The sequence below is a fragment of the Octopus bimaculoides genome, chromosome 26, assembly GCF_046866305.1.
Source record: "Octopus bimaculoides isolate indiv1 chromosome 26, ASM4686630v1, whole genome shotgun sequence".
Lineage (NCBI taxonomy): Eukaryota > Metazoa > Mollusca > Cephalopoda > Octopoda > Octopodidae > Octopus > Octopus bimaculoides.
In genome coordinates this window covers 16,893,137-17,021,016 of record NC_142953.1, presented here as the reverse complement: position 1 = coordinate 17,021,016, position 127,880 = coordinate 16,893,137, and the positions used below count along the sequence as shown (strand labels likewise).

Sequence of the window (127,880 nt, the reverse complement as noted above, 5' to 3'; positions counted from 1 at the left end):
ATAATATATATATATATATATATATATATATATATATATATATATATATATATATATATATATATATATATATATATTATATATATATATATATATATATATATATATATATATATATATATATATATATATATATATATAAATATATATATATATATATATATATATATATATATATATATAAATATATATATATAATATTATATATATATATATATATATAAATATATATATATATAATATATATATATATATATATATATAATATATATATATATATATATATATATAAATATATATATATATATATATATATATATATATATATATATATATATATATATAAATATATATATATATAAATATATATATGTGTGTGTGTGTGTGTGTGTGGTTGCCCTTGCATATATGCTTGTCCCTTGCAAACCTCTCCAGCTGAACATCCCTAATCTTGTGGGCTCCTAGGTGCTGATGCCATGTAAAAAGTACCCATGCCAGTGCTCTGTAAAAGCACCCAGTACACACTGTAAATTAGTTGGTGTTAGGAAGGGCATTCAGCTATAGAGACCATACCCAAACAGAAATGCAGCCTGAACAACCCTTCAGCTCCTGTCAAACCATCCAACCCATGCCAGCACAGAAAAACGAATGTTAACTGATGATGATGATACAATGGGCTTTTTTCAGTTTCCATCTACCAAATCCACTCACAAGGCTTTGGTCAGCCCAGAGCTATAGGAGATGATGATTACGCAAGGTGCCACGCAGTGGGACTAAACCTGGAACCATGTAGTTAGGAAGCAAACTTCTTACCACACAGCCATCCCTGCAACTATCCACAACCATGGAGAGAGAGAGAGAGAGAGAGAGAGAGAGACAGAGAGAGAGACAGACAGACAGACAGACAGACAGACAGACAGACAGACAGACAGACAACAATATCCAACAGATGTGAATACACATACACACACACAAACACATACACACACAGGATATTGACCCAACACTGGTAAAGAATCTAAATTTCTAACATTCGGTTTCTGATAAACATCACACTTTGACTGTTAAAGAGGAAAAAAATTCACATACATACATTACACACATACATTGCACACATACATTGCACACATACATTGCACACATACATTGCACACATACATTGCACACATACATTGCACACATACATTGCACACATACATTGCACACATACATTGCACACATACATTGCACACATACATTGCACACATACATTGCACACATACATTGCACACATACATTGCACACATACATTGCACACATACATTGCACACATACATTACACACATACATTACACACATACATTACACACATACATTACACACATACATTACACACATACATTACACACATACATTACACACATACATTACACACATACATTACATACATACATTACACACATACATTACATACATACATTACATACATACATTACATACATACATTACATACATACATTACATACATACATTACATACATACATTACATACATACATACATACATACATACATACATACATACATACATACATACATACATTACATACATACATTTTACTGACCCTCATAGGTGCATTGGGTTATGTACCAACAAATTTACACAAAAACCTAGAAAATACTAGAATTTTCAAAGAAAGAGCAAAATAAAATGATGTAGATTCTCCAAACCCAATCTATTATTGGAACAGTGAAGATTTCTAAGACATTCCAAAGATTCTCCATCTGAGATTCTTCAGATGAATGATGCATACATCTATTCACCTATTCAACCAACACACCAACTCAACCAAATATTTACAAACACTAGGAACTCTCCAAACTCAAAAGGTTATGTTGTTTTGTTAGCAACCATCTTGAACTTTCTTAGGAGTTTAAATAAGACTGAAAGAAAAAAACATACATCAGGATGAATGTTTCTTTTTGGTTGTGAAATGAGGGAAAACCGAAAGCAGACAAACAGTATCTCCATCAATGACTTAACTGTTTCTCCTATATCTGATGAGGAATGTTACAGGCACGTTGGGCTAGATGAAAACATATCTTATGATAGTACCTGTAACAAGGAATTTATCACCAAAGCCAGATAAGAAAAACATGGACCTCAGCATTCTCTGTGTTCAATGCAATAGTGGCCCACAATGTGTTTGTAGTACCAGCACTTTTACCAGTATTTGTGGTATTTTAATTGGATGCTTGATGAGATCCATGTCACTGATGTGAAAACCCAGAAGATACTAACCAGCACAAATAATTTTCACATCAACAATGAGGTAGACTTTGTTTGTCTAAAACGCAAACAAGGAGGCAGAGGTTTAACATCAATCCAGACTGCCTTTGAATTTCACATCATATCCCTTCATCAACATCTTTTAACCACCAAGTGTCAAAGTACATCCCTTGACCAGGTGTACATACAATACAAGGCAAATCTCAAGATACTTGGAAAGCAGGTCCTTAACAAACATTCCCAGTCTGATAACCTTGAATACATAATCAAAGCAATCCATGACAAACCAATGACTGCATCACTAACTCTCACTTTGAAGGATATGCATTTGCAATTCAGGGGCAGGAAATAGCAAGCAAATTCCTGATGCAGAAAAGGGGGCATAGAAGCAGAAAAACACCAAAATGTGATAACTGATGCACACCTTGTGGAGTTAACACCAAAGATATCACCCACATCAGAAGCAGTTGTCTGAAAATGTCATCAGACTATTATCTAACAATAAGATATGATGTAGCTAAGACATTGTACAAAAGAAAAAAAGGTAAAGGTTACCTTCTTGAGTCATATCATCTCATAAGGCCAGTTTCCTGGTTTTCATCATCATCATTGTTTAACGTCCATTTTCCATGCTGGCATGGGTTGGACGGTTTGACTGAAGGCTGGAGAGCCAGAAGGCTGCATCAGTATCAAGTCTGATCTGACAAAGTTTCTACAGCGGATGCCCTTCCTAATGCTAACCACTCCAAGAGTGTAGTGGATGCTTTCACGTGCCACCAACACAAGGGCCAGTTAGGCAGTACTGGCATCGGCCATGCTCAAACAGTGCTTTTTATGTGCCACCTGCACAAGAGCCAGTCCAGCGGCACTGGCAACTACCATGCTTGAATGGTGTGTTTTTACGCGCCACTGGAATGGGAGCCAGTCAGCGGCCCTGGCAATGATCATGCTCAAATAGTGCTTTTAACGTTCTACTGGCACAGGTGCCAATCAGGTGGTACTGTCATCAGCCACGACAGTAATTTCACTTGCCTCAACAGGTCTTCACAAGCATAGTTTATTGTCCAATCATTGAAGGGTACTCTTAAATGGGCTGGTTATACAGCACTGGCATGGGCCACAGTTACGGTCACACTTGGCTTGCCAGATCTTCTCAAGCACAACATATCTCCAAAGGTCTCAGGGTATAAATTCTCCACCAGGATGGGATGCCAGTCCATTGTAGGGTTACTCATTTTTGCCAGCTGAGTGGACTGGAGTGATGTGAAACAAAGTGATTTACTCAAGAACACAACGTTGCCAGGTCCAGGAATCGAAACCACAATTTTACCATCATAAGTCCAACACCTTAACCACTAAGCATACAATGAGATCCGTCACAGTATCATCTTGATGCCAAAGAGCTAATTTGGTAGAAGTCGTAGCTGTTCATATGAAAGAGTATTGGTGGAATACCCCAGTGAAAAACTCAAAATTCGAACATGATAAACAAGACAAGATTTGGGACAGAGAAGAGAAGCTTATGTGCAGTAGTAGAAATCAGTTGCCCAACAAATGTCAACATAAAGAGAGAAAGAAAACACCTACGCAAAAGTATTGACAAATTTACAACTGCTCTAACTGGATTTCAAGTTCAGATTTATACTTGTAATTTTGGGGGCACTAGGATATGTAAAAAAGGGCCTTGGTACTAATCATGAGAAATTAAGCTTCTTGAAACCAGGAAGGAGAAAGCTAATTAGATGATTATACATACAAGTTATCAATGGAACCATAAAAATATGTAAAACTTTCTAAAAGTTTAGCCTTTAAGTACATGCCCAGACATGCAACTATATACATGAGAATACATACATAAAACAAAACATACAAATCTGCACATGCAATGACTCCATATATTGCACACAAATACATGCAAACTACCTGGCTGATGTTGTTTAAAGTTCCAATGAAGGAACCTTGGATCTAATTTAGAAACTGGTGCTTTCTCCATTGGCAAGAAATCCAGAAATAAAACTAAATAATAGCATATACATGCATACACACGTGTGTGTATGTTTCATATATATATATATATATATATATATATATATACATACATACATACATACATACATACATACATATATATATAGATAGATAGATGTAGCTGAGAGGTACGAAGCTTGCTTCCCAACCATATAGTTCTGGGTTCAATCCTACTGTGTGCCACTTTGGGCAAGTATCTTCTACTATAACCTCAGGCTAACAAAAAGCCTTGAGTGGATTTGATAGATGAAAACTGAAAGAAGCCCATCGTATGTATATATATATATATATATATATATATATATATATATATATATATATAAAGACTTACTTTTCGTAATGAGATAAAAAACCAAGGCTGTGTATCTTTATAAATGTTCTAAAATATACACAGCCTTGGTTTTTTATCTCATTACGAAAAGTAAACCCTTATATTCACATGCTGACATATGACCTACGTTGGACCCCTTATTCGCATAACCACCGAACCTGGAGCTTAACTGTGGTCTATCCATAGCACTTACTCAGTATTACCCAACACCTTTGGGTCTCATTGACACCACTACCACTCATAACCTCCATATATATATATATATATATATTCTCAACCAAAACTGTCCAATGAACAGGAAGGTGAAACTCTGAGTAACAGTTTTTGTGATGTCTTTACAGCTTCATTAATAAAGCATATTATTCTATCTCCAGTATTAGAGTACTATTTTCATATTTATGTGCTTACTCTGGTGTGTGTATGTATGTATATATATATATATATATATAGATAGATAGATAGATAGATAGATGTTTGTGTGTGCGTGTGTGTGTGTGTGTGTGTGTGTGTCTGTCTGTCTGTCTTTGTTCCCCACCACTGCTTGAGAATCGGTGTTGGTATGTATATGTCCCTGTAACTTAGCTGCTCGGCAAATGAGACTGACAGAATAAGTAGCAGGCTTAAAAGAATAAGTACTGGTGTTGATTCATTCAACTAAAAATTCTCCAAGATGGTGCCCCAGCATGGCCTCAGTTTAATGACCAAAACAAGTAAAAGATATGATATAAGCAGCTTGTACATCCAAGAATGTTTTATGCATGTGTGTGTGTGTGTGTGTGTGTGTGTGTGTGTGTGTGTGTGTGTGTGTGTGTGTGTAGTTTGTTCATTTAAGTACATTATTGACATACATATATTTATATATATCATCATCCTCATCTTTTAATGTCCGCTTTCCATGCTAGCATGGGTTGGACAGTTTGACTGAGGACTGACAAGCCAGGAGGCTGCACCAGGCACCAATCTGATTTGGGAAGGTTTCTATAGCTGGATGCCCTTCCTAATGCCAACCACCCTGAGAGTGTAGTCGATGCGTTTTATGTGCCACCAGCACAGGGGCCAGTCAGGCTTCACTGGTATCGACCACACTTGAATGCTGCTTTTTACGTGCCACCAGAACGGGAGCCAGTCAGGCGGCACTGGCATCAACCATATATATATGCTGGTGGGATGTAAAAAGCACCATGCAAACGTGGATGATGCCACTCGGCCCTGACTGGCTCCAGTGCCAGTGGCATGTAAAAAGCACCATCCAAGTGTGATCGATGCCATGTCTGCCTGACTGGTTCCTGTGTCGGTGGGAGGCATAACATTGCCATCACTAGTGATCACTCCAAACACCATGATGTTGACTGGATGTTTGATTTTTATCACTCTCCATACATGTTTTGGGGACTCAAATTGAGTCCCAATACTCTGAAATGTTTGTATTCGAGCTTCCAGCATGAATGCGAAGCAGTACAGAATGTCGATTCCAAATTTCTGGCAGAGTGAATTGTGTCATGGTGCTATTTTTCTCACAGATGGTGCCCAACTGACCCTACTATACTATGTAGTCGACAAACTCAAAAACAAACAATGTGCATGTGCAAAATGAAAGATATAAGATGGCGACAATTTACCCATCGCACCCTGTATATATATATATATATATATATATATTTAAGAATTTAAGGAATGGAGAAAACGCATGTTATAATTGCATACTTTATTCCTACATATGTTTCAAAGGATTACAACCTGTGTGATCCATAGGGATCTTTGATATTAAAATTGTAACCTTCTCATCAGGGAAAGCATGGGAATCATCTTAAACGTAAGACATTATGACCGATTATCGGTCATAATGTCTTACGTTTAAGATGATTCCCATGCTTTCTCTGATGAGAAGGTTACAATTTTAATATCAAAGATCCCTATGGATCACACAGGTTGTAATCCTTTGAAACATATGTAGGAATAAAGTATGCAATTATAACATGCGTTTTCTCCATTCCTTAAATTCTTAAATATACTCAAATACCCAAAGTTTCAAGGAGTTCCTGCCTTAAAAACAGGAACTAAACCACTGTTATTTTGTGTTCTTTGCTACATTGGTTTCTATTAACCCATTTATTCTATCAGAAGAATTTTTATTCATTAAGATAGAAGAAATACACATAATTATATATATATATATATATATATATTTATATATTTGTGTGTGTGTGTATGTTAGCAGCTTGTATACTAAATATTCTTATGAATGCGCGTGTGTGTGTGTGTCTGTTTGAGCATCTGTCCGTGTACTGTTACATACTCTGCATAGTGAAGTGTGCGATGGAAGAGGTTAGGTTTCCTCTTCAGAATCAGGAAATACTTCAACATAGAACCAACATCGCCCATTCATTGCACATACACAAACCAATGTTATATCAAATAACAGACACACAGACACACACACTTACACAAATCAGCCCACACATATAAATAATAACAAGAACCCACAAACAAATAACTGGAAGACTTTAGCCCTACCCTTGCCCTCGCTTTACTCTGACCGACACATACACTCCCACATACTAAAACTTTAACCAACATAGACACATACTAACATAAGAGAGAGAGACACACACACACACATACATATATATGACAGACTTCTTTCAGTTTCCGTGTATAAAATGCACTCACAAAGTTTTTGTTGAACCCATGTTCAATGTGCTACATCAGTGATTCCCAACCTGGGGTCCGGAGACCCCTGGTGGTCTGCAAAGGTAGTACTGGGGGTCGATGAACTAAATTCAAAATCTCATGTATATACATATATATATATATATATATATATATATATATATACACACACACACAAACACATAAGGATAAGCATTTTAAATGTGGGAAAACTCATTTTAGTAAAAGGGTTGGGAACCACTGTGCTACATAATGGGGCTGAACCCAAAACCATGTACTTGGGAAGCAAGCTTCTTAACCACACAGCCATATATATATACATATATATATACATATATATATATAAAGTGGGTCACTGATTAAGATTAATCAAATCTGAAATCATCAATATGACTCCATCTTGCTTGCCATAGGGGGCTTGTCTCCTTTGTCAGTCGCTAAATATATATATATATATATATATACACACACACACACACACTCAGCAATGGTTTTAATAGGTTCTACCATTTTTTCATTGTACATCTCTTTGAATATTTTTTGCGTTAAGTTGCAAACATTGACATTGAGGAAAAAGTGATTTTTTTCCCAAGAGGCATTTATTGGTTGAACAACCAAACACTGGAGGAGGTGCTTGAAGTTTGGGTAATGGTGGTGGAGGGAAATGGTTACAGATCGGACAATGTCTTGCCATCACAGGCATTTTATCTTGTTAGATTGGTGTTGAAAGGATATTGTCTAATTATGGGGGGGATTGGTGTAAACGGGAGGGGGGACTAAGTGCCATTAGTCATTTTCGCATGCGAAGGAGTGAGAGTGGAAGGTTGACCTAGACCTAGCCCTCTGCAGAAAGGTGAAGCTGTTGGAGGAGGAGGAGTGTCCATGTTTTGCAGTTTTCTGTAGAACCCGGATGCACAGGGACAAAGAACAAATACTTTCCCAAAGTGACGCAACATAGCGGTTCTTTTGCAAAGAAAAGCAAAACAAAAGAACCAGGCGTTCCTTGAAACAGCTTTTTTGGGTGTAACTCGGCAAAAATGCAAAAAGATGATGTTTCACAGTATTTCATAAATCTGTTGCAAGTTAAATAAAAGAATATTAACCAAAAATAGTTTTGAACTATTGTTGAGTCATCTGTACTGTTCATGTGAGATTTGGAAGAATTTGACCAAAAATGAGGGATTTAAGGGCAAAAAAAAACAGTTTTCTACTCAGTTTTTCACAATTGTTGGTCAAACACAGATGAATTCTGTGCATATCGGAGTCTCCTAACATTATCCTTAGGATGAGCAAATAGTGTGTAAAGTTTGAACACAATCCACCGAAGCAGTGAGAAGTTCTTGAAGATTTAATTAAAGGGGAAAAAAGTGTATAAAATCGATTTATTCACAGTTTTTCAAGGTTTTTTTATCGCACAAGGATGCCTTTGAACATAGAACAGATACTTGATAGAACCGCCATTACATGGTGGTTTTTGTAGCCATAAAAACCAAAGAAATTGGACTTTCCAGTAAAAAGTTTTCTACCATGTAACTTTGCAAGAATGCAAAAAATTGATTTTTTTTCAAAGTTTCTCCGCAATTTTCTTGGGAATCAGAGGCCCCAAGGCAGTACCAAAATATGTCTGAAATGTCGCAACATGACAGTTCTTTTAACACCAAAATTATAAAAATCGGTTGTTCCTGTAAAAAATTTTCTCACGTGCAACTTGTGCCTTTTTCCTGCAAAAAGTGGGAGGGGATCTCCCTTCAGTTTTATCAATTCTTCTCCTAGAAGGGGGTATCTCTAGGCATCAGTAATGTGGCAGTGACCTGCCTGGGTAAATTTGCCATTTAACAAAAAAAATTTCACCAAAATCAGATGAAAAATGTGGAAATGCATAAAAAGCATACACATACACACACACACACACACACACACACACACACAGACATTTTGAGTATTGGCCATTTTGAGCATGGCCATTGCCAGTACCGCCTGACTGGCCTTCATGCTGGTGGCATATAAAAGCATCTACCACATTCTCGGAGCGGTTGGCATTAGGAAGGGCATCCAGCTGTAGAAACTCTGCCAAATCAGATTGGAGCCTGGTGTAGCCATCTGGTTCGCCAGTCCTCAGTCAAATCATCCAACCCATGCTAGCATGGAAAGCGGACGTTAAACAATGATGATGATGATGATGATAGATATATGCATACACATGCACACACACACATACATATATTGTAACTGTAATGTAGTCATCCAACAGGATCCTTTAATTTAAAGTTCCATGGCCAATTTCATCCAACCAAAATTCACTCTTTTAAATATTCTTTAGATATTTAACCCTTTAGCATTTAAAACTGGCCATATCTGGCCCAATTATTCTACCTGTTTTATGTTTTGAACTCACTAGATCTGGCCTCTCACACCTACCCTACAATATCACTCTACAAAAATACAAATCACATCATTGAAATCTTGAAAATAAAAGATAATGCATGATTAATTCAAAACAACATGAATAAATAAGCATTAAATTTGACAGAGTAATCTGAATGCTAAAGGGTTAAAAAGAAACCCAGAGAAACAACTTGTGAAATTTCAAATATCAGATGGATGGATGAAGTAGTGGACAGACAGACAAACATATAGACATAGAGAAAGAAAGATGGGCAAACAGACAGACAGAGAGGAAGGCAGGCAGATGGACAAATGGATAAACAGGGCCCATATGTATTTTGAGAATCTAACTTAATATAAACTTGCATTCCATCCAGGACAGTACAATCTCTCATCCAATTCATGTCATGAGAGAAGAGTCCACACAACAATTCACAGATGTTTATGCTGTGTTAGATATAATACAAGTAGCAGAACAGGATAACAATATTGACAACCATCCCTACACACTCCTCACACTGAGGAATGATTATGTTCAACTGAAGAGGTTTAATAAGACTGAAACCTGCCCAGTGTTACCTCCTCTTGCTAGACTAATTAAAATAAAATTAGTCAATGAATTAATGTAGCCTGTCTCTTCAACACATTAGTACTAATGTTATCATTTAGCCAGATCAACCCTGATCCAGCAGGTCTATGTTCAAAGACATTCTAACCATGACCATCCCTTCTTTCTTGTTTTAACACATTCAATACCAACTACCTTTGATTCTAAAGATTGAAAGTCATCTAAATTAAATCCTTGCATCGAAAATTCATGTTCATGTTCCAAACACTAGTTTGGAAATGACAAAATTAAAGGCAGAGTATTTTCGCAGAAATATGGTAAGTAGAGGGTTGAAGTCATCTAAATTAAAACCTTCCTTCAAAATTTCATGTTAATTTATGTTCCAAACACCAACTTAACAATGACAAAATTGTTTCACTAAATTCTCCATTATTTTCAAAATTACTTGAAAGTAAAATACCAGAAAGCATATAGTACAAGCTTCCTCTCAGAGGTTGTGAAGTGGGAAAATTGAATGACCCTGCATGTGTACTCTGCCAAGATAAACAAACAATGGAACAGTTCTTGGGCTCATGCAGAGTGGCCCTATCTCAAGGGAAGTACACATGGCAACAGAAGCAAGTGCTCAAAGAGATCTTACAATGGGACTTGTGCTGCAAGAGAGAAAACAATGCCATCAGAAACTCCATTAGTGTTCTACACAGCAGGGAGTGAAAAACTGTGGCCTAGAACAGCTGTTCCAATTGGATGACTGGGAGTGCACATTAGGCCTTCCAGAATGGAAATATCATCCAGACATCATCAGAAAGAGACCAGACGTTGTACTCACCACACTTCCTACAAAACAAACAATCCTGATTGAAGTCACTGTGCCATAGAAGAGCAGAATGGAGGAAGTTCATATCTGCAAGACTGAAAAATATGAGTTTAACTATTAGACGAAGAGGATCTGGCTGCCAAACCAAAGTCCATGCCATGGAGGAGGGTGCAAGAAGGTTTGCGGGCAAATCTGCCAATGATCTCATAAAGTGACACTCAATTTCTGAGAGAGAGAGAGAGAACCAAAGTTCTTAAGGTAACAACAAAAGCAGCTGAGAAGAGAATTCCAGCTGTATCTGATCAAGAAAGAATGGAAGTGAATTTCAAACAAAATAATTTACTCTACAGTCAACCTGGTGTTTCAGACTGAACTGGTTATGACATCCAAGGTACCTTGGCTTTGGATGTACTTTAACCATCCAAGAGAATTACAATGTAGACTGGTGTTTCTCAACCTTTTAACCCCTTCGTAACCCTTAAAATAAATTACATGTCTCAAGGAACCCCTGCACATAAACGATTATATACCATATCTTTCTCATGTTTTTTTATCATATTTCACGTGGTACATATATATATATATATAGGGTGTCCATAAATTACAGACATTGCTAAATATATCCCCAATGGTTGTTATATTTTTTTTGATAACATAATAGGTTAGATAGGATGATGTCTATATTACAATATTACAATAACCAATAATATGTTGTGCATGTTTAGTAATATTGCAATCATGAAATTAGCATTAGCTTATCTCACTCTTTCTCACTGAAACCCTGGGGTTTCAGGGAACCCTGGTTGAGAAACACTGATGTAGACAGAAGCAAGACCTTCGAACATTGGGCCTCACCGAGGCGATGACTACTGACCGAGACCTTTGGAAATGTGCTGTGCGTGAGAAGACCCGGCAAGCCAAGTGAGATCGTTGCCAGGGCCCCTGGACTGGCTCTTGTGCGGGTGGCACATAAGATGTACCATCCTGAGCGTGACCGTTGCCAGTACCGCCTGACTGGCCTTGTAGGGTTTTCGAGCGAGATCGTTGCCAGTGCCCCTGGACTGGCTCTTGTGCGGGTGGCACATAAAAGACACCATTTCGAGCATGGCCATTTTCGTGCGGGTGACACGTAAAAGCACCCACTACACTCTGAGTGGTTGGCGTTAGGAAGGGCATCCAGCTGTAGAAACTCTGCCAAATTAGATTGGAGCCTGGTGTTGCCATCCGGTTTCACCAGTCCTCAGTCAAATCATCCAACCCATGCTAGCATGGAAAGCCGACGTTAAACGATGATGATGATGATGATGATGTAGCAGGAGAGGGATATCCAAGAGTTATGAGCTGGATATGAGTCCAACCCCCTTAGAACGTAAAGAGTTAAGGGCTGAAACGTGTGTGTGTGTGTGTGTGTGTGTGTTGGGGGGACATCTCTGAAAAACCTTCTGTTGTTCAGCTCTCCCTAGAGTTCATTACAACTTTGTATATAAATAAATAAGTATAAACATATGCGTGTATGAATGTATGGAGATATATATATATATGCATGAGTGAGTTTGTAAGAAGACGTGTTGATAGTATATGTATGCCTCTGTAAACAGATGTTAATGTGTGTGATATAATACCTGATGTAGGTATGTATTGCTACCTGTGTGTGTGTGTGTTGTAGAATAAGAAATAGAAAATCCCACAGTAGCATTCACCCCAAAATGGGACTGCCACATTAGGTTGGCAAAAATATCGTTACCATTATATATTTGAAAAATATAATAATTTATAAATATTTAATTATTAAAGTGGAAAAAAATATCAGAAAAGCCATTTCTATTTAATCTTTTCATATATATATATATATATATAATATATATATATATATATATATATATATATATATATGGTGTAGCCATCTGGTTTCACCAGTCCTCAGTCAAATCGTCCAACCCATGCTAGCATGGAAGGCGGACGTTAAACGACGATGATGATGATATATATATATACCAGGGTGAAATGTGGATGGTGGTATAGCTGGAAATGTATGGTAGGAAAGGGGATTTCGTGTGACAGAGGGAAGAGCTATAGTTGGTATGATAGGAAAGGTAGTGGGGTTTAGTGTGGGTGGGATGTGAGGCTGGAAGGTGTTGGCATGAAGGTAAAAAAGAATTAGAAACATGGGGATTGTGGTGGTGGGGGGAGCCTTGAAAAAAGAAGTGTTTATGCAACAGGGAAGATGTAGGGAGTTGCAGAAACAGGGAAGATGTTGGGACTTGGAGTGAGGAGAAAGAAAGAGGGAGAGTGGGAGGGAAGGAAGGACAGTCAGGGGTTGTTATATAGTAAGGATAACAAGCAGCAAACATGATGTTTACCATAAATTTATGTATGTCTGTATAAATGTATATGCATGTATATATGCATGCGTGTATATATATAGGTATATGTGTGTATGTGTATGCACATATGCATAGGTGCTTGTGTGGATATTCGTGTACGTGCTTGCATGGGTGCATATGCATGTGTAAATTTTTATGCCTGTGTATATGTGTGCATGTGTGTGTATATGTGTGCATGTGTGTGTGTGTGTGTGTGTGTGTGTGTGTACCAGACCAGGACTTAGCTGGGACTAAACAACAACAACAACAAAAAGGACACATTAGATACTGTACTCCTAGATACACTATGTCTGAATAAAAGATGGGTGGGTCACGGCTGGAATATCTTCTTCATCATAGATCTGTTGACCTGGGGTTAAACAACAACAACAAAACAAAGAACATAGTCTTTGACACACTGTGTCTAAATGAAAGATGGAATAGTCATGGCTGGAATACATCTGATCAGAGGCCTACTAGATCATGGTTGACCTAGGATTAAACACCATAGCCACCAAATCAGTGAATCGTGTACAGTTTTTCTGCTGACTTCCTTTGCACCTTATGCCTGCTTCCAGTATATTTTTTTACCATTTCTGACGAAACCCCAGCCAGATATTTCAAGGTGGGAGTTCCGTTATATATCTTCCGTATGAAACAGCCTTCATTCAAATATTTTCATGACAAATCAACACTATGTTACAAAGCCTCCATGTGTGATGGTCCCCAGCCAAATATTTCAACATACAACCAACCTATGATACATATCATTGCATATATGATAATCCCCATTCAAATATTTCATGATATAACCAACCTCACATGATTTATTCCTCCATGTATGGCAAACCCTAGTCAAATATCCAACGTATAGCCAGCCCCATGTAACATATTCTTCCATGTACAACACTCCCCAGTCAAATATTTTAATATGTAGCTATCCCCATGTTATATATCCCATGAAAGATAATCCCCAGTCAAATATTTCATGTTATAACTAACTCCCAGCTAATTGTTTTTAAAGTTTTTAATGTCATCCATATAAACATCAAGACGAGTGTTGTAAGCTGACAATCTTGCATAACAATATGGATTATGTCAGTGGTACATATACAGTGTGAAGGTAGCACACACATATAAACACACACAATTTTATACACACGTACACACATACACGTTACTAAATATACACTCCATGACAACATGCACATACACGTACATAATTAAACACAAACATACATTAGTAACACAACAGTAATATACATATACACAAATCATTACAAAACAATATACAGATATCAGTACGTGATGATACACACATATATAGACGACTACATAACTACATATACACACGCATATGATTACATACTAACACACATGTACATAATTCAGACCATGAGAGAGGGGGTGGAGAATGAGGACCAGACGCAGAGAGAGTGAGAGACAATCAGACACAGAGAGAGTGAAAGACAGGGAGACAGACAGAGAGGGTACAAGGAAGAGAAGAATGGGTATTTCGTAAAGGGCAACTGTAGAGGGGTAGTAAGAGATAAAGAGAGCCAGACATAACTTACCCCTTCCCTCTCTATCTTCTATGTAAACTCCAGAAACTTCTCCCTCCCCCACCACCACCATTAATGACACTCAAGGGGCTGAGCCCCTACACGACCACTCAAGTGGCTAGAAATAGCAGCCAAATCTCCTCCTCCAAATCTTGGACAATTGGACAGTGCGGTGTGAAAATGACATTTGAAAAACAAACATGGTCAAGATTCAAACATCTTTAGGCGTGGTTATGTGGTAAGAAGCTTGCTTCCAAACCACATGGTTCCGGATTCAGTCCCACTGCGTGACACCTTCAGCTAGTGTCTTCTCCCATAGCCTGGGGCCGACCAAAGCCTTGTGAGTGGATTTGGTAAACGGAAACTGAAAGAAGCCCGTCGTATGTACACATTATGTATGTCTTTGTGTCCGACGACCGCTTAACAACCAGTGTTGGTGTTTTTACGTCCCCGTAAATTAGCGTTTCGGCAAAGACACCAACAGAATAAGTACTAGGCTTTAAAAAAAAGGCCCTAGTGTTGATTTGTTCGGCTAAAACCCTTCAAAGCGGGGCTCCAGCATGGCTGCAGTCAAATGACTGAAATAAGTCAAAGATTAAAAGATTGAATATATATATATATATACATGCATACATACATCACACACACACACACACACTGAGTATGCATGTGTATATGCATGTTTACAAACATATACGTGTGTATACACACACACACATATATATATATATCGTCAATGTATGATATATCCGAAAAAGAAGTACACTCAACTAAATTAATTTTAAGATAGATAGATAGATAGATAGATAAATAGTACATACATACATACACACACACACGCACACACACATACGTGTGAGTGTGAAGTTGTAAACTTTCCAAACCGTTACTTTTCTGTAATACATTTTTCTTGCATTTTTCCAATGTAAGATTATATTAAAAAACTGGCCGTCCTTGTTCTACTCCTCATCGTCGCCCGGAAAATCGGAATCGTGAAACTCAGTAATAAGAGTTAGTGCTGTTTTCAGCTTCCAATAACTGTAACTCAACATTTCGTATTGCGTACTCCTTTTACCTCCTAATTGCGCAATTTCTATGCTAAAACATAAATACACAGGCAGAATTTTAGAATAACTATCCCTCGAAGTTCCAAACCTCTTGAGAAAAGGGTAGTGTTTATTTTTTTATTTTTTTCATTTTTAATATTCCTCTTTCATACAAGAGTTGGTTTGGGTTGGTGGGTTTTTTACGCCGATAATTTCGATGACTTTTTAAAAACTATTTTTGCCCTTCTTGCGCCAGCTACTTCTGTCCGTTTCCTTTCCCATGTGTAATATGTGGGACTTTGACGGGCAGCTATTTCAAAACTCTGCGCCCCTCCACACACACATATATACATATAAATACATGAACATATGTATACATAAATGTATAAGTACATACACACACACTATATATATATATATATATATATATATATATATATATATATATATATATACATATATATATATATATATATTAAAGTTAGATAAGGCCGGTTTATGGGATTAACTTAGGTTTCACATCCATAAAGGGTTTAGCTTTATGGCGTATCATCAGATCCCAAAACCTATTGGCTTAAGGCCTCTCTAGCGAGTCTGAGAGGCCTTAAGCCAACAGAGTTTTGGATCTGATGGTACACCATAAAACTAAACCCTATACAGACATGAAACTTAAGATAATCCCCTAAACCAGCCTTATCTAACTTTAATATATACTGCTCTATAACTTAGAGTGTGCTTCTTTTTTCGGATTTATGTTTTTACGGACAATATATATATATATATATATATATATATATATATATATATAATGACCACCCCACAATTGTCAGCTATAATACGCAAACGAGAACAAAAATGAAATTCTTTTCTTTTTTTTTTTTTTTGACAATATACAAAACTATGCAAGAGGAAGAAAAATCGGTGTTAGCAAATGAGTCATTAACTATCTGAGTATATTACTGGTATTTCTTTGGAAATTGGTCTATGACCAACCACTAGAGTAAAACCAAGGACATAGCAGGAAAGGAATAGAAGGATTGCAACATCATCCAAACTAAGCTCATACGCTTTCTACCCCGTGTCTTGATACCGGCGGGAGCATCTTTATGGTCAATGACTCGACATTCTAGAATTAGAAAAATCAACTATTCACATGCCTGCTGTCTGAGAGAAGGGAGGAAAACGGGGGGGGGGGGACATTGGCTCTTGTAGTCCAACATGTACCATGTTTGACCAAAAACAAGATGGTCACAACAGGAACACATTCAACATAAGCCTGCTGGATCAAGAGTAACCTGGGGTTAAACATTAACAATAATCATAATAATCGTTTCTAATTCAGAAACAAGGTTAGCTATTTTAAGAGGAGGGGGGGGGCTTAGTCGATTAAATCGAAAAGAGTGAAGTTAACCTCCAAGCCCAGATTCGAACTCAGCACAATTCTGACTGCCTTTTATAACAAGAACACATCAACATCAAGCCGCTAGAAATAACAACCAAATCTGACATTCGTAAATAAGGGACGCACTGTCTAATGCAACCGGACATATTCCTCTAAAATGGACGGGACGGTCATGGTTGGAACACGTTTAATCATCGGTTAGTTCAATTAGGGTTGACTTGGGTCTAAATGACTAACAACGGGGAAAGGAAGACGTTAGTAAGTTGTTGTAATATCACATCTTTCACTTCTATTTCGATAAGAAAAGGGCTTGCGTACAGGCGCCACAAATTTTGCAGGACAGACCAACGCATTAATTGACTCTATAACCCATTCCGTCCCAACCCCTCAGTATATAACTGGTACTTACTTTACCGATACCTGTACAAAAGTAAAACAAAGTCGGTTCCACTTAACCCTGCAGGATTTCAATTAAGCGTAAAAAAAAGTAAATGAACAGATTTAATTTGCAGTAAAACACAAGTGCCCGATTTGACACGCACATTCTAATTGCTTTGATAAATTCTTACATACAAATTACCTCATAGATTTTCGAGGGAGGGCGAACATATGATTATGAGACATTCATGCCTTTTCTATTCATGAATGTCAATAAGAACATCAATATGAAAATTGAATAGAAAATAACTTTTAATTAATACTTACCCAACATCGGTAAACAGAAGTTAGATGTTTCTCTCGCTGTCTCTCTCTCTCTACACACATACATATATATGTGTGTGTGGGTGGGTGTGTATATTTATATATATATATTCATATGTTTATGAATATGTGTGTATGTGACTTCTTTAACGAAGGTAAGACACAACTAGAAACTAGTTAACGTGTTCTTCTTACAACACACCCCACCTTCGGTGGAAGACAAAATGCCCGCTAACTGATAGGTGTGTGAGAGAATATATATATTTATATATAAATATAAACAGACAGTCTGCCGGATAGATAGAGAAGACTGTTGTAGATAAATAGATAGTTGTATATCGTTATAAATGGCTTAGATAGACTGAAAGATAGAGAGAGGGGGTGGTTAGCGAGTCAGATACAGTTGTAGGTAGAGAGAAAGAGTGACATATAGAAGGAGGAGGATAGTTAGTCAGGTAATATCGGGAGGGGGATAGACAGAAAGATACAAAAAAGAGAGAGAGATAGTCGGCTATAGTTATTTAGAAGGCAAGAAATATGATTTGTATTTGTATAGGGTGAATAGGCAGACTGACAGAGAGGTGTAATGCTTTATATATACATATATATGTGCGTGTGTGTGTGGATAAAGGGCAAAGTAAAGAAAACTGGCGATGAGGGAGGAAGACAAGATGTGGTTTGTGATGGGGCAGACTAGGAAAGCACCTTTCCACTATCTTCTTATACACATAGACAGACAAACACTACTCTATATCCATCCCTCTCAATGCCTTTTTCTCTCTTTCTCACATACACAAATACGTTCACTATATATGTATATGTCCCTGTCTATATATCTCTCTCTCTCCCCAACTAACAAATACATACATATAATAAACATAACACTAACTTTTCCTTTCGACCATAAAAGGAAGAACATGTACGCTTTGCGTCATTTCCGGTGAATGGTCGAAAGCTGTCCACTAGGCTATTTTCATCCGTTTCTATCCAAACGGATGAATAGCTTATTCATATTGACAGTCGTGACGTACATCAAAAGAGTAAGTACAATCCGGCAAGGAAATGAGTTTGTAACCCAGTCCTGATAACCCATTGAAACGTGTTTTACCTTATATGTATGGAAGCTAGTAATAGGGAGCAGGTCAGTGTCTCCATCGCAGACCGTCTTGAACTGGCACTGGTAATTTTGGAAGTCCAAACCAATTTCGTTTTTCGCTTGTGTGTGTGTGTGGTTAAGAAACATGCTTTGCAACAACCACGTGGATTTGGATTCAGTCCCACTGCATGGCACCTTGGACATAGCAGTTTGCAACGGAGACCGATACAATAAGTACCAGATCAGCTAAAAAAATACATAAGTACTGATGTCAATTTGTTCCACTAAAGCCCTCCAAGGCAGTACCCTAGCATGGCCTCAGTCCAATGATTGAAACAAGTAAAAAATAAAAGGTGTGTCTGTACACATATACAAAGAAAGAAAGGAAGGTAGAAGGAAAGAAGTGGGGGAAAAGTCCTCAAACTCACTAGTTGTTGAGTCACATGATTGAGAATCTCTCCTAGCAAAAGCTCATCCTTAACATGACTAGGACCAAATCGCAATGACTGGTCCTTTTATATCAGGGTCAGAAGATACTTCACTTACACCCCCAACAACTATTGCTACTCTACAAAGCTCAAGTAAAGCCCATAATGGAGCATCACTCTCACATCTGGAACAGTGCAGCTGTGGCTGATGCTGCACAAACAGACATCCTAGACACATTGAGAAAAGCATCACCTAACTATCATCATCATTTATGGACATTTAATGTCCATCTTCCATGCTGGCATTGGTTGGGTGGTTTGACAGGTGCTGGTTTGGCAGAGGATTGCACCAAGTTCTACTGTCAGTCTTGGCATGTTTTTTTCATGGCTGGATGCCCTTCCTAATACTAACTACTTTACAGAATGAACTGGGTACTTTTTACATGGTACCAGCACCAGTGAGGTCTGTTTGGCATAATTTTTATAAGTGGATGCCCTTCCTAACACCTACCACTTTACAGAGTGGACTGACTCACAGATATACTCCATCCTCCTCTCCACAGGCATGCTATGTCCTATCTCTGTCTTTTCTACTGCTACTACAATGGTCTCTTCTCAGATCTGGTTAGCCTCATGCCACCCACCCTTACTCAGGCACTCCTATCTTACTTGTTTCTCCTCCACTCAACTCTTTTGTTGAGTTCATTTCCCCACCACACTCCCTCAAGCATAGCATCTTCTTCACCTTGAGTCACAGTTCTTTGTCATCTTCTTTCTCAGATTCAGCCTTTGAAATCAGTCTTCACCATTCCATCCTGTGTCTTGTTTGGTTTCCTTCTTTCACAAATTTCATACACCTTGAAAACTCAGCACTGACATCATCTTCTCTGTGCATCACATGACTATCCCAGCACTGTCTTCTCTCTTGCAGATTTCATCTATTTTCGCCCATATTTATGCTTGCATGGGTTGGGTGAATCACCTCTGGCATAGCTTCTCACCAGAAATCACAGTCCATTATTGTCTCCTTTCTGAGGTTCAGCCCTTAAGATCAATATTCACCATGTCTTCACTATATCACCCTTGGTCTCCTTCTTTCATTTTAACTATTCAGCACTTTATTCAACTCACATCATCCTCTCTACACATCACATGACCATAACAGTGTAGTCTCCTCTCTTGCACACATCTAATTCTGCTTGTATCCAATTTTTCTCTCATTTCATTTGCACTTTGTCAGTCAAACCCATAGCAGGAATATTGACAGTATCTCACTGCCTCAGAATTGAACTTGAAATCACTGTGTAATTATAAATACCAAACAGCTTCTTGTCAGGGATTGATGGTGTCAGCAACCAACTAACCATTCAGGTCCTTGGTAAAACAGTAAAAACTCTTTTTTTAAATCAGAACCTTGACTGATCATCAAAACACAATAGACCCAGCAAATGCCTAACTCATCAGAAACCTAGTTGTTGTAAGCAAACTAACCACTGGGGATGAACAACATATTGGAATGTCATTAACAATTTTGTCTTTGGCACCTTTTCTCTGACAGACCATTGGGTGTGTATATATATATATATCTATATATATATATATATATCTATATATATATATATATATATATATATATATATATATATATATATATATATATATATATATATATATATATATGCATGCATGCTGCCTTTGATCAGATCTTCACTATGACACCATGAACACGTTGAAATTATATTTGCAATCATATAAATCACTTTGAATATTATTTTATCAAGTTTAAAGTCATTTCTCTTTTTCCCTAAACCATTTACCATTTCTGCAGTGTCCCCTGCCTCCCTTGATGCCCTGAACACATGCTTATTTTGTTTAATGGTTAATACAGCTCTGTAAATGAATATTTTGGGGGGATTTAGACTTCACACAGATTTTTGTTCTGTCAACCAACCAAGCATTTTGTTGTTACAAGCAAATCCACCAGAACATTCTTACCTCATTTCTCTCTAACTCTTGTCAACCTTTTGTTTTCAAGACTCCTGTTACACTACCATTAATCCTTTAGCATTTAAACCAGCCATATCAGGTGGCCCAAATATGATTCTTGTTTTATGTTGATCCCAGTCAGATCTGACCTCCCACACTTACCCTACAATGTCATTCTAAAAATAACTTGTCACATGATCAATATCTCAAAGCCACAAGACAAGCCAGGATTAATTGAAAGCAGTGTGAACAGATAAGCATTACATTTGACATCGTAATCTGAATGCTAAGGGGTTAAGCATCATGGAACCTACCCTTCCCAAGGAGACAGAAACTTTTGATGCTAGTAGAAAGAATAGATCCCTAAACTTCTTTTTTACCTTGCTCCTCTGACTCTGGCAAATATACTCTCAGGAGATGAATTCTTTGTTTTTTTTTCTTTTATTTTTATCTTTTACTTCTTTCAGTCATTAGACAGTGGCCATGCTGGAGCAACACACTGAAGAATTTTAGTTGACAGAATTGACCCTAGTACTTAATATTTTTTTTTTTTTGTAAAGCCTGGTACTTATTCTATCAGTTTTTTTTGCTGAACCGCTAAGTTATGGGGGTATAAACACACCAATATTGGTTGTCAAGCACTGAATGCAATTTTGATCAGTCACGAGGCTATTTATTTACAGCTGAGTGGACTGAAGCAACATGAAATGGAGGGTTTTGCTCAAGAACACACTGCACTGCACAGTTCAGGAATCGAAACCACAATCTTACAATCATGAAAGTAACACATTAACCTCGAGGCCATATGCTTTCACTTGGGAGTACTCACCTTCACGGTTAATTAGGTCACCTAGGTAACAAAAGCCATCATCTACTTCTAGGGAGTTTTCTGAGAATTTCAAGGAATTCATCTCAACTGTAACCTTTCTGCTAACTACTGCTATGCATCTGTCACTTAAGAAGTTGCCCCCTCCCTCTCAACCTGCCTGTGATCCCATTACAGCCCCTTCTACACATGTGTGTGTGTGTGTGCATTCACAGACATATATGTGTGTGTGTGTATATATATATATATATATATATATATACAATATATTCTTTTATATTTTCTTTTATTTGTTTCAGTCATGTGACTGCGGCCATGCTGGAGCACAGTCGTTAGTGGAGCAAATCGACCCCAGGACTTATTCTTTGTAAGCCTAGTACTTATTCTATCAGTCTCTTTTGCTGAACCGCTAAGTTACGGGGACATAAACACACCAACATCGGATTCAGCAATGGTGGTGGGGACAAATGCACACACACACACACACATATATATATACGACAGGCTTCTTTCAGTTTCCGTCTACCAAATCCACTCACAAGGCTTTAATCAACCCAAGGCTATAGTAGAAGACACTTGCCCAAGGTGCTATGCAGTGGTACTGAACCCAGAACCACGTGGTTGGTAAACAAGCTATTTACGACACAGCCATTCCTGTGCCTATATATTTCTTTTACATGTTTCAGTCATTTGACAGTAGCCATGATGGAGCACTCCAGGACTTATTCTTTGCAAGCCTAATACTTATTCTATCGATCTCGGTTGCTGAACTGCTAAGTTACGGAGACGTAAACACACCAACATCAGTTGTCAAGTGGTGATGAGGGGTACAAACACAGGCACAAATGCACACATACATAAATATATATACATATATACGACGGGCTTCTTTCAGTTTCCGTCAACCAAATCCACTCACAAAGCTTTGGTTGACCCAAAGCTATAGAAGACACTTGCCCTAGGTGCCATGCAGTGGGACTGAAGCTAGGACCATGTGGTTGGGAGGCAAACTTCTTACCACACAGCTCTGCCTACAAATGTGTATGGGTGTGAGTGTGTGTGTGTGTGTGTGTGTGTGTGTGTGTGTGTGTGTGATCAGCTAAGGAATTATCATTATTCTTATATTTTACAACCTCCGCCTCAGTGAGGGCGGAGGTATTGTTTTCAGTCATGTTTGTTTGTTTGTTTGTTTATTTGTTTGACCATGGACAAGATATCTGAAGAACTGCTGGATGGATTTGGATGAAACTCTCAGGGATGTTTGGCTTCGTGACTGGCACGAACTAATTAGATTTTGGGATCAATCTGGTACAGCACAAGGATTCTGGATTATTTTCCCTGTTTTTTTATTTAATTTTTGAGCGCGGTCGTATTCATTTTTAGTATTCTCATTTGTGAGAGCAGTCAAGTTTATTTCAGATATTCTCATTTTAAAAATCATCTCTGGCTCATCGTTGAGGGGACATTGGTGTTGCCTTGGCAGAGATTTGCGCTCTCTGAGTGCTCTTGTTATTATCTTTATCCTTTTTTGTCTTTTACTTGTTTTAATCATTAGACTCAGGCCATGCTGGGGCACCACCTTGAAGGATTTTAGTTGAACAAATCAATCCCAGTACTTACCTATTAAAGTCTGGTACTTATTCTATTAGTCTGTTTTGCCAAACCGCTAAGTTATGGGAACATAAACACACCAACACCAGTTGTCAGATGGTGGTGGTGAGTGGGGAACAAACAAAGACACACACATGATAGGCTTCTTTCAGTTTCCGTCAACCAAATCCACTCACAAGACTTTAATTAGCCTGAGGCTACAGTGCAAGACATTTGCCCAAGGTGCCACACAGTGGGACTGAACCCAGAACCATGTGCTCAAGAAGCAAGCTTCTTACCCCACAGCCACACCTATTAGTGGCAAAATTTACCAATCACCATAATCCTCATTGACATCATTTTATATCCCATGTCCATGCAGTATGGGTCACAAGGCTCATTACGGGGTCCAAGTCAGTCCTTATATGTAGTTACTTCCCCCCTACATGGGATGGAGACTGCATTATGCTCATCCATTGCAGTTTTTGGTATGGTTTCTAGGGTTGAATTCCCTTGCTAGCAACATCCCATTTACAGTACATATTGTGTGGAATTCATGGCAATCCCAGTCATAGAGGAATTGTCATGTCCACAACAGGACAAAAAGATCCACTAAGTACCAGACTTTAAAAAAAAATGCGTGTTGGGGTCAATTTGTTTGACTAAAACCATTCATGCAGTGCTCCAGCATGGTCATAGCCAAAACAAGTAAAAGAATAAAAGATGAAATAAATTTAATTTTATTTTGAAACCCTTATGTGTGAACATTTCAATTTTTTGTTCCCTGTTTGTGTGCTAATCGTAAAATGTGTACACACACAAGCACAGGTTTGAAGGAACCTTGTTTAATACTCAAAACATACAGGAATGATGGGAGAGGTTAGCTTTAAGGGACCAACCATTTGGACCCAAAATGGTTCCAATAATAGGTGCTTGAGAGGACCCATCAAGCCAAGCACACCCATGCTGGTGGCATGTAAAGAACACCTTTGAAGCATTGGGCCCCATGGAGGCAAAGTGGCTGAGTTCCTTTAGAGTGTCGGGCCTCATGGAGGCAATGACTGCGACCTTTGGCATTATGTCATGCTTGAGAAGAAGACCCATCAAACTGAGCAAAATTGCAGTCATGGCAGATACCAGTGTCATGCAAATTGGCACTCGTGCTGGTGGCACATAAAAGCACCCCAGTGTCACACAAATGGAACCCATGCTGGTGACATGTAAAAGCACCCATTACACTCTCGGAATGGCTGGTGTTAGGAAGGGCATCCAGCTGTAGAAAACCATGCCAACTTAGACTGGAGTCTGGTGCAGCCTTCCAGTGTGCCAGCCCAGTCAAACTGCCCAAACCATGCCAGCATGGACAATAGATGTTAAATGATGATGATGATGATGATGATAAATCAAATACTGCTGTGTAACTAACTTTGATCTGGATTCTAGTAGGGGTAACCATCTACCTCTTCTGCAGAAAGACACCTGTTCTTATCTATCTGTTACACGCTTGCCTCTCAACACCTGGCTTAAACTGACTCCCTGAATACGTCACCTTCATTGATCAAGGAGTTTCATCTTGTGAGACGCTTAGTGGCCTCACTTGTGTCAATGACATAAAAAGCACCCAGTATATTCTGTAAAGTGGTTGATATTAGGAAGGGCATCCAGCCACATACCAAAACAAACAATCAAGCTCAATGTTGTACTCTGGTCTGTTTGACCCATACCAGCATGGAAGATGAGTATTAAATGATAATGCTGATGATATTGATGATGATGATGATGATGACGACAATGAACTCTGAATGTAGAAGCAAACCAGCTTCTCTTAGCCCTTTTATTAACTTAGTTCTGTTAAAAATATATTGCCTTTCTTCCAATCAATATTGAAAAGAATGAAGAATTTGGTAAAATAACTTTGTCATTATTAACCCTTTAGCATTTCAACCAGTCATATCCAGTCCAAATATTCTATCTGTTTTATGTTCAAACTGTTAAAATCTGGTGTCTTATCCCAACCCAACATTGTCATTCTAAAAATGTACAATCACATCATTGAAACCTCAATGTAACAAGATAATGCCTGATTAATCCAAAATACTGCGAATTAAGAATTAAATTTGACAGAATAATCCGAATGCTAAAAGGTTAAGCTGGTTTTTGGAATATAAATTAACACCAATATTTTGAAGGAAAGTGGTGAGCAGGCAGAAGTGTTAGCATGCCAGGCAAAATGCTTAGTGGGGTTTCATCCGTCTTCTGAGTTCAAATTCCACCATAGGGGTCCATACCATGTTGGATAAACATGTTGTTTGTCTTTTGTTTTTGGCTCTGTGTGTGTATATATATATATATATATATATATATATGAAATTTAATAAATGGAGTTATACGCATGTGTTAAATGATTTCTTTTATTTCCGACATATAATTCGGTAAAACATTTGGTAATAATGTCTTATGGTTGAGTTGGTTCTTATGTATTTCCCTGAAGAGATTACATTTTTCTCAACATCACTCATTCCTTTGGAATGAACAAATTGTAATCTTCGAAACATATGTAGGAAATAAAAGAAATCATTTAATACATGCGTATAACTCCATTTATTAAAATTTATATTTATTCAAAATACCTCAAATTAACAGGGAGTTTCTACCTCGTATATATATATATATATATATACACACACACACACACACATATATATATATATATATATATATATATATATATATATATAGGCACAGGAGTGGCTGTGTTGTAAGAAGCTTGCCTCGCAACCACATGGCACCTTGGGCAAGTGTCTTCTACTATAGCTTTGGGCTGACCAAAGCCTTGTGAGTGGATTTGGTAGACAGAAACTGAAAGAAGCCTGTAGTATATATATATATTATATATATATATATATATATATATATATGTATGTATGTATGTATGTATGTATGTATGTATGTATGTATGTATATATTTGTGTGTCTGTGTTTGTCCCCTACCATTGCTTGACAACTGATGTTGGTGTGTTTATGCCCCCATAACTTAGCAGTTCAGCCAAAGAGGTTGATAGAATAAGTATTAGGCTTACAAAGAATAAGTCCCGGGAGTAATCTGTTCAACTAAAGGCGGTGCTCCAGCATGGCCACAGTCAAAATGACTGAAACAAGTAAAAGAATAATAGAATGACTGAGTTCCTTTCGAGTGTTGGGCTCCATGGGAGTCAATAACCAAGACCTTTGGCATTATGTTGTGCTTGAGAAGACCTGTCAAGCTGAGTAAAATCGCAGTCGTGGCAGATACCAGCGTCACACAAATGGCACCCATGCTGGTGGCACATAAAGGTCCTCTCAGCGTTGACAAAATAGTACCAGTTAATCACTGGGGTCGATGTTATTGATTTAGCTCCTTTACTGAAATTGCTGGCCTTGTGCCAAATTTGAAACCAATATTTTGAAGGAAGGTTTCAATTTATTTAAAACAGCAGCTTTGTATCTTAGAAACAAGGTCAAACTCAGTCAGATTGATATTAAAAAGGTTAAAACAGATTAGCAATGGTTTACCCTGTCAAGCCTAAGCGTGATGATATAACTTGTTGAAAGTATCCCCCCAACAAAGCAAGGTTTATTACCAACTGTCTCTACAATGTATCACATGAAGTAGGTTTTATAACCTGAACAGATCTACTGGATATCATATGGATGTGTGCAGTACCAATGCCAAGAGCAGGGCTGGCTCAAGGTACCGGCAACTTGAGCAGTTGCCCAGGGTATCATGTGCTAGGGAGCACCAAGGAGGGTGTAACAAAGACAAGGAAATTTCCATGATTGTCAGCTTGTACATGCCAAAATTCTGCTTGCCTGGGGCGCCAGCAACCCTAGGGCCAGTCCCAGCCAAGAGCCAACAAACCTCTATCTTTGCATTCACCCTGGTCAAAATCTTAAATCTCTGCAACCGTCAAAGCTACTGGCCTGAATTTTTCAATGAAATCCTCTTTGTTCTCTGTCTTTTCTCAAGTGGCTGTGTGGTAAGTAACTTGCTTACCAACCACGTGCTTCTGGGTTCAGTCCCCACTGCATGGCACCTTGGGCAAGTGTCTTCTACTATAGCCTTGGGCCAACCAAAGTCTTGTGAGTGGATTTGGTAGACGGAAACTGAAAGAAGCCCGTTGTATATATGTATATGTATATATATACATATGTGTGTGTGTGTTTGTGTGTCTGTGTTTATCCCCCCCCCCCCAACATCGCTTGACAACTGATGCTTGTGTGTTTATGTCTCCGTAACTTAGCGGTTCGGCAAAAGAGACCGATAGAATAAGTACTAGGCTTACGAAGAATAGGTCCTGGGGTCGATTTGCTCGACTGAAAAAGGCAGTGCTCCAGCATGGCCACAGTCAGATGACTGAAACAAGTAAAAGAGAGTACCAAAGCTTTTAACTGATACTTAATAATGTGTAATTAGTAACAAAAAATATGTATCTAAGTTAATTACTCACAGACATGATGAGCATAAAGAAATAAATAAAATAAATAAGCTATTAAGCTAATTTTGTATTTTTCTTACCACATAATTATTTCTAATTAGATTTCTTGATGATCACAACTATATTAATGATGTTAACCCTTTATCTGTCCTGTGTATCATGTTACATACATTATATATATTTCCCAAGCATCCATGCATTATATATGTGTGATGGTGCCACATAAAAAGCACTTGTGGTGATGACAAGTATAAAGCACCCATACTGGTGTTGTGGATAAAGCACTGGTGCTGCTGTCACATAAAAAGCACCCGGTACACTCTGTAAAGTGATAGGCATTAAGAAAGGCATCCAGCCATAGAAACCATATCAAAAAAGACAATTGGAGCCTTGTGCAGCTCCCCAGCTTGCCAGCTACGGTCAAACTGTCCAACCCATGCCAGCATGGAAAACAGACATTAAATGATGAGGATGATTCCCATTTTTTTTTTAACCCACAGAATAACTTAGGACTTAAGAAAGAAAAGCTTTATGTTACTCAGAACGTATGAAACGAGGGTTAACTGAAAGTTTGAAAACGAGCATGAATGTTTAAGACAAATTTATGAAAGGGATTTTAACAGACAAAGGATTAACACTAACATTATTTTAACATGGGACTTTGCTTTATGGTATTTCCTTGTTCCTTACAAATTTTTCGGTGTAGCATATAACATAGTTAACGATAAATATACTACCGGTTTGTTTACAGGGGTATTACACACACACACACACACACACAAACAATCATCATCATCATCTAACGTCCATTCTCCATGCTGGCATGGGTTGAATGGTTTGACAGAAGTTGATAAGCTGAGCTTGCTGGGTTCCATTTGTCTGTTTTGGCATGATTTCTACGGCTGGATGCCCTTTCTAACACCAGCCACTTTGCATAGTGTACTGGGTGCTTCTAGCGTAGAATCGGCACGGACGCATTTACGTTATACCGGTACGGGCGCTTACAGTTGAATAATCCAACAATATTTGTTTGAAGCTGACAAAGTCAGACTTTGTTGTTTTCGTGCAATCCTTCAGACAATAAATAAATAAATCCTAATTAAACTGACATCAAAGGTATTCCAACCGAGACTAATCTATCTTTTTAAGGGTGCATACGACTTGTTCTTTACTCGTTTAAAAGAGATTTAGCCGCGATATCCAGCAGGCAAGATCAACCATTTAGTTAATGGTCATATCGTAAGTTCTAATTTCGAACTTACCTCTTTTTCTCGTCACCCCGTAACAAAGTCGGTAGAGTGCCCTATGATCTACTTGTGTTATTCCGTTATGTCTCCATGTATCATGCCGTGTTTAACTCTATTTTTTCAGATTTCGATCGTCTGTTACTTGATTTCATAGACTATATCTCTCCACTGCGTTGCTGCTTATTACGCTTTAGAAAATATTTTACGAATTATATTACTAAAATTACCTAGAAGCGATAAAACATTTTTCTTGAACCGGGATTTTAGATAACAGGAGACTCTTTTTCGCTATTCACCGCTCGGTTTAAATCTGTCTTTTCCAGCAAGTTTTGAATCTGTTTACAAATCTTCCACGTGATTGTTTTTTTTAACAAAATGGGTGATATAGAAGCGAAAGTTCGTGAAAATTTATACCGGCTGATTGTCAGGTAGATTCAGTAGAACTTTATCTATTGTTTTTATTGATTTCAAGTATTTATTTCGCTCTTTAATTTATTTAACACAACCTCTAACTCTGACCAGCGTCATGTTTTCTTTCTCCCTCGGTTAATCTTCAACTTACCTTCCTTGGACCTCTGACATTATTCAAAAATTTCCACCCCCGTTGATTTGTTTATGTTATATATATATATATATATATATATTGAAGTTATGTATTTCAAGATAGGTGAAGTATGCAGAATGGACCTGCACAAAACGTTGAACTTTTCTGTAACTTATGGTACAAAGACGCCGTACTTTCCGACATACAAACCAAATTTTTCAGACCAAAATTTACAGCCAAAAAAGGTATTTTGACTTATACACCAAGGCGACTTAGGAGGACCAAAAATTCCATGTGAAATGCACTGTTTGGCAGTGACGATGTTTGAATGTTTACACTTGGTACCTCGTCGACTTGCATGTCGGAAAATACTGTGTATGCACACACAAACACACACACACATAGAGATAAACATAGAAATTGTGTGCTTCAAGGTACGTAAGGTATGTTAAATGGACTGTTGAAAACGTACTTCTTGCTCTTCCTCACGGCAAAATAATTTAGTCTGTTCGACAAACTTTTAAAACGTAAATAACCAACAAAGCCTTTATCTCAACAGATTACATAAACGCATACAATCTATTTAATGATGGGTAACATTGAAATAGTTAATGTTTTTTTTTGTCTCTCTCCTTTGCATGTTTATTTTGACGATTGTGTTTCAACGCAAATAACACGAACTGAGAGCGCTTAATTCATTCAAATATAAAACACGAATGAGTAAAGGGGAATAAGAATTTGGAATAGAATGAACATGAGATATAAGAATTTTCTCTTAAAATTAACGATAAAGAATGAAGTGTGTTTATAACGAAACACTTTGCTTTGTTCCATCAGTTGCCTGTGTGTTCAATATAAAGAATATGAGGAGTTTAGTTCACTGCTGATCTAAACCAGTGGTTCCCAAAGTGGGCGGTACTGCCCCCACCCCGCTTCCGTGTGGCGGGGGAAGGCCTCAGGAGGGCGTTGAAGAAAAGTTGGGTGATAATGGGGTGGCCGAAATGAGGCAATGGATGTAAAAAACCAACTTCCAAAATAATGGATTAATTATGTTAACTTTTGTTTGTGAAACAGTTGTTTCGACTTTGCTGCAGAAAGTGGTCTGTTTTTGGTGGAGCCGGGGTGGGCAGCCTGCAACGGTTTGGGAACCACTGATCTAAAATAGGTTCACTGCATAAGTGCTATAATTGGTCATCCGTTAGGTTCCCAGTTCACAGCTAAGGCAGGAGCTAGGGATCCGTATTAGGCGTCTGAGTTAGCAGGTATATATACATTTCCTCTAATATAATATATGTATATATAACACTGAAAAGTGATTTAGAATTATATATACACACATACATACTCTGTTATTGAAAATACATCTTTATCATTTAACGTCAGTTTAACATTCTGGCATGGGTTGAATAGTTTGACAGAATCCATGACTGCCTCATGCTCCAGTGTCTGCTTTAGCAAGGTTTCTACAGCTGGATGCTCTTTCTGATGCCAAACACAATGCTATTTTTGTGCTACCAGTACTACTCAAGTGCCATGCAGCTTGCAAGAGTATGAATTCCAGAAGGGTTGCTTTATGCTAGGAGATAAAGGGGTTATGCATGAAGGAAAGGACTGAGGCAGAACAAGTTTCTTGCTGTGGAGGAGATACATGATGCCTCACGTTTTAGAAGAAAGGGTGAAGGTAATTGAAGTGGGTAACAGAAAGATAAAAATAGGTGAGCTGGCAGAAACTTTAGCACACTGGGCAAAATGCTTAACGGTATTTCATCTGCCATTATGTTCTGAGTTCAAATTCCGCCAAGGTCGACTTTGCCTTTCATCCTTTCGGAGTCGATATTTTAAGTACCAGTTACGCACTGGGGTCGATGTAATCGACTTAAACCCTTTGTCTGTCCTTGTGGGCAATAAAGAAATAAGAAAGATAAAAATAGTGGTGATGAAGTGTCTCAGTGGACTCTCAATGTATGAGACAAGTAGAAGGGGGGGAAGAAGGACTGGAAGTGTGGTGAGTAGAGATTGCAAGAGTGTATAGAATGCATGAGTGTGTGGTAAGAAGCTTCTTCTCATTCACATGGTTCTGGGTTCAGTCCTACTGTGTGGCACCTTGTTCAAGAGTCTTCTACTATAGCCTGGGACTGGCCAAAGCCTTGTGAGTAGATCTGGTTGACAGAAACTGAAAAGAAGCCTGTCATGTGTTTATGCCATCATTATTTAATGTTCACCTTCCATGCTGGCATATATATATATATATATATATATATATATATATATATATATATATATATATATATATATATATGTGTGTGTGTGTGTATACATATATATATATAGCACCCACTACACTCTCGGAGTGGTTGTCGTTAGGAAGGGCATCCAGCTGTAGAAACTCTGCCAAATCAGATTGGAGCCTGGTGTAGCCATCCGGTTCACCAGTCCTCAGTCAAATCGTCCAACGCATGCTAGCATGGAAAGCAGATGTTAAATGATGATGATATATATATATATATATATATATATATATATATGTGTGTGTGTGTGTGTGTATACATATATATATATAGCACCCACTACACTCTCGGAGTGGTTGTCGTTAGGAAGGGCATCCAGCTGTAGAAACTCTGCCAAATCAGATTGGAGCCTGGTGTAGCCATCCGGTTCACCAGTCCTCAGTCAAATCGTCCAACGCATGCTAGCATGGAAGGCAGATGTTAAATGATGATGATATATATATATATATATATATATCCGTGTTTTTCTCCTTGTCTCCGTATTCTTTCTGTTGAAGAGCGTAGCTCGAAACGTCAAAGACTTTCCGTATTCCCGAGCGTCATACTAATATATACTTTTGTTATTTACACCACCTGTCCTCGTCTGTTGTTATTATTTGTATATTCTCCCATATATATATATATATATATATATATATATATAGGCGTGGATGTGTGGTAAGAAGCTTGCATGGCACCTTGGGCAAGTGCTTTCCATTATAGCCTTAGGCTGACCAAAGCCTTGTGAGTGTATTTGGTAGACAGAAACTGAAAGAAACCCATTGTATGTATTGAGTCATCCCATAAATAATGTTTTTTTAAATTTCTTTTATTTTTCAAAATTAAGATAAACTAAGTTCTTTTTTAATCTAAAATATACTCTCCTTCATTTTCTACAATGTTCTTCCATCTATCTGGTAGACTTGCAAGGCCCCTCTTCCAAAATTCACCTGTCCGTGATGAAAAATACTCCTTCTGTACTGTTCTCATCTCGTTTACAGAGTTCATATTTTTTCCATCCAAATGATCGTTGATGGAAGAACACCTTTCGTCTTGAAACCAAAGATGGTCGTTGTACTTCTAGCGCTGGCTTAAGTTACTCAAGCTGCTCACAGTAGATCTCCTTTGTTATAGTTTGGTTTCGGTTTATAAGTTCAAAGTGAACTAAGCCTTTCATATCCTACCAAACAGATAACAACACCTTACGTGGGTGAAGACCTGCTTTAGACTGAGGTGCTGGTGTTTCTCCTTTCTCTTCAGCACTTGACATTTTTATACAGAACCCAATTCTCAGCATCAGTTACTATTCAGTCCAAAAAAGGTTCGTTCATGAGACATGACTGCAAAGAAGAGCACATATTCACTCTGCACACGATTCACCCAATTTGCTGACTTTTCTGATGGCATGCAGGTGTTGATAAATGGTTGAATGACCAAATCCAAGCTTCTCTGCTATTTCCTCAACAGTTATGATGGGATTTTGTTCCACCAGCATTTGCAGGACGTCCTCAGATGAGGCTTGTCTTCCAGGCTGTAGTTTCTGGTAGAATAAGTACCAGACTTTAAAAAAATACATACTGATGTCAATTCATTCAACTAAAAGTCTTCAAGGCAGTGCCCCAGCATGGCCGCAGCCTAGTGACTGTCACGTGTAAAAGATAAAAGATATAAACATCCCATACTCTGTTATTGAAAAAATATGTACAGACCCCACCCCCTGAAAGGATGAAAAGCAAAGTTGACCTCGGTGGAATTTGATCTCAGAACGTAAAGACAGACGAAATACTGCTTAAGCATTTCGCCCAGCATGCTAATGTTTCTGCCAGATTACCACCTTCAATGCAAGAAATATTAATGGAACGCTCCTTCCAAAAATGTCTACATAGTTTGCCTGATATAGTTGTTTGGGACAGAAAAATAAATCAAAACTTGTATAGTCATAAAGGTCAGCTGCTTTGCACTTGTGAACTTTCCTTCTAAAATCTAGAACTTGAACAATAGATACTTGCTTTTAACCCATCTGAAAACACCCTGGCTGTATGATACAAGATACTTGTTTTAAGTAATGTAAACTAGAAACTGCCATCAACATTTCATGTTTATATTCCAAGCATCAGCTTAATAATAACAAAGTTATTTCGCTAAATTCTTCATTCTTTTCAAAATTAATTTTAAAAAGGTGCAGTGTATTTTATTAGAAATACGGGTACAAAAGGATCAGGACTTAGATCCGTCATGTGCCCAAGGGCTCTAAGTCTGGAGCTTAATTTGGTTTCCATGGCATATAAATGACAGAAATTACAACTCCCCTGCCACCACAACCACCACCACTGGATGGGTCACTAGTCCATCACAAGGTTAACTTCCCAGCTATTGCTGAAACTCATTTACTGTTGATTTTCAGTGATGGTGATGTTTTCTATGATGAATATTTATTGTCCAGCCTGACTGACATTCTAACCATGGCTGTCCTATCATGTTGTTTCCAAAACTGAGTTATGAGTCATCCAATATATTCATTCATCTTTAACCATTTGCCTGCTAAATCATTTTCACAAGTTTGTCCTAAATGTCCATGCTTGTCTTCAGACTTTTCACGAGCCCTTGTTTTGTAAGTTCTGAGTGATTTCTTAAGGGTCAAGTTACTCTGGTGGTTGAACAAAATTGGGAATGTGTGTCATATATGGATACCAGGGAAATATGTCCCTTGTATCACATATGATACACAGGACAGGCAAAAGGTTAACCCATTAAGTCCCACTGTCCTATAAATAGGACACTAAATGAGAACATTAAATAAGCTATATCACATTGTCTCAGTGTCCTATAAATAGGACACTGAGTATTTCCATTTCTACTTGAAGTAAAGGAGTTTTAATAATTATTTTTTTCATTTTAACCTATTTTCAATCATTTGTAAAAATTTAAAAGTAATATTCAGAAATTTAAATACTCTGAGACTTAATGGGTTAAGAGAGGTAAAGTGAAGATTGAGGGAGATTTAGTTGTTATTTCTGTTAGAAAGATCACCTGTGTAAAGCTTCCTCTTGTGCAGGGCTGGCCAACCTGAGGCCCGTGAGCTACATGCAGCCCACAGACTTTTATCCTGTGGCCTGCTTGATACCTTCTTGAAATGAATTTATTTAAACAAACATTTTAAAAATGTTATCAAAATTTAAAGATTGTAAAGAAAAGTAAAAAAGAAAGATACTACTGTTTCTACAACGATAATATTTCATGTTGAATCAACGATTATTCATTCATTTTTGTAATAATAGCATGAGAGAGAAAAATGCTTTCAATTCAGTCAGTACACAAGTGGCCCTCAAAAAACTTTCTCTGATTTAAGTGGCCCATAATGTAATTCGTATTGGCCAGGCCTGCTCTTGTGTCAACACCTATTTAGGAGTAACTGTTTACCTTCTCTTGTAGCCAGCTGTTTTATGATGGTCATCAAACAATTGCATCCAGCCTTGCTACGACTGTCCGATGTTATCCAGCCTGTCCACCCTCGGACCGTTTGATGAAATTATTACAGATTGGACTTAAAACTGAAGAAGGTATGTATGTGGATTTTATGTTTTGCTGGAGACAAAAGTATGTGTATGTCACTAGTGTAGCTAGTGTGTGTGCCACCTGGGGTGGCCCTTCCATTTGCCACCCCCAGACCCCCACAAAAAACACATATTACCTATAGCAGACTCAAAAGTGCTGCCCGGAGGGAATCGCACCCCCAACCCAGCTACACTAGTGGTGTGTGTGTGTATGTGAGAGAGAGTATGCAGTGCCATGACATTCTGGACACGGCAGTGTGATTAAGAAGCCTTTTGGTTCAATCCCACTGCACAGCATCTTGGGAAAGTATCTTCATGCATAGTCTTGGGCCAACCAAAACCTTGTGAGTGGATTTGGTAGATGGAAACTGAAAAAAGCCTGTTTGATGTGCTTTTCCTTTTGTTTTCTTGTTTCAGTCATTTGACTGCGGCCATGCTGGAGCACCACCTTTTTAATCGAACAAATCAACCTCCAGGACTTATTCTATGTAAGTCTGGTACTTATTCTATTGTCTCTTTTGCTGAACCGCTAAGTTATGGGGATGTAAACACACCAACGCCAGTTGTCAAGCAATGGTGGCGAGGACAACACAGACACAGACACACACACACACACACACACATATATATATATATACACACACACACACAGTGAGCTTCTTTCAGTTTCCATCTACCAAATCCACTCATAAGGCTTTGGTTGGCCCAAGGCTATAGTACAAGGCACTTACTCAAGGTGCCACACAGTGGGACTGAACCCGGAACCATATGGTTGGGAAGCAAGCTTCTTGCCACACAGTCTTGCTGTGCCTATAGTTTTATATATACATTTCAAAAATGTGGACTATTGGACTTTTTTTTTTCCTTTGGACTTTCCTATGTTTCCTTTTCCTGAAGAAGAGCTATGCTCGAAACGTAAAACAACCACTCTTTTCCTTCTCTGAGTGCCTTATTAATACTTTACATGTGCTACGTCATCATGTTGCTGTTTCTTCTTGGTGTCTTTTTCTCCATTTTTTAAAATTATATTTGTATGTATATTTAAATTTTCCATATTTGTATATCTACTATATGGATTTACATGTATCATGCCTTGAAACTGTGTGGACTGAGATCCCTGTAGACAGGCTGCTGATATTCAATAAAATGTTAAATACTTATTACCTGCAAATCAGTAGACCCAGTTCTCTGTAGCTACTGGATTTGTTGTGTATACAAGCTTCACTGGATGTGTAATGTCAGTGTGCATGCATGACAGAGTGTAAGTGTCCTGAAAGAAAAGTTGGGCATAAGAGGCATCAGATGTGGTGTGCAAAAGAGACGACTTCACTGGTATAGTCATGTGATGCATATGGATGAGGACAGCTGTGTGAAGAAGTGTCACACTCTAATGGTGGAGGGAACCTGTGGAAGAGGTAGACCCAGGAAGACATGGGACAAGGTGGTGAAGCACAATCTTCGAATGTTGGGCCTTACAGAAGCAATGACAAGTAACCGAGACCATCAAGCAAAGTGAGATCGTAGTCATGGCTTATGCCAGTGTCGTGTAACTGGCATGTTAAAAGCATCCTTCAAATGTTGGGTGATATGCTGTGCTTGTGAAGACCTGTCAAGTCAAGTGAAATCATAGTCATGGACATTAAATGATGATGATGATGATAAACAGATTGGTTACTTGTTTCTCTGAGATTGACCAAAGTGATGTTGACACTTCAAAAATTAATTAAGGCTGTTCATCATTGTTTTTTGAGTCCACAGGAAAATAATGAAATTTGCCATGTTTGTACATTTACTACGTAGATTCTATGTGTGTTTGTGTCCCTTGTCTGGACATCTTTTGATGGTTGTAAACCAGCTTCATGCAAGTGAAGTTGTTTGTTTCCAGTCTTCCATGAAAAACATGTCTGGCCACAGGGAAATGTTGTCTGGCTTGGAAACAGATACAGGTTAGCTACAGGAAGGAATGGCTGCTATAGAAAACCGGCCTCAATAAACACCATTCAGCTCATGCAAGCATGGAAAAGTGGAGATGATGGTGGTGGCAGCGGCAGAACAGCAGCAGTGTGTGTGTTTTGAGAGCAAGAAAAAATTAGTGATGTGTTTGTGTGAGAGGGTGAGAGAAAATTAATGCCCTGTGTGTGTGTGTGTGTGTAAGTGAGAGGAAGGGAGCAAGAGGAAATTAATGTTGTGTGTGTATATCATCATAATAAATTTTATGTCTGTTATTTCACGCTAGCTTGGCTTACACAAATCACCACACTCTGAATCAATAGCTATTCAGATTTACTGCCCCTCCTAGGCTGGTCAGGGACCACATCCTGCTTCTATATTCCATTTCAACATGTTTTTCTATAGCTTAATATCTTTTCTATCCCCAACCACTTTATAGAGTGTCCAGGGTGGGTGCATTTTATTGTGGCACCAGCTTTAGAGACTAAAGAGAACTCCCTACTCTGTGTTGCCCCTGTTTGTTTGTTCACTAGGACCAGATCTTTTCTTTCTTCCCTAATAGATAGAAGAGAGAGGGATAGCAGAAGGCAGGAGAAAATGGGGTAATAGAGAGGAGAGTAGAGGAAGAGAGAGAGAGATTGCTGCATGATGGTTGTTGGTAAGGAGATTGAATAGAAATGGCATGAGTGATGTGATGGGAGGAAGAGTGGTAGAAGAGGGAGAGAGAGAGAGATGAATGTCAACAATGAATGGTAGAGGAGGAGGGAGTAATGTGAGAAATACTGGTGTATAACAATGGAAATAAGAGAGTGGGAGTGGCAGATGTGTGTGTGTGTGTGTTTGATCAGTGTCCCAGAAGGAAATCTTATATTTACATTCTTTTTATATTCAGAAAATCTGACAGACTTACAGAATACATACTATAGGTAGGTGTGAGTCTGGTTGTGTTTGCTGGTTTGTGTAGATTTGTGTGTGTATTTATGTATGTGTCCATGTGTGTGTGTTTGTGCATATATATATATGTGTGTGTGTGTGTGTATGTATACATGTATGTATATTTAACATGTGTATGTATATTTGATATTGGATATTAAGAGCTAGTTACGGCTTCATGATAATAATAATAAAGTTGAGAGTGGTTATTCTGGTTGAAGTGGTTGTTAGCGTTGGCTTTCTGCCAAACTGTCTGCTGTCCATTACCGACACTTGAGAAATGTTGGTTTGTAGAGCAGTGTCAGCTGAGGAAGTAGATAAAGTACGCTGCCACCCCCCACCCCCGCCGATGCTAAAGTCAGCTGGTGAGGGCAGCGGTGGTGTAGGAGCCTCTTGTTGTTCAGGTCAACCCTTTTCCAACAGACTTGTGATGATTCTCCTTTAGTGACCATCCCATCTTTGTATGTATGTATATTATACATGTGTGTGTGCGTGTCTTTGTGTCTGTGTTTGTTCCCCACCACTGCTTGATAACTGGTGTTAGTATGTTTATGTCTCTGTAACTTAACGGTTCAGCAAAGCAAACCAATGGAATAAGTACAAGGCTTTGAAAAACAAAAAGCACTCTGGTTGATTCATTCAGCTAAAAAATTTTCAAGGTGGTGCTCTAATGACTAAAACTCTAATGCTCGAATGGTGTTTTTTACGTGCCAGTCAGGCTAAATGAAATCATAATTATGGACAGTACCAGTGGCACATAAAAGGCGCCCATGCCGGAGACATGTAAAAGGCACCCACTACAATGACTAAAACAAGTAAAAGTGTGTGTGTGTGTAAATTCGGTGTGTTGCATATATATACACGGTGTGTATATATATATATATAACTGTCCAATGAACGGGAACATGAAACTCGGAGTAACAGTTTTTTTTGTTATATTTCTGCTGCTTTTAAATAAAGTGTGTATATATATATATATACATATATATATATATATATACATACACAATAAATGAAAAAATGTATGATAAATAAACAAACGACATAACATATAATGAATGTAAAAACGAACAGGAGACACAGATCTTCTGTTTGTCTTCCATCCATGTTTACATTCAGTATATGTTATGTCAATTGTTTATTTACCATACATTTTTTAAATTTATTGTGTGTATATATACATATAAATTTAAATAATAAGAGTGAAAAATTTGATATTAATTTGATTAATATCAATTTAAAACCAGTGGCTAAGCATATTGAAAAATCTCAAGGTTCAGAAAAATTATATTACATACATATATATATATATTTATATATATATATAAAATTAGTGTACATTTAAACACAAAAGAGGTGACCCTAACAGGACACCTTACATGTAAGGTGTCCTGTTAGGGTCACCTCTTTTGTGTTTAAATGTTCACTAATTTTATATGAGAAAAATATAGATTGTCTATTGACTACTTTATACATGCTAGCCACTGCTAGAAGAATTTCTATAATTTTCCTACCCTGTATATTTTCTATATATATATATATATATATATATATATATGGGAGATTATACAAAAAATAACAACAGACGAGGACAGGTGGTGTAAATAACAAAAGTATATATTAGTATGACGCTCGGGAATACGGAAAGTCTTTGACGTTTCGAGCTACGCTCTTCAACAGAAAGAATACGGAGACAAGGAGAAAAACACGGAGAAAAAAAATTGAATAGTGTTCATTGTTTCAATCATTGCACTGCAGCCTAGCTAGGGCAATGCACTTGAAGAAGTTTTAATGAAATGGATCAGCCCCAGTACTTAATGCTTTTTAAAGCCTTGTACTTTTTCTATCAATCATTTTTTGTCGAACCGCTAGGTTACTGAAACATAGATACACTGATGCCAGTTGTCAATCGGTGGAGTGGTAGATAAACAGGACACAAAGACACACACAGATGTGTTTATCATCATCATCATTATTTAGCATCTGCTTACTGTGTTGGCATTTGCTAGACAGTTTGACTGGAGCTGGAGAGCTGTACCAGGCTCCAACCTGAATTTGGCTTGGTTTCTACGGCTGGATGCCCTTCCTAGTACCAACCACTCCAAGACTGTAGTGGGTGCCTTTTACATGTCTCCGGCATGGCCGCCTTTTATGTGCCACTGGTACTGTCCATAATTATGATTTCATTTAGCCTGACTGGCACGTAAAAACACCATTCGAGCATGATCATTACCAGCGTCGCCTTACTGGCACTTGTGCTGGTGGCATGTGAAAAATATTCAAGCGAGGTCATTGCCAGTGCAGGTGGCACGTAAAAGTACCCACTACACTATCGGAGTGGTTGGCATTAGGAAGGGCATCCAGCTCTAGAAACTCTGCCAGATCGGATTGGAGCCTGGTGCAGCCATCTGTTGCGCCAGTCTTCAGTCATACCGTCCAACCCATGCCAGCATAAAAAGCGGACTTTAAACGATGATGATGATATATATATATATATATATATGTGCACATACACACACGATGGGCTTCTTTCAGTTTCCATTTACTAAATCCACTTACAAGGCTTTGGTTGGCCCTAGGCTATAGTAGAAGACACTTGCCCAAGGTGCCATGTAGTGGGACTGGACCCAGAAGCATGTGGTTGGGAAGCAAGCTTCTTATGTGTGTATATAAGATTTTAAAAATTACGTAGAACAACGAAGGACCACATGGAAAAATCACACACAAGACATGGGCATGCTCTTCCCTCATCAGTTATCATCCAGATATCAGAACAATTTCATGTCTTTTACAATAAAGGCATCAACAGCAAAAAGATGTTGGGAATAAATGAGTGAACGTAGAGGACAGTACCAAGAATGAACAAGCAATAAACGGACAACGGAATAAGACAAGACGTAATAGAGAACTACTCAGTTAGTTGGTACATATAAAATATGTGGCTGGTGCCAGTGTCATATAACTGGCACTTATGCCAGTGGCACATAAAAAGCACCCATTACACTCTTGGAGTGGTTGGCGTCAGGAAGAGCATCCAGCTGTAGAAAACATGCCAAATCAAACTGGAACCTGGTGCAGCTTACCAGTTTTAGTCAAACCGTCTAACCCATGCCTGCATGGAAAGCAGATGCTAAATGTTGATGATGATGATGATACAAATAAAGGCCTTATTGCTACACGCACGCACGCACACTGTATTTGATGTCATATAAAGCATATCTTTTCCAATATGATATCTAAAATAATCACCCTGGGTCCTAAAATGCAAAGTTGAGCTTCCCAAAAACTTGGTTGTACTAAAATCTTTTTTCTTCTGAATATGCTCTGCTGAAATTAGAGATTGCTTAACTCTTTAGCACTCTGATTACTCTATGAAATACAATGCTTATTTATTCATATTGATTTGAATTAATCATGTATTATTTAAAGTGCTGATCACTTAACCCTTTCATTACTGTATTTATTTTGAGATGCTCTGTGTTTCTTTCAATTACTTTAAATATAAGAAAGAATTTAGTAAAATAACTTAGTTATCATTCAGCTAGTGTTAGGAACATAAATTGTGACTAAGGTTTGGTGGAAGATTTTAATTCAAAACTTATGAAGACAAGACATTTGTACTACAGAGCCAGAGGTGGTTTCTGCCAGGTTGGTAACGAAAGGGTTAATTTAGATCACTTTAACCCTTTTGTTACTATATTCCTGTTGAGATGCTCTGTGTTTCTCTCAATTACTTTAACAAAGAATTTAGTAAAATCACTTAGTTATCATTCAGCTAGTGTTAGGAACATAAACTGTGACTAAGGTTTGGTGGAAGATTTTAATTCAAAACTTATGAAAACAAGACATTTTTGCAACAGAGCCAGGGGTGGTTTCAGCCAGGTTGGTAGTGAAAGGGTTGAAGTGGATGGAAATTGCCTAAGAAGGGCCCCAATAAAGTATTGAATGCATGTCTCAAGAGATACCAAAGCCTTACAAAGGAGATGACAAAGGACTGAGATATATGGCACATTGCTGTATTCAAGAAGACCTGTTCACCACAGCAGAACTGAGTCAAGTGTTGGTGCCACAAAAGAAAAAAAAAGAGCACTCATGCTGGTGCCATGTTAAAGGTTCTAGTGCCACAGAAAAAGCACCCACTGCACTTTGTAATGTGGTTGATGTTAGGAAGGGCATCTAACCATAGAAACCTAGCCTGAACAGATAATGGACCCTTGTGTGACCCCCCCCTTCCCTCCCAGCCTTACTAGCTCCTTTCAATCTGTCCAACCATTTACCAGCATGGACAATGGACGTTAAATGATGATGATGATATCTTGTAGCTTTGAGATTTCAGTAATGTGGTTGTTTGTTTTAGAATGACTTTGAAGTGTAGGTGTAAGAGGTCAGATCTGGCCAGTATGAACATAAAACAGGTCAAATATTTGGGCTGGCTATGGCCAGTTTGAATATTATAGGGTTAGCGTGCTTGTGTGTCTTTTAAGCCATGAAATATGATATATCAGTAAATGCATTGTGCAATGTGGCCCTCCTGTCTTAAGTTACAGGAACATAAACAAACCAACACTGGTTGTCAAGTGGTGGTGGGGAATAAACACACATACACACACGTGTGTATGTGTATATGTGATGGGCTTCTTTCAATTTCCATCTACCAACTCTACTCAAGGCTTTGTTCAGCCCAGGTCTGTAGTAGAAGGCACTTGCCTAAGGTGCCATGCAATGGCACTGAACTCAGAACCATGTGGCTGGAAAGCTAGCTCTTTATCACACAACCACACTTGCACCCATGTGATATTTTTGGTGGTGAGCCAAACATCTACCCTCTACGTGTGTGTGTGTGTGTGTGTGTCTCTCTAGTCACGATCAAGTCTTTTCACCTCTACAACCCTTATTCACTGCCAGACCTAGATATTTTTAGTCATGAGCAGGACATTCATGAGTCAGCCTAAGTATGGATTTGTTGTTCCAAGATTAAGGATCTTCAAAAAAGAATGAGTTATTTGTTTTTCCTGTGATGTTTGTTGAGATCCACTTAAAGTATACTTTGAATAGAACAATGAACTCTTCAGCTGTGCTGGAGAGCTTTCACTGAGTCAACAGCAGAAAATGAATGCTGGCACTGGTGGTGTTGGTGCAGTTCTTTGGCACCTACATGGAGCAGGGCTAGACATTGTATTGAAGACTTCCACTGGTTCTGAATTTTTACTCTCTTGATAGCTGACTCTCTTCAGATTTGTTCTGGCTCTCCATACAAATGATCTTGTTTTAAGGTGTTTGTATCCATTGCATTAAAATGCTAACAATACATTCCTGTGGTGTAAAAAATTTGTCATGCTGTGGAAAAGAGATGGTGAAAGTAAGCGTTCAATAGAGTGTGAAAGAGAGAGAGAGAGTCATGAATGACAAAGCTGATGTTAATAGGGAAAGCATGAGAATTGTTTGTTAACCCTTTACCTCCCATAATTCTATTAACTGGAATTTTTTTATGAAACTTTGATTTCTAGCATAAAACAGCCTCAGAAACACGCTGGAATGATCAAAATAACATTTAAAATAGAAATAAGTGAAATATTGGGTGAAAAATTAGCAAACCTCATTTGAATATCAGAGAAATATACCTAGTAGATATAGCAAAAAGGTTAGATATGTGTAAATATTGACAGATAATTATGAAATTTGTAATTTTTAAGTGATCTCATCTGAGATCACTGGTAGGTAATGGGTTAATCAAGAAAGGAGGCAAAATATGAATGATAGTGATAAGCAAGAATATTTTACACAAACCAGAATCAGAAAACATGAGGCAGTTTCTTATTTCTTTATTGCCCACAAGGGGCTAAACATAGAGAGGACAAACAAGGACAGACAAAGGAGTTAAGTCGATCACATCGACCCCAGTGCATAACTGGTACTTAATTTATCAACCCCAAAAAGATGAAAGGCAAAGTCGACCTTGGCGGAATTTGAACTCAGAATGTAAAGACAGATGAAATACCGCTAAGCATTTCGCCCAGCGTGCTAACGTTTCTGCCAGCTCACCGCTTTAAACATGAGGCAGTTTCTGTGGTCAGATGCCCTTCTTTGATGCTAACACTAATTTTTTCCCCCATTAAGAAAATGTCTAGCAACTTGGCAGTTTCACGTGGAATAAAATACTTTAGTTGGAAACAAGAAAGGTTGGCTTCAGGAAGGGCATCATCTAGCCATAGAATACAATCTCAAAGACACTAGTTCAACAGAGAGAGAAGCTGACTCACAAATGACTGAGGAGGACATTTAAACTGCACCCATTTCCCCCCCCCCCTGTCATGCAGGGTTGAAGTCTGCTAGAATATCTCTACACAGTCTATAGCTAGAGTCCAAATAGATCCTTGATCCTCCCCAGCATCCTTCCGAGTAGGTCTGCATCTATCAAGATGATACAGGATGGTACACAAAAAAACTTGCCAAGGTTCCATTGCATGGTGCAAATACAAAAATATATTTATTCATTTGTTCTTGTCATCCACTTTTAATGGCTGTTCACATGTGAAATGATATGGTTTTAACTTTAGACTTTTCAATATGCATTGGTCTGACCTCCTGCTTATGTGAGACTGCTGTGTCAATTTACATGTTGACATCTTTGGACTTGGAGTAATTCTTTGGTGAATGTTCTGAATAACTTCTGGTATTTGAACTGTAAAGTGTTTTAGTTTTAGGGTGCTGTGCACTGACCCCATAATGCACCACTTCTTAACCAACATTTGTATCATTCTCTTTGCCAGTAAGTCTTTACCTGGAAACTTGACATTAAAAATTTCACACATTTGCTTAACAAAACCCGTTCTCACATACGCTTCCACAATCTCCACTCTTTCCACTATTGGATGCATCATCTTGCAGGAAAGGCAAGAGATGTTCATTCAATGCAATCTTACAGTCAACTAATGTGGTGAGGATGTATGGAGGATAACATTGCAAACAGTCAGTTAGTACATCATCTTTGTTCAACAGTTACAAGTGGTCAAAATAACATAATGACACTTGCAAACAAAAGGCTGGGTGCTTTTTTTGCATGTAAATTTATTTCTGTATTTATACTACGCTATGGCACTTGGGCTACTATTTCTTGTGCTATCTTGTACAAGTAGAAATAGCAGCTCCTTGATACTCTATGTCAGTTATAGAAAGGCTATGATATTATACCGTGTCATCCTATTGGTGTTGACTTAATGATGGTCTTTATATCAGGTGTAGGGTAGCGCTGCTGCTGTTGGTTATGTTTTGGCAGATGTAGGTTAACCATGATTGAGGAGTACATCATGGCTGTAAAAGAGCTTCATTGTCGCATAAGCGGTGTTGTTCATTTCTGGCCTTCCTTGAAAAACATTTTGCCATGCGAAAATATCTTGCTTGGAAACAGGTGAGGGTTGGAGCATCCCAGCCATAGAGAATCTGTCTCGGCTAATTCTGTCTGACCCATGCAAATAATGATAATAATAATAATAATAATAATAATGTCAACAAAAAAAATACCTTAGGAATAAGAACCCAGGGTTGGGTTCAAAAGCCTACCAGAACACCTGATGAAGGCTGGGGAGTAAATCAGCCGAAACATTGTGGTAACAACAAACAAGATGAGGACACATATCCGTCCAATATAAATAATGTATAGAATTCCTCATCTCTAAAATATAGAACGATAGAAAACTACCTACGGATAAGGTAGGGAGAAATCAAGAAGCCATCAAAGCAGCACATACTTAGTTACTTGACGAGGTGGAAGCATAGTTACGTAATTCAAAAGCCTGTTCCCCAAATAATGGTCCCAGGTTTGGTCCTACTACACTACTACAGCAACACCTTGGGCATGTGTCTTCTATTTTAGCCCCAAACCAACCAAAGCCTTATAAGTGGATTTGGTAGATGAAAACTGAAAGAAACACATTATATATATATATATATATATATATATATATATATATATATATGCGTTTGTGTGTACTCTTGTCTAGACATAACATGATGATTTTGAATGAGCATCATCATCATCATCATCATATAAATGATAAAACATTTCTGGCCAAAGAGTAATATTCCTTTTTGTTATAAGCACAAAGCCTGAAATTTCAGAGTGGAGTGGTGGTGGTAGGTGGGTGGGTGGGGGACAGTCGATCAAATTGACTCCAGTACGCAACTGGTACTTAATTTGTCGACCCTGAAAGGATGAAAGGCAAAGTTGGCCTCTGTAGATTCTGCCAGGTCACCACCTTGGCCAAGGGGTAATATTACCTTGCTTGGAAAAGAGGAGAGAATTGGCAGCAGGAAGGGCATCCAGCCGTAGAAAATTTGCCTCAACAATTTCCATCTGGCTCATGCAAGCATGGAAACGTGGATGTTAGATAGTGGTATTGGTGGTTATCCATGATCAAGTCAACCAGTGAGAGAGTACTTACCCAGGTACTCAACATGCTAGAAACAGTAATCAGATCTCTCTCTCTCTCAAATCATACCCTACTGTCTTAACTCTTTAGCATTTAAACTGGCTACACCAGGCCCAAAAACCCTACTGGTTTTATGTTCAAACTGGCCAGATCCAACCTCTTGCACCTACCCTACAATGTCATTTTAAAAATAAAACAATCTCATCATTGAAATCTCAAAGCTTATGAGATAATGCCTGATTAATTGGAAACAATGTGAATGAATAAGGATTACATTTGACAATAATCTCAATGCTAAAAGGTTAAGAAGCCAGCATTAGACAATATATAGTCCAAGGCCTCACTCTGTGCTGTTGTCTCAGCCTCCCCTTCCTCCATCTCTGTGTAAGTACTCCTCCTCTTCCTCCTCTATCATGCACCAGTATCTCACCTGTTGTCTTTCTCTCTCTATCTCTCTCTAGCCCAGAACCCACAGCAGCAGGTTCCCACAGAAGCTGTCACACCTGGCACTGGTATAGACCTGGAATATGAAACAGATGGTAAGTACACTCACACACATCTCTCTTCCACTCGCTCTCTCTCTCTCTCTCTCTCTCTCTCTCTCTCTCTCTCTCCCGTTGTTTCTTTCTCGTTTTCCTCTTTCCTCAGATGTAAATGTGTACCAGCAGGAATATATATTTATAGACGGATAGATTGACATTGACAGATATACCTCTCTCTTGCTCTGTAATGTATGTGTTTGTGTGTGTGTATATATATTTAAGTATATACATGATGTGATCACATGACCAACCAGACTATCAGATGTTGTTACACATCGCTGGTCACAATGTGCTTTTGCATAGTTTTAGCTTTCAAATGACGCCACCCTTGCTGCCAAGGCAAGCAAACCAACATTTCCCCCCCAGATTGAAAGTGATGACAGGAACCATGTGAAATGAAGTGTTTTGCTCAAAAACACAGCACACTGCCTGGTCTGAGAATTGATCCCACAATCTAGAGACAGTGAGTGCAACAGCCTACTCACTAGGCCACACACCTTTACATGTGTGTGTATATATATATATATATATATATATATATATATAGAGAGAGAGAGAGAGGTGTATATATATATATATATGTGTGTGTGTGTGTGTTAGCATATATATATGTGTATATATATATATATATATATATATATATATATATATATATATATATATATATATATACACACACACACACATATAGACTCGCACACACTCACACTTTTATTTTGCAGATTTAATGTTTTAGCAAAGAGATTTGCTCTCTACAGTTATGTTTATAGAGTCTTCTTTCGGTTTATTCTCTTCTCGATCTTTGATTCAAGAATTTTCAAATACAGGAATTGGACAAAATAATGGAGACGCCTAGCATCATAATTTTGAAATAGCTATAAAACCATGAATGTTTTTTTGATTTATTATTAGTATTGCTTAATATGTTTTGCTAAAGTAATTAAAATTCATTAAAATGACAGATCTATCAGACTTTAAAAGAGGTCAAATTGTTGGTGCTTATATGGCAGGTGCTAGCGTAATGAAAACAGCTGAAATGTTTGGTGTATCAAGAAGTACTGTCTCGAAAGAAATGACAGTCTTTGAGAAAGAAGGAGAAACCTCCTCATTGAAACAAAACTCCAGAAGAAAACCAAAACTTTCAGATAGGGACCGTCAGATTCTTATGTGAATTGTTAGAAAGGATCACAAAAGTACAGCTCGCAAAATTATTGCAGAGCTTAATGACCACCTCAAGAACCTAGTTTCCACAAAATCTGTTCGTCAGGAGCTGCACGAAGCTGGATTTCATGGAAGGGCTGCAATCAGAAAACCACTACTTTCAAAAACAAATGTTGCAAAGCGTTTAGAGTGCAGTAAAAACCTACAGAATTGGTCCCTAGAGCAGTGGAAGAATGTTATTTTCTCAGATGAGTCATCCATTACCTTATTTCCAACCACCACCCAAGTATATGTGTGAAGACAGCCAAAAGAAGCATTTGACCCAGACTGCCTTCTTCCAACTGTTAAACATGGAGGAGGATCTGTGATGATCTGGGGGGCTATATCTTGGAAATCCACCGGCCCAATGGTTCTCCTTCATGGCAGAATTAATAGTGAAGACTATTTATGCATTTTATCTGATCAAATTCATCCTATGGTTGCAGAACTGTTTCCAAATGGAAATGCAATCTTTCAGGATGATAGTGCACCAATTCACACAGCTAAAGTTGTTACTGAATGGCACGAGGAACATTCTAGTGAAGTTGAACATCTTATCTGGCCACCACAGTCCCCAGATCTCAATATTGTTGAACATTTATGGTGCATTTTAGAAAAACAAGTAAGGAGTCGATATCATCACCATCATCACATCATCATCATCATCATCATCACTTTTCTGTGCTTGCCAATCATTGCTGTTAAATTTTTAGTGTAGGTTGTTTTTTTGTTGTCTATTTTTGCAGTTCAGACCATCTCTCCTGAAGCTGCTCTCTATGAGACTTGTTATGTCACCGCTCACAAGGCTGCATGCCGTGCAGGTGCTTTCCACCATTCTGGTAAGTCTGCTAGGATTTTGATTTAAGAATCTCACACCTCCACCTCCTCACTATATTAATCGCACCTCCACCTCTTGGTGACGGATCACCTTTTCTTTCTGGTGACCAATAAGTTTCCACAAATAAAATAAAATGTTTATGTTGTTGTCATTTAACCACAGGCCAGCCCAGACCAAGCAGACTTATGATGAAAGACGTTCCTTTCATGACCATTTAAAAAATTTTGTTTAGATCAAGGTGCAGGAGTGGCTGTGTGGTAAGAAGCTTGCTTACCAACCTCATGGTTCCGGGTTCAATCCCACTGTGTGTCACCTTGGGCAAGAGTCTTCTACTATAGATTCGGGCCGACCAAAGCCTTGTGAGAGGATTTGGTAGATGGAAACTGAAAGAAGCCTGTCATATATATATATATATGTATTTTTGTATGTATGTATTTGTGTGTCTGTGTTTGTCCCCCACCATCACTTGAGACTGATGTTGGTGTGTTTATATCCCTGTAACTTAGTGGTTCGGCAAAAGAGAATGATAGAATAAGTACTAGGCTTACAAAGTTCTGGGGCCGATTTGTTTGACTAAAGGCAGTGCTCCAGCATAGCCGCAGTCACATGACGGAAACAACTAAAAAAAATAAAAGAATCGAGTTTATCAAACTTTACTGTCTGATAGAAAGAGGCACAGCTGTGGAATTAAGAAGTTTGCTTCCCAACCACAAGTTTCCGGGTTCAGTCCCACTGCATGGCACTTTGGGCAAGTATCTTCTTTTATAGCCTCAGGCTGAACAAATTTTTGAGTAGTATTGGTTGACTAAAACTGAAAGAAGCTCATTGTGGATATGTGTGTGTGTGTGAGAGAGAGAGAGAGCTTGTGTGTGTGTGTGTGTGTGTGTGAGAGGGAGAGAGAGCTTGAGTATGTTGTGTCTCCTTGTCTTGACTTGTCAGTGAGAATGTGCCATATACTGAAATTACGTGATGTGGCACATTCTCACTGCCCATAACAGACAGTTCTTGTCTGCTAATGATATGCATACATGTGTGTTCTTAGCACCGTGCATCTGTATGAGAGGTCTTCTCAGAACAAATTAACAATACATTCAGGTTAAGTTGCTTACAAAAATTGCCCTCTGGTACTAATACTTTTTCCGTTGCTAATATTTATTTTTTTTTTTTTGTCTTGCAAGTACTTTGTGACCCTGTCAGTGTAGGTGCCACTTAAAAGCACCCAGTGCACACTGTAAAGTGGTTGGTGTTCGGAAGGGCATCCAGCTGTAAAAACCTTGCCAAAACAGTCACAGGAGTCTGGTGCAGGCTTCGGCCTGGTTGGCTCTTGTAAAACCATCCCACCCATACTAGCATTAAAACTATAAAGAACAGCATGTTATATAGGGTTTGAAATTTTCTATCCAATTGGGTATTTTGACTGAATGTTTACATTGCTATTATTTCTAGCTTCAAGATCTTGTATTCAGAAAAAAGAATTATTTCTCATTCTCTCGAAAGTTTTTAAAATTCTAAGAGTGTCAACAATATATATATGTGTGTGTATATATATATATATATATATATATATATATATATATATATATATATATATATATATATGTGTGTGTGTGTGTGTGTGTGTGTGTGTGTGTACACACACACTCACACACATGTATGTATGTATGTATTTAAAATGTTAAGACATGAAAAAATAAGAAAGCAACGAAATTGCTTAGAGAACTTCATCAAAGAAGATAGAAGGGAAATATGGAATGGCTTCAGATGTCTTCATACTGGAATAAAATGAAATGAAAAATCTAAATGAATCAAATTAAACATTATAGGCGCAGGAGTGGCTGTGTGGCAAGTAGCTTGCTTACCAACCTCATGGTTCCGGGTTCAATCCCACTGTGTGTCACCTTGGGCAAGAGTCTTCTACTATAGATTCGGGCCGACCAAAGCCTTGTGAGTGGATTTGGTAGACAGAAACTGAAAGAAGCCCGTCGTATATGTATATATATTTGTGTGTGTTTGTGTATCTGTGTTTGTCCCCCCAACATAGCTTGACAACCGATGCTGGTGTGTTTATGTCCCCGTAACCTAGCAGTTTGGCAAAAGAGACTGATAGAATAAGTACTAGGCTTACAAAGAATAAGTCCTGAGCTCAATTTCTTCGACTAAAGACGGTGCTCCAGCATGGCCACAGTCAAATGACTGAAACAAATAAAGAGAGAGTAAAGAGTATTAATAATATCACTTCTGGCAGTTCATATATTTTTATTCTAAAAATCACATGGTGCTGTATTTCGTGACCTGATTGGTGCTAGTTGGTAGTGATGGCAAATATATTTAGTTTTAAAAAAATGATTTGTGAGGGGGTGTTGTTTTTTTTTTTTGTTTCCAATTTAAGAATATTTTTGTTGTTGCAGGTCAACTGATAGCCACAGGATCAGAGGATGCTTCCATTAAGGTAAAGAAACTTGCTGGAGTTTTCTGAAACCTATCTATGTTGTTATCATCATCATTTAATGTGCATATGGATATATATATATATATATATATATATATATATACATAATTAAGGGATCAGCAAACAGTTGCTTCACCACATACTGAAGTTCAGAAATAGCAGCTAAAAAGCTTTTTAGCTGCTATTTCTGAACTTCGGTATGTGGTGAAGCAACTGTTTGCTGATCCCTTAATTATGTTTATAAATGTATAAGAACTTTTAAATAAGTTCTCCACCGATAATGGTGTTTACATACCGAAGGGCTTGGTAAAAATTATTAATTGTTAATTTATTAATAAATTGATAAACCTTTACCCTTTTAATTATATATATATATATATATATATATATAACTGTGTGGTTAAGAAGTTGATTTCCCAACCAACTGATGTCAAGTTCAGTCCCACATCATGGCACCTAGGACATGTGTCTTCTATTGCAGCCCTATGCTGACCAATGTCTTCTGAGTAAATTCAGTCGATGGAAACTGTGTGGAAGTCCATTTTTATATACAGGGTGATTGAAAAGTAACTCCCTATTATAAAATACTTGGAAAATTATTTATTAATTGTAATTTTTTTCTCAAACATTTTATGTTTGATTTTTGAAGTGTGAGAATTTAATTTGTAATCGTATTGTCCTTGTCGTTCGTGAATGGCTGAATGCCCACTTCCGCAGGAGGTGAATGGGTCATTGTAGTATACACGTGTGGCCAGCGAAGAGTCCCGACTTAACAGCCTGTGATTTTTTTCTTTGGGATTGGTTAAAGGAACAAGTCTACTGCACCAAGTCAAAGACTTTGGAAGAACTTGAAAGGCGAATACGAGAAGTTATATCTTCCGTTCCACAAGGTTCCTGGTGAAATCACTTCATGCAGTTCCTGGGCGACTCAAGAAGCTGGTGGCAACATCTGGAGTCCATATCCTATTTTAAATAAAACCTCATACTAAAACCTGTCCTTATAAGTATTTTAAGATAGGGAGTTACTTTTCAATCACCCTGTATATATTTATATATATGTGTGTTTGTGTATGTATGTATATCTGTGTGTCTGTGTTTGTCATACCCCTCCCCCAGAAAGAGACCAGTGGAACAAGCACCAAACTTAACGAAAGCCTTAAGTACTGGGGGTCAATTTGTTCAACTGAAATTCTTCAAAGTGGTGCCCCAGTATGGCCGCTATCCAGTGACTGAAAATACTAAAATACCACAAATAACTTGTGCAGGCAGTAATGAGTGGAGAGCAAGAGTGTGAGTGGGTGTGTGGGTGTAATGTTGTTCCTGCTTTGTTTATTTCTATTTTGTCTGATTTCTTTTTCTGTCTTTCCAGATTTTGGATGTGGAGAGGATGCTGGCCAAAAGTGCTACACCTGCTGAGATCATTGCTATGGAAACACCACAACAAACCATGGAAAACCATCCCGTGATTCGAACACTCTACGACCATAACTCTGTAAGTCAAGCATCTTCCCTGCTGTTCTTTGGTTTTTACTGGGGATGATGGTGGAGTAGTTGTGGTGTAATGTTGTGGCAGGGGTGGTAGGTTTACTGATCTATAGTATCATGTAATGTGTGGTGGTGGTGAAGGCACGTGGCTTAGTGGTTATGGCAATCGGCTCACGATCGTAAGGTCATGAGTTTAATTCCCAGTGACGTGTTGTGACACTTTAATCCACGTTGCTCCAGTCCACTCAGCTGGCCAAACTGAGTTCAACCTGTATTTCAAAGGGCCAGTTTTGTCACGCTCTGTGTCATGCTGAATCTCTCCCTGAGAACTATGTTATGGGCACACGTGTCTGTGGAGTACTCAGCCACTTGCACATTAATTTCATGAACAAGCTGTTCTGTTGATCATATCAGCTGGGAGCCCCATCGTCGTAACTGACAGAGTGCTCCTAAAAAATGAGAGGTGGTGGTAGTAGAAAGTAGCGTCACTGATGTTGTGTGATGTGGTAGTGTTGGGTATTGTGGAGGTGGTAGCTGTAGTGTCTCTCAGATGTTTAGGGTGTAATAATGCAGTTTCCTCTGCATCTAACCATGTGATATAGGGCTCTTTCATATCGATTGCAAATGTTCTGCACCATGTAGTTTTTGGTCCTTCTCATTTCCTTTTTCCCTCCGGTGAGATCCATCTGAAAGCTGTTTGAGAAAAGTGTTATTCCGTTGCTGGAATATGTGTGACCTGCTAGTTTTAATTTCTATTCTCTGGTGATTCTGCCAAGTGACCTCATATTGGCTCTCGTTTGAATAGGTGTCTTGCTATAAAGGAGATATATGGCTTCCCCATGTGTGTGTGTGTGTGTGTGTGTGTGTGTGTGTTTCTGTCTCCTTGTCTTGATATTTACTGACAGTAAATAAATATTACAGTGTAGTAAAGATAACATGGCAGATCTGGTTTAGGACTGCCATGTTATGTTGGCAAACAATTTTTACTACAAAGTACTGTTGCTGAATATCTCACGTTGTGAGATTTAAAAATAGTAATTTACAAATATTACAGTGTTGTCCACTCTGCTGGGTGGTTGGTGTTAGGAAGGGCATCCAGTCAAAGAAACCCTGCACAAACAGACACAGAAGTCAAGCGCAGGCTTCTGCCTGGCCGGCTCCTGTCAAACCATGCCAGCGATGGAAGGTGGACGTTAAATGATGATGACGACAATGATGTTATTACAAACAGTGTTGTTTGTTTGCAATCTTTTGTGAAAAGATGCCCAAATAAAGGGGAAATACCATCTTGTTTGGAAAAAGTAAAGGTTGTCTACAAAAAGGGCATCTGGCTGTGGAAAATTAGCTTTGATAAACTCTGGCCAACCCATACGAGCATTGTAAAGTGAGCGTTCAAACAATAACAATGAGATGTGGAAGTCGATAAATGCATATTTTGCATTTTCTCTTCACTGTATGCCTGTCTCTTTCTCTCTTAGTAATCATGTCTATCTCAAACTCTCTCTCTTTCTCTCTTAGTAATCATGTCTATCTCTAACTCTCTCTCTCTCTCTCTCTTTCTTTCCTCTACATGCAGGAATCAGCCCCAATTCAATGTTTGTCATTCTACCCGTCTGGTTATGTGGTCTTGTTTGTACATTCGCAGAAACCTTCTCAGGCATCTTTGGTGGAACGTATTTGGCTTTCTATCATTTTTCACTGTGCTCTTCCATATCTCATTGACACAAAGAACTGCTGGTAGAACTATGCTATCATATAGAACTGAAGCTTTGTGTGTAGGTCAACTGTGTTGGAGGACCCAGTAGTGCACATTCAAATACAGCTGTACATGTTGTAGCATAACATGTCTACACTCTACATGTAGTGTGTCTCTATAGACAGTACATGTTTAGGTTCAGGGTGTCTATATAGACAGTACATGCTGTAGTGTAGTGTGTCTCTATAGACTGTATATAACTGGATATGTTCTGATAATGCGTGTCCATGTTGACCAGTCCACCAAGGGGTTGGTACCTCTCATTAAACTTGAACTATTGATGTTTCCATTCCAGGAAGTGACGTCCCTTGACTTTCATCCATTCCATCAGATCCTCGTCTCTGGCAGCAAAGATTTCAGTGTGAAATTCTTTGAATTTTCGAAACCCTCAGTGAAAAAAGCTTACAAGAGTATCCAGGTGAGTTTGTTGTTGCTGTTGTTGTTAATAATGGTGATGGTGGTGATGGCTTGTTGTTGTTGTTAATGATGATGGTGATGATAATAGTTACTGTTGTTGCTGCTATTAATGTTGGTGGTGGCAGCAGCAGCTCCTAGTTATTGTGAATGATGGTGTTGGTGGTGGCTGCAATTTGTTGTTGTTGGTCTTGGTTCAGACTTGATTGAAAGTAAACCTACTCTCAAAAGCAATCCAGCCATGACCAACCCTTCATTATTTCAGGCAGACAAAGTGTATATCTACAACTATATTATCTAATATGTCCTTCTCTTTCTGAGATGGGGAAGTGTTATTTTGGAAGGAGATTTGACTGCTGTTTCTTGCATGTTGGACAACCAGATAAAAGAATGAACAGCAGAGTCAGTCTTAGCGAGATTTCAAACCAAGTCATAAATATTTTCTATTTTATCGGTACAGGATTATTCGTCTATCATCCATTTAATTCCCACTGGCAAACATAAAACCAAGATGGGACACCATGATGTGATAAAAATTCGTTGAATAACCTATGCTCCCAGTGCTAATTGACCAATCAAATATGTTGTGTGATAATGACAGTAAAAGTGAAGTGAAGTCTCTCTTGGCTCCCTACAACTCAAGGAGTCAGTTTCCCAATTTCCATGGCGTTTAGACAACTGAGATCACAACAAGAGGCCACTCTGTCACAAAGTTACTCATTTACAGGTTGAGTGGATTGGAGCAATATGAAATGAAATGTCTTGCTCAAGGACGCAATGCATTGCCTGCTCCAGGAATTGAAATTGCAATCACAAGATCATGGGTACAATACCCTAACTACGAAACAACATGCCTTCATGGGGTGTTGATAGCAGTTAAAATAGCCAAAATAAAGTACAGCATCTCACTCTGTATGGGGTGTAGTTGGTAACATAGTCACCCACGAAGTAAGGGAGATTCATCGTTCTAATTACACCACTGATTCTGTTGCTCAATGATGTTATTACAAACAGTGTTGTTTGTTTGCAGTCTCCTGTGAAAAGATGCCCAAATAAAGGGGAAATACCATCTTGTTTGGAAATAAGTAAAGATTGTCCACAAAAAGGGCATCTGGCTGTGGAAAATTAGCTTTGATAAACTCTGGCCAACCCATGCGAGTAGTATAAAGTGGGCGTTCAAACAATAACAATGAGATGTGGAGGTCGATAAATGCATCTTTTGCATTTTCTCTTCACTGTATGCCTGTCTCTCTCTTTCTCTCTTAGTAATCATGTCTATGTCTAACTCTCTCTCTTTCTCTCTTAGTAATCATGTGTCTCTAACTCTCTCTCTCTCTCTTTCCTCTACATGCAGGAATCAGCCCCAGTTCGATGTTTGTCATTCCACCCGTCTGGAGAGTATATATTGGTTGGAACACAACATCCTGTGCGTAAGTAACTTTTAATCTTTGTGGTATACGATTCATCCAGAAGATGGACATTGTATGAATTTGTAAACCTGTCTGACCTTCCTCACACCTCATTCACTACTGTGGGTTGGTGATGATGGCAGTGTTTGTGGGGATGTCAGAAAATATTCTTTCGTAAAATACAGGGTGGCCCAAAAATAGGTTCACAGTTATCACGTAGACATTTTAAATTTCTTTTAACACACTTTATTACATTTAAATTTCTATCTTACAAACTGAAAAGAGAGCTTGACAAAATTAACTAAATTAGCATAGAATAATGGTTTCATATTTTTTTTATAATTAAGATCTAAACTGTTAATATATGAATGTGAAAGAGATAGTTGAAGAACTGTAAACCTACTTTTGTGCCACCCTGTGTATTCTTCATCTCATTTGCATCTGACTTCCACTCACACTCTCCTCATTTTCTGCTTCCCTAAGACACAACTCACTTCTTCACTAATACTCAACTCTCTCTCTCTCTCTCTCCTCTTCATTCAGTTCTTTTTATATCGTCTTAGAAATTCCTTTATACGTATGCACACACGCATGCATACACGCACACACAACCACCGTATGTTATACATGCAACATGCATAATGAGTGCAATCTCTATCTATTACATACACAGTACCACTGTCAAACACACACACACTTTCACTGTCTCTTACTCACACACATACATATACACTGTATATTAAACACACATGCACACACAATCACTATTACATACATACACAAACTCACTTTTATATATACTCACCCACACTCTCAGTCTGTTTACCCACACTCACACACACATACTATCTATTGCACACACAAACACATACACACACACATGCTATCTGTTACACAAACACACATACACACACACATGCTATCTGTTACACATAAACACGCACATACACACACATACACACACACACACATGCTTTCTGTTACACACACAAACACGCATATGCACACACACTCATTAAATCAGTTTACTTACATTCATCCTTACCTGTTGTTATTGTTATTACCTTTGGAGTAAATTAATTAACTCACCTGTCGAAGTTCTCTTCTCATCTTCCTACAGTACGACTGTATGATGTCAATACATTCCAGTGTTTCGTCTCAGGCAATCCAGCTGACCAACATGTTGGACCAGTAACATCGGTAAACATCTACGTAACATAATCCTCTGAGTAACGATGGGGGGTGGGGAGTTTTTATATGAGGTGTTTTATGTGTTTGTTTGTTTTTTGTGTTACCTTCACTTTACATCAATGCCAGCTACTACTACTATTACAACCACACTACTACTGCACCTCACTACCACCACTAAAGTTCCCCACCCTCACTACTACAATACCCTGTCAACACCACTACAGTACTATTACCACAACAACAGTACTCCAACCATTTCCATTATAGTATCACATTCACTACTACAATAGCTACCTATGTATCATACTCAATGTATACACACTGTTGATTGACCAGTTAAGATAAAAAGATCCTCTTTGGTAATGAGTGACCATGAGACTGCACCTAGAAAGTTCCCCTCCAAGGCACCAGTCTGGGTATGGTGGTTTTGTGGAAGGCCAGCAGTCGCCCATGCATACCAGCCTCCCCTCTCCATACCACTGATGTCATCCAAGGGAAAGGCAAAGGGGCCGATACAGCTTGGCACCAGTGATGTCGCAACTCATTTCTACAGCTGAGTGAACTGGAGCAACGTGAAATAAAGTGTCTTGCTCAAGACCACAACACACAGTCTGATCCAGGGATTGAACTCACTACCTCACAATTTTAAGCATGACTTTCTAACCACTGAGCCATGCACTTACCATAGATCAGTTACTATAGCATTTATCCTGAGACATCATCTCTTATAGGTATGCTGTGTTAAAAACATACTACTACAGTACCACCACCAATACTACAGTACCCCAGAACCCACACCAGTTCTCTATTCTACCACTAATATACATTATTGACTCACCTATATCGGTGTTGTGACCCCTATCTCTTCTATCATAATGTGTCTTATTTACAGCAGGGGTTCAGACCTCATAAGTAACACTGTGAAGAGGGTGCTTTATTAGACTCGTAGACCTCACTCATGGTCACAGACAGACCCAGGAGGGGATTAACAGCAAACAATGAGTCTTGGCTTCTGACTCCTCCCTGCACCCCCGTTATCAACCTCAGAGCTTCTTTAGCAGGAGTCATGGGTGCTGCCCACACTTTTGTAAAAACTAACAAACAAATGCACACACACACACACACACACACACACACACTCACTCTCATGATATACACAGACATCTCAAAGGTAAATAGACATCATTTTTGGAAGATTTGTTTCTGGAAACAAAATGATGTAATTTGATGCGTTTAATCCTGACCAAGTGTTCTACCTGTTTTATGTTAAAACCAGTCAGATCCGATCTCTCACACCTACCCTACACTGTCATTATTGAAAATAAAGTTATATTGTCAAGCCCTCGAAGCTATGAGATAAGGCAGTATTAATTGAAAACAATGTGAATATAAATACGTATTATATTTGGCAGTAATTTGAGTGCTGGTCTCATTTGCCAATAAGTAATTATGACGTCTTCTACAGGGTGTTCAAAAAGGTCTCTCCACAGTGAAATCAACCTAGGAAGTGCTCACATGGCAGTAAAAAAGAAATTAAATTTTATGTATTGAAAACAAAGCATGACAATCTCAAAACCCCTTATAAAGTTTTTTAAAGTCTTGTAAAGTCTAATATATTCTTTTGTAGTCTTATTCTATGCTATAAATATTTTGCAATAAAATACTTACTGCAGAGAGAGTTTTTGAACATCCTGTAGAAACCGAGGTAAATTTTAATAAATTGTGTTGTACAGTATTTAATATATCTGCAACTGTTTATATTGTGTGTGTGTGTAAATTCTAAACAATATGAATAAATAAGCATTACATTTGTCAGGGTAATCTAAATGCTAACAGGTTTAACCCTTTAACATTTAAACTGGCCATATCCAGTTCAAATATTCTACCTGTTTTATGTTCAAAGTTACCAGATCCAGCCTCTCACACGTACTCTACAATGTCATACTAAAATTAAACAGTCACATCATTGAAATCTCAAATCTACAAGATAATTGCATGATTAATCCAAAACAATGTGAATAAATAAGTATTACATTTGACAGAGTAATCATCATCATCATCATCATCATCATTTAACATCCGTTGTCCATGCTGGCATGGGTTGGACGGTTTGACCAGGGCTGGTAAGCTGGAAGGCTGCACCAGACTCCAGTCTGATTTGGCACAGTTTTCTACAGCTGGATGCCCTTCCTAACGCCAACCACTCTGAAAGTATAAAGGGTGCTTTTATGTGCCATTTGAGTGACACCAATTTTACTTGGCTTGATGGGTCTTCTTCTCAAACACGCCATAATGTCAAAGGTCTCAGTCATTGCCTCCATGAGGCACAACACTCAAAAGGAACTCAGCCGCAATGCTAAAGGGTTAAATAATTTAAATCCTTAATCTAGCATTTAGACATGCTTTATACAGTTTGTAATGATTTCCCTCATTTGGACATCATACTAACGAGTAGGGGCCTGGCTCTCAGTCAGTTACAAAGGTTCCAGTTGATCTAATCAACAGAACAGCCTGCTCATGAAATTATCATGCAAGTGGCTGAGTACTCCACAGACGTGTACCATTAATGTAGTTCTCAGGAAGATTCAGTGTGACACAAAATGTGACAAGGCTGGGTGGACAAGGCTAGCTGAGTGGAATTGAACTCATGCCCTTACAATCGTAACCTGAATACCCTAACCATTAAACCAAACCTCTTCACAACAAGTAGTGTGTGTACAGATAAAACTGTATAATGAGAAGTGTCTATTTACACACACACACACACACACACACACACAGACACCACACGTGTATAGAATCAGATAGACGTATCCAGACAAGCTCCAACATGTTCACCCACAGATGCCCACACATCACACAGACATATTACATTTACACAACTACATACACACACACACTCACACACAACCAGACACTCATAGAGATCCAGACCCATCTAAACATTCACACACGCGCACACACTCAGATATGTAGATGGCACAATGCTCCACCAGGAATCGAACTCGGGACCTTATGCTTGTGGTCTGAACACCCTAACCACTAAGCTACGCACCTTCACAATGAATAGCGTATAGGCACAGGAGTGGCTGTGTGGTAAGTAGTTTGCTTACCAACCCCATGGTTCTGGGTTCAGTTCCACTGTGTGGCACCCTGAACAAGTGTCTTCTGCTATAGCCTCAGGCTGACCAAAGCCTTGTGAGTGGATTTGGTAGACGGAAACTGAAAGAAGCCCATCATATATATGTGTGTGTGTGTGTGTGTATATATATATATATATATATTATATATCTCATCATCATTATCATTTAACGTCCGTTTTCCATGCTGGCATGGGTTGGACAGTTTGACTGAGGTCTGGAAAGTCAGAAGGCTGCACCAGGCTCCAATCTGATCTGGCAAGGTTTCTACAGTTGGATGCCCTTGCTAACACCAACTACTCTGAGAGTATAGTGGGTGCTTTTTACGTGCCACCGGCACAGGAGTCAGCCAGGGAAAACTGGCATCGATCGCATTTGGATGGTGCTTTTTATGTGCCACCAGCACGGGAGCCAGTCAGGAGGCACTGGCATCGGCCATGTTTGGATGATGCTTGGTTCTATATATATATGCATACTATCGGTTTCTTTTGCTGAACTGCTAAGTTATGGGGACATAAACACACCAATATCGGTTGTCAAGTGATGGTAGGGGGAGAAACACAGACACATAAACATATGCATATATATATAGAACCAAGCATCATCCAAACATGGCCGATGCCTTTAGTCAAGTAAATCGACACCAGGACTTATTCACTTATTCTTTGTAAACCTAGTACTTACAAAGAATAAGTGAATAAGTCCTGGTGTCGATTTACTTGACTAAAGGCAGTGCTCCAGCATGGCTGCAGTCACATGACTGAAACAAAAGAAATACAGGAAAAAACTATACTGGAAGGGTGTCTATTTATTTTTGAGCTGTCTGTGCATATGCATCTGTCTTTTATATGATGACAAGTGTGATGACATGGCTACATTGTCTTCTTGCTACACCACTCAGCCCTAACTCATGAATTCACCTTCCCTTTCACTCAGTTGTTTTGGGGTTTCTAGTGGACCCCACAGTTCTGTTCCCCCTCCATACACACACACATGCGTATAATACAGACGTATTGTTTTATCCTTGTATTTCTGTATTTGTTGCTGTTCTTCACTATTTTTCCTCAATTTCTTTCAGGTGAGATGGAGTCCCAACGCTCACCTGTATGTGACCAGTTCTAAAGATGGGGACCTCAAACTGTGGGATGGTGTCAGTAATAAATGCATCAACACATTCAAACATGCCCATGAGGGGCAGGAAGTCTGTTCGGCTGTGTTCTCCAGGAATTCTAAGGTATGATGATTCATTCTCCTCCTTTCATTTCCATATCTCTCTCTCTCTCTTTGTCTCCCCTCTCTCACCCCTTGTCTCCCCTCTCTCTTTTCCGCCTCTCTCTCCACTTCCCCCTCTCTTCTCCCCTTCTCCCTCCCCTTTTCTTCCTTCCCCTCTCTTCTCCCTTCCCTCCTTTCTCCCCTCTCCTCACATCTCTCCCCTTTCTCCCCTCTCTCCTGTCTTCCTTTTTCCCTCCTCCCCTCTCCCCGTTTCTCCGTCTATCCCTCTCTCTTTATTACCAGTCTCTATATTTCCTACATACAACATAGACAAACATAGATAGACAAACATACGTTTATAAGTATAGTCTGTATATATATGCGCAGCCATGGCTGTGTGGTTAAGAAGCTCACTTTGCAACGACGTGATTTCAGGTTCGATCCCACTGCATGGCATCTTGGACAAATATCTTCAACTATAGTCCCAAACAACCAACTGATGCCCTGTGAGTGAATTTGGTAGACAGAAATTGGGTGGAAATGCATCTTGTGTGTGTCTTTGTATTTGCGTTTATCATGCATACTCGCTGTTTGATAACAAGTGTTTGTTTGTTTACATCCCCGTAATTTACCGATTGGGCAAAAGAGAACTGTAGAATAAGTCCCAGACTTCCAACAAAACACACAAGTGCAAGGGTTGATCTGTATGACTAAAACCCTTCAAGGTGATGCCCCAGTATGGTCGCAGTCCGATAACTAAACCGAGTTAAGAATAAACGTTATATATATATCTATGTGTGTGTGAATGCAATTGAGGGGTAGACGTAAAATGTTACCTCGAATACGTATCCGTCCAACCCATGCTAGTGTGGCAAAATGGATGTTAAGTGAATGCACGAATAATTACGTTGTTTAAGCCTCTGAGAACGTCGGCAAGTAATTTTCTCCCTTTACTTACAGTCACTATAAGCCACATTAAAAATTTTGAGCAAAATCCGTTTTCATAGCACCCAACAGTTATCTCCCTTTAGTAAACTCTATATTGAGCCTCTCCAGAAATTTCAAGGAAGCCTCGGAAGGGGTTGTGAGTTTTGAACAAAACAGAGGATAGCTAAATTGCTATGCTTTAACTTTCTCCATCTTCATTATGAAGAAAGAATATATGTATATGTAACATTATCAAGTTCCCTTAATTGGTGCAGTCAGTCATTGGGGTGTCACTCTAGATGCTTCTGCAGTCAGCCTTCACCACTGATCTCTTTTCTCTGTCATGCATAGGGAGTTCGCTGTGTTGTGACCTTTCCAGTCCTTGATCTGGTCAGACCCCGGGTTTTCTCTGTCTGCCTCGTTTTCTTTCACCTTAACAAGATGGGTTTTTTTTAACTGGGAGTATGACAGGATACAGGACTGTACCAGGCAAGCGTCTGTCTTTTTACCTGTGCAAAGAGTGGTTCCTGTCTGCTGGTGTCTTTGTTGATTTGCTGCTTGACAAAGCCGTCCATTTTGTGTTCTGTGTTTGCGATGTGAAGCACTTGTGCTGAAATATCTAGATTCTTAACTCCATGTCAGTTGTAAGAATGTAAGGAAACTAACACCAGTTGTCAAATGACAGTGCTGGGAGAGCATACACACACACACACACACACGGAGTGGTATATATATATATCTATATATATATATATCTATATATATATACATATATATATATATATATATATATATATATATATATATATATATATATATATATATATATTTAAATTCAATAATAGGACAAATTCTTTAACAAGAATTTATCAAGTAGCTAGCGTGAAAAAACCTCATAAGGGAAAAATCCATCATTTATTCCCGAAATATATATTTATATTTATATAAGGGCATTACTATACAATAATGCCTCACGCTATGAGGGACTCCAAGGTCAGACTACCATAAAAAGCACATTTTTAAGGGGTTGGCTTTGAGAGTTGCATTTCCTTGCGTTCGGTAAAAATGTGCTTTTTATGGTCGTCTGACCTTGGAGTCCCTCATAGCGTGAGGCATTATTGTATAGTAATGCCCTTATATAAATATATATATATATATATATATATATATATATATATACACACACCATGGGTTTGACACAATTTCTGTCTACCAAATTCAGTCACAAGGCATTGGAATGGGACTGAACTTGAAACCACATGGATGCAAACTGACCTTCTTAACCACACGGCCATGCTACATACACTCACACACATTCTTAATCAAAGACTTGTTATTGCTGTCTTGTATGTTTCAGTATATCTTGTCAAGTGGTAAAGATTCCTTGGTCCGGCTGTGGGAATTGTCTACGAATCGATGCCTCATCATTTACACTGGAGCTGGTGCCACCGGTAAGATGGAGCATCGAAGTCAGACAGTTTTTAATCACACAGAAGACTACGGTAAGTATTTTGTGTGTGTGTGTGTGTTCTTATTATCAGTTTAGTAGACAGCCTGTCTACAGCACAGTTCTCTCTTAGGGAGCCTCTCTATTGACAAGAGTCCAGTGACTGGTACGGTATGACAGGTAGATGGAGTATCTGTGGTAGGTCAGTCAGTGTCTGTGTGTAGATAATTTCACTACTACCCCATCATAGTTTATTGCGTGGTGTGGTAGCTATTCATAATTACTGTGTATTTACTTGTAAGTCAGACCCCTAATTTAATGTTAAATCATGGTGCAAAAAATTTCCCCTTCATAGTTTTAGCTTTGCCCCATATATAAGTCACATTCCCATTCTTTCAGTTAAAATCAAATATGAAATAATCTGACTTATACATGGATAATTACAGTATCCACACACACATACTCACACACAAACATATACTCTTTCTGTTCATGTATTATAAGTCGCACCTCTAATTTAGTGCCAAGTTTTGATATGAGATATTTTTCCTTCATATTGTACCTTAATATCAGCTTTGCCCAGTAGATAAATTGCACCCCAGTTTTATCAGTTAAAATCAAATATAAAACAGAGCGACACACACATACACACACAAAATAATGAAGGCTTGTCACTAATTGCGGTGCCAATATTGATAGAAATAAGTTTTTAAAAAAACCCTTAGTTTATCTCCCCTGTCAGCATATGCAAATGTGCTTTCTAGCGGCTGTAAGGGTCTTTTAACTGTTATTTCTAGCAATATAGGTTCTACCCAGCAGCCTCAGTCACAATTAGTGACAACTGAATTACATATATATATATATATATATATATATATTTATATATATATATAAAACAAATAATAAATGAGTAATAAATACGCACAATTAAATATGGAACTCTGACAATAGAATGTTCATTGCCATGGTGACATATGAGACTACCATATGATTCCAGGTTCAATCCCACAGTATGACACCCTGGGCAATGTCTCCTCATATAGTTTCCAGGCTGACCAAAGTTTTGTGAGTGGGTTTGGTAGATGGAAACTTAAAGAAGCCTGTCCAGCATGCCTTGACCATTTAACTCAGACTTGTTTTTTTTTTATCTCCATCTTTTCTCTCTCCCCATCTTTCTGTTCTAAAGAAGATCAGAGGCTCAAAACATTAAAGGCTTCTTCCATTTTTTTCTAAGCATCACCCTTAATACTCCTTCTTTGTTGTTCTTTCATCCTGTCTTTGTATTTCCTTTCCTTTTGAACTACATATGTATGTGTGCTTATGTGTGTGTGTGTGTATATATACATATATACATATATATATATATATATATATATATATATATATATATATATATATATATATATATTTATTCATGTATATATATAAAACTGGCACTCCATCAGTTATGATGACATGTGTTCCTGTTGATCCAATCACTGGAACAGCCTACTTGTGAAATTAATGTGCAAGTGGCTGAGTACTCCACAGGTATGTGTACCCTTAACATAGTTCTCAGGGAGATTTAGTGTGATACAGAATGTGACAAGGCTGGCCCTTTGAATTACAGGTGCAACTCATTTTTTTTGCCAGCTGAGTGGACTGGAGCAACGTGAAAATAAAGTGTCTTTCTCAAGGACATAACGCGTCGTTGGGAATTGAACTCACGACCTTATGATCATGAACCAAATTCCCTAAGCCACATACCTTCATATATATATATACACACACACACACGCACACACGCATATATATCATCATCATCATCGTTTAACGCCCGCCTTCCATGCAGTCATGGGTCCATTTTCCATGCTGGGTTGGATTAGACAGCTGGACAGGAGCTGACCAGGCCAGTTTCCACAGTTTGTTCTGGCATAGTTTCTACATCTGGATGCCCTTCCTGACGCCAACCACTCCATAGAGTGCACTGGATGCTTCTTATCTGGCACCAGTACATGTATGTGTGTATTGCCATGCTCTTGTCTTGACATCATGTGATAGCTGTAGGTGAGTGCCACCGTTATACAAGCACCGACGTTTTATTTCCAGTCTTCCCTGAAAAGCATGTCTGTCCATAGAGAAAATATTACCTTGCTTGGAGAACAGGAGGAGTTGGACGATGAGAAGGGAAGAAGGGCATCTGGCCATAGAAAAATAGCCTCAACATATTCCATCTGACCAATGCAAGCATGGAAAAAGTTGGCATCAAATGATGGTGGTGATTTTATCCAACAATTTTGCTGTTTGCAATACTGTGTTACCATATACTGTTGTGTTTAGCCCATGGTCGGTCCTGCTAGATCAGGACTTTGATCAATTAGTTCATGTTCAGTGATCAAAGTCATTCCAAGTGTCATCATCTCATCTGTTATTCAGGCATAGTGTATCTAGTGTACTTAATGTGCCCTTTTTTTTTTTAATGATATGTTTTGATTTGTGAGAGATTTGGCTGTTATTTCTAGGTAGCTGAGCAAGTGACTACATAGATGCCTCTTGTGTCTCATGATACAGTTACAATAAAGATGATGATGATGATAATGATGATGTTGGTGCTGATGGTGTAAATGGATAAGCGAGGTGGGTGGGTGACTGCAGAATGTGAAGATAGATCACAGTTCCTGACTGTGGAGTTCTTTGTGTCTCAGTTTACAGAGAGAGGTTGTTTTATCTACCATCACCACCAGCATCATCACCATCACCAGTGATACTGATACATATATATATATATATATATATATATATATATATATATATATACATATATATATATATACATATATATATGTGTGTGTGTGTATATATATATATATATATATATATATATATATATATATATATATATATATACATACATATATATATATATATATATACTGGGTGGCCCAAAAGTAGGTTTACACTTATCACGTAGGCACATTAAATTTCTTTTAAAACGTTTTATAATTTAAATTTCTATTTTATGAACTGAAAAGGGAGCTTGGACAAAATTAACTAAATTAGCATAGAATAATGGTTTCATATTTTTTTTTTATAATTAAGATTTAAACTGTCAATATATGAATGCAAAAGATACAGTTGAATAACTGTAAACCTACTTTTGGGCCACCCTGTATATGAGTAAGAACACCAACACCTCTATAATTATTAATAGCACTACCACCACCACCACTGCTACTACTGCCATTAATCAACACCACCACAGCTACAAGTCCTATTACTATACCCATCTTCACTATCATCACCACTGTCAGTGATACTGATATATTGATATGTGTATATATATATATATATATATATATATATATATATATATATATATATATATACACACACACACATGAGGGTGTACTGAAAAGGTGCTGGCTTTGGGTAAAAGAAAATACAGGAGGAACAGTTAATTATGATTTTATTCAACATATTCCCCTCTTAGATTCACACACTTACAGCAGCAGTCCTTCAGTTTTTCTAAGCCCTGTAAAAGAACTCAGGCCTTTCATGATACCCTTAAAGCCAGGAACTTTTCAGCACCCTATCATGTGTGTGTGTGTATATATATATATATATATATATATATATATATATATAAAGGTTATGAAGGGTATTGGATTCAAGCAAACCCAAAGATACAGGCAATACAGAGTAAGTGCTGTATACCGGCTAGTTTTGCCCCTGTCGTTGTATCAACATGAGTGGGGAATATGACATAGGTCGTGTATTAGCATGTGTATATATAAAGAGAGAAAAGGATAAGGACACCAATGGCAAAGCTAGAAATATATTTTATGGATAAATTCTTACAGCAGTTTCAGGGAAAATCCAATGTATCCCTTCATCGGAGACGGTAATAGTAGAGGAATCGATTATTACATCTATAAGAGGAGAGTTGTAGTAAGAAGCGAGAGCGATGCGTAGAAGAAAGAACAAAGAAGAAAAAGGACTTGGAGTATAGTTCCATTCCAGCAGTAAACGTCCATGTAAAGAATCCTTTGAGTAAACAACGCACAGAGTACACTGGATACAATATGATATATATCCACCTTTGCAACTACGATTATCTCCGGAAAATACCTACAAGGATTCTTTACATGGATGTTTACTGCTGGAATGAAGCTCCACTACAAGTACTGTTTCTTCTTTGTTCTTTCTTCAGCACATCGCTCTCACTTCTTACTACAAATCTCCTCTTATAGATGTAATAATCCATTCTTCTACTATTACCATCTCCGATGAAGGGATACATTGGATTTTCCCTGAAACAGCTGTAAGAATTTATCTATAATATATATTTCTAACTTTGCCATTGGTCTCTTTTTCTTTCTTTATACATATATATATATATATATATATATATATATATATAATCATCATCATCATTTAATGTCTGTGTTCTATGCTAGCATGGGTGGGACAGTATCACAAAAGCGGGCCAGGCTGAAGCCTGAACTGTTTTGGCAAGGTTTTTACAGCTGGATGCCCTTCTGAACACCAACCACTTGACAGTGTGGACTGGGTGCTTTTAAGTGGCCCCTGCACTGACAGGGTCACCAAGTACTTGTAAGGCAAAAAACTTTTAAGAGGGGAAGAGGCATTGGAGGTGATGATGGAAAGGCTATAGTGAGACAGAGATGTCTTGCTGTAGAGGAAGTACAAGGTTACCCGGCTGGAGAGAGAGAGAGAGAGAGAGAGATCAGGAATGAAGACAGAAACAGGTGTGCTACTGCAACGAAAATACACGGCTGCCCAACCTGTGAGAAGTATAAGAGAAAGAGAGAGAGAGTGGGAGATTGCAGGATGGAGATGGTAGCAAAATGCTAGCCATACTCACAAGGAAGGGGGGGTCAGAGTATAAATGAGATGGTTGAGTAAAGGAAGAGAGAGATAAAGATAGTGGCAAGTGCCAGGGCATAGCCTTGAGGTTCAGATGCCATAATATAAGTGACAAGATACTGCGATGCCTATCAACACCACCATCTCCATCATCATTTCCACCACCACCATCATCATTATTACCAACACTACGAGCTGGCAGAAGTGTTAGCACTTTTCATCTTTTCAGGATCGATAAATTAAGTACCAGTTGAGTACTGGGGGGGCAATGTAATCGACTGTCTCTCTCCTCCAATTTCAGGCCTTGGGCCTATAGTAGAAAGGACTATTACTTATACTGATATATATATATTATTGCTATTATGTTAAACTGTCGTATGTCCCAATTTGGCCGAAGGCGTTCTTTTCAATATTTATTTTTGCTTGCAATAGCCGGTTCTTTTGGTCAAACTATTGTATCTCCAGTTGCTTCGGATGCCAAGATATCAAAAATGGTCAAAGTGTACTACAACGGTTTTGCTATGGAATGGTGAAACTATTTTTTCGTTTTCTGAAAAAGCAACATTTTGGACTTACGACACTTTTGCATAATAGCAATGATATATATGTATGTATGTATGTATGTATGTATGTATATATATATATGTATGTGTGTGTGTGTGAGTAAAAGCACCACTATAAGTATTAATAACACTGCCACCACTACTACCACAACGACCATGTATACTACAGTCTGTAATACCACCACAATCATATCTGCTATACCCTGTACCACTGTCACCTATACAACACTTCAAGTAAGTACTGTCTCAAGTCCTAGGACCCCTAGGGCTAGTTACCTGGATTCCATGCTGTATAAATGATGGAGATCACAACACTGACCCCTAAACAGGATGCTGGTCCATCCCTTATTTACAGCTGAGTGGATTGGAGCAAAGTGAAATGAAGTATTTTGCTCAAGATCACAGTGCACTGCCTGCTTCAAGAATCGAAACCATGATCTTGCGATCATGAGATGCAACACCCTAGTCACAAGGCCTCGCATCCTCACTACCCATGTTGACCCTTTATACCCAGGTTTATCCTCTGTCCCTTTTTGATGCCATTCTACCTGGAACCACCTCTGATTCTATAATACAAAACTTGCCCTGGTTTAAAAGACCAGCAGAGAAAGATACCTGGGTGTATCCTCTGTCCCTTTTTGATATCAATGGATCAGAGACCACTTCTGGTTCTACGATATAGAAACTACCCTAGTTTAACCCTTTAGTGCAGGAGTGGCAGTGTGGTAAGTAGCTTGCTTACCAACCACATGGTCCCGGGTGCAGTCCCACTGCATGACACCTTGGGCAAGTGTCTTCTAATATAGCCTCAGGCTGACCAAAGCCTTGTGAGTGGATTTGGTAGACTGAAACTGGAAATGCCCGTTGTATATGTATATGTTTGTGTGTCTGTTTGTCCCCCCAGCATTGCTTGACAACTGATGCTGGTGTGTTTACGTCCCCGTAACTTAGCGGTTCGGCAAAAGAAGCCAATAAAATAAGTACTAGGCTTACAAAGAATATGCTCTGGGGTCGATTTGCTTGACTATAAAGGCGGTGCTCCAGCATGGCCACAGTCAAATGACTGAAACAAGTAAAAGAGTAGCATTTAAACCAGGCATATCTAGTCCAAATGTCCTACCTATTTTATGTTAAAACCGACTAAATATGGCATCTCAAGACCTACCCTACAGTGTCATTCTAAAAATAATTGCCTTATCGAAATCTTGAAGCTACAAGATGCTGCCTGATTAATTCAAAACAATGTGAATAAATAAGGATGGCATTTGACAGAATAGTCTAGATGCTAAAAGGGTTAAACTAGGCATATTCTACCCATCTTATGTTCAGACCAGCCAGATCTGGTCTCTCACAATCACTTTATCAAAATCTCAAAGCTACAAGATAATACAGGATTAATTCAAAACAATGTGAATAAATAAGCATCACATTTGACAAAGTAACCTGAATGTTAAAAGGGTTAAAGAGTCAGCCATCACCTGTAAACGAGTATGACTGATAACATGTGCCATGGTTTTAGAAATTGTTTTAGGTGCCTATATAGTCGCAAACATACACAGAAACCGTTTTGGCTCTCCTGCTTATTGACCTGACAATATATCCAAAGTGTGACAGTTGGAGGCAGAGAGAGAAAGAAACAGAGAGCTGTACTTGGTCGGTACATGTTTGCAAACGAATACACTGGATCAATGTGATATTAAATGCTTTGTTCAAGGAGCTCCCAATGCTCTACCTGGTCCTGGAATTGAACCCGTGGCATCATGGTTGTGAGTGAAACACCTTAAACTAGTAGGCCATGCTCGTTCACTACCATCACCTCTAGTTTATATCTTATACTACACTATTGTTTCTCTTTCAGTGTTATTCCCAGATGAAAAAACAACCAGTTTGTGTTGTTGGGACTCGCGTAATGCTGAGCGGCAACGCTTGTTATCTCTAGGTAAGTTGGCCTTTTGATGTCTTGTTATCCCTAGTTCATTCTTAAGTTGACCCTTATTCGTGTTACCCCTGGATAAGTTAACGCAATGTCATGTTATCTCCAATTCATTTCTAAGTTGACCTTTATTAGTTTAATGTTGTTATCCCTGGGTAAGTTAACACAATGTCTTGTTATCCCTAGTTCATGCCTGTTCTTGCTTATTCTTGTTACCACTAGGTAAGTTTATCATATTAGTGTTGTGTTGTTATCAGTGGTGTAGCTAGGGTAAACCATGCCTGGGGCAAGCCACAAAAATGCACCCCACTCCCTCCATTACAAAATCCATGATATTATATAGTGCTTATATAGTTATTAATATTTTAATGCAATTTTTTAGGAATAAATACCTTACAGGGTTCATTTACCTGCCAGTTTGGTACAGCCTCTCATTCAAAATATATTTTTTTAATGTTTACTTTTACGAAACCTTATTTTAACCGTTTAATGCACCAGCTTCCTTGAAACATTAAAAAAAACACCTAATGGTTAAAAGTAATGATTAAAAAAAGATGCAGTAGTTTAAAGTATCTTTCTTGCTTTTGATGAGGCGAATTGATCTTTTACTTGATTCAGTCATTTGACTGTGGCCATGCTGGAGCACTGCCTTTAGGCTAGTAAATCAACCCCAGGATTTATTATTTGTAAGTCTAGTACTTATTCTATCAACCTCTTTTGCCCAACTGCTAAGTTACAGGGACTTAAACACACCAGCATTTCTTGTCAAGCAATGTTGGGAGGACAAGCACAAACACACATGCACATATATACACACACACACACACACAATGGGCTTCTTTCAGTTTCCATCTACCAAATCCACTCACAAGGCTTTGGTCAGCCCAAGGCTATAGTAGAAGACTCTTGCCCAAGGTGCCACGCAGTGGGACTGAACCCGGAACTATGTGGTTGGTAAGCAAGCTACTTCCCACACAGCCACTCCTTCACTTTCAATGCTCAGAAGAGCAAGGTTATGCATGAGGTCTTGCAACATCAATGTCCACAAATAAGAAAGGATTAACTTCAACTTGCTGAACAACGTCCAATAACAGCATAAAATGATATGCTGGACATCCATCTTTACAATTGCAATTCTGTGTCCCCCCCCGGCACATGCCCCCTCCCCTTCCTTCCCCCAGTTACGCTATTGGTTGTTATCCCTGAATAATTTGACACAATTCATGTTTTGTTATCCTTAGCTCATTCCTAAGTTGATCTTTTCTCGTGTTACCCCTGAGTAAGTTGACCCTATTAGTGTTGTTTTCCCTGGGTAAGTAGTTATCATAATGCCTTGTCATTCTTAGTTCATGCCTAAGTTGATCCTTATTGTTGTTATTTTTAGGTAAGTCGACCCTATTGGTGTTGCATTGTTATCCTTAGATAAGAATTAATGTCTTGTTATCCCTGAGTAAGTTCTCCATATGTTTCTGTATTGATCAAGGGAAATAACCCAGACATCGCGATACACAGATATTGTTTTGAGTTGAGTGGGGGTGCTAGATTCCCTTGTTCGAAAATATAAGGACACAGATCGTGTCATATAGCCAGCTGGAAACAATGTCTCCTGGGGCTAAATTACAGCAACATTCGTCCTAAACCAGGACTGCCATGTTATGTTGGCAAACAATCTTTATCTTTAGTTAGTCATCAAGAGTGGAGTGTCTTTCAAATATTGTAATAAAAATTTTTTTATATATTTAGTATGAGATAAAGTTGTATAAAAAAAGATTTTTGGTAATAAATCAAATGAAAAAAATTGGGCACTAATGGGTTAACTGATGGTTTATTGATCTCAAGGGGATAAAAGGCAAAGTCAGCCTCAGCAGGATTTGAACTCAAATGTAAAGAGCTGAAAGAAACACTGGCATGCTAACTGGCACTCTGTTGGTTACCATGATGAGGGTTCCAGTTGAGCCAATCAATAGAACAGCCTGCTCGTGGAATTAATGTGCAAGTGGCTGAGTATTCCACAGACACGCCTACCCCTTAATGTAGTTTACAAGCAGATTCAGCGTGACACAGAATATGACAAAGCTGGCCCTTTTGAAATGCAGGTACTAATCATTTTTGTGAGCTGAGTGGACTGGAGCCACATGAAATAAAGCGTCTTGTTCAAGGACACAACATGCCACCAGGAATTGAACTCATGATATTATAACTGAGAACCGAACAGCCTAACCACTAAGCCACATGCCTTCACTCGGTGTGCTAATCATTCTGCTGGCTCACCACCTTAATAATAATAATAATAACAATTCTTTCTACTATAGGCAGAAGGCCTGAAATTTGGCCAAGTTGATTACGTCAACCCTGAAAGATAAAAGGCAAAGTCAACATCAGTGGAATTTGAACTTAGAACATAACAATGGATGAAATGCCACTGAGCATTTTGTCTGATGCATTAGTGATTCTGCCAACTCACTACTTTAAATAATAATAACAAGAGCGCTCAGAGAACATAAACCTCTGCCAAGGCAACACCAATATCCTCTCAACGATTAGCCAGAGATGATTCTTAAAATGAGAATATCTGAAATAAACTTGACTGCTCTCACAAATGAGAATACTAAAAATGAACCTGACTGCTCTCAAAAATTAAGTAAAAAAAGCAAGAAAAATAATCCAGAATCTTTGTCCAGAACTGGATCAATCCCCAAATCTAATCAGTTTGTGCCAGTCACAAGGCCAAACATCCCTGAAAGTTTCATCCAAATCCATCCTGTGGTTCTTGAGATATCTTGTTCACAGACAAACAAATACGACTGAAAACAATACCTCTGCCTTTGCTAAGATGGAGGTAATAGTGGTTTCAAATTTTGCCAGAAGGGCAGCAATTTTGGGGGAGGGGATGAGTCAATTACATCAACACCAGTGTTCAACTGGTACTTATTTTATCGACCCCTAATAGATGAAAGGTAAAGTTGACCTTGGTGGAAATTGAACTCCAAGCGTAGCGATGGAATAATAATAATGGTTTCAAATTCTGGTGCAAGTCCAGAAATTTTGGGGTGGTGGGTAAGTTGATTACATCAACCCCATTGCTCAACCGGTACTTATTTTATTGACCCCATGGCAAAGTCAAGCTCAGTTGAATTTGAACTCAGAATGTAGAGGAACGAAATTCTGCTCAGCATTTCACCTGGTGTGCCAATGATTCTGCCAGCTTGCAGCCTTGATAATAATCGTTTCTACTATTGGCACAAGACCAGAAACTTTGTGGGAGGGGACTAGTCGATTACATCGACCCCAGTGCATAACTGGTACTTGTTTTATCAACCTCGAAAGGATGAAAGGTAAAGTTGACCTTAGCGGAATTTGAACTCAGAACATAAAGATGGAGGAAACGCCGCTCAGCATTTTACCTGGTATGCAAACAATTCTGCCAGGTTGTTGCCTTAATAATAACAATGTAGAGTATTCTGACTTTTTCTAACAATTTCAAAATTTAATTTTTCTCTATTTCAGGTCACAACAATGTTGTACGAACTATCGTCCATTCTCCAACTGGTCCAGCTTTCTTGACCTGTAGTGATGACTTCCGAGCTAGGTTCTGGTACCGAAAGGCAAACAGTGACTGAAGTTGCTCCAGACTGACTCATATTGGGCTTCACTTGACCACCACTACAACCCACTGGAGTTTCTTATTTTGTTGGCAGCTGATGGGGCAAAACACCAAACTCCCATCTTTTATCTTCGATCAACATCATTCTTACTTTCCAACATGATTTAGTTTTATATGTTTTCATTCATCTTATTCCAACATTGTTTTCACACCATGGGTCCAAGGAGTAAAATTTGTTGACCCCTCTCTTGTCAACTTCAGGATATTTGCTGACTTTCCCTGACTGAACTAAGATGTTAACATGTCCCTTAATTTTCATTGTTTTCATTATCAGTAGGTCCTAGGGGTAAAATTTCCCCCTACTCCTCTTTTCAGTTTTGTTGATCCCCACCTGTTATGAGTTTCAGGATATTTGCTGACCTTACCCTGACTGAGATACTATGTTAACCTGACCCTCAATTTTCATTGTCCTCAATATCTGGGTTAACATTGATGTATCTTTGTAACCCCCTTTTTTGAAGTCAGGATCAACATTGACCTACCTCTGTCTCTCTCCTCAGACCACCATTGACCACCTAATTCTCTCTCTTTCCTAGCTGGTCAAATAAGCCCATCTTTCCAGATGTCCATGTTGCTTCATTCACACCATTTTTCAAACGGGTTCACACCACATAAATCCAAAATACGATTTCATATTATAAAACAACAAAACACACATTTTGAACTGGGCAACACCGCACTGCTGCAGCATGGTCCTTAACATGTCTGGTACTATTAAAAAAAGAAGAAAAAAAAAAAACAGGGGTCTCTATTTCCTTAGTATTTTGTGACTTTGTCAGGACACTCAACTCTCTTTATTCACCTAAAAGAGGTACATCATCTGAACTTTGACAGCTTTGTGTTACTTTTTTTTTCTAAGGCAGCAAACTCATAGAATTGTTATTGCATTGGACAAAATGCCTAGTGGTGTTTGTTGCTGTTCTGAATATTTGCAGTTCAAATGCTGCCAAGGTTGACTTTGCCCGTCATCCTTTCTTGGTCGATAAAATAGGTACCAGTTGTGCATGTAAATCAACTTACCCCCTCCCCTTGTGCCAAAACTTGAAACCATTCTTTCTGCTGATTTTTGTCAAGCGAAGTTAACATATAACAGACTGAATGGAATCTCCAGGGTGCATACATACCCTTCTACATCAGGGCTTGACTTGCTAGAAACAACAGTCAAGTCTCACTCGAAACACACCGTGCTGTTTTTAAAAAGGAAGTGGTACATTAGATAAAGTAGTCCAGGTTACAATATGTCAGAAAGTTGGGGGACTCCCCCCCTCCTTAAAACCCAGGATGGTCTTAACAGGAATGCTTTGAATCAGGGTTGACTTGGGGTCAGGGTTATATATAAAAATGACCAGTGTTGAAGATTGATTAAAAAAAAAATGCATGAACATCACCAAGTCTCACTCATCAGCCAAAGATCTTGTATCAATGTAGGAAGGAGTAGCGAGGCAGACACATCCATCTGTAATGAATGCATACTGTGGTTGTATTTAACTCTTGAGCAAGACACTTGGTTACAGAAATTTCATTGAAAGAAACATCTTTGAAATGTTTGGTTTCATTTTAGTTTCTTTTTTTCTCAATTAAAAAAATATTGAAGAAGGAATTTTTTTTTTCCCCTCTTTACACACAACCCCTCTCTCTCTCTCTCTATAATTAAAATAGTAGGGTAAAAAAGTTGGATATTAATTAATACCAGGAAACCAGCACATTAAAAGAATCATAAAAGAGACCACTATGTGGACTGCTAATGTGCTAGAAGAAGATCACTGAATGGTTCTTTGTGAACCATTCGGTGATCTTCTTCTAGCACATTAGCAGTCCACTTAGTGGTCTCCTTTAGGGTGTTCAAAAAGTCTCTCCGCAGTAATTATTTAATGGTTTTCGGGCGATTCTTGTACACTGATCCTTTACTTGCTCCCTAGAAAAAAAATCTGGCGATGTTAAATCAGGTGATCTTGGTGACCAAAGTTTCTTCGAAATAATCCGTTCACTGAAAAACTCTTTAAGTATCACCATGGTGATGCGCAGGACGGAAAGATTCACCGTGGAGAGACTTTTTGAACACCCTCAACACACGCACACATCACCCTAACATGCTCATATACATGCAACAGTCAATACATTCAACATATCTCCCTGTGTGTTATGAGATTACAGGATTATGGCCAACCTTGGGCTACACAACAACAACAACAAAACCATTTTATATTCCAATTTTTATTACAATACAATTTTTTTTTTTTAATTTTGTCATTCTTCTCTTGTTGGTTTATCGATATCATGTGTATGTGTGTATATATACATATTATGTGTGTGTCAATATATGTATATAGATATTTTGCATACATACATACTACTACACCAACACACGCATATATATATATATATATCTATATACACACACACCAGTGGTATACAGGGTATCCCAAAATTAACTATTTTAGTGAAATCAGACAATTCTTTTAAAAACTGATTTTTATTTTTCATGTTTGATGTGTTAAAAGTGTATAAATTTATTTTTTTTATAATTTTATTTTCATTCCTGTTGGGTCTCACTTATTGGTCCACAACATCTTTTTTTTTCAATTTGGCTGCAATTATTTTCTCTATGCCCACCCCCAGGCTGGAGCAACAGTTTAGCTGAACTTAAAGAACACATTCAGTCAGCAGTGCAGGAGATAATTCCTGAAATGCTTCAAAATGTGTTTCGCAATGTTAAGGATAGATTTGAAATTTGCAGGGATTCAGAAGAAGCACATGTTGAAAAGTTTCAATGAAGATTTATAAATCTATTTGTTTGGGTATCATGATTAAGTAATAAACATAAAATTTTGTCAGTTTTTAAAAAAAATTGCCCGATTTCATTGAAATAGTTGATTCTGGGACACCCTGTATTATATATATACATCATCGAGATTGCATACGTTTTATATACCACAGGTGTACACACTGTGAAATGATACTGTGTAACAAGAAGATTATATAGACTGAAAGTTATTAAGGTAATAAAAAAAACAAAAACAAAAGACACTGAACAATGGCGTACAGCAAGGAGGCATTTTGTTTTCTGCCGAAGCAAAGATGACAGGAGTTCGAAACCTTGGCCAACAAACAGATACAGAGGAGATATCGTCTTTTTATTCTTATAGAGCTGGCAGATGTGTTGAGAGGAAGAAATAAAGAAAAAAAGGAAAAAAAAGTTCCTTTCCCTCCCCCCCCCCAAAAAAAACCCCCATATCCAAATCTAGCCATTTTCACCTGTAATAATCTAAACCCCCCCCCCACTCTTAAAGTCCCTTTCTCTCTTAAAAATTGTTCTTCCATCATCATGCAATGCCATGCTGCCTCCCTCCCTCCCTCCCTCCTCCTCCTCCTACGGAATGCTGTGAGGATTATGATGATGATGATTGCTCATGACGTCACTTACCCTTCCTCTATCCCCCCACGCACACATACATACATGACACCCAACACCATCGTCGCCAGCGACACTAATCACTCACTGATGGTGTTTACCACATCACCTTCACTCTAAAATAGTCACACAGAAAGAAAAGAGCAAGTGTGTGAGTGACTAACAGACAGATACCAGTTTGTCCTCGCTTCCCTTCCTCCCCCACCACACTTTCAGCTGCAGCAGTATAGAGAAACTTCAGTACCCCACCCCTCTCATTCTACAAAACTTCCAGAACATTCCCTTTCTTTCTCTCTCTCTCTCACACACACACACACACACACACACACATTCAGGAAGTTCCCACACTAAAATCAGCCACCCAAAGCTCAAAAGAAAAATAAATAAAAAAAAAAACCCAAAGACTAGATGCCCACCCACCTACCTACACCAAACCAGGGTCATAGTAACCTCTACTAAAACCAGCCAGGTACCCCTAAAAACATGCCCCTAACCCTCAACTGTCATCATACCTTCCACACTGGCTACATATCCTCCTCCTCCTACTACTCTTCTTTCTCCTCCTCACCCCTGCCCCTCCCATCCCCCTATAATACTTCTGAATCCGTTAATTCCTCATTCATCTGTTTTTTTTGTTTTTTTTTCTTCTTTGTAATGGAATCAGGTGACTGGAAGCAGCAGGTTTGATGATGTCAGGAAGCTGAAAAAAAAAGAATAAATGAACAGGTTTTATTTTGGAGAGGAACAATTAGATACGTATTATAGAGGGAGAGACATCATCTTATATTTCAGGTGTTGGTTCTCTGAAGAATTTGTGGAGTCAGTCAACAGCTAGAAAGGGAGGGAAGGACAGTAGGTTCAAATACCACCTGGATTCACTGAAATCTCTCAAAACATGATTAAACCTTTCACTGCTATATTTCAATTAACACTGAAGTTAATGAAGAATTTGGCTGATAACTTTGTCAATATTAAACTGGTGTTTGGAACCTAAATTTAGAACACTTTACCTGTTAGTTACCATATTTTACCTGTAAGTTACCATATTTCTGTTATAATACAGTAATCCCTTGACTATCGCGCATGTTCCTTTCCACCCCCCACCGCAATGGATGAAAATCCATGAAGTAGAAACAGTACTGTACTGTAGATTTTTCTTGTTATTATTTTTATAATTTGTATCTATTTATTTTATTATAAATGCAAAACAACCCCACACAGTCTCCTCCCGAGTTTCATTTTCCATACAGTATGTACGATTCTTTGTTTACTCATCTGCGGTACACTGTATTTTCTTTTAATACATTTTAATTAATATCTCATACAGTGCAGTACTGTACTCTATTTTCATTTATTAATTTTTAGGTGTGAAAATGCTTATTTTACCACAGAAATAATTAAAAGCTAAAAAAATATAAATACCTATCGGCCGCAGAAAACCTCGTTATACTGAGGAGTCTCTGATATAAATTTACATATATTAGCCAGAAAAATCTGTGATGTCCTGAGGGCTCAATATGGCGAGTGATGACTGTATATTGCCTTTGTTTCAATTAATCTTGGAAATAATGAATTTAGTAAAATAACTTTTGTCAAGTTTAAGTTTGGAACCTAAATTATCAGGGAATTCTGAAGGAAGGTTTTAGTTTAGATCCCTTTAACCCTTTAGTTACCCTATTTCTGTTGTAATACACTGTCTCTGTTTCGATTTAATTTTGATAATAATGAAGAATTTAGTAACACAACTTTTGTCAACGTTTGGAACAAATTAACAGGCGCAGGAGAGGCTGTGTGGTAAGTAGCTTGCTTACCAACCGCATGGTTCCAAGTTCAGTCCCACTGCGTGGCACCTTACCTTGGGCAAGTGTCTTCTACTATAGCTTCGGGCTGACCAAAGCCGTGTGAGTGGATTTGGTAGACGGAAACTGAAAGAAGCCCATCGTATGTATATATATATGTGTGTATGTTTGTGTGTCTGTTTGACCCCCAACATCACTTGACAACCGATGTTGGTGTGTTTACGTCCCCGTCACTTAGTGGTTCGGCAAAAGTGACCGATAGAACAAGTACTAGGCTTACAAAGAATAAGTCCTGGGGTCGCTTTCTTCAACTAAAAAAAAAAAGGCGGTGCTCCAGCATGGCCGCAGTCAAATGGCTGAAACAAGTTAAAGAGTAAAAGAGTATGAAATTCTGAAGGAAGTTTTTAATTTAGATCACTTTAAAACAGGAAGCTTTGTTTTCATCGACCCAGAAGCAGTCTGGAGCAAACGGATACGAAAAAGGTCAAATAGTTTTGTGGTGTCAAGTGTGGATGAGTGGGAAGCTGACAGGGAAATTTATTGTATCTTTTATGGCTTCAGTGATCAGACTGGAGCACCAGCTTAAAGGGGTGTTTTCTTAGTCAAACAAACTACTTCCAGTACTTAGGTTTTCTTTCTGTTTTTAAAGTCCGGTACTTATTCTATCATCCTCTTTTTGCTGAAACACCAAGAGGACATAAACAAACTAACAGCAGTCATTGGAATGGGGGCAAACAGACACAATCCCCACCTCCATATATGTAAGTATGATGATGATTGCCTCATCTTGTCAGATTCAGCCTGGTTATTGTGATTTACTTTCACCCTTACATTTGCATGGATATGTTTTTTTACGACATGCAGTCATTGCCATAAGACTTCTAAAATAATAAATGTGAAATTGTCTGTCTGTCTGTGTCTGTCCAGGACCCTTCTATCTCGGTCTACATTTGCTCTACAAAGACATATATCTTTTTGGTATCAGGATGATAGCAGGATTGAAAACTTGCTTCTCAAACAACCAGCATTTAGATCTGATTTAAAAGCATTTGGGTTGCTATTTCTAGCAGGTAAAACTCAGCTGATTCATGCCATCTTGGTTGGTAATGGGTGCTTTTACGTGCCACCAGCAAGGGTGCCATTTGTGTGACACTGGTATCTGCCACAACTGAAATTTTGCTCAGCTTGATGGGTCTTCTCAAGCATGACCTAATGTGAAAGGTCTTGGCCATTGCCTCTGTAAGGCCCAACACTTGAAAGGAACTCACCCACTTTGTCTCCATGAGGCCCAGTGCTCAAAAGGATTATTTCTGATAAAGGCAGCTCTTCTAAGAGAGAGGTACTCTGACATAAAACATGCAGCCAAATTAGTATCAGTCATTTTACAATACATGTAGATATATCACTTACATTTTACTCCTTTCAGTCATTACACTATGGCCATGCTGGAGCACCACCTTGAAAAATTTTTAGTCAAACAAATCAACCCCGGTACTTTTTTGTTTCCTTTTTGAAGTGCGATACATAGTCTATCAGAAACTTTTGCCAAACTGCTAAATTACAAGGATGTAAACACACCAACACCAGTTGTCAAGTGGTGGTGGGGGACAAACACAAAAACACACATATATATGACAGGCTTCTTTCTGTCTCCATCTACCAAATCTACTCACAAGGCTTTGGTCAGCCTGAGGCTATAGTAGAAGACACTTGCTGAAGGTGCCACACAGTGAGACTGAACCCAAAACAATGAGGTTGGAATAGGGCTTCAACACAGTTTCCTTCTGGTTGCAAAGCAAGCTTCTTAACCACACAGCCATGCTGGAGCCTATAGTGAACATTATGAATGACTATAATGTAGATCGCAAACATTATAAGACAGTTTTGTAGCATTATGACAATAGTTGTGGTATACAAAGATTGAATAACAAATATTTTAATTATTTCAGTACAATTATTTTTAGAAGAGAAAATCTGAAACAAAGCAAAGATGATGAGAGCAAAGAAAACTAGTTTCCCTACCAAACTGGTACAGTCTGGTTTAATCCAGTCTCCATTGTCTCCCTCAACTCTACTACTAATATGTGGGTGTGACAGATATGCAAATATTTACAACATCAGACGTGGAGTTGGCTTTGCTAACCACAGATATGGTTTTGTCACTAGAAATAACCATAGCTTGAATTTACTGTATTGACTGTAGTACCTCCCATAAATTCACCTCAATGACTGGGGGTAGTTAGTTCTGCCCATGCCAGATGCAGCACAATCTCCCCAATGAGCTCCGTTTTCTGCCACTGTTCTGGTCTCATTCTAGTTTCTCCACCCATCCTGTCTCCTTTCTTTGTCAATGGTCCTTCGCCATGTGGTTTTAGGGCACCCTGCTGTTCTTCCCCTGCAGGCTGCCACCAGACAACAGCAGGCATCAACAGAACCCAGTGACGAAAGACACAGATGCTGGAAGTGGATTGGACATGTCTCAATCGCAGAACCATCATCATCAAACCTCCTGGACATTACTATCTCAAGACCTGGGACTCAAAGGACCAGTTACCGAGTTTCCATGATGCATACGTGACTGAGATCACAACATTTTCTCTGAACGGAACCTCCATCTGTTGCAGGTGTTACTCGTTAACAGCTGAGTGGACCACAACAACGTGAAATGAAGTGTTTTGCTTAAAAACACAACACAGTGCCCGATCTGAGAATTGAAACCACAATCTTGCAATCATAAGTACAACATCCTAACCACTAGGTTATGCACCTTCTGACTGGTACCTCCAATTAATTTACTTCATTGACTGAACTATTGATCAATCTCTTTCTACCTCAATTGTAGTACCACCTCTAGATTTTTCCATCACTGTAGTACCTCCTCTCTACATTTACTTTCAAGATTGCAGTACCATCTTTCATATTTACCTCAACTGAGGTACCTCTACATTTACTTTAAATACAGTGGTGCCACTTCTAGACTTATTCTCAGCTTTAATGCCTCTACATTCACCTCCATGACTATGGTACCACCTCTACACTTTCCTCAATGTGGTGCCTCATGTACCTTGATATCCATGGGACAACTATTTTTAACTCAATGTCTATAGTACCACCTTTACTTTCACCATACCACACTGTCTGTGGTGCTTTGTCAAGAGAGGCATGTGTAAATACTTGACCTGCTAGAAATAGCAGTCAAATCTCAAACTGCACCCAACCATCTAAATAAGGAACACACACACATGGATAATGTAGTCCTAGAGAGACTGGGTTTCAATAAAATGCAAACAATGTGGGAACACATGGCTACACACTCACACTGCTTAAAGAGTTGTGAAAGCCAGTGGAGCAACTTTTATTTGGCCACCCAACCAGCTAGAAATAACAACCAAATCTTCCTCAAATCACACCCTATCGTCTGAAATATGGAAAGGGTACACTGGGTAATGTAGTCTGATAAAAAGATGGGATGGTCGTGTCAGGAACGCCTAGGGGCTGACCTGGGGCTAAATAATGTGCTGTAGAGGGAGGCAGCGAGAAGAGTGTTTCAAAAAAAGTCTTTTTTATGTAAGTTAGTCAAAAGAGGAGACAATTCCCTGTCATAATCACTCTCCCAACACTGGTAAGACGTAATAGTAGTAGTAGTAGTAGTAGTAGTAAAAGTAGTGGTGGTGTTGGTGAGAGGAGTAGTGATAGTAATATACTTACACCAATGTTTCATTCAAGTTTCAGAAATTTCTTTATATCTTGGGCCTCAACAGCCTCATAAAACAGGTCGTAATCCTGCAACGGAGAGGAAGGAAAAAAGATTAAAAACTATTTCATTAGAAAATTATCAGTTAATCTTTAGAGAGAAAGATTTCTTTATTTTATTTATTCATAGGTGCTGGTATGGATGCATTGGTAAAAACTTTTGCTTCTCAACCACATGGCTTCATGTTCAATCCCACTGTGTGGCACCTTGGGCAATTGTCTTCTACTATAACCCTGGGCTAACGAAAGCCTTGTGAATGGATTTGGTAGACAGAAGTGGAAAGAAGCTTCTCGTTTAGTGTGTGTGCGTGTGCGTGTGTGCGCATGCATACGTGCGTGTTTTAATGTCTCCTTGCTGTAAACAAATGACACCGTCATGCAAATGGCATCCTTCATTCCCAGTTTTGTTTGAAATCATGTCTCGCCATGGGAAAAGATTACCTCCCTTGGAAACATGAAGGTTGGCAACAGGAAAGGCACCCAGTCTTTGAAAATCTGTCTCAACAAACTCTGCCCAACCCATTCAAACATGGAGAGGTGGATGTTAAAACAATGATGATGATTTATATACACACCTATACTGCGTTTACATTAATTTGATCCACCATCATCATGTGGCTTATTCTTGAATGCTTACATGAGTCAGACGGTGTTTACTGAGTCTGATTTTCTATGACCAGATATTCTTCCTGTTGCCAACCCTCACCCGTTTCCAAATGAAGTGTAACATTTCCCCATTGCCAAACATGCTTTTGCAGAATATTAGAAATGAATGACACTGCATGTATGACAGGGACACTCATTTACAATTCTGGTGTCAAAACAAGGAAACTTCAGCAAACACACACTCACACACATGCTTTATATACAAAATAGATGCAGGTGTGACTGAGCACTTCCCAACTACATGGTTCTGGGTTCAGTCCCACTGCATGGCACCTTGAGCAAGTGCCTTCTACTATAGCCTTGAGCAACCAAAGCCTTTTCAGCAGATTTGATAGATGGAAACTGAATGAACCCTGTCATGTGTGTGTTTTTGTCCAGCACCAGCACCACCTGACAATCAGTGTTGGCAGCTTTTTATCCTCCATAACTTAGCAATTCAGCAAAAAAAAGAAAAAACAGATACAACAAAAACTAGGCTTTAAAAAAAAGTATTGGAGCCCAATTCAATGAACTATAATTCTTCAAGGAAGGCCTTGTAAAAGTAAGAGTATATATATGTATATATATATATATATATATATATATATATATATATATATATTTCATTCTCTCCCTGTTTATTTCCTCTTATTCCTTTCTGTTGAAGCGCGTAGGCTCGAAACATAAAAGAGCTTTTCACTTTCCCGAGCATCAAACTAATACACTTGCTTGTTGTTCATACACCTGTCTTCATCTTTTGTTTTTCTATAAATTTCAACTATATATATATATATATATATATATATATATATATATATATATATATATATATATATATATATAAGATATGGAAATATTTTACTCTCAAACGCATAATAATGATAATGCTGAATAGCATAAATAGGATTTGTTTGTTGGCATCTTTTTGTCTTGGGAGACAATGCAGTTGCACATAAAATAATCCAGTCTGGATTTTACATTTCATGTCCGCCACTTTTTACACCAGTCCTGAAGTGTCCTCTGCCGCTTTGCGCAGGACTGCGCTAGATGTAAGAAAATCCTGGGTAGCCCAATCATCAGGATTCCTCTCTTGACCTTGCTGACGTAGTCCAAAGGAGTGCAGAGCATTACGTTTGGCACCAGCTTGGTTGCAGGAGCTGCCGGAAGAGTGTTGAGTCGAACACTAAACCACTTATGAGGCTCCACTTTGAATTTCTTTGAAGGCTGTCTCTTTTCTGTAACCCTAGATAGGGGCCCATACCGGGTACTGTCAGCCGGAGCCAGCTGAACCCGGGACTCATGTCAGGCAGGGTTGTCACTCCCTGAAGTAGTGAAGAAAATCGCTACCCACTACCTACATAGGATAGAACATGCTTATATTGCAGAAAAATTTGTTAGCAACCAGCCATGAGACTCCTGGCTGGTTGCTAACAAGTTTTTCTACAATATAAGGATGTTCTATCCTATTCATGCTATTCAGCATTATTATTATGCATTTGAAAGTAAAATATTTCCATGTCTGTATATTTCAAAACATCTCAATGCTTCTAAAAAAGTAAACTTTGGCTGTTTACATACATTGTAATATATATATAAATAACTCTTTTACTTGTTTCAGTCATTTGACTGCAGCCATGCTGGAGCACCGCCTTTTAGTCGAGCAAATCAACCCCCGGACTTATTCTTTGTAAGCCTAGTACTTATTCCATCAGTCTCTTTTGCCGAACTGCTAAGTTATGGGGACGTAAACACACCAGCATTGGTTGTCAAGCGATGTTGGGGGGACAAACACAGACACACATATATATATATATATATGCATATATACAACGGGCTTCTTTCACTTTCCATCTAACAAATCCACTCACAAGGCTTTGGTCGGCCCGAGGCTATAGTAGAAGACACTTGCTCAAGGTGTCACGCAGTGGGACTGAACCCGGAACCATGTGGTTGGTAAGCAAGTTACTTACCACACAGCCACTAGATTGTTATTTTAAATAGCTATGAAATCTAGTGGCAGCATGGGAAGAAGAAAAAAACCTTACAGGTTATAATAATCATCAAAATTATGAATAATTGAAAAAGCAGTCAAAACCTGACTCTAAAACCACATCAAGTATTCAATACAGCACAAGGTGAAAAGACAAAAGACAAACTAGTAAAAATTGGATAATCCCAGACCCTGGGCTTCTGGCTTTGTATCTCTTAGATACCCTTATTTATAATTTTAATATATATACATACACACACACAAGATGGTTTCTTTCAGTTTCCATGAACGAAATCCACTTATAAAGCTGTGGGTGGCCTGGGTTTATAGTAGAAGATACTTGCTTTAAGTGCCATGTAGGACTGAAATTAGAACTGAGGTGGGAAGCAAACTTCTTAAACACACAGCCATGCATGATGGAACAGAAATGAGTGGAAAGAGATAAAATAGACATCAGAGGAATCAGATGAAAGGGAAAGTGATGTATATAAAAGCAGATGATTGGACGGAAACAAATCACATGATGTAAGTGGAATTGGTGAAAGGGTGAAGATGCAGGAAGCATTGGTGAGGTTTGGATCTTAGACTGCTGAACTTCACAAAGGCAGCAGCAACATGATGTGAAACCGGCCTCACCCAGGCCATCAAGGAAAAACAGGCATAAAATGATGACATCCACACCTGACAGTATGCATCTGTGTATGACATGGTACACATCAATGTGACACAGTACACAATGATCTTACATAGTACACATGAATGTATGATATAGTACACATCAATATGAAGGTACACATTGATGTATGACAGATAGGAAGTAGTAAGTGTTAATGATTACAAAGAGAAGACAAGAAGTCAGTAATGAGAGATTGAAAGGTCAAGGTGAGGTGATGAGGAGGGATGGTGAAGTAAGAGAGGTGTTTAATTGCTGTGCAAATATTTCACATTCCATGAAGGAAAGACAGTGTAATCTAACTTGTTACAAACATACTCAAGTCTATTGAAAGCTGTCTCTCTCTCTCTCTCTCTCTTTTTGCAAGGATAAATGTGTTTTCTCAAACTCAGTAGAGTCTCTCTTTACAAACACACCCATGTCTTTTCACAACTCTCTCTCTCTCTTTCTCCACAAAACACATTCACATCTTCTCACAGTTGACCCAGGCTACATAACAATTACACCATCTCTCTCATTCAATCTAGACAAACCTTATTAAAAAAAGAATGCATATACACAGAAAAAAAAAACTGCAACATCAACAACCTCATTCATCACAAAATACTGTCCTCAACATTTGCATCACCACCAGCAACAGGTGCAGAAAAACCAGCATCTGTTGTGCTCTGGTCAAGTCCACCTTGTTCTCCTCCACTGTAAAGGATAAACATGACTAGACTATCACAGAATACCTCATATACAATAAACTACCATATACTGGCCTATCTAGGGAGGGCCTCTACAGAACAAGACACCTGGTATGTCTAAAATGCTTTCATTTAACAAAATATCTTGTCACTGTTTAGCCCCAGGTGAACTCTGATCATTCTAGCCATGACCATCCTATCTGTTTATGAGTATTTAGGGCTACATAATCCAAAGTGTTCTTTATTTATTTATGACAATATGTTGTATTTTAAGGAAGATTTGGCTATTATTTCCTACTAAGGTTTCCTCACTGGTGCACGATCAACTTCCAATGTAGTAAAGGGATGGACTGGGGAACTTTACATGGGGCATACGGCTGAGGTTCAAGGTATGGCTTTAAACCAGCCATATCCAGCACAAAATCTTCTATCTGCTTTATGTTCAAACTGACCAGATCTGGCTTCTCACACCTACCTAACAACATTAATCAAAACAAACATTCACATCACTGAAATCTCAAAGCTACAAGATTAATGCATGATTAATTCATATTTATTGTGAATGAATATGTGTTATATTTGAGAGAATAATCTGGGTGCTAAGGGGTTAAGCTGCATTGGTTCAGGAGTTCTGGAGTTTTGAGTAGTATGGAACCACTTCTTCAGCACTATTTTACTCAGGTTTACTCTAACCTGGAGAAGTAGCACCTCTCAGGGTCATAGCTATGCATTAATTAACATGTCATGGAATTGCTTCCAGAAGAATGCCAGTCATAGACACCCCAAAGGACCCATGCCAAATGAGGTTCTTCATATCTTTAGCCCCTCATCTAAGAGAAGATAACTCCAGACAAATCCTGCGTCTTGATAACTACTGAGCTTGTGGTATTTGTTGCATCAGACCAATACAAGTTTGAAGGATGAGAAAGTAGGGCTGGCTCTACACAAACCAAGCCCAATAATTTGATAAACCCCCAGCTACCTTGTCGGGAATGAGTGTTTAAAGAAGGTTAAGGGAGTAAACCCCTACAGAAAATACAGAGAGAGAGGGGGGGACCCTCACACAGATATGCATGGTTATATTTAACCAATATCTGGCATTCCCTGCTGCTCCATGGATGCTGCAAATGTATTAAACTTTTCTTTGTGACATATCCACAAGTGGAGAGGTTGTAAGTGTACTTGGAGCCAGGCACTTGCTGCTGGAAACAGCTCAGGTACAGCAGAGGTGGTGAAGTTATTGTCTCTGCAATATCATTGACTGATGAATAAAAAGGTGAACCAGAAGGATGAGGGTAGAGTTAAAAGACTTCACATGGGGTTAGAGCTGAAGTGGGAGATTACATGGGAGGTAAAAAAAAAAGGGGGGGCTGATGGATCAGGACAAAAATGGGAGCTAAACAACAACAAAAACTCAAAAGAAAACAACAGTCAACTCACCCCTAAATATTCGTCTTCATTGAACAACTGTGGCGGGAGGGCTGTTTCATTGCCACACAATGAACGCATCTTGTTTTTATCCTCCACATCCTTGGAAATGTCAATTTCAGTAAATTCAATGTTTTTGGAATCCAGAATTGTTTTAATGCTTTCAATCTTTTTCTTGGTCTGCAGAAGAAAAATAAAACAAAAAATCCGTTTTATAAACTGAATGACAACAATAACTTCATTTATACAAATTCATCTGGTTTTTTCCATTTTTTTTCATGCAAGCATGGGCTGGAAGGACATACTATTGCGGCAGTATTGTTTTACAACAGGACATTCTTCTTGTCGCTAACCCTTACCTGTTTTCCAAGTAAGGGAACTCTTATTCTACACACCTTCAAAGACACAAAGCTAGCAGATAATTTGTTGACAGGAGAAATGATAAGAACTTCACTGCTTGCAACTCAGCAATTTTTGGAGAAGTGAAAATGCAAACAAACACAGACACACATCATATTTACTCATGTATAAGTTGCACTATTTTATACCTGATTTTAAATGAAAAAAAAAAACTGGAAAAGTGGCTGTTAAAAAATGTTGAGCATTTATTATAGAGAAATCACTATTAAACTTGATGGAAATATCTCCAGGATTGTAAATATTACTTTTTTGTATTTAGTTTCATAAACTTCACTATTTCAAATTTTTTAGCAGTCTAGACTCTACCTGCATCAGGGGCCATGTCTCTGCTAAAAAAGGAAAAGAACAAAACAAAAAAACCTAGAATTCCATTATGCTTGTAGCCATCCTCAGAGAGGAACTGTTAAAAGTGACTAAAGCTGGCATTGTCAGTGTACCAATCGGTTGGTTAAACAGACAAATAAAAGACTGTTCTAATTACAAAACACATGCTTGTACATACACTGACATACACAACTATGCATATGTACACACAAAGGTTAGCCAGAAAACAGGAAGTGTGGTGAAGTCCATAGAAAAAGTTACTGTTTATGAGAGAGGAATGACTTAGAGAGAGACTGAATGGAAATACCATTGAACAAAGAAAATTGCTAATAACACACACTGACATTATATATATATATATATATATATCAGATATATATACATATATAGATAGATAGATCAGATAGGCAGGCAGGCACACACACACACACACACACACACACAGTAGTCAGTGTGTTTATAGGCAGAAACAAAGTAGTTACTGTAGAAATACTTTCAGCAAATAACACCACCAACAGCACTAATTAATACCATTTCTAATAATAGTATTCCTAATATTAACGACAGGCTGAAAGAGAGAAGGGTTTAGTTGATTAAATCCATGTCATTAACTAAATACCACAAGATACTTTATTTGATGTTCCTCTAATTGCGACATTATTGTACAAGGTTGTGGCGGCAAAGACTGCATGACCCAGTACATAAATGGTACTTTATGTCAGAGGTGTCAGTTTGGTGTGGGGACATAACTCCCCTCCACTACTAAATAATAATAATAATAATAATAATAATAATTATTATTATTATTATTATTATTATTATTATTATTATTATATATATATATATACTCAGGCCTATTCAGCATTTTTTTTAGGAGGGGGTAGCCACAAGACACACCCCAGGCATTCCATTCATTTCCTAGCTCAAAGAAACGAGCCCCAGGCATAGAATGCAACCCCTAATATCAGCAGTGGGGCCGGTTTAACCCCACTGCATCATGCTGGTTCCATACCCCTTTGAGCAACATCAAATTCACTCATTTGTCCACAAGCACTCTCCAAGATTTCCTATCATTAACAAACTCTTTTGCTTCTCTCACTCCAACACCTCTGACCACCAAAGCTTTCCTCACTCCGTCCATCCATCCACACAAACCGAGTTCTGCTGCCTACCACTTCTGCCTTCATCACCCTCCTTACCACCCGCTCCTCATCCATCCTCTCCATGTGGCCAACATAATAATAATCCTTTCTATTATAAGCACAAGGTCTGAAATTGTTGGGGAGGGGGTTAGTTTCATTGACCCCAGTGCTCAACTGGTCCTTATTTTTTTTACCTCAAAAGGATGAAAAGCAAAGCGGACCTCAGTGGAATTTGAACTCAGAGGGTGAAGCCAGAACAAATGCCACTAAGCATTCTGCCCAGCATGCTAACCACCCAGCCAGCCAGCTCACCACCACCATAACAATACTGGCTTCAAATTTTGACACAAAGCCAGCAATTTTAGGGAAGGAAATAAGTCAATTACATCAACCCTACTGTTCAACTGGTACTTATTTTATCGACCCCAAAAGGATGAAAGGCAAAATTGATCTTACTGGAATTTGAACTCAGAACATAAAGCTGGAAGAAATGCTGTAAAGCATTTTCTCTGATGCGCTAATGGTTCTGCCAGCTCACTACCTCCATAATAATATAATATCAATCATAATTCTTTCTAATTTTGGCACAAGTCCAGCAATCCTGAGGGGAGAAGTTAGTGGATTTCATCAACCCCAATACTTCACTGGTTCTTTTTTGTTTTTTAATCAAGGCCAACAGCATGAAAAGCAAAATGGATCTCAGCAGCATTTAACCCTTTAGCATCCAGATTACTCTGTCAAATATAATGCTTATATATTCATATTATTTTGATTTAATCCTGCATTATCTCGTAGCTTCAAGGTTTCAATGCTGCAATTGTTTATTTTTAGAGCTATATTGTTGGGTAGGTGTTGAGAGGACAGATTTGGTCTGTTTTTAAACATAAAACAGAATATTCGAGCTGGATGTGGCCAGTTTAAATGCCAAAGGGTTAAACTGCAAGCATTTGTTTTTATTCCCCCTCTCTAAACGTATTTTGCCAACATGCTGTTACATTTAGATTAGCTATCTATACAAAACATTGTAGGGTAGATATGAGAGGCTGGATCTGGTCAGTTTGAACACAAAACAGGTAGGATATTTTGGCTGGAACTTTATTCTACTGAGCCCAGAAAGATGTAAGGTAAAGTCGTTGGCCTTAACAAGATTTGAGCTCAGAATGTAAAGAGCCGCTCTCTCTTGTTCACCTTTCACACAGAAATTTACTAACAGGTCAATACTTGTGTCTCATTCTCTTTGTTCACCTTCCACAGAAGTTTACCAATAGGTCACCACTTGTTTCTTTCTTTCATTCTCTCTCTCCACTTTCTCACTCACATTTCATAAATATTTACTTAGAGATCAATATTTTTATCTGTCTGCCTGTCTCTCTCTCACTCTTCCAGACCCTTTTTTCTCTCTCCATTTTCTTTCCTCGTCCCTTTCTGCTGAAGAGCATAGGCTCAAAATGTCAAAGACTCTTCCATTTTCCCTGAGCCCCAAACTACAAGACTTTGTTGACCCCTCACCTGTCTTTGTCTTTTCTTCTTTATACATCTTGAACCATATATCAATCTCTTTCATGCACCTTCCGTACATATTTCGCTGAGGCAAAAGGCTTTGCCAGAAACGAAAGGATCTGACTTCAAACTTTCCAGCCTTGTCTATCCTACACCACTTAGTTTCCGTGTTTTGTTTTGTCTTTTCCTGCTTCAGTCACCAATCACAAACAAAGAAATACTTGTTAGACATCTCTTTTGGATGATGACAGCAGAGACAACAATCACAGCAACAACAAACAAAATATAATAAACATTATTGTGATAACAATAGCAGCAACAGCAACAACAACAACAGAGAAATTCTTTCAAGTTTAACATAAAACAATTGTTGACAATTGTGATTGTTTCAAGTAAATAGTAATATGTCTGTGTGAGATATTGAACCTGCTACATTCAGCAGACTCAGTGAATAACAAGTGTTTGGGCACACTTGTTATCATTGAATAACATTTTTAACATAATTAATAACGAGACTCTATGTTGCTGTTATTAAATATAAGCAATGAAAGTGAGGAGGGAGTGCTGTGTGGGTGGGGTGGAAGCAAGGAATACAAGGATGTTAACCAAAACTTTGTTGACCTTAGTAGTCTTATTTTTATCACGTGTTTTCACTGCACTTCCAAGCGCAGCCCTGTGTGCCTTGGGTATAGTTTTACCGACTTCGACTCCAGCTACCCCTTAACTGTTTCCGACTCCACAGCCCTGTTTTCTATGCTGGCATGGGTTGGACAGTTTGACAGGAACTGGCTACCTGGGGAGCTGTCCAGATTCCAATTGTCTGTTGCAGCATGATTTCTATGGTCGGATGCCCTTCCTACTTTGTTATGTTATTAGCTCCACCTTAGCAAAGACAGAGGTACTGATTTTCAGTCATGTTTGTTTGTTTGTCCATGGACAAGATATCTCAAGAACTACTGGATGGATTTGGATGTAACTTTCAGCGATGTTTGGCCTTGTGACTGGCACAAACTGATTAGATTTTGGGAACGCTCTGGTACTGGAGAAGGATTCTGGATTATTTTTCTGTTTTTTTTTGTTACTTAATTTTTGAGAGTGGTCGGGTTCATTTTTAGTATTCTTGTTTGTGATAGCAGTTGAGTTTATTTCAGATATTCTCATTTTAAAAATCATCTCTGGCTAATCATTGAGAGGACGTTGGTGTTGCTTTGGTGGAGGTTTGCACTCTCTAAGTGCTCTTATTATTATTATTATTATTATTATTATTATTATTATTATTATTATGTAAGGTGGCAAGCTGGCAGAATCGTCAGCTCACCAGGCAAAATACTTAGCAGCACTTCATCTGTCTTTACATTCTGGGTTCAAATTCCACCAAGGTTGATTTTGCCTTTCATCCTTTCAGGGTCAACAAAATAATTACCAGTTGAACACTGGGGCTTCGATGTAATTGACTCATCCCCTCCCCCAAAATTGCTGCCCTTGTCGCAAAATTTGAAGCCATTATCATTATTATTATTATTATTATTATTACAAAAAGTGGAAAGCTGGCAGAACCATTAGCACACCAGACAAAAAGCTTAGTGACAGTTTGTCTGTCTTTACATTTTGAGTTCAAATTCTGCTAAGGCTGACTTTGCCTTACATCATTTTAGGGTCAATAAAATACCAATCAAGTACTGGGGTCAATGTAATCAACTAACCCCACAAATTTCAGGTCTTGTGCTTAGAGCAGAAAGGGATTATTATTATTATTATTATTATTATTATTATTATTATATAAGGCAGTGAGCTGGCAGAGTCGTTAGCACACCAGACAAAATGCTTAGTGGCAATTTGTCCCTCTTTATGTTCCAAGTTCAAATTCCACCAAGGTTGACTCTGCCCTTCATCCTTTTGGGATTGATGAAGTACCAGTGAAGCACTATCCCTTTTACCCAAAATTTCAGACCTTGTGTTTATAGTAGAAAGGATTATTATTATTATTATTATTGCTGTTGTTATTTGGGTGGTGGATTGGCCGAATTGCTAGCAAAATGTTTTGCAGCATACCTTCTGACCCTTTACATTCCGAGTTCAAATCCTGCCAAAGATAATTTTACCTTTCATCTCTCTGAGGGACAATAAAATACCAAATACTGCAGTTGGCATAACCAACTTGCCCACCCTGTTCAAACTACAAACTTTGTGCTTTGTGTTAGAAATCATCATCACAAAGTGGATGCTGACAGCAGGATTAGTATGGCACCAGACAAGATGGTGTTGGATTAGCAGAATCAGTAAAGAGAGAGAGAGATGCTGAGTTCAAATCTTGTCCCTGGTCATTTTAAACTTTTTATCTTTCCAGTGACAAAAGTTTCAGACAAACATTGGAATCAATTGAAGCAACAATATTCCATTCTATGTTGTCATTCCTTACATTAACAACCATCAAATATATCTTCTTTATCTTCTATTTGTTTTGGTCATTGGATTGTTGCCATGCTGGGGCAGGGCCTCGAAGGATTTTACTCAGACAAATCAATTCCAGTACTTTTTCTTAATTCATAAGTCTGTAACTTATTCTATTAGTCTCTTACATTATATTACAGGGACATAAACAAACCAACATTGGCTGTGAAGTGGTGGTGGCTGTGGTGGTGAGGTGACAAACACAGATACAAAGACACCAACATCTGTGTGTGCTGCCATGTTGGTGGCATTTAAAAAACACCCAGTACACACTGTAAAGTAGTTGGCATTAGGAAGGGCATCCAGCTGTAGAAACCATGCCGCAACAGACAATTGGAGTCTGGACAGCTCCTGTCAAACTGTCCAACCCATGCCAGTATGGAAAATAGGGCTGTGGAATCAGAGTCAGAATCGTGGAGTCGGAAACAATTAAGGAGCAGCTGGAGTCGCAGTTGATAAAACTATACCCACTCCGACTCACAATATCTTTATTCTTTAATATAAAGCATTTATAACATATAGGTCTACTCAAAGTACCAGTGTATGCTTTATGAGATATGTAGAAGACCACAATCACTTAATTACATAAAGAGGAGTCGAAGGTGCCAATAGTAGAGTAATCGGAGTCGAAGTATTTTGTTTCGCCTCCACAGTCCTGATGGAAAACAGACATTAAACAATGATGATGATGATTTATATACACACTGTGTATTGAAGCTTCAACAAGTACAACACCAGTCAACATAGAGAGTGAAGAAGATTGTTATATTGAAAACCACAAAGTCTGTTTCTTTCTGCCTTCTTCCTTACGTGTGTTCCTTGTTCAAACGTCATCCACTTTGAACACAAGTGACAAACAGTCTTGTTTTTATCATCTTGAAAAATAGTGAAATAAATTAATGTTTTGACCAGGAAACCCCTGGTGAGCTAAATTTCACAAGACCCATGGCTTTCATTATAACACTATATGCCTTGCAAACCTTTTGGCATAGGCACAGGAGTGGCTGTGTGGTAAGTAGCTTGCTTACCAGACACATGGTTCCGGGTTCAGTTCCACTGCGTGACACCTTGAGCAAGTGTCTTCTACTATAGCCTTGGGCCGACCAAAGCCGTTTGAGTGGATCTGGTAGATGGAAACTGAAAGAAGTTTGATGTGTATATATGTGTGTGTGTCTGTGTTTGTTCCCCCACCATCGCTTGACAACAGATCTTGGTGTGTTTATGTCCCTGTAACTTAGCGGTTCAGCAAAAGAGACCAATGGAATAAGTACTAGGCTTACAGAACGGGTTGATTTGTTCGACTAAAGGCGGTGCTCCAGCATGGCTGCAGTCAAATGACTGAAACAATTAAAAGAATATATGCATGTATGTATGCATGCATGTGTGATGATGAATTCTCTTGTTATGAACGACATATGAGAGTTCAGTAAAATAAAGTGGGAGTCATGTTCCTGGCAAACCTTTTGGCAAATGGAACAAGTTGAGGACTCAGTTTGCTCAAGTGGTTGTGGATCATTTACTATGACACACACACACACACACACACACACACACACACACACACACACACATATATATATAGGCTTCTACAGAGTTTCTGTCAACAGAATTCACAACGCATTAGTTGGCACAGGTTTGTAGTAGAAGACAGTTGTACAAGGTGCCATGCAGTGGGACTGAAACCAGAAGCACAAGGTTACAAAGCAAGTTTTTTAACCAGACACCCATGCCTACACCTATATGTACTTTTGTGGTAATATGGCTGATGAGAACTTCAGAGACAATATGACATGGTCACATCCTCCATAATCCTCTATCTGTATCTATCAGTAACAACAACCATGCACCCCCGCACATGCTCATATAGACATACACTTAACTTCACACATGCTCACAAGCTCACACACACACACACATGATGTGTGATGGGAAATTTGAGAGAAAGAGAGAGGGAGAGATTGGTGTGTAACACAGAAATATGATATTCATGTGTGGAAGAAAGCAAATGAGAGGTTGTGATGTATTAGAGAGAGAGAGAGAGAGGGGAGAAAAATAGTGTAATAGAAAGAGAGAAAGTGTGTGTGTGGGGGGGAAGATGGGGTGATGCGTAGAAAGAAAATATATGAGAGTTGAAGAGTAAAGTGTGTGTGAGAGAGAAAGAGTGAGAGATAAAAAGTGATATATGTCAGAAAGAGAGAAAGAAAAAGGGTAATGTAAGTGAAAGTGAGAGAAAGAGAGAGAGGGGTGAAGTGGGAGTTGTCTGCAAAAGATGATGTGTAATGGACGAGTAGAGGTGGTATATTCAATTAGATTTTAGATTCACTATGTGTATCGCCATACATACATCTATAGTTTATATACACACACACACACACACACACATTTACGCATATATCTACACACAAACTGGGTACAATAGAAATAACTGTTTATAAATAATGGCTTGAAAGTTTCAGCTCACCTACATTGTACTTACATACACACATATATATATAGATGGAATCAGACACACATATCCAGACAAACAACAACAAATTTGCACACACACACACACACACACACACACACACACACACACACACATGCCCACACAGACATATTACATTTACAGACATATAGATTCAGACACATCTACATATTTACACATACAAATTCACACACATACATCCAGACAACCATGCACATAGACATCTAAACATTCACACTCACACCCCCACACACTTGGACAGATATATAGACAGCTAATACATATACATCCACTCTTATGGCAATATACATCATCAACAACACACACAAGCTTGAGTACACACACACACACATCAATAAGGGAGTGGTTACAAGATTGCTCAACCTCTTAGAAAAAGCAGTCAAATTACCTAAAAACTATGTCATACTGTCTTAAAACACACACACACACACACGCCTACACATACACAATGTAGATCAAAGGGTGGTGGATGCAATGTCTTGCAGTGATGGTCATAGTTGGAGTATCTTTCCTCATAGGTCAGCTCACTGACAGTTGGCCTGGAGCGAAACAATAACCTAATATACAAACAATGAGATCAGCTATTTCAGATATTTAGCTGGGATGGGGGGGGGGGAGAGAGAAAGCTGGACATGAGAGCTTTAGAGGATTTGGTGGTTTAATTGCATAGAGACACTGACCACATATGATAATTATAATTATAAAGAGGTGTTGACTTTATATTTGATATGGAGGGACTGAACAGATGTTTCGTAATTATAATTATAAAGGAGTGTTGACCACATGTGTGACGTAATGGTTAGGCTGCTGCACTCACAATCCCTAGATTGATTCGATTCCCAGACCAGGTGGCATGTTGTATTCTAGAGCAAAAGATTTCATTTCATGTTACTCCAGTCCCCCTTTCAATCAGAGGAGAATGTTGACCTGCTCACTGAACCCGTGGGTCAGTGTCATTCAAAGGCTAAAATGAGGCAAAGTGCATTGTGAGCAGCGATGTGTAACAACATTTGATAGCCTGGTCAGTTACATGGTTAGCAAGGTAATATTTCACCATGGCCAGCAGTGTCCATGCAGAATGATGTACGACAGTAATGCATATTCATGACCATCAAGTGATATACTCTTTTAATTGTTTCAGTCATTTGACTGCAGCCATGCTGGAGCACCGCCTTTAGTCGAGCAAATCGACCTCAGGACTTATTCTTTGTAAGCCTAGTACTTATTCTATCGGTCTCTTTTGCCGAACCGCTAAGTTATGGGGACATAAACACACCAGCATCGGTTGTCAAGCGATGGTGGGGGTGACAAACACAGACACACATACACATACATATATATATATATATATATATATATATATACATATATACGACGGGCTTCTTTCAGTTTCCGTCTACCAAATCCACTCACAAGGCTTTGGTCGGCCCGAGGCTATAGTAGAAGACACTTGACCAAGGTACCACACCACGCAGTGGGACTGAATCCGGAACCATGTGGTTGGTAAGCAAGCTACTTACCACACAGCCACTCCTGATATCTAGACAAAGAGACACAAACACACACCCACATGCATACATACACATACATACATATCTTTTAACCCTTTCATTACAGAAAGCAATTTTATAAACCAATCTATCTACTGTTGAAGAATGTCATGTTTGAAGCTATTTTTTGTGGTGATGTGTCAAGTTTATTGAGACAACATGACTTGCAGAAAATACCAAGTCTATTTAGATAATTAACACTATTACTGAAATAACCAGGAAATTTAATTTTGCAGTTTCAAGGTTAACATTTTTATAGCAGAAATCAGATATATCCATTCAAAATTTCATTACTCTAAACCACAGAAAGCAGTTTTATACAGCAGTCTATTTTTTGTTGAGGAACGTCATGTTTGAAGCTATTTTCTGTTGTGATATGTCAAGTTTATTGAGACAACATGACTTACAGAAAATATTGATTCTCTATACCGGAATAACTATGAAATTTAAGTTCGCAGTTAAAGGGCTGCAATCATAACGTAGTGCCCACCTTAAAGAGTTCTTTTTAGTGAAACATGTCACCCCCAGATTTTATTTTTTAAAGTCTGGTACATATTCTATTGATCACTTTTGCTGAATTACTAAGTTACAGTGACATAAACAAACCAACACTGGTTGACAGGTAGTGGGTGGAGGAGAAAAAAGACAAACACACACACACACAACAAGCCTCCACACAATTTCCATCAACCAAATTAACTTACAAGGTATCGGTTGTTACAAGGTGCCTTGCAGTGGGACTGAACCAGAACCCACATGATTGAAAAGTGAGCTTCTTAACCACACAAGCATGACCATCCCATCTTTTTGAGGCATAGTATGTCTACAATCACATTATCCAAATGTGTCCTTTTTTCTAAGAAGATAGGGTAAGATTCAAGGGAAGCTTCGGCTACTATTTTTAGCAGGTTATTTAGCCATACAGTACGCTTGGCCATGTACAATATATGGCATGTGGAACGTGTGGTATGTATGTATAATGTATACACAAACATTCGACAAATTCAAATGCTCTGAATTTTTTCCTCTTTGATAAGATTTCTATCAAAATGTACACGGACACTCACATGCATACACAAATCTATAGATACAAGTTTCAAATTTCAAGTTGTTTTTCTTTCTTTCTTCTCTCTATTTTGTAATTCTCTCTCTCTCTCTCCCCTCCCTTCTTTCCTCTTTTTCTATATACACACACATACAAATAACAAAACAAAAACACATCCTCTTCCACTTTTGTACAAAAGGCAAAGAAATTTTCTGTAACACTTATTAACTGAGGAGTCTCCACGAATGAGAGGAAAGCACTAATAAATAATTATCCAAAATTCTGACCACCACCTTTTTCTTCATATATAAAATCTGTACATTACTTCAAACAATCTCTCTCTCTCTAATATATATATATATATATATATATATATATATATATATATATATATATATATATATATATATATACATACATACATACACACACACACACACACTGTATGATGTGATGTAAGTGTGTAAGTGGTTAAAGAATTAAGTATAAATTAAGGCTTGATGGTGATGTAGACAGTTGAAATGAGAGAGAGAAAGAGATAGCAAGACTTATTTCCTTCTTCCTTCTCGTCTTCCTTTCCACTTTCAGAATCTCTTTCTCTACCTCCACACCTCACAAAACAAGTACTTATTTGTTTATTGTTTATTATTATTATTATTATTATTATTATTATTACTACAGGAAACAACTTCTATCTCATTCCAGGGAGAAAAACTAGAGGTAGTCGATAGCTTCCGCTATCTGGGTGACCAAGTTAGTAGTGGGGGTGGGTGCGCTGAAAGTGTAGCTGCTAGAATAAGAATAGCCTGGGCAAAGTTTAGAGAGCTCTTACCTCTGCTGGCAACAAAGGGACTCTCACTCACTAAAAGGTAGACTGTATGACGCATGTGTATGAACAGCCATGCTACATGGCAGTGAAACATGGGCTGTGACTGCTGAGGACATGCGTAAGCTCGCAAGGAATGAAGCCAGTATTCTCCGCTGGATGTGTAATGTCAATGTGAATACCCGTCAGAGTGTAAGTATCTTGAGAGAAAAGCTGAACATAAGAAGCATCAGTTGTGGTGTGCAAGAGAGACGATTGCGCTGGTTTGGACATGTGGCGAGAATGGACGAAGATAGCTGCGTGAAAAAGTGCCACACCCTAACAGTTGAGGGAACTCGTGGAAGAGGTAGGCCCAGGAAGACCTGGGCTGAGGTGGTGAGGCAAGACCTTCAAACATTGGGCCTCACCGAGGCGATGACTACTGACCGAGACCTTTGGAAATGTGCTGTGCGTGAGAAGACCCGGCAAGCCAAGTGAGATCGTTGCCAGTGCCCCTGGACTGGCTCTTGTGCGGGTGGCACATAAGATGTACCATCTTGAGCGTGACCGTTGCCAGTACCGCCTGACTGGCCTTTGTAGGGTTTTCGATCGAGATCGTTGCCAGTGCCCCTGGACTGGCTCTTGTGCGGGTGGCACATAAAAGACACCATTTCGAGCGTGGCCGTTTTCGTGCGGGTGACATGTAAAAGCACCCACTACACTCTGAGTGGTTGGCGTTAGGAAGGGCATCCAGCTGTAGAAACTCTGCCAAATTAGATTGGAGCCTGGTGTTGCCATCCAGTTTCACCAGTCCTCAATCAAATCGTCCAACCCATGCTAGCATGGAAAGCGGACGTTAAACGATGATGATGATTATTATTATTATTATTAAGCCTTGTGCCTATAATAGAATTGCTTAGGGTGATGAAACCATCCTGCATGTACTCGTCCAATGTCCAAGTATTGCTGACATGTGGCGCTTTGTTGAACAGCTGTTGACACATGTGGGACAGATTCGGTTATCAGCAGAGTCCATCATGAAGATCGTCCCACCGCCTTCTTTTGACCAGGAAGGAAAGGCAGTTTTCTTCTGTCTGGTGGCTATGGCGAAGGTGGTAGTGTGGTGGACGAGATTGAAAGGACTGCAGACAGATACCTTCCTCTTTGGCCAAGCCCTCATCAACTTGAAAAGGAAAGTGAGGGTGAAGTGGGAAGTTCTCCCCCCCCCCCCCCCAGCCACCAGTATTTTTGTTGAAAGGTAGGTGAATGTGGCAAGTATGGCCGTGTGAAGGGGCCAACTCTGAACATTCACTTGTAAATTGGAGGCGTTGAGGAGAGGGGTTGCTTACTGAGGTGCACTTGGCGGTTGGGGGAACCAGGATGTGTGGGGTTCCTTGGTTGTCCTAGTAAGGAACTGCCCCTTTTGGGGAATTTTTATTGTTTGATTTTATTGTTAATTGTTATTGTTATTTATTGCATACTCCACATTGTTCGAAACCCCACTTGTCCCTTGTATTGTCCCTATTTTGTTTTGTGTTTGGCCCTTGCGGCCAATAAAAAAATCATAATCATTATTATTATTATTATTATTATTATCTTCCATGCTAGTGGCACGTAAAAAGCACCATTTGAGTGTAATTGTTATCAGTGTTGCCTTACTGGCACTTGTGCCAGTGGTACGTGTAAAGACATTCGAGCGAGATCGTTGCCAGTGCCACTGGACTGGCTCCTGTGCAGGTGGCACATAAAAAACACCATTTGAGCGTGGCTGTTGCCAGTACCGCCTGACTGGCCCTCGTGCCGGTGGCACGTAAAAGCACCCACTACACTCTCGAAGTGGTTGGCATTAGGAAGGGCATCCAGCCGTAGAAACTCTGCTAGATAAGATTGGAGCCTGGTGCAGCCATCTGGTTCGCCAGTCCTCAGTCAAATCATCCAACCCATGCTAGCATGGAAATAAAATAAATAGTGAAATAATTATAATTTTTCAGTCATTGGATAGTAGCCAAGCTGGAACACTACACACATATACACATGACAAGCTTTTGCAGTTTCCATTATCCAAACTCACTCACAAGGCTTTGGCTGGACAAGGGTTATAATGGCAGACACTTACCCAAGGTTACATATGTATCTGTATGTATGCAAGTGTGCATGTTTGTGTCTCATTGTCTTGATATCCTCTGACAGTCATAAATGAGTGTCACTGTCATACAAGCAGTCCATTTCCAATATTCTGTGAAAACATGTCTGGCTATCAAGAAATATTACTTTGCTTGGAAACAAGTTTGGTTTGGTGATATGAAGGGCATCCAGCCATAAAAAATCTGCCTCACTATATTCTGCCTGATCCATGCAAGGATGGAAAAGTGAACAGTGCTGAAGGACCACCTCAGGATGAGATGACAAATGACTGAGATACCTGGCACTTTGAAGACCCATCCGTCACAGAAGAAGTGTTAAGGCCACTCCCCTTGGTGAAGAGAATTGGCCTGCAAGCACTTGTGCCAGTGTCACATAATGGCACCTGTGCAATGCAATGCTAAAAGTACCCAGCTCACACTGTTAAAGTAGTTGGCATTCAGAAGAAATCCAACTGTAGAAGAAATCCAACTGTAGAAGAAACCAAGCCAAATCAGACTGGAACCTGGAGCAGCTCTCCAACTTGCCGGCTCTATTCAAACCAACTCACCCACCCACGCCATAGGAAATGGACATTAAACGAGGATGAGGATCTATTTTCTTAGACTAAATCATTTTGTTATCCTATTTGTATGAAAATACATTGTCTGTTTTCAATTAATTCTTAAAATAATGCAAAGTTTAGTAAAATAACTGCTATTATGAAGCTGGTATTCAGAACATAAATTAACACAAAATTTTGACAGGAAAGTTTTAAGATAATTTTAAAACAGGAATTTTAAATAATTTTAAAACATAAATTCAAGGACACTCTTAGGCAGGCTGGTATCAAAAGAGATTTTTAGTTTGGTAAACTTTTCCATTTCTAACAATGAGACTAACTAGACGAGGATGGGAAGATGAGGATTTTATCTTTTCTTTGCTTCAGCCGTGCTGGGGGCACCACTTTGAAGGGTTTTAGTTGAACAAACCAATCCCAGTACTTGTTTTTAAGTCTGGTACATATTGTATTGGTCTCTTTTGCCGAACTGCTAAGTTACAGGGACTGAAACAAACCAACACCAGTTACCAAATGGTGGGAGACAAACAAACACATATACATATGTATACAATGGGTTCCCATTCAGTCTCTGTCTACCAAGTCCATGCACAAGGCACTGGTCAACCCGAGGCTACCATAGAAGACATTTGCCCAAGGTGGGACTGAACCCAAAACCATGTTGTTGCAAAGCGAGTTTCTTAACTACAGAGCCATGCCTGAGCCTGAAGTTTACAACTAAACGGATTAAAGTATCTGAAAGTAAACATTGACCAAGTGTAAAGTAGAATTTAGTAGTGTTGCAGGAGGGGGGGGGACACACAAATTTGTCAGAGAGAGAGAGAGAAAGAGAGGCAGACAGACAGTGTGTGTGTGTGTGTGTTTATTGCTAAAGATTATAAACGATGGCAATAGCAGGAACTGAAGTCCATGACAACAGATCATGGTGGAGGATAAAAACACAAAAGGCAAAAGACACACACACACAGATAGATTAGTGACAGGAACTAGGAGTATCATTGTTGTTGTTGTTGGTGGTGGTGGTGTAGCAGTAATGGTGGTTGTACAAGTGGTGAAGTAGCCAGCAGTGATAGTCATTGTGTGGTGATGTTGGTAGTGGTGTTGATAGTGGTGGTGGTTTATAGTACTGGTGTTGGAAAGTAGAGGTGTGGTTGTGGTGGTGTTGGTTATAGTGTTGATAGTGGTAGCCTTATATAATACTGGTGTAAGAATGGTAGAGGTGTGGTGGTTGTTGTGTGGTGATGTTAGTAGAGGTGTGATGGTACTGATATTGGTGGTATGGTACAGTGTTGGTGTAGTGGTGTTGGCAGTAGTACTGATAGTGGTGGTGTTGGTAGAGCAATGTTGATAGAGATGGTGTTGGTAGGTATAAGTATAGTGGTGGTAGTGGCAGTGTCGGTGGTGTGTCAATACTAATGATGGTGGTGGTGGTACTAATGGTGGTAACAGTAGTGTTGTGGTGTCAGTAGCACAATTGAGGTGGTGTCGGTAGAAGAAGTAGCATGAGGTGGAGAGAGAGCGAAGCAGACAGAGGTGGTGGTGAAGTGAAGCTAGTATTGCTATTACTTTTGTTGTTTTAAACCCAAACTTAAGCACTGCCATTACTCAGAGAAAACAATTAAAAACTGACATTCCTCATTAATTAGTCAGAATTGACTAAAAACACCCAACTTAATGTTTGTATTCTACACTGAGAAACTACAAAAATTGGTGACATTCTTTCTTGTCACCCATGCCATCAGCTAACTAATGATAGGACTGGACTGACAAATGCTTTGGTGGGTGAATTTGGCAGAAGGAAACTGAATGGAAGCATATGCATTGTGTGCGTGTGTGTGTGTTTTTTTTCCCCACCACTGCCTGATAACCTGTGTCGGCTCATTTATGTTTCCATAACTTAGGAGTTCGGCTTATTAGAAAGCTTGATTCCAGGTTCTGTTCCACTGTGCAACACCATCTACTACAGCCCTGGTCAACCGCTGCCTTGTGAGTGAATTTGGTTGAGAGAAACTGTGTGGAAGACATTCCGTGTGTGTGTGTGTGTGTGTGTGTGTGTGTGTGTGTGTGCATGCATGTGTATATGAGTGTTGGTTTATTTACGTCCTTGTAACTTATGATTCAGCATATGAGACCAATAGAATAAGTACCAGATATCAAGAAAAATAAGTACCAGGGTCAATTTGTTCAGCTACATTGTTCAATATGGTGCCCCAGCATGACCACAGTCCAACGACTGAAACAAAAATATATTTTAATTGATTACCAAGGACACCAAATTACCCAGATTGTTAGAGCATTGGATGAAATGTTTCACCATATTTCGTCCAACATTTTTTACATCCCAAGTTCAAATCCCACTTCAGATAACGTTACTTTAAGTACCTGTCATATTGAGGGAACAATGGCATTGATTAACTAAACACCTATCCCTTAGTAATTACTGGTCTTGTGCTGAAATTGTTTACCAATTCATCATCATTTAATGCCTGCTTTTCCAGGCTCACATGGGTCAGTCAGAATTCATCGAAGCAGACATTCTATGGCTGGATGCCCTTCCTGATGCCAACCTTCACCTGTTTCCAAGGGACGTAATATTTCCCCATGGCCAGACATGTTTCCAGAGAAAGACTGGAAACAAATCATACTGTTTATATAAAGGCAATGCTTGTTTACAGCCATTTCATAGAAGAATGGAAACGAAGGACATTGCTTGCATGGCATTGACATGTATTTATAATTATTATGCAATGTTAAGACAAAGAGACCAACACACACAAACGCATGTATACACACACACATTATATACATACCTACATACAACCTTCTTTCATTTTTCATTTATCAAATCCATTCACAAGGCATTAGTCGGCTTGTGGCTATAATAGAGAACACTTGGCCAAAATGCTGCACAGTAGAACTGATCCTGAAACCACATGATTCGGAATTAAATTTCTTAACCACATAGCCATTCTTGCATTTCGTTAAATGTTTATCTATGAAATTAATTTTCCTGTTTAGTGGCAGCCAGATGAAGTGGGTGGTGACCCACTTCTCCCCCCAACTCTGAAATTAGTGAGGTTGGTAGCATTTAATATCAAAACTGTGAGAAAGACGTATGCATGGAGGGATTGCATTTTGATTGCACTGGATGTAGTGATTAGCACAGGGCCTGTGGAGTGGGGGTGAATATGATGTGAGTGATGAGAGATGAAAAAGGAGAAAGAGAGATAGTATCCTACTAAAGGGGGCACATGAGCAGACAACTCTGAGTAGCAGATATTACTGAGGTAGCAGTGGTAGGAGATGGTAAAGAGAGAGGCAGTACATCCTATGAGTTGAGGTTGGAGTGTGAGAGGGAAATATAAATAGGTACCATGGGAAGGTAGAGTTCACCTAGCTGTAAATATGTACCATGTGGACAGGTACAGTTCACCTGGATATAAATAGGTAATGTGGATGAGTATATGTGTGTGCATGTATTCAACATACACATATACAAAAACACATAGATACACAAATATATACATACATACATATACACACACACATATATAGGTACACAAATATATGCATCTATACACATACACATACACATATATACATCAATATGTATACACATACACAGATACACAAATACATACATATATATATATATATATATATATATATATATATATGGGAGAATATACAAAAAATAACAACAGACGAGGACAGGTGGTAAATTTCCCAACTTCCTGTTTTGTTTTGTTTTATTTATATATATATATATATATATATATATACACACATACATACATATATATATATACATACATACATAGACACACACATATGTGTATGTGTGTGGTATGTAGACAGATGTAAACAATTTGTCTTTTCCACAATACCCTCGTGAACAAGAAAAAAAAGGAGATATCAGCTGATCTAGTTTTATTCCTTCCGTTGGGACTTCACCAACGACCAAGCGGCCTCTTTCATTGTCCACAGAGAGATTGTTTGTAAAGTTGTTATTAATAATAAGTGCTGCATTAAACCAGATTAATCTATTTGCATAAATTTCTGGCATTCTTGGCAGCTCATTTGACTTACAAATTACTGATGCATCAATGATGTGTTAATAGAAGGAACACTGTACTATGAAATTAATCTATAGTATAATTAATCTATAGTATAATTAATCTATAGTATCAGGACAAAACATTGTTAATGCACCAGTAAGTTATTAATTAAACTAGCTGCCAGTAAAGCATCAATTTATGCAAATAGATTTAATTTATTGAAGCACTTATGAATAACAACTTTATAAACAATATATCTATGGACCATTAATCAGGGTAGTCTGTCGCTGATGAGGTTCTAATTGAGGCATTAAAACCAGCCTTGCAGATATGTATTTTCTTGTCCATGATGTTACTGTATAGAAGACAAGTTGTTTACATCTATCTACGCACATCGAGTTAGTTATATATTGTCATCCTCATCATTTAATAGTGCTGGTATGGGTTGGCTAGTTTGACCAAAGAATCGCATTCGGCTGCAATATCTGATCTAGCATGGCTTCTACAACTGGATCCTCTTTCTAATCCCAACTACTTTATAGCATGTACTTGGTAGCACCAGTGAGGTTGCGAAGTAACTAACAAGACAAAGAAAAAGCTTCCTTCACAGAGGGGGAGGGACGTGGCTTTATGGCAGGTGTTGTGAAGTAAAATTATGATAAGACAGATAAAGGTGGAGAACAAAAGAAAAAAGCACTCAACACATTTAGAAGGAGCTGCATATATTATTATCTAAAACAGTTTGATTTGACCCCTGGTAACTTAAGTCTTATAGACTTCTTACAGAAACCTGCAAAATTTTTAAGGTGCAAGGAGTTGAGTCCAACTTATGCCAGCATGGAAGATGGCTGCTAAATGATGATGACGAGGACATAAAATCGTGTGGTTTTCTAAACAGGTATCGCCATCATACAAGCAGTATTGATTATTTCCAATCTTCTGTGAAGACATGTCTGGCCACAGAGAAATATTTGGTTTGCAAACAGGTGAAGGTTGGTGACAAGAAGAGCATCTGACTAGAAAATATACCTTTAACGAATTTCACCTGACCTATAAGTGGATGTTAAAACAATGATATATATTTAAGTAAAAAAAAGAAAGGAAAACAAAGAAAGCTTTTAACAACTGTCAGAAGCTTTCTTTGTTTTTGTTTTCTAATTCTGTACTTACAATGCTTCAAGCAAACTACAACACTCTTAACGATACATATATAAATCTATAGATGCTTAGATAAGTTTCGGACAGAATTGGTTCTGGGTTTCACTAATTTAATAGTACCACCAGAAAAAGACAGTTAATGACATTTCATATTCCATTCATTCTTTGGGCACCATCGACCATTCAAGTAGAGAGTTGCTGTTTGCAGGGATATATCTGGGTGTAGTGGGTTTATCTGGAATTTGTTGGAAATATTCATCCAGAAACTGTTGAATGTTAGATATTTTCTTCTCTTATGTGTCCTGACATGATGTTCAAGAGAGCAAGGCCAATTAAGGTGAAATAGTTCTGTCGTAGTGTTGTGATGTTATGCAAACATGATTTTTATAGAGGACGGATGGCAAGGGGACCAAGCCTTGCGTGAATTTTATGTGTGAATTTTAAAGTTAATGCCAATATTGTTTAGGCAATACTGTTGGAATATTTTCCACATCATACAAATGATATAGTGCTCATTGGTGGGAATAAAACTTGAGCTTCTCAAGCCGATCTCAATAATTACACAAAGTATATTACAGTGTATGTATATTTGCATGTGTGTGTGTGTATATATATATATATATGATGATGATGATATACACACACACACACACATACATACACATACGTGCGCATATACATGTACATATACATGTTTACATATACACACATTTTGAGAGAGAGAAATTTGTAAATACATACACACACACATAGTTTCTGCTGAATTTGTGGTACAAAAAGTTTTCAATACAACTTTGGGAAGTGTGAACATATGCATGTGTGTGTATACGAGCGTTTTTGTGTGTTCATGTGTCTATGTATTGTATACAGTTAACGGTTGTGTGTATGCATAATCTAATGACATATTCATACAGGTCTGGCTGGGTATATATAAATATACATATATATGTCATAGGAGTGCGGGTTGAGGTGAAGGATGTGGAATGTAGGCCACGTAAATTAATGAACCAAGCTCAATAGATAACCAAACGGTATCACACATAAACCACTCGCCATCAGCACACACACACACATTATATATATATATATATATATATATATATTTAGCTGTACTTTAAACCTTATCCTAGCGACACGCATATTCGGCTGCACATTAACTTACATAGTTGATACTCTAACCATAAAGGACTTCTAAGCACCGCTTGTCCCACAACCACACTTCGATTTTTTCCAAAATATGTGCACACCACCAGGAACAAACTATCATAATATATATATATTATACTTACGTATATTTATATATGATATTTACAGAATACTTAGCCATATATATATATATATATATATATATATAAAAATATGTGACACTCATTCGGAAGCCATGATAAAACTCCGAGTTTCGGATGCCGGGGTGGGAACACACGCCAACATCTCTTCAGTTATCCGGCCAATTGAAAATTCCTAGGATAACTGAAGGGATGTTGGCGTGGGTTCCCACCCTGGCATCCGAAACTCGGAGTTTTATCATGGCTACCGAATGAGTGTCACATACTTTTACAGATAAATTCCTCTATTTACATAATATCGAGGTTTCTTTCTTTCTTTTGTTGTCCTTTCTATCAATATATATATATATATATTTCTATATATATATATATATACACACACACACACACACACAAAATCTGAAGTAATCCACAGTTCGACTGGACACCCAACACACTCACACCAACGTCCACTGAAGCTGGATGGATACACACACACACACACACACACACAAATATACATATTTGAATTGGACGTAGGTACACACATAAGAACAGACACACACACACATCATCATCATCAACGAAATAGAAAAAGAAGGAAGAAGAAGAGAGCAACTTAAATGAGTCAACATTAAAAGATGAACGAGTCTCTTTCGAAACGAGAGGACGGAACACATCACTTCTTTACATACATAAACATACACACAAATATACGTCTGTATACATACATATTTACATATTTACATATATATATATATATATATATATATATATATATATATATATATATATATATATATAGGTAATCTTCCAGTTTCGAGGGGTTAAATAAATTACAAGGGAAATAACTGAACGTCTTAACAGTATTATCCGTACTACTTTGTTTATAAATAAATCACTCGATTTGATTGACGTTAACTGTTTATATATAAATCACACACGTGATTGAATATCATAGTTTCTTATGAGAAATCGAAAATGCCTCGTGGAAGACCGGCTGCACAACATCTAACCCGAAGCCTAACCCTAACCCTAAACTTTTATTTTTAAAAATTCCGTCGCATGCTGTTTGTAAAAAGAAAACAACATTTTAAACTTTTATTTAAAAAATTCCGTCGCATGCTGTTTGTAAAAGGAAAACAACATTTTAAACTTTTATTTAAAAAATTCCGTCGCATGCTGTTTTAGAGAAAAAGTAGTACGGATAATACTGGTAAGTCGTTCAGTTATTTCCCTTGTAATTTATTTAACCCCTCGAAACTGGAAGATTACCATATATATATATATATATATGTATATATATACACACACAGAAATATATATGCATAAATATACGCATATTTATATATACACATATGTATACAGACATATACATAAATACATATGTATTATATGAATGTGTGTATATATATAAATTACTACTGTTACTATTATCTATAGCCCTAATTAATTATAATGGAAATAACATGGTTAATAAATTATGACTTTTTTAACAACGATATTTACCCTATTTTTCGCTTCTCTACCACAAACAATAATTCACACACCATGATAATTAACGAATTAACACAACTACATGATAACAAATTAACACTCCTACTACTTATTACTGTTAATAAACAAAATATAATTAAGATAATTAATCATAAAATTATAACAATAACTGTGACCTCAGGTTAGCTTTGATCTAGCAGACTTAAGTCTGTCCAACCATGACCACCCCTTTTATACGAGGGTCATATAGAGGGAACATTACATTATCTAATGCATGTTTGTTTTTTGTTGCTTTTCTTTTCAAGAACATTGGATTCGATTTGAAAGAAATTTGACTGCTATTTCTAGTAGGTCTAGAGACCACATGGGGATTATTTTATTTTATTGTATTTGCCACACAAGAACCATATAACAATGAGTCCTCGCATTTTCGGTCCCCTGTGAGTGTGTGTGTTTGTTATGAGGATGGGATGCTTACATAAAGGATAGGCAGTTAGTGTTCGGGCTACACACATGTATATGTCTACAATTTAGATGATTATTTTCTTTTTTTTTTTTATCTCGTGATGAATGGTAGAATTTTTTTTTCAAGTATTTGTGGCAAAATAAATTAAATTAAAATGTAGACTACGTAATTGTTTGACCTGGCAGAAATGGCAGGCAAACTCCCTTCAAATCACCTTATTCATAAATAAAAGAAGGAACAGAAGAACTCCATAAGATAAGGGTAGATTTTCTTATGAAAGAGTAATTACATCATAGGGAAGGGGAACGGTTGGTGGGGTTGAAATTCTAAGGGGGAAAAATCCTTTAAGAATTATAATCTCCGTTCTACAAAACCCAAGAATTTTTTTTTTTAAGCCTCTCAATTCCTTGACCTTTTTCCTTTCCCAGTTGGAAGCGATGGCTATTCCAAAATTCTGTTTTTCCCCCCACCCCCACCTTCTAAACGGTTTCAAATTTTGACACAAGGATAATAATTTCAGTTGATTACATCAATTCCATTGTTCATTTTATCGACCCAGAAAGGATTGAAGACAAAATTACTTCAGCAGAATTTGAACTTTGAACAAAGGAGCCAGAAAAAAAAAGCCGCTAAGTATTATATATACAACGCTCTAACGGTTCTGCCAAGCTCGCTGCCTAAATGTACATCAAAGGATGATGCAGAGGGTTGAGCAGCAGATTAAATTACTTTTGTTAGTATTTAGTTACAGTTTGTTTACGTGTTTCGAGTTCAATTCCATCCGAGGTCGACTCGTTATTACTTCATCCAAAGGTCGATAAACTAACTTAATAACCAAGGATTGGTTCAGTATCAATGACTCAGACACGTTCACCAAACCCGAAAATCTTTGGCACGGTGCCAAGAATGGCAAGAAATTATCACAATAAATCATAGCTGTTTCTAACGTAGGCACAAGGCCAACAATTTTCGAGATGTGTGGTTTAGCCAATACCATCGATCCTAGTATAGGACTCGCACTTCAGTTTATCGATCCTTGAACTGGTGAAAGGCAAACTGACCCCGAGTAAGATTTGAAACCAGAATACCAACGCTTTAACTTTACCGACTATTCTGCCAACCCGCCACCTTAATAATAATAATAATTGTTTCAAATTTTAGCACAAACCCACCACTTTCGACGAAACGGTTATGGCACAAGGCCAGCAATTTTGAAGGGTGGAGCAAGTCGACATCTCGCTCCCAATATTTCAATGGTACTCTCTTTTATGGATCCGCGAAAGGACGAAAGGCAAAGCTAAATTCAGTGGGTTTTGAACTCTGAACGTTAAATAGCCGGAACAAATACCAATTTCTTTATTGCCCATTAAGCATTTTGTTCGACGCGCTAACAATTCTGCCACCTCGCCGATTTCTTTTAATACAAGTGAATCATAAACATGATCATGGCTACGGTTCTACATTCAACTTGGTATTTTAATACAGTCCTGTGTATATATGTATATTTCTATTTTGCTGTTGGTTAAATAATTCCCTCGGGGCTGGATGATTATTTAGTTTTTATTTATAACTTCCCTCACCCACCCCACCTTTTTTTATATATATTTTTAGCTTCGTTAATTGATTTTCAAGACAATCACACCCAGCAATTACTTTGTGGCAGAAGCTTGTTTAAACGTAAGAAGTTAAATCGACCGGCTCTCAACGAAATTCGAACACGAGCCAGCAAGACAGTAAGGTTTCGAACTGACTGCTAATACTTCTGATGTATTCCGTGGACCTAAAAACCAAAGATCGCCCTAACAACGTTCTGTAATAATAATAATGGTAATAATTGTTATTATTATTACCATTATTATAATTATTTCTTTCATAAACTACAAAGGCGACGACTGAAAGAGGTGAGACGTTACGAAGAAATTAACATAAAATGTGTAAGGTGGAAATGGACCGAAAAATCGAAGAGGAAGAAAATAATAATAATCTAATTTTGGCACAAGGCCAATTGTTTTGAGAGGCTGTGGTCAGTCGATAACATCGATCGACCGCAATGTTTGACTGGTACTTTATTTTATCGACCACCAGAGGAATGAACGGCAAAGTTGGACCTTAACTAGGTTTGAACTCAGAACGTAAAGAGTCGGAACAAGTAGCACAAAGAATCTTTGCCAGGCACAAGTCTGCGAATCTTTCCTCTCTAACCACGTTCCATAATAACCAACGATAACTATAAAATAATAATAATATTATTATTATTATTATTATCATATTGCTATTATTATTTCTTTTATTTGCCAGAGTGTCATCGACTGAAGAACAGGGACAATGCAAAGAAATTAACATTAAATGTGGAAGGGGGAACATAAAATATCGAACGAGAAAGAATAATATTGGTTCCAAATTTTGGCACAAGGCCAGCAATTTCTGGGGAGGGGATAATTGATATTATCTACTTCAGTACTTGATGGGTTCTCTATTTTATCGACCCCCCACTCCCCGATAGGATGAAAGGTTAAGCCGACCCAAGAAGGATTTGAACTCAGAACGTAAAGAGCCGAAAGGAATATCATGCAAGGCATCTTTATCCGATGCTCTGACGATTTTGCAAACTCAATGATAATTTAATGGTTTCTAAGAGAAGCGTTAAGGAATAGAATTTTGGAGAAAAAGGAAGAATATTACAGTCGTCCGTTATATATCAACGTCAACACTTGACAGATAATTTTATCGAAAGAACGGAATTGCAAAAAGTTGGTAGTCTTAGAAGGAAGAATAAACCGTAAAACAACGACTCTTTATTGATTCCGTTATTCTTAAAGGTCCAAAATATTCTGTAGAATTGATTAATTTTTAAATTACTGCCAAACATTTTTATCTACTTCGCCTTTTTTTTTAAACCCGGCGTCTATCAATTCCATCAACGACCACCACCTTTAATAATGATGATGGTGGTGGTGGTGGTGTTGATGGTGTGTTGTTAATAATAACAATGATGGTAGTAGTGGTGGTGGTGGTTTTTAACTGAAGAAACGATTATTATTATTATTATTATTATTATTATTATTATTATTATTATTATTATTAAACAAACACTAATTTTAAATTTATCTTTATCGATCCTAGAAGGATGGAAGACAAACAGGATGCAGCCGGGATTTGAAACAAGGGAGAAACACAAAAACAAAACAAACAAAAATAGAACAAATAAACTGCTATGCCACACATACAGTAAAAAAAAATCAAAACCATCGAAGCAAAAAAAGTTTAAATGATTATAAAATAAAATGTTTAATAATTAAAATACAAACAACAATCTAATATCAGGCCTTATAAAGATTAATTTCAAACAAACAAAAAAATATATTATAAAGCTGGTCCTCAACTGAATTGGTAGGGATTGAACCCCTGCCATTTTAGTTTACATTGAACAAAGCTTTTAGCAATGAATTCATGGATAATATATTATTTCATAATAATAATGTTAATTAATGTTGTTTTTTTTTTAAAGAAGCACGACAATTAAATAAATAAATAAATGCTTTACCGCTCTACATCCTGATACAGATGTTGAATACAGTATAACAGGCATGGTGATGCGGTGTGTGTATATATCAGAGTTTATATATGTGTGATTATGTGATATATGTGTGCGTTGTGACACACTGAAGGACTGATAACTCCTCACTGACTGACGTCCTACGACGAAGCTGCTGCTGCTACTACTACTACTACTACTTCTATAGCTGCTACCACTACTACTACAACAAGTGAGGGGTGGTGGTAGTAGAAAGTGGTAGTGAGAGTGGTAAGCTGGCAGGGAGAAGGAGGGAAGTTGTGTCTAGTAGTAGTGGAAGTGAAAGTAATGATAACGACAGTGGTGATGGTTGAAGTAGTAATGAGAGTGGTAGTAGCTGTAGTAATGACAGCAGTAGTAGTAGTAGTAGTGGTGGTGTGGTGGTGATTCTAAGAGAAATGGTTACGGTGATAATAGAAGTGGTTGTGGTAGTGGTAGTGAGAGTAATGATTGAAGTTGTAGTAACGGTAGCAGTAGCAATAGTAGTTGCATCGGTGATAAGCAGTGGTTGTGATGGCAGTAGTAGTAGTAGTAGGATGATGGTGGGGTGGTGGTAGTAGTAGTAGTAGAAAATGTAGTTGTGGTGACAAATGATAGTATTAGAGTAGGAGGAAATTGGTGAAAGTAGTAGTGGTGGTAGTTTATGATACTGAGATAGTGGGAGGAGAGTGAGAAAGTGTTATTGAGATGAAAGGCAACTGAGTGAGTGAAAGTAAGGGATTTTGAATAGAGAGAGAAAAACAGATAAGTGAAGGGAAGAGGAGACAAAAGAGAAGAGAGAGTGTGTGACGTATTGTCCAAAGAAGAGATGAAGTATGAAGAGGGAAGGAAGAAAAGGAGGTGAAAGAGGAGTAGAGAGAACGACGAAGAGATCAAATGTGAGAGGGGGAGATGAATTGATACAGTTAGAATATAATAGAAATAGAGAGACTGACCCAGTGGGTGAGTGAGAGAAATGATAGAGAAAGATGCTATAGCAAAAAAGAGAGCAACATTATAAATTGGAGAGAAAGAGCAAAGGGGTGAAAATTGATAAAGTGAGAAAACGCTAGAAAGAGAGGAGGGAAAGAGAGATAAATGGAAGACAAGGCAGAGGAAGATGATATAGAAAAACAGAGAGAGAAAGAAAGTGGACATAGAGGGAGATAGAGAACAGTATAAGAGTGTAGCAGACGAGCCTAACAGATATGAAAGGGGGGGGGGGGGTGAAAGGCTGTTTCCAAATAATCGGCTCCCGCACAATTGATAACAGGTTACTATTTGCTTCCCAACACATTCTCTTTACTTTTCCTTTATCCGTCTCACCTTATTCCAGTTGCCAGATTAAAAACCGTTAAACAATATAAACACGTGTTTAAGCAACGAAGAGACGGGATCATTTGAATTTCATGCCAGATTTACCGTGTTGTGAATGATAACTTATTCAACAGCTTTGGTTTGTTTATTTTTTAATGAATAAATGTTAAACATTTGCGGTTTTTTTTCTACTTCCGTTACCCCAGTGATAATTAAATAATTGGTTAGTTATTTAGTGTTGAATAAATAAATGCAATGAAATATAAAACAAAAAGCAGGTTATATTTTAATATAGATGTGGGATTTGGTCTGTGAATTTTTAATCTATTTTCTCACATTCAGCATTAAGATTTGAATGGTTTGTCAGACAATGGAAAGAGTTGAGGGAGAACCAGTCATTGTTTGGTGGTGTGCTAAGGGCATCAAGCTTAAATCCCTCACTTACCTACCCCATCTCTTTCTCTTCTAATTTGTTTCTCTCTCACTTTCTATCTTGCCTATTTTCCTTCCTTTTTCTCTCTCTTTCTTTCTCGCTTATCCTTCTCCCGCTTCTTTTATCTCTTACTTGCCCCTTTTCTTTCTCTCTCCTATCCTTATCTCTCTCTCTCTCTCTCCCTATTTCTCTACTTCCTTTCTCTTTTCTGCCGTTCTCTCTTCTGCCTCCCGTCTTTCTCTTCTGTCACGTATCTTTCTCTCTTGCTTCTCTCTCTCTCTCCCTCTCTCTCTCTCATATCTCCTCTACTCTGTCCCTTCTAACATCTCCGTTACTCTCTCCTCTCCCACTATCATCATCATCACAATCATTTTCTTCTTTGTCTCTCTCTTTCTTCCTTTTTTTTTCCTGACGACATTTGACGCGAAGAATGACAAAAAGAGAATGTAATTAGATACCTTTAATTACATACATAATATGTACATTATACATAGATGTATATATGTAATTAAAAGTAAGGACGCCATAACGAAGCCTCTATAAAGTTCTAAAACATTCTCTGCGTTTTCTCATCACACACACACACACAGACTTATTGAATTTCAATCTAAGGGTGGAGACCATTTATCTCGGTCTTTCCTTCTGGTAACTTTTTCCTACCTCCACTCCACGAAAATTTGTGTTTCTTTCCCTATCTTCCGCCTTTTCTAAATTATTATTGTTAGTATTGTTTTATTTATTCATTTGGCCTTTTTTTCTCTACATCTTATTGGTTCCTTCGTTCGTTCATTCAAATTCAAATTGTAACAAAAAAAAACAAATAATTCGTGAGCGTTAATGAAAACTGTTCTCAAAAGCTACAAGGGAAGGAACTCCCAAAATTTCGATTGACCAAAAATTAGATGGAGATGTACAGGAGGGATGATCGACAAGAACCATTGGCCGTGTATGTTTCTGTGTGCGCGCGCGTATCTTTTGTTTTAGTCAATTGACTGCAGGGTTTAGTCGATCAAATCAAGCCCAGTACTTACTTTTTTAAAAGTCTTTTTTGCAAAGCCACTGAGTTACAAACATGTAAACAAACCAATACCAGTTGTCACGGTGCTGTGGGGGACACAAGCACATTCACACACACAATAAATATATATATATATATATATATATTGATAGAAAGGACAACAAAAGAAAGAAATAGACCTTGATATTATGTAAATAGAGGAATTAATCTGTAAAAATATGTGACACTTATTCGGTAGCCATGATAAAACTCTGAGTTTCGAATGCCTGGGTGGGAACCCACACCAACGTCTCTTCAGTTATCCGGCCATTGAAAATTCCTGTGAAAAAAATGACCGTTAAACAAAGAGAAATTACTGTGTGGTTGACCGTTATTAAGACAAAAGAGCTAAAGACCGCTAAGTAAGGGGAGGGGGTAAAAGTAAGGGAGTAGAGAAGACTTCTCTACTCCCTTACTTTTAGAGAAGACTTCCCTCTACTCGCTTACTTTTAGAGAAGACTTCTCTACTCCCTTACTTTTACCCCCTCCCCTTACTTAGCAGTCTTTAGCTCTTTTGTCTTAATAACGGTCAACCACACAGTAATTTCCCTTTGTTTAACGGTCATTTTTTTCACAGGAATTTTCAATGGCCTGATAACTGAAGAGATGTTGGCATGGATTCCCACCCCGACATCCGAAACTCGGAGTTTTATCATGGCTACCGAATAAGTGCCACATATTTTTACAGATATATATATATATATATATATTGTCTTGATATGCCTAAGCAAAACATTAATACACACACACACAAAGTTTAATTAGAGGATATGTTAACCTCATAAAGGGATGGTTATAACAAGGAAATACTGGTTCAACACCGAGTATTATTGGGGAATGAAATTCCCTTAAAACAATAGGTATAAAGTATATAGTTTATATCCAGTTAAATGAAGAAAAGAAAATGGAGATTAGGGAATTAATAATTATTTATTATTAACAAATTGGTCATTTTTACTTCTTACAGCCACTTCATTTAATACCCATGTCACATAAATGCAAATTTAATGCACAAATTTGTAATTAAATTATTGAGTATTAATTGAAATGGCTGTAATAAGTAAAGATGACCAATTTGATAATAATAAATAATTATTAACTTCTTAACCTCCATTTTCTTTTCTTCATTTAATATATCATCTTCGTCATCATCATCATCAACAACATTTAACGTCTATTGTCCATGCTGGCATGGGTTGGATGGTTTGACCAAGGCTGACATGTTGGATGTCTGCATCAGACTCCAGTCTGATTTGGTATGGTTTCTACAGCTGGATGCCCTTCTTAATGCCAACCACTCCGAGAGTGTAATGGGTGCTTTTACATGCCACTGGTACAGGTGTCATTTGCGTGACACCTGTATCTGCCATGACTGCGATTTTGCTTGGCTTGATGGGTCTTCTTCTCAAGCACAACATAATGCTAAAGGTCTCAGTCATTGCCTCTGTAAGGCCCAACACTTGAAAGAAATTCAGCCACTTTTCCTCTGTGAGGCCCAAAACTCAAAAGGCCCAATGTTCGAAAGAAGCTCTTTATGTGCGACTGGCATGAGTGCTAGTTACATGCCGCCAGCATCAGCTACGACTACAAATTCACTTAGCTTGGTGGGTCTTCTCAAGTACAGCACATCGCCAATGGTCTCAGTCATTAGTCATTGCCTCTGTGTGGCCCAAAGTTCGAAGATCATGCTTCACCACCTCATCCCACATCTTCCTGAGTTTACCTCACGGTGAGGGATCAGCACTTCTTTACACAGCTGTCTTTGTCCATATGCATCACATAACTATACCAGCACAGTCATATCTCTTGCACACCACATCTGATGCCTCTTATGCTTAACTTTTCTCTCAAGATGCTTACACTCTGTTGAACATGCACATTGACATTGCACATCCAGCAAAGCATACTGGCTTCGTTTCTTTCAAGCCTATGCATGTCCTTGGCTGTCACAGCCCATGCTTCACTGCCATATAGCATGGCTGTTCACACACAGGCATCATACAATCTGCCTTTCACTCTGAGAGAGAGGCCCTTTGTTGCCTGCAGAGGTAGGAACAACTCGCTGAACTTTGCTCAGTCTAATCTTATTCTCACACCTACATTCTCAGAGCGCCTACCTCCACTATATATATATATATATATATATATATATATATATATATCACTCTCTATATATCACTCTATATATATATAGGACTAATGGGTATATGTCAGTTAGTGTGTTGAGTAAAGCACATTCACAATTCGGTGTCATCTACTGTTGGGGCATATATCCACTGGATCTACATCAGGAATTCCACTGTGTTAGTTGAGATAATAATAATTGATGAAGGAAACAGAAGATAGATTTTAGCACTAGTCTTTATTCAGTGTGACGATCGTTTTGACCCATCTTGCAACAATCTGTTATGGGTAGGATTTGGTGCATCTAGAAGTTTTGCATCAATCTGTGCAGTTTGTGTCACATCAGGTACATGGATAAGGAAGGGGATGTCCCACTAGATATACTGAGATGTCCTAGGCATGATGTTCGTGCCTGCTGAATTTTGGTTAAAATACAGAGATTGATGCAAGACAATTAGCTGCACAAGAGCCATAATGAACAGTTGCAGGATGGGTCAAAATGACTGTCGTACTGAATAAAGACTAGTGCTCAATTTATTTTCCATTTCCTTCATCAATTATTATTGTTGTAGCAGGCGCCCCCTGGCGAGAAGTGGGCTGGTCCACTACTAATAAAAAGTGGACTGACACAGTCAGTAATGTCAGTCAGCGAGGTAGGCTGTTTGGGCCAGTTCCACAGAGATGACAAAATACATTGTCATAATGCAGGACATAACAATTATTTATATACATACATATAATGGCCTTCTTTCTGTTTTCATCTAACTAATCCACTCACAAGGATTTGGTCAACCATGCAGTTGAGAAGCAAACTACATACCACACAACCATACCTGCATATGTGTGTGTGTGTGTGTGTGCATATATTGCTGTATTTCAGCACAGTCATTCTTTTTTGCCAAATACACACACACACACACACACACATATATAGATAGAAAGATATATATATGAAAATAGTGGAGTCAACAAAAGTGGGTACAGTTGGACATTGTTTTGACACAACCTCCAGGTGTGTAGGTACTTGATTACACAACTGTTTCCCTGCATGATGAGATCTAGTTGTGTTTCCTCAGGTGATATGTAAATATTTACATATCAGTTGGTAATCAAGTACGTGCACACTTAGAGAACTGCATTGCGTCGAAACATTTGTTATGATTAAAAAATAGATGTCCAAACTGTACCTCTTCTTGTTGACTCCAATTTTTTCAATTGCTTATTCGCACACAACAGGTGCCCAAACACAAACCTGGAAGTGTGTATAATACTACTACTGGATAGCACAGGGTAAATCTGAAGGTGGACGAGCTTTATACTGTACTCTACTACATTCTGTAAAGAATATACTATAATTCTCTCTCTCTCTCTCTCTCTCTCTCTCTCTCTCTCTCTCTCTACTTAATTTCATATTTTGTATGCACCATGTAGTGCATGCCAAAATATAAAGCCAGTTCACAGTATTTGGCTACCTAATGTTATCAACAGTATGGAAATCTATGCCCCTGGATTTACTTCAGGAATTCCTTTGTATCTGTAGAATTTATAAAAATATGTCCTCAGTCCGCCAATCCTCAGTCAAATTGTCCAACCCATGCTAGCATGGAAAGCGGACATTAAGCAATGATGATGATGATGATGACTGCAATTGTTTTGACTCATTATGCATGGGTAGCTTGCAAATAAGACACTGTACAAATATATGAAACCATTATTCTATGCTAATTTAGTTAATCCTAAGATAGAAATTTAAATGTAATAAGATGTTTTAAAAGAAATTTAAAGTGCCTACATGATAAATGTAAACCTGCTTTTAGGCCATCCTGTATATATATATATAAGTACTGGGTAATAAGATGTCAAACAATGAGTACTCCGGTCAAATCAATTCTCAAAGTGCAGGGATATCATACCTCCCTAAATGTGAACTGGTTATAGGCAATGTATTGATCAAGCTGAGATAGGTATGAGGGAGCAAAATCATAAGAGGGCAGTCACCAAGTACTGAATCCATTTTGTAGTGGTTACCAACCACTTGGTTCCAGGTTTAGTCTGGGCAAGTGTCTTCTACTATAGCCTCGGACCAACCAAAGCCTTGTGAGTGGATTTCGTAGATGGAAACTGAAAGAAGCCCATCATATATATATGTATGTATGCGTGTATATATGTTTGTGTGTCTGTGTTTGTCCCCACAACATTGCTTGACAATCGATGGTGTTTTTATGTCCACATAACTTAGTGGTTCGGCAAAAGAGACCGATAGAATAAGTACTAGGCTTACAATGACGGTGCTCCAGTATGGCTGCAGTCAAATGACTGAAACAAGTAAAAGAGGATATATATATACATATATATATATATATGTATATATATACAGCAATAAGAAAATGTAGGGGATCAAGAGGTGGTATTCATCAACTTTTAGACATTATATTATGTCTATTTATTTTTTTAAAAGACAATTATAACAATATACATACATGTGTAACATATTATGCTTTACGTATATAATATATAAAAATATAAAATATAAAAATACCAGTAATTATTAAAATATTTAATGTAGAGCATAGAAAGTAGGATAATATCTTACAGCTGTTTCAGCCCAGAGGCCATAGTACCCATTCTACTTTTAAACCTCCAGTGAACTGAAGTATTTGGTAGATAAGATTAAGGTACTTGGGTGTGAACTTTTTACCCTCACCCATTTATTACACTCAGTAATGTAACTGCCATGCAAGGAAACAACACTTGTGTAATAATATTTGGGTATTCTACCAGTAGTATATTGGATAGATATTATCCCTTAGTTGGTTGGATTCACAACCTCTAACTCTCTTAGAATTATATATATATATATATATATATATATAAATATAAGTACTGGAAATTACTTTAAACTGCATCTGGTAGTGGGGCCTAGGTGAGGGGGTTCCAGGGTTTTAAGAGATGTGGAATCACCTCTCAGCCATTATTGTTCCATGGTCAACTCTGATTGGGAGTAATTGCACTTGTTGTGATCCTATCTATGGGTTAATTAGCATGAAAACTACTGGGGGTGACAGATACCTAGTTCTCATTACAACTTTCTTCTCTGAGAATGTAAACTCATATTAAAAAGCCTGAAGTGCAGCTGGTTTCTGGTTGTCTCAATCTTTGTTGTGCCACTGGTTTTGTAGCTGATGGTGCTGGAAAGTGGGTTCAGCATGGTTTATCCAATCTTTATCCACACGCTGTCCACTTTATCTACTTTATCCACTCAAAATTAATTTCATGTACAAGAACTTCTTGGACTCTTAGAATGTTTGCATGGATTTCCTGACATGAGGAATTGGCCCACCACAACAGTATTGAGATCCTAAAACCAAGATGCTATGTAAAAAGCACTGGTGATGGTGCCACGCAAAAAGCATCCAATGCACTCTATGGAGTGTTTGACATTAGGAAGGTTATCCAGTCATAGAAACCAATCCAAAACAGATTATGGAAACTGGTGCAGCTCCTGGCTTTGCCAGTTCTTGTCAAGCCGGGAAAAAGGGAGTTAAATGATGATGATGATGTCTTGTGTTCAGCCCATCCCTGCATGGAAATGATGATGATGACGATGACGATGATGATGTCTTGCTTAGTCACAAGTTGACTTTCATGATATTTGTAGGAATGTCTTCATGTGTATGTATGTATGCAAGTAGATAGGTACACTTGTAGGCATGTCTATTTGCATATATATATATATATATATATATATATATATATATATATATATATATATTGAGTGGTTGGCATTAGGAAGGGCATCCAGCTGTAGAAACTCTGCCAAATTAGATTGGAGCTTGGTGTAGCCATCCGGTTGCACCAGTCCTCAGTCAAATCGTCCAACCCATGCTAGCATGGAAAGCGGACATTAAACGATGATGATGATGATGATGATATATATATATATATATATATATTTACATATATTTATATAACTGTACGTATGCCTGCATACACTCACACACACACTAACATACACACACACACGCACATAGATACATTTGATATTTCTTGCCTTTTTAATTTTTACTTTGCACAATCCGGGAAATTAGAGACAAAACACAAAATGTTTCATATTTGTTCTCTTTTGCTTCTTAGATTTTTTTAATATTTTGTTCCTGTTTTATTTTTGTTTTTGATTTATTATTATTATTATTATTATTATTATTATTATTATTATCTCTTTTTCAGTTTTTAGTTTTGCATTTGTAGATACACCCTGCATTTAGATTCTGGCTCACACAATCTGGGACAATCACCTCACCTTCTACTACTACTACTACTACTACTACTACTATTGCTGCTACTGATGCTGCTACCTCTACTACCATCATCATTACTACTTCTCAATCTTCACCACCATCACATGACTGACCACTACCACCACTATCAACACCACAACTACTATTATTACTACTGTAATGACCACCGCCACTACTACCACTACCACTATTACCAGCACTACCACCACCACCACTACCACCACCATCACCACCAACAACAACACATAACAACTACTACTACTACTACTACTACTACTACTACTACTACTACTACTACTACTACTACTACTACTAAACACACCTACATTCTAGACATTATCTAGATTTTTGTCCATGAAACAAGGCTGTCTGTCGCCTCCCTTTATCATCAACAGAGCTCATCCCCCACCCCCCACCACCACACCGAAGCAGTCAATGAAAGAATTACATTAATTTTGGATATAATGAAGAAATTAGTAAAATAACTTTGTCCTAATTAAGCTGGTGTTTGGAACTGAAATTAACATGAAATTTTGATGTGAGATTTTGATGGAGATCAGTGGAAACCTTTTCCTTTCCAAATTTCTTTTGAAATACACTGCTTTCATTTCATTTAATTTTGAAATTAACGAAAATGCCTGTAGACATCTTTATGTTTCTTTTTCATCTGTTTATCTTTATCTTTTCTCTTTTATATGTAGATTCTTAAGATTTCTATCATGTACCTTTCTGGCCAATTTACTTCGAATAATGGGCAATATAAATGTTGGTTGGTTGGCTGGTTGATTTCTACAGTCATGATTTACATTGTATAGAGAGAGGGTGAAAGAGAGAGAGAGAGAGAGAAAGAGAGAGAGCGAGAGAGAGAGAGAAACAGAGAAAGAGAAAGAGAAACAGAGAGAGAAAGAGAAACAGAGAGAGAAAGTGTGTGTTAACATCAGATGTTCAGAGTGAGTGCACATACTAGGATTGGTGGCAGGCAATGAGTAAATGAATGCAGCACACACACACACACACACAAACACAAAATAGTAAGACAGAAAAAAATCATAATGGAGGAAGAGGAGGGGAAGGCACAAAGAGGAGAAGGGGAAAGAGGAGGAGAAGGAGGGAGAGTGGAAGGGAAAGGAAGGTGGAAGAAGAGGAGAGGAAGTAGTAGAAGAGGTGGAGGAGGAAAAGAAGGAAGAGGGGTGGCAAAGGAGGAAGGTGGAGGCAAAATTCGGAGGCAGAAGGATGAAGGGGAGGTAGTAGCAGAGGAGAAAGAAGAAGATGGTGAGGAGAAAGTAGGGAGGAGGAGGAGGAGGAAGAAGAATAGAAGAGGATTAAAAGAATTTTG

General features: G+C 38.2%; 2 protein-coding genes across 6 annotated transcripts; one reads left to right on the top strand and one right to left on the bottom strand.

Annotated features, from left to right (window-relative positions):
• Nucleotides 1-19,070: 19,070 nt before the first annotated feature.
• LOC106882355 (cleavage stimulation factor subunit 1) lies at nucleotides 19,071-79,718 on the top strand. Of its 5 annotated transcripts, XM_052977016.2 has the most exons (14): nucleotides 19,077-19,182; nucleotides 22,778-22,845; nucleotides 36,034-36,161; nucleotides 47,929-48,006; nucleotides 49,956-50,048; nucleotides 52,456-52,496; nucleotides 53,866-53,988; nucleotides 56,033-56,155; nucleotides 57,506-57,581; nucleotides 58,681-58,760; nucleotides 62,970-63,125; nucleotides 65,388-65,532; nucleotides 72,765-72,845; nucleotides 76,347-78,737. In XM_052977016.2, exons 1-14 carry the CDS (start codon nucleotides 19,087-19,089, stop codon nucleotides 76,457-76,459), a joined length of 1,401 nt encoding a protein of 466 aa, XP_052832976.2. In that variant the 5' UTR covers nucleotides 19,077-19,086; the 3' UTR covers nucleotides 76,460-78,737. The 5 variants fall into 5 exon arrangements, with proteins under 5 accessions (XP_014788495.1, XP_052832976.2, XP_089198985.1 ...); XM_014933009.3 differs by lacking the exon at nucleotides 22,778-22,845 and having other exon boundaries at nucleotides 19,071-19,182; nucleotides 76,347-79,718; XM_089342859.1 differs by lacking the exons at nucleotides 19,077-19,182; nucleotides 22,778-22,845 and adding an exon at nucleotides 29,757-29,782.
• LOC106882359 (SH3 domain-binding glutamic acid-rich-like protein 3) lies at nucleotides 78,702-117,866 on the bottom strand. Its single transcript, XM_014933013.3, has 4 exons — nucleotides 117,307-117,866; nucleotides 90,905-91,072; nucleotides 85,423-85,497; nucleotides 78,702-80,615 (listed from the first exon to the last, which is right to left on the bottom strand). Exons 1-3 carry the CDS (start codon nucleotides 117,349-117,351, stop codon nucleotides 85,432-85,434), a joined length of 279 nt encoding a protein of 92 aa, XP_014788499.1. The 5' UTR covers nucleotides 117,352-117,866; the 3' UTR covers nucleotides 78,702-80,615; nucleotides 85,423-85,431.
• Between the last annotated feature and the right edge of the window lie 10,014 nt (nucleotides 117,867-127,880).

Excerpts from the sequence above, each read along its gene's own strand:
- LOC106882359 (XM_014933013.3), bottom strand. The coding sequence starts at position 117,351 with ATGCCTGTTATACTGTATTCAACATCTGTATCAGGATGTAGAGCG. Across the intron at positions 91,073-117,306 it reads CTGTATCAGGATGTAGAGCG|ACCAAGAAAAAGATTGAAAG; the intron begins GTAAAGCATTTA and ends TTTCTTCTGCAG. Across the intron at positions 85,498-90,904 it reads ATGAAGACGAATATTTAGGG|GATTACGACCTGTTTTATGA; the intron begins GTGAGTTGACTG and ends TCTCCGTTGCAG.
- LOC106882355 (XM_052977016.2), top strand. The coding sequence starts at position 19,087 with ATGGTCGAAAGCTGTCCACTAGGCTATTTTCATCCGTTTCTATCCAAA. Across the intron at positions 36,162-47,928 it reads TGGACTTAAAACTGAAGAAG|CCCAGAACCCACAGCAGCAG; the intron begins GTATGTATGTGG and ends ATCTCTCTCTAG. Across the intron at positions 72,846-76,346 it reads GCAACGCTTGTTATCTCTAG|GTCACAACAATGTTGTACGA; the intron begins GTAAGTTGGCCT and ends TCTCTATTTCAG.